Here is a 144,179-nt window from a genome sequence, read left to right as displayed (position 1 = left end):
TTAAAGCACCAGGATGGTATTTCTCGCTATTCAATGACTGAGCCAGAAAGTCCTATCTGCATAATAAGCTATAATATAGTATAAGAAAAATGACGCAAAATGTTTGAGCCAGAAGGTCCCATCTGCCAGATGGGACCTTGTGGCTCTAAAGAAAGTGGCTAAATGCAGATAGGCCAAACCTATTTTTGGTTTAAGCCCAAATGGTATTATAAGCATTAGTTAGTACTATCAGCTGGTTCTCAGTGTTGTAAGGATCATTTTGGTATACCAAAATCTCATTTTGGCCAAAAATGCAGATAGGACCTTGTGGCACCAAGCCCTCGTGTTGAACTATCTCTGATCACAGTCTCTGTTGAACTACCTCTGATTACAGTCTCTGTTGAACTACCACTGATCACAGTCTTTGTTGAACTACCTCTGATCACAGTCTCTGTTGAACTACCTCTGATTACAATCTCTGTTGAACTTCCACTGATCAGTCTTTGTTGCACTACCTCTGATCACAGTCTCTGTTGAACTACCTCTGATCACATTCTTTGTTTAACTATATCTTATCAGTCTCTGTTGAACTACCTCTGATCATAGTCTGTTGAACTACTGCCTCTGATCACATTCTCTGTTGAACTACCTCTAATTACAGTTTCTGTTGAACTACCCTTGATTACAGTGTCTGTTGAGCTACCTCTGATCAAAGTGGTGTAATAGATACTTTGCGTACTACATACACATGCATTTGCACTCTACATACTATATATAAGATATTCTTTTCACATACATACTTTTTCCAGTTACTCTTATAATTATGTGACATATTTCAACAATGTTAAGGGCTTTTAAGCCCTTAACCTAATATATGCAGCAATTAAAATTACTGCAGATATTAGGTTGTATATACAAACAAAATATTCATGCAATTATCCCTCGCACGGTGAACGGAACGTACCAATACACACAAGAATACAATTTGGAATACAGTCAACGCACATTGAGTGGTATACCAAACACATCTAATTTTTGAAAATTGACTTTTGCAACCCCTAAATAATGATAAATATGTATCAATGCTATAGGATATTCCCAAAGCTAACATCTTATATCTGTAAAAACAGCCTAGGACAATACCCCATTGCTTTGTCAAGTTCTGACCTTGTAAAGAGTGAAATAAGAGTGAAACCTTTGACTCATTTTGCCGTAGAAAGTATTTCATACACGTGGTGCATATAAAATCCAGTTTTGCAACTCTTGAAATTTCTGGTAGCTTTTTGGTAATAGCAGAGTTTAACAACAAAATAATTATCATTTATCGAGCGAACCAGATTCTTAGCTCAAGATTTAAGAAAGATACGACAGTTTTGGCACATTCGTATGAACGCATTTTCGTGTGCCAGGTACCATGCTAAAGCGCTGGACAGTGCAACAGACAAATGAGAAGGTATTTTCAACATGTCAGCATACCTCTGAATCTAATCACAGTCTCTGTTGAACTACCTCTGATCACAGTCTTTGTTGAACTACCTCTGATTACGTTCTTTGTTGAACAACCGCTGATCAGAGTCTCTGTTAAACTACCTCTGATCACATTCTCTGTTGAACTACCTCTGATCACAGTCTCTGTTAACTACTTCTGATCACAGTCTTTGTTGCACGACCTCTGATCACGTTCTATGTTAAACTACCTCTGATCACAGTCTCTGTAGAACTACCTCTGATCACATTCTCTGTTGAACTACCTCTGATCACATTCTCTGGTGAACTACACTTTATCACAGTCTCTGTTGAACCACCTTACGTAATGACACTATAGCATAAATACAATAGTGTATGGACACTGCCTGATTTATGGTGAAAAATAGTCAAGAAAATCTCGCGCCAAATTGAGGTATTGTTATAATTCCAAATATCTCGAGAATAAAAGTATGGAATCTGGCGCGGTTTTTGCAACTTTGTAGACCAATAACATAGTAATGATGCTGTACTCTTTTTAGATCTATACCATTTTTATTAAAGAAAGGGGATCATGTTGAATATCTCCAATTTTGAGTAGGTTTATCACCCATTGTTCTTTACGTAATAAGAGATACAAAGATTAATCGATGACAAAATTTAACAAATTGTAGGCCCTACCTGGTTTGATTGGGTATCTACTGATTATTAAAAGGGAGATCCCAGTGGTGAAATCACAAACATTTCTTTCTTAATGAACCCTTGTTTTCAAAAGGTCTTGTTTTTGTAATCAAAGTAGCACACCATAGAGAGGCTCTGGATTGAATAAGAAATTTGAATTTCGAAAGGTATGTCTAATTCTAGCATAAGACTTTGTAAAGCAATTCACTCACACAACTACTGTTCATACTAGTTCACTACTAGTCATATTATTAGCGCTTTTTTTGATAACATTTTACTTTTTTCATACATTTTTGGTACTTTCAAACATGCGTACCATCAACGCATGCGCATATTTCTATTTTTATTGCAACAAATTCTATTGTCCTAACTATGATCTCTCATACCATACGAATAATCATATTTGGTTTTATTTTATTTTGGAGATAATTTGGATTCTTTCTTCTACCGTGTGGGCTTTTTTCGCCCGATTTTCACACCATTTTTGTCTGTCGTTAAGGCCTATTTTTGGTGAAGTTCAAATACAGTCCTTTTCCTGATCTGTTGACGGATACATTTCTTCCTTCACAATTATCAATTAAATATACTCAGATTACCTCATACCAAAAAAAAGGCTTGCAAATTGCTTTGTTCCTTACTTCTGCTTCTTTTTATTACACGTTCCTCAACTACAATTCAAATTTCCCGCCAATGTTGACAATTGTCAGTGTATATATGGCAGTGACTTTATGCAAATGAGATTACGTAATTAAAGGTACTCTGATACTAATTGTTGTGTGTTTTGAAAGACAAAGGTACAAACTTTATTGGTCGTAAGTAACAGTCATTTAAGTCATGCATGAGCGGAGATACATAATGGTTGCGGGATATTATTGAATAATAAAAATATATAAGATACCGTATAAGATTGGCAACATAAATCATATAAGTGCGCTAGTATATAAAAATAGCGGGCCAAAATTAAACGGGGACATGAGATTGAAACTAACACTTTGTGGAAAAGAAATACAATTCTATTTCTTATATGGAAATGTTATAATTATAAACCAATTATTTCATATTATAAGATCATAATTATGTGACTTTAAGGTGTGGGGAACCAACCTTTTCAAGGTGCAGGCCTTAAGCGCTCCACAGACTCCGAGTATTATACGTACAATATTGTATGTAACATATATACGTTATTAATCTATTGCCATTCTATTTCCAGTAATGTTTAAGTTCTAACGAATGTTTGATGACGAAAAATCGATAATATGTTACATACAATATCTAGCAGAAATATATTATCGATTTTTCGTCATCAAACATTCGTTAGAACTTAAACATTACTGGAAATAGAATGGCAATAGATTAAATAACGTATATATGTTACATACAATATTGTACGTACAATAAAAAGTCTGAATACTGCTTACCGTCTAGATTTTAAAGTCGAGTGGTTGATCACTTGCTAACATGATGCTAGGTCGCTCGGAATTTTCCACTTATGTAGTAGATAAAGGGTGAGAAACAGACCACTATCAGAAATAATGGGTGTGTTGTTCATGACTGGTGAGATGTTAGTTGGTTTGAGGTCTCTATACGCCACTGCTAACATTTCCAATGCGATACATCATCTCTAGGCATAATCTCAACTTTGGCATGTGTTCTTGATTCTTCATGTTCTTGCAGAAATACCGATTGCATTTACGTGGTTCCCAGCTAGTGTTGACATGAAAAGGCGTCATGTATTAAAATTGGCAAAAATCTATAACATAATTTGTTCAAAGTTGTCCTAATGATGCGGGTAGTTTTATACTTTAATGTAGTCTTTGTCAAAGACGACTCACGATCCTTGCCGAGGGGTGTGGGGGGGCTCGCCGAGACGCATTTCATAGTAGTTTAAAGGGCAGGTATATGGGTAACGGGTGTTAGAAATAGGCCTATCACGAGAACCACCCGACCCGAGAACCGCGAAATCTAGTTCCATATATTTTCACTAAAGGGTCAAAACCGATAATTCGGCAGTACTTGGAAAAAATCGTGTCGCACACATTGAATTATAATTTTCACGAATGCTCTAACTTCCATTGTTATTTTCTTTTGTATAATCGAACAACCAGACTACAATAAGAAAAATGTTTATGTTTTTTAATCTCGCATTAATTCCTTTTATAAACCACGGCAGGTTGTTTGAGGATTTATTGTCAAAACACTGTGTCGCAGGTGAAATATTTTTGACATTTAATGTTGCTCATTCTTAACCAGACGTGCATTCAATTGTCGCGATTCCAAATACAGCGCGCCACCAACGACGGCAGTGAAAATTGGCATTTCCCGTGTCTGGGGTCGACATCCTTTTTCATCAATAGCTGACCATGTTTGTGATTATTACTCTAAAAACACAATGTTTTATAGTACCTTTTGAAATTTTTTGAGATTTTCTGTGTTGAAGTGATTGCAGTTTGATATTAACAGATGTCCTTTTCTAAAACCCGCAAACTTGATGTTGATAGGGGAGAGCGGGGAGTGTTCGCCCTATTTTTTTCTGACCAGCCTAGCGATGCCAATTTTAAGGTTAGGGATGACCTGATTAGCCTATGTGAAAGCCCTATGTCTTAGCTATTTACGGCCACAATCTCAGAACTATAGGCATTACAATAGCAACAGGATAGAGCAAACAAAAATGTTTTGCAAAGTGGCGAACTTGCCCCATATCGGGCAGGTTCGCCCATATGGTGGAATAAATTCACCCTAATAACAAAAAAAGGTTTAAACATTACATAACAATAACATATTCAATGCAAACATTTAGCAAGAGTATACAGGGCATTCATTCTCTTTTGGGGAGCCACTAAATTTGTTGCAGGGGTTAGGTCAGGGTTAAATGTAGGGGTCCAAAGTGAGCTTAAACGTATCATGTTTACAACTTCGAGGAGATTATGGATTAAGACATAAACGATGGTATGAGTAATAAAGATACCACAAAACTTAAAAAAACATGCTTTTCAGTAGTTTTACCTTGTTTAATGGGATAATTATCAATATTTTGCATAATACGCTGATGGGGCAAGTCCGCCCTCCAGTTTGGGGTAAGTCCGCCCGGGGAAGATATAGGGCGAACATGCCCCATCCTCAAAGGGCGAACGTGCCCTTGTGCACATTTTTGTATTTTCTTCAGGGTATGCAAAATACAAATCGAATAAGGAGTTTATAACTGCATTGAATCTTTGACAAATCCCATATGTTCCCAATACAAATTTCCATTAAAACCATATGTATTTATGTATCAATGATAATACAACATTATTAATGCAAGAAAAAATTACGTTTTCATGTAATTTTTTTGTTTTGGCTGCAGTTCGATGGACACGTCTCTATATGTCGCGTAGCTAATATGAGAAGTTTATAATGACCTATATCACCTAATTTTGCCATCACCAAATTCCCCGATAGCCGTAGTTCTGAGAAACAAGGGGTGGGCGAACCTGCCCCTAGGGCGAACACTCCCCGCTCTCCCCTACTAGGTGTTTCCTTTTTGTTATACATTTTCTAAAACCTTTTTTGTTTTTAAACTTTACGATGCTTTTCAGCCCGATACGCGCGAGCCTAGTCAATGCGAAGTAGGCCTAGGCCTGTCTTTTTTTAAATGGAAAACGCGTAAGCTTTATTTTGGTTATTAGAATAAATTGTTTTAATTCTTTCTGAATTTATTGTTTGTTCAGTATGATAATAATATAACACTTAAGAACATCCATACTATAGCATGATAGGTGTTGCGTTTTTGTAATCGGCCTACATTTTTCTAAAAATGGGGTGTTTTTTTTGCACGAAGGCCCTTATAGCGGCCCGCCGCGCGGGATAGGCCTACAGCAAAGAAATTCAAGTAAATTTTAAAACTATTCTTAATGTCTCATTACTTATAAACATGCATCACATTGGTTTGCCGTTTTTGTTATTATTGTAATTATTGTTTGATTTGTCCTTATTTTATTTTTAGCCTAAATTTGTATGTTTAATTATATTAGGCCTACTATCAAACATTTAAAAAAAATACGATCGCAATAAAAACACTTTATAGGCATAGGCTACTGCATAAAAATAACATTTATTTTTTGTTAATATTTCAATTTGAGATATTATATAATCAAAAACTTTTTCGACTTAATATTCAATTGCACAATTTTAAACACCTAGGCCTAGGCCTATACATGTTTTTTTTTTAAAGAAAAAGAAAATTTTCTTTTTCTTTCTCATGAAATTATAAGTCAACACTGTGAAAAGAACTGAACTGTAGTGTAGCCCAACCTTTACGGCATTGTGGACTTTGGCCAAATTGGAATTTAAAAATTCGGAGGGTCAACATTTCTTGCATATTAAATAATGGATCAGGCCCATGGATCAAGGACTCAACCTACAAAGTAAAGAGGTCAAATCTGGGGATGGACTTTATTGGAGGGGGGAACGCATTGTTTAGGCCTGCTTCATTTGAGACTGAAGGGGCGAACCGGGACACACCCCCCCACACACACACACCGATTTACGGTGAAGGATATACTGTACAATAAGGCCTAGGAACAATTTGCAGTTGGTGTTTTTGACAAAAACAAGATAACTTAACATGTTTAACAATGTAGTTTGGAGGCCATTATAGGCCTAAATGAAAATGAAAACGTGCCTATTCATACAGAAGGGTAGGCCTATTCGAGCCCCGCACCAAATTTATTGAGGGGGCTGAGCCCCCAGCCCCCGGTTCATAAGCCTATGTAATTTTGTTGACAGAATTGCACCACGAGAGTTTATTTTAAAAATTAACAGGTTTATTTGTTTAGTGCAAGTATATATTTTCTCCCGACATTATACATTGGGGCCAAAGTGTTTTGTTTATAGGGCTATAGCAGGAAATGGCTTCTAAATTTAAGACCTTTCGTGATCATGCAGTAGGCCTACAACATGCTACAAAGAGCGTTTCAAAACGTCACACGAAAATGCTTTAAAACCATTAATTCATATCTATTCAAGTTTGTAAAAAGGTTATAAATGTAAAACATCTATAGGCCTAGGTTAGGAAAAAAATAATAAAAATAAAAATAAGACAAGCGTTCAAAACATTTATGAAAACCAAAAGCTTTTATCTTAATCATGTATCACGCATGGTAATAATTATGGGAAAAGTTATCCAAACAAGAAATAAAAAAGGCACGAATTTGCGTTTTAGATTAAATTACCTGTTTGAAATTGTCTTGCATCAAAGGCATTTGCTATTATAGGCCTACCCAAACTCAGGCTCGAAAATTGAGATTTTGACATCGGGTTTATAGGCCTAGATGGTCGATCAGAGACATCAACATTTTTGACATCGAGTTAATTACCGTAGATGGTTGAATAGGAGAAGAGTAGGCCTAGGCCTACATTTGAAATTCGAAAACGTTTTAATCGTATTACAAAAAATAAATGCTTTACGCTGTCCATGCTGTTAAAATATGTATTGAATATTTCGCTATTCTAAATATTGAGAATTAGGCCTACGTTACTTAAAACAAACAAGATTAAAAAATTGGGGTTTTTTTAAAAGGATATATGCATGAGGGTCTAAGTAGGCCTATCCCCAATCATATTTTTTTAAAGACCTGAAAGTGTATTCTTTTCTTGTAAACGAGAGCCTAAAGTATTTTCTCAAGCGCCTCGGAAAGTTCGGAGGGTTTAATTGATGCCCATTATTTTATGTGGGAATATAGGCCTAACACTCTGAACATTCACAGAGGTAGGCCTAAACCATGACTGTCGAAATTAACTTTAAAAATTCATGTAAACCAGCCTAAACCATGACTGTCGAAATTAACTTTAAAAAGGAGGCAGAAATGGAAGAAAAAAAAATCGTCGGAGGGTTGAATCAACAGCTGATCATCATCAACGTAAATAAACAAAAGTGGTTCAACGTAAATAAACAAAAGTGGTTGAGTAATCGATATCGATAGCAACATTCGTTTCCGTTTCCTTGGTCGATGGTTCACAGTGTCATCGACCCTATATCTTCATGGGAGGAATCGCCATGGTAGGTTGAATCCACAGCCACGATTAGCCATTTGGTTCAAACCTTTAAAGCTCTTTAGAACTAATAATTAGTCGAGGGACATAACTAAGGCTACTCAAATAGCCGTGTAATTGATCTTGGTTGTGCGTGAATAAGCTTGTATACCCCATTGAGGTCAATGGTCATCGACTTTTATACTGCCTACAGTGAGTGCAGCTGTACTACACGCTGTAGTCCATACATGGTATTACAGGACCAACGCAATATAAATGGTCAGATTTTGAATTCAAAGCGCACGGCCAATTTTCAAAGCGCATTCTAGCGACTATCATATCTGTTCAACACGTATTTTCAAGTTTATGAGACCACATCTGGTTTCTTGAGAAAAATTCATTTGCGGGAGATATTCATCAATTTCTAACCCAGTATTCGAAGATTTTCGTCTGATATCAAAATCGTGCATAGCAATTCACGTGTATCGATCCCGTGTATTCATTTTAGTGTCCCTGCTCCACCAAATAATTATTAGCCAGGCGGTGTCGGTGTGTGGTTCATCGTCGACGCGTCATGGATGTCGACTTTTACCCATGATGCTCTGCGCGAAGTAGATCAGCCAGGCGTGATCGTAGGTGGCGCGCTGTATTTGGAATCGCGAGAATATTTGAAGTAACAATCTTTTCTGATACAAAGCAGCAAAAATTTAAATGCCCTGGCCTACTTTTAGTTTTTAGAAATGATCGAAATATGTCGCAAGGTTTCGTGAAACCTACGTTACCCCGACATGTTAACACATACCTTAGACGTTGCAAACACTGAAATTGAACCAAAGTGTCCTTACTGTTTATCATACAAGCTAGGAGAGTAATGTTTTCAGGTCCACATGTCGTTTGCAGCAGCGGCAAGCGGCATGCAAGTATGACAGGGGCATACGGTAATTATTATGTTTAAACTTGTAAATAAAAATATTAAATATTAGAATATTGTCTCATCTTTACTCGAAGTTACGCAACGACAATATTATGCAATCGCATGCTGAATATTAAATTGGCCTATCCTTCATGATAGCTGAATCATGTAAAAATTTACTTATTTCTTAGAAATTATAAGATTTCTTTGACTAGGGATTCGATGCAGGTTAAATTCCGTAATAATATAATTGAAATAATAATTATTTTCAATTAATTTTAATTAATTAATTAATAATAATTGAAATGACAAATTTGAGAATTTAGACATTTCCCCTGCAACTATAGCTTATTAATCATGATATTATTGAGTAATAGGTCAGAAGAAGGCGGGAAACAATTAATTAATGTTACACAACTCCTCTCAACACAGTTAGACTTCTTCGTAACTACTTTCCCATGCATATAGGCCTACTATTATAATAGGCCCCTACAGTCACCTACCTGGACAACCGATTCTTTAGAAATGCTTCTAGTCGCGCTAAAAGTCGATCGATACATGTTAAAATCAGCACAATTCAGGGATACACCTTTTTGCTATGAAATTAATTTTCTCGGTCAAATATAAAGCAATATTTTTTTTTTCTTCAGTAATGTCAGTTAAAAACTTGGTGCTTGGATATGCATTTTTTTTTTTTAAATCCTGGTGTTAAAATTAAGCATCAAATTGTGTCTTTTAGTGTGATATTTTTGATTTTTATAGGCCTTGAGTTCGCCTGCGAGCTTTTTACGGAATTGATTTTTAGCGTCTCAAACTAATATAGTTTGCTAAAGAAAGATATTTCCCACCTCTGTAAAGCACATCGTGTGGGTCTATATATTATAGTTTTGTCAGAATTTCCGTTTTTATTTTACCCTTTTTCCCTTCATGCTCTGAAAATGTCAAATTCGGTGCTTTTATCTCGTGCGCAACCAGCAGAAATAGTCGATATTTTCATTGTTGTCATCCAGGGCAATTTTCCATTGAAAAGCAAAGATCATGAAGATTGCCCGACTAGCGATTTGGTAGCCCAAATCCCCAATTGGGTTTTCTGGTAAATGAGGTGAATTTTAAAAATTTGCTCCCGTGATAGCCTGCAATTTCAATTTATATGGATTCCATGATTATGAAAACCATTTTGTCTGTCTGTGTGTTTGTTTACCTATAGGTTAGTCCGTATTAAGAGACGCACGCTTGAGGTTCATGAAAATCCACGGTCCAAACCTAGAAAAATTAGCGTATTATTATATATAGGGGATTTTAATCTTCTGTCCCTCCTATCTCCATGTGAATTTTGTATGACATACCCACCGCCCCCCCCCAATCGCGGGTTGCCATTTTCATTACACCCTTCAGACTTGTGTTCGGGTTTCTGTAGAGATTCATCAGTGTTCGGGTTTGTTTTAAATTTGACATGTAGGCCTATATATAGGCCTAACCATATTTGTCATAATTAAGCGCTATACCTAAATGTATAGCTATGCTATATATTATTATGTAATATCATGTACATGTAGGCCTATAGGGTGGGGTGGGTGCAGGGGTGTGTGAGGTGGGTAGTGGGGGTGTATGTAGGGAAACTTTGGTGTGGTAATCAACACACTTTAACCATGACTTTCAATGCAAGGCTTATTGTTGTCACAAATGGTTTTTTTCCTTAAGGTTATTTAATAAGTTTTTATAAACTTCCATGTTTAACCTGGTATTGTTTTGGCTGCTTCATTAGGGCCTATGACTTTCGGTGGGTTTCCAAAAGCAGTTTCAAACAAACACAAACAAAAGGCACCATACCCAGTCACCTTCATGACAATTGAAACACTACGTCAAGTATTAACATCCAAGTTATTCTGTTTTTAGGCAAGCAATTTTAAATAATTGCTTGAACAGGTTTTTGTTTAAAACAAAAACCTGTTTAAGTTAACAATGAAAATGAATGGTTCTTATAAGGCACAATCTCTGATGAGGGACTCAAAGCGCGTAAAGCACGAAATTTACAAACAAACATAAAAACAATCAATTTATAAAGATGTTTAAAAACAAAAACCTGTTTAAGTTAACAATGATAATGAACGGTTCTTATAAGCCACAATCTCTGATGGTTCTTATAAGGACAATCTATTTCTGGCGTTTAAATAACGAAAGTCTGGGGCGTTACGCCGGGGCGTTACGAAGGTTATTTCTTTGGAAGTGTGTTCCAAACAGTTTGCTTGATCATAAAACATACAGCGTAATATAATGTTTTGTAAAAGAAAGTTTTGTTTAAAATATTGCCCAATTGCATGTAAGCCTTCGGGCAAAGTTGTTTTGAGGAGAAGCAAATTTCAACACATTGGTCCGAATCACTCACGTGATGATGAAATATCCTCATCGTGCTGCCGGTATTCCTATAAACCCAGGGATATCGATCCACAATGCTAGTATTATTAGCCGTATATTTCACGCGTTGATTTTGAAAAAAATTCAGCCGGTGAAAAAATGGTGAAATCAAAACGTAAATTCTGACAAAACTATGATATATCGCTCACGGTGATGTGCGTTAGAAAGTTGGGAAAAATCCTTCATCACAGCGAACTATATTACTTTGAAAAGCTAAAAGGTTGATCCAAGAAAAGGCTCGCGGGCAGAGTTAAAGCCTATCAAAATCGAAAATCTTACACGAAATGACTGAATTTCACGCCTAAGTTTAACACTAGGATTTGAAAAAAAAAAAGTATCAAGCACTACAATTTGACCTGACATTTACTGAAAAAATAAAAATGATTGCATTTCATTTGGCCGAGAAAATTAATTTTACATTGAAAAGGTGTAACTCAAAATTTAGCTCGTTTCAACACCAAATTCGATCGTTTGTATTGCCACATTAAGGTTAAACAAAGTGTTGAAGGGCTTTACCTCCAGAAAAAATATATTATTACCTTATACGTAAGAAAATATGTCTACTTATCATGTGAAATAAAAAATCCGGAAAAAATTGTGTGAAAATGTGTTTTTAGCCTATTTTTTTAGCTGTTATCAAGCACTATTATTCGATTTGTTTACAAGCGCCAAGCAACTGTCGTCTGGGAGAGTGATTGACATCTTTATTATTAGAGAAGAATGGAATCTGTATAGTTCATGAATATTCATGTAGTATTTACACAACCTGTATCCCAGCCATTTTTGCCTAGTTATCGTAATCGTTCATATAAGACGCCCATATGATCCATGGTGTTAAACTGATATTCAACAACTTTATATCTCTCGATCTTTGCGATCCGAAATATTGAATTTCAACTTTAGGCACATCTCTAGCAAGATAATAAATACCTGTCACAAATAGAGGTCTTGAAATGTTACTTGCAACGTTAAAAATGTGAATAGAGAACAAATCGGGTTCAAACATGCTTCAAAAATATGAAGGTAATTGTCAACGCCTACTACCAGAATAGCCGGAAGAGGGCAGACTTCATAAGGGAGTGTTCATATATTTTACTGGGGGACAAAGAATTTGGAACTTATTTCGGGAAATTTCCTGGGTTTTTGGTTTTGTTTTTTATTTTATCTTCCTGTTCGGGTGTTTCGGTTGGCACATTTTCGGGGCATTTTCATGCACTTCACAGGAGTTTTTCGTGGTTTCTCTGTAGCTGCCGTGTGTACTTTTCCCCACGTACAGGGTATAAATCCCGGGTATAAATAAATAAATGAATAATAAACATATAAAAAAAAAGAATCTGGAACTTCAACGTCAAAAACAAGACAAATTGTACCCTGCTAAAAATATCAACCCATATCCTCTCTGAGAATAAAAATAATAAGACTCCAACCTCACCTGCAAAAAATATTTTTTCGGGGATAATTTGGGATAAGTTCGGGCCTATTTTATTGCGACAATTTTCAAAATCTATCAAGGTGAAATGTGTCGTGGGGATGTGCGGCAGATTTGGGGTGCATTTTCAGCCATTTAGTTTAGACTCTGTTGTATTTTTAGCCATGATTTTATTGACCCTCAGTGTCATGAAAATTCGGGTTCAAGAAGGGTATTTTCAATAATTTTCTCGAAAAAGTAAAAATTTGCGAAAACTTTCAGTCCAAAAGTTGATACAATTTTGGGTCTGTTTTCTTCAAATTTGGTTTAAAATCGTACCGTAGTTTTTCGAGTCACAGCCTCACATCCTTACCCAAACCAGCTTGAGAAGGTTCCCCCGGGTGTGTGCAAATTTGTAATTTATAGGCCTACACTCGTTATTTAAGCCTAAAATCAAAGTGTTAATACCATGAACACTGCCATGGCCCGTTTTGTCGTGATGACTGGCTTCCAAAATGTAGGCCTATTTTAAATTATAAATCTGGTCCCGCTAGAGGTGTGTTTTTACCCGCGGAGGACTCTCCCTCGGGTTCGTGGATGTGCCACAGTTTTGGGGTAGGCCTACCTTTTCAACGACTATGATGGGTGGGTTTACAGCGAAGACCAACTTTTGGGCGCATTTTGGCAAAAGTGCCCTTAAAAAAGCGTCCAATTAGGCCACATTTGGATGACTTTGATCCCCGCGGTACAAATGTTTTGAAGAGACCCGCCCGAGGTGTTTTTATTTAAAAAATGGTCGGGCCTGCTAAAAAACCTCCCGGAATCAAGCATGGGTAGGCCTACCAAAATGCCTTGAGACCCCCCCCCCCTCCCAACCCAGCGCCGGGACCTACATGACATGATATTCTCCGCGAGTCCACCAGAAAATATAAAAATACAACATTTTGATAGGCCTACTATATTTGTCTGTATAAAGAGCTAGGCGTACCGGGACTTGCCGACTCCAATATCAATGTTCATTTTGAACCATGATTTGAGCCACGGCGCTCGGGAATGTGAAAAGCGGGGTGGGGGGGGTAGGAGCAACAAATTATTCAGGACGATGCGTGAGATTTTACTCATTTTCCAGCTTTTTGCGTGAGATTTATTACCTAGGCGTGAGATTATACTACCTTGGCGTGAGACCGTGAGAAAGTGACCCAATGCGTGAGACTCACGGCCAATGCGTGAAAGTTGACAGCCCTGCTTGTAGGCCTACCGCGTATGTCTACCGTGATGACAGTAGCGTAGCTGCCGGGGGGGGGCAATTGCAAAGTGCAAGGAAAAAAAGAGGGAAGGGGGGGAGAAAGAGGAAAAAAGAGAGGAGAGGGTGAGAGGAGGGGCAGAGATGGGGAATCCAAACGATATGCAATACAGCTCAATAGGCCTACCATATACGATTATGATAAGCCTGGCAAAAACTGTCTATTTGGGCCCCCGCCCCAGTGGGAAATTTGGTGGATTTGGGCCCCGCCCCATAGGGCCTACAGTCTTGCCCCTCCTGGAAAAAATCCCAGCTACGCCGCTGCGTGATGATGTTGCAAAGTTGCGGAAGTTCATTCATAAATTTCCCATTTCCACTCGACAACAACAGACCAGCACGCAGCGCGCAGTAGCTAATCCCCGAGCTAATCAGAGACATGTGCGTTTCTCTTTCAACAGAAAATAATGTGACCATGTGACTGACACGATGTACGCTTCAAATAATTATGCTCTCGGCGTCAAAAGTATGATAATGGAAAATATTTATAATGAACACTCCCTTATTTAGCCACACCTTTCTCGTGTTGCCTGGTATATCAGCAAAATCCTACACTATCGCCTTCCCTTGGTAAAATCCCTGATAAAAACTCGTGATATTGAAATTGAATTTCAGCGCCAGAACTTCCGTCATTCTAGCATCATGGATGGATATGCAGTGGCGCCGCTAGGGGGGGCAGTATTTCCCCAATATTTTTTCTTTCTCATCCAGTTTTTAGGCAAAATCCCCACAATTATGTAATTTTCCACTTTTTGCGGCAATTTCAAGTGCAATAAGTGCCCCCGTCTCAAATTCACTCCCCCCGGGCCCCATGCCCGGAAAAAAATTCTGGTTCCGCCACTACGGGTATGGCCATAGCTAGGGGGCGCCCCCCCCCCTGTTGCCCTTGGTTATGCTGGACGTATGAGAAATTTAGAGCTTGTTCAATTCCGCCAATTTTAGAAATTTTAAAGGTAGGCCTATATACAGTGTAGGCATGTATATAGCCTATAGAAAAACGGATCACAGTCAAATAAAATATAAAAATCGTAGGCCCAATAATTTTACTAATGGCATTTATTGAGCTGCTCACTTCTTGAAAATCCTATGGTTTAATATTGATATTATATAATTGAGCTCCTTGTCAAGCTCCTCAGTAGGCCTACACATAGGAGAGTGACTAACTGAGCTCCCGCTATTTTCAGAAATGAAGGCCTGGCCTATTAAATGAATAATTAGGATTGAGGCAGCCTTTTGTTTCATTTTACAGATCCCCAAAATTAGTGGGTTTTTTTTAATGGGGAGTAGGCTTTTAAAACGAAATTCAAATTTGGCAATATTTTCCATTGCTTAATGAATTGATCTGCGTGAAAATGCCTAAACATGTGGCCAGAGCGGGATGACTGGTATAAAAATCTTAACTTGTGAGAAACTTCGGACGTAGGCCTATGGGGTTGTATGAGGCTGTGGATCACGAAATGCCCCTTTAATGTGTGCTAGGTAAAGTCATTCTTCCTTTCGACCTGCCAAAATTTAATTTTATTCCCTCCCCCGGCCCCGGCTTGCCAAAAAATTGCTTTTTCGAAAGGCTGTGCAATCAGTACCGGTATTAGCCTACTAATTATAAGCCAAAATTTCCAAGCGACTCGCTAAAAATCGCTTGCCTCCCGTCTTGGCCAGCCGAAAATCGCTCATTGTCCGCACCCCCCTGGACTGCCAAATTTTTGTGGCCCCCTCCCCCTTGGCCTGCCAAAATGCCCCATCCCCTTTGCATATAGCCTATATATAGGCATATGCCAATTTTTTGGGATCCCCAATTTCCATACCCATACCCATACCTTAAATTGATTTCTAAATATCTACCTGTTGCAAGTGCAGCATTGGCGCTGGATTTTAAGCTAGAAAATACCTAAATATATTAAAATCCAAACTCGGCAACACCACTTGCCCTCGGCAACACCACTTGGCAAATACAGCCCGTCGTAACAATGTCGTACGTCATGTACGTAAACAACGTGTTTTAAAAAGAAATGAGAGTGTCACTTCTGTCCAAAAAATTTCGAATTTTGGCCTTGAGCAGCGACAATCAGAGGTAAGAAAAACACAGTATGACGCAGCTTGAAATATAGAATCACTATATCAATTTTGAAGTTTGTACTTCAAAGCACAAGCCGAAACGAGGTGAAATGGTTCGAAAAAAAATTGATTTCGCTGTATCTTTTTATCGCGAAACTAGACAATTTGGCAGCAGCGAGTCGGAAAAATAGCAAATATCTCAATTTTCTGCTATCGAAATGAAAATTTAAATAGCACCTGCATGCAGAAGAGGGTTTATAGAAATAATGTAGGTCAGAATTTTGTCTATGAAATCTTGCACGGAATTATTATTACTGGTTACAAAACGACATACAAGTGGAGGCCATTTTACTTCAAATTCGGCCAACATTTTAAGCTTACATAAAAAATCGAGACAACCAATATCAAGAATGAATATGCACATTCTTTTATTGACTTGTTTGTAATGTGCGTCGAAGTTCCCAACAAAATCGCCACTTCCAATGAGAAATTATGGCCGTGTTCCCAAAAATCTTGATGCTCCGGATATTGAAAAAATTTGAAATGTTTGAAAAGTACATTTCATTTTGAGCCAAGTGGAAAATTCAAGCATAATAATGACCCTTACACTTTCAGCTTTTTAGACGTAGTTTGCGTTTTCTCTCCGATATTTATTTCCAGAAATAGATAAGTTTAAAGGGGGCTACGTGCATCCCATTTTGCTTCTGAAAATGGCAAAATTGTGTATAACCTTAAATGACTGAGTGAGCCTTGCTAAACAAAAGAATCTGTTGTCCAGGTTGCTAACTGCCTATATCTATTCGATCTTCCTGACTCCCTAACCAGTTTTCTATTATGTAGCTCCAATATTCAATTTAACGGTCGGGTTAACGGTCGATAGATCTGATGATATTAAATCGAATTTTAGATCGGATGTTATTGACTTTAAATGCATGTATAGCCGATTTATGATAAATAAAAAATATGTTGTAAATAATGAATAACAGATTCAGTTGAACCACAGATATTGGAATGTGTTCCAATATTTGTGGTTGAACTCGAAAGTATACAGGGCCTACAGATATGTTTTTCCCTTAGCTATGCCGGTGTTACAGATATCTGTGAATTAAAATTTTTTTAACAAAGTACCCTAAAAAATTATTCTCGAGCAATTCGTTCATATAGGCACATAATGCTTATCATTGGATTTTTACGGTATTGTATTAGTGTTTTACCTAATTGATTTGGCATCGTATCCAAATTTCATACAGCAGTAGGCCTACATTGATATATTACGTAGGCCCCTATCAAGGATTTAAATCGAACTAATTCTAGCATCTCGTATCATTTTGCTTTTAGAGGTTTGAATTCTCGCTATTCGCAATAAGGGCGCCGCCAGCGGTTTGCGATGTAATCGTGATGCATCATGGGAAAATCGTGATGTATCATGGGAAAAGGTCGACATCAAGTCCGCGCAATACGAATATTACCATGCTATTACATAGGAACACGTGACAATATTTTTTAGTTTGTCAATATAACGGTATTACACGCAAATCGATAGAGAAAAAATTAATTGTGCACATTTCAAATCACATTATTAAGTATTATTGAGCATCGATTCGCGTGTAACACTTTATTTTGACAATCTAACAAAATATTGTCACGTGTTCCTATGTAATAGCATGGTAATATTCGTATTGCGCGGACTTGATGTCGACCTTTTCCCATGATACATCACGATTACATCGCAAAATCCGCTGGCGGCGCCCTTATTGCGAATAGCGAGAATTGCGGTTCACAACCCAACGGGCCCTTGTTCAAATCCCAGCTCCGACTCGTTCTGAATTAAAATTATTGATCTTCTAGGGCATATAATTATACATTTCGCGCTCTGTCAATCGTCCAAGGGAACCGAATTTGAGTGACTCTTGAATGTTTTGTCCAAAACTGTAGAATAGAATAGAACATTGTAGAATAGAATATAGGTCCATGCCTAAAAAACCGCATAGTCGGGTCGAACTGAAGTAGGCCCTATAATATATAGGCCTGTGATATTTTAGGCATCGAGTTGAAGGCGGGTCCTCGGCCCAAAAGCATGTGAAAAAGCACGTATACTCTCTAAATGTGAAAGAGTGAAAAACAGCTCAAAAGAGTGGTTTTTCCACTCCTCCTTGAGCTGTATGAGTGACCACTCCTTTTAGAGTGAAATTCACTCTTCAAAAGAGTGAGGAAATTCACTCGAAAAAAAGAGTGAATAAAATCACTCTTTAGTGAGAGTGAATTTCACTCCAAAAGGAGTGGTCACTCATACAGCTCCAAAGAGGAGTGGAAAAACCACTCTTTTGAGTTAATAGCTCTGAAATAAAGAAGTGAATGAGACTGACAAAAAATAATCACAGAAATAGGCACAAAATGTTCATTCATTCATGTATTTTTGTGAGCAAAGGAATTACAACACAATAAGTGCTATTACATGTTAATTAAGATTAAAATGGTAATTTTGGCATCATACTGAAGTTACTGTCCGTTTTCCTATACACAATACACAGTGCTCTTTCCCATTGACGCGTGACCTTTACAAATAGCCCTACGTTAACAGTTAACATAATGGGGTTAAGGGCACAGCCTATAGGAATAAAGACCAATCGAACATATTCTTGTTTATGCCATAATATTGTAGTATTTCAACCCTTTCATAACTTCAGCTGTGTAACTTACGAAAATTCCCGCTAAAAAGTGGTTCTTTTAATTTTTGAAAATCTGGATTTTTCGTACTGATCATACTATAATGATCACCAGACAATAATGTTCTAATCACACTATAGACTGTGTTGACATGAGACGTCAATTGCTAGGCAATTTCGGTCATATGCCCACGGATATGTTATGTTCAGTACGGTGTACCATGAGGAACATGCAAACTTAAAATAATTTTGCAAACTTTGATAATTTTTACAAACTCAAATTATTTTTTCAAACTCGAATAATTATTACAAACTTTAATTTTTGTTGTTGCAAACTTTAATATAATGTATTGTGCATGTAGAGGCCCATTTATTGTCGGATTTCTGTATTTAGATCACGCAGGGGACGCACCATTAGATTCTCAGGGGTGCATGGGAGTTTGGGTCAGGCAGAATTTTTTTTTTCGCCGCCGAAGGCGGCGGAATTTTTTTTTTTTTTTAAGAGGATCAAATTTTTTTTTTTTTTTTATTTTTTTTTATTTTTTTTTTTTTTTATTTTTCAATTATAATGTATACCTTTATACAAAGTTGGGTGGGAGAAATTTGTTTTACTCACCAGTGAGGCAAACAAAATTTCATCTCACTAGTGGGCGAAGTTGTTTTTTCGTCTCACTAGTGGGCGAAGTGTTTCTTCAAAAAACCCCCATGCCCCGTGGAAATCAAATGGTGCGCCTCTTAACGCGGCTGTGTACTCTAGACATTGTGAAATTCGATGAAAGTGCAAAATGTGACCACTTTAAACTTCAACGGCCATTATTTCAATGTTCATTTTCTCGGTAAAATGACGATTTAGGTACACGATAACTCAATAAATACAGCATCTAGGTAAGCAAATATGATCATCGTAAAAAGCACGATTGACTCAAGAAACGATTTTCTCATTTTTTTATATTTTGGTCTATTTCCGATTTTAGGCATCATTTTGTGCAAATAGGCGTTTGTGAATTTTAAAAAGTTCAATTTGATGTCTTATATGGTCAATATCGCAAAATATAAGGCCAATTGATATAAAAAAATATACAAAAACCGTTTTTGGAATGGAGCCTCAAGTTTGAGCTAAAACAAAATAAAATATTTTGGAAAGAGTGTTTTTTTGTTATGATGTACCTAACAAATATTGCCAAAAACTCACTTTTTGTGATTTTCTTCAGAATTGTTGTTTTTACCCCAAATCTGTATTTATATTAAGATTTATTGATGTCTTGCCTTCATAAAAATGTATACTTTTATATGTCTTGTGCGAATAATTACAAAGTTATTGCACTTTTACTACATGCATGTCTGAGAGTACACAGCCGCCTTAACAACAATTGGGCGCTATTAATACACATTAATGTTTTTAAGCAAATAAAATTCCAAAATATAGTACGTTTTCTGCCTTTGCTTGCCACGTGGTAAGCCTATGTTGAGGTTGCGATTATATGTAAAAAAAATTCAAGATGGATACCAACAAGTCGTGTGGCCGAGCGGTCTAAGACCCTTCTTTTAAAAAAAAAATCATATCGCATCGCGCATAGACTCAATCTCGATAGCCTGAGTCTCGCTGGGAGTCTTGCTCTCTCGTGAAAGTCGAAAGTTTGCAAAAAAATATTTCAAGTTTGTAAAAAATTATTTGAGTTTGTAGAAAGTTATTTGAGATTGTAATAAAATTATTAGAGTTTGTAAAAAAATATTTGAGTTTGTAGAAAATCATTTCAGTTTGCAAAAAATATTTGAGTTTGTGAAAAATTATTTTAAGTTTGCATGTCCCTCATGGTACACCGTAGTTCAGGGACCGTGCTTTTAAAAACCCGCCAGATCGCAATCAGGCCATTGACCTGTGTAGTGGTCATACGTTGCTCGCTCAACCATAACATCATGACTGTCCCTAATAGCTACTCATTAATAATGCGTTGCGTCAGGTCATGGACTCTATTCAATAATTTTAATCCTTTCTTTAAGGTCAATAGATGAAAGGGAGACCTTGAAAAACAGATGCATGTTTCTAGATAATATTTTATCATCCAAGCTGGTGATCTAGGATATTTCTAGGAGGCGACACTTATTAATTCATACCGCTCACATCTTTCTTCATCCAATGGACTTTCGGGAACTTCTGAGATAATAAGTGGATGTTACAATCTAATCGGCTACAATCGGCATAGTTGATGATATCTGATTCTGATAATTCACTAGTAGCAGCGAAATTACAGCGCTTTGTATCCTCTGGTGCACTATATAAATCTTATATGGATTCATGTTATTTATTTATTTTATAAATATTTCTTGTAAACACAATCTAATGTGGTGCTCACTACATGTAGAAGGCCTAGTCTGCAAATGTTCAGTGCATAAATCTAGTAAAGATAAAGCTTCATATGTTTAGTGTAATCAAATGAAATGCCAAAGCTGGATATTATACAATCGTGATGCATTCATTCTTGTTATGGACGACAAGTATTAACTTTGATATTATTATGGCAATATCCATTCCCTTCTCAAATGATTATGCTTTCTTTTCGAAAAATAAACCATGAGGCCTAGAGGCCATGATATAAACCTATATTCGGTATGCGGAAACCTTCCACGGTTAGGGCGGCGCTTGCACTCGCATATTCGCTAAACTTCCGCCTCCTTCATTTGCCAACCTTTATCGAGGGGCGTGTTTGAGGTTTTATAGTCATATATGTAGGCCTACCATTTTTCACCCTGATGTGGCAGTCAACGTCAACGCGTTGAAGCAGCTGTTTCGCTCGCGCATCTATGTGGCGTATTAAGCGTGTGCATGTGTACACCAGCGCTTTGACCGAACGCTAGTAATTATTTGGCTGTGCCCAATTAAATGCTCACTGTACTGACATCACTGTACTACCACATCAGGATGAAAAATCGCATATCGCAAACCAGCCAAATTTGTCATAGGTTTGAATTGTAATAGGAAAACCGTGAATATATGGTCTCAAACTCTGAAACATCTGAGCAGAAACGTGTCCTTTTACGGTTTAAAGTGAGTCTGTACCTGTCGCCATCTTTGGAATATAATACAACATTCTCTGGCCAAACATCGGGTTAAATGTAAGTAAATAGTTCAAATCGTCTAAATTCAATAATATCAAACAGTCACGGACATTAAGTCAAGGCTACATGAGAAGTTTGGGGTAGGTCACACATTTCCTTGGTATAAAAAACAGCCAAAAAAATGTCAAAAATTCCCTCTTTTTATCACAACGCGATTTATTACGAAACAGCATTTTCATAGGGCATACGCTGGTTCTTTCAATTCTAATTTAAAATCTGTTCGTCACATGCAGTCTGATTTGGTATCTATGTTTTCATCAAAGTCTTGGGAACTAATGTGGACAGTAGTTTTGTTTAAAAACGGATACTGTTTAAAATATCAGTATTTACGCGAGCGACATTTTGAGTGTGTAAAATGCATTGAAAATTGTCGGCTAAAGAATGCATAAATTAAAATCGCGAACAGTAATAGCAACAATAACTATCTACATTCCAAGCGGAAACGCTTTTCATAAGCATACCACCTATTTTTGGGCAATCGCTGCAACCGAAATATGAAATTCCAGGCCATCTGTAAAAAAGAGCGTGAGCATATTTTACTATGAACTTGGGACATCAAAACACATGTTTTAATTGGTGTCAGACCTATTTTAATGATACGATAATTATGCCCCCAATAATGGCTTTCATTTGAACTATTATTTGTTAAACTGCTATTTTTACTTTTTGAGAAATTCATGAATTTATCGAAAAACTCGACGGAGAGTGTCACCGTAACAGCTACATGCCTTAAGTCCTGCAAAGGTCGAGATGAATTCTACTGTAGACATGACTGCATCATGGCATGATTAAAAGCTTTGTGACGTAGGACTATGGGCCTAGCATCACACATGCAGATAGACGTGCTGCAGTATATAAACATGATAAATTAGAGACTGGTCAGAGATAACAGGCCTATGCTTTGGCCTGACCCTATAGCCTAAGCCTTTCAGCTAGAGGCCTATAGTCCTCTGACTTTTGGCATCACATTATGCAGATATAATGTGCTGCAGTATATAAACATGATAAATTAGAGACTGGTCAGAGATAACAGGCCTATGCTTTGGCCTGACCCTATAGCCTAAGCCTAGCTAGGTATGGCCTGGCCTTGCTGCATGTGATCCTGTGGCTACTGGTATGTATAGCATGACTAGCGCATCGGACTCGGAGATGTGATCGGGTACATACTAACAATAAAAAGGCTGACGCAGTATAACAAACATTACAATTATTACACAAGTACACTCAATCATTTACAGGTTTATGAAGTAGGTACATGTACCAGGTATGCATAGCAGTGCATGAGTGTGCTACCGTAATGCCGGACCGACAATGTGAATCAATGTGTTCAACAAATGAAGAAGCTTCATGGGTACAATTATCACCTTTGAGACAGTAACATCAGATTTTTAGTTGTCGATTACAATCTGCAATGATTCAACATATAAATAAAATAGTTCAAAGTATACTTACCAACGAAAATATTGGCTATTTCTTCGCCAAACTGCTACTGACAACTCCACCGCCATTGCTGCAACGACTATTCGCCGAATGAATAATCACAATTTTTTCGTGGCTCTTAGCGTGAAAATCCGCCTTTCTGATTGGCTGTACGAACTGTGGATTCACTCCGCAAAGAGTGATTGTAATTTCACTCTGAAATTGAGCGGTAATTTTGGATCACTCTGTAAGGAGTGAATCTACATTGACCGAGTAGAAGCTTTTTTCACTCTAAAAGAACGACTAACCGCTCGAATAGAGTGAGAATGAAATCACTCAAGTTCCGAGTGAAATTTTCACTCTTTTACATTTAGGCCTACAAATGAAATAATACATGATGACGATTACCACCGACTCAGCGCCCGTCAAAGACACCGAGACACCGGGCCGAGACACGTCAGCAATAGGCCTATTCACGAAAAAGAATCATTGTGCTTTCAAATTATTTTAATATTTGTCTTGTCTTCAGCAAAAGTCACTCTTTGCAGAGTGAAAGTTAGATCCTATAGTTTCCACTCTGGTCACTCTTTCTCCGTCCCATTAGGATCTCAGGGAGGGACAATTCCTTTTAAGTGAAAATCACTCTTCATCAGAAAGAGTGATTTATTTCACTCTTTTTGAAGAGTGAAATAAATCACTCTCTTGTAAGAGTGAATTTCACTCTCGGAAGAGCTGTCCTCCCTGGGTTCCATAGAGAGTGAAAAATCACTCTTTTGAGTGATTTTCACTCTTTTACATAATAGAAACGGTGCCCCCAAAAAATCTGTGCCTAAATTGCCCCCCCCTTTTGACCTGCCAAAATCGCTTGACCCCCCACACCTGCCAACCTCTGGGATCACAAAACTGTATTCTGAAAAACCTGTATTTTTATTTAAAAAAACTGTATTTTGTACGACGACATGAAAACACACGGGCGATCTTAACCTGGAAACATCTTGATCACCCCCCTCAACCTGCCAAAAATATGCTTGCCCCCCCCCCCCTCGCCTTTGGCCTGCCAAAAATCTTTGCCCCCCTAATTCACTACCCCGGGGTACACATAATTATTGAACCATATCTAAACAATTTAAATTTTTTTACACTTGCGCTGCAAATGGGTCTTTGTGTAACGTTTTCTAGCTACACCTAGACCCTCCCTCGGGTCCATGGAGAACGACTGGTAATGTAGATTACATAGCATTAAAAATCAACCCAATACATGGACCCTCCCAGTCTGTAAGCAATTTGACTTCCAGTTCCCACAAAATGCTGGGAGTTCACTTTTACGGATTTGGAGTCACGCAATCTTTCTATATACCACGTCCATGTTTTCACTACATTAACGTTTGTGTAAGCGACTAAACAACGATATTGTATCCGACCAATCAACGCAGCTTGGCAGCGCGGGGATATTTGAAAAGGCTTCCCTAGCTAAATAATGTGCAAACATTTGCAAACCGCACGCGATAATATACGCAATATGGACAATAGGCCTAAGTCCGAGTCGAGTGGTTGCCTTTTATTATTGCGCGTACCATGGGTCTATCAGACGCGTGCCACTTGAGCTCAATACCTCTCAGTTGTTGACAAGTGTCCCATCCGATCTTGCGTCACATCCCGCGGCATAGCTTTGTGCTACCATATTTGAATTGAAACTGGGGCGGGGCTTTCGTAATTGACATCGGAATCACCGTGCTTCGTTGAACGAATATTTGGAAGTGAGATCTCTAACAGATTGGACCAGTCTCGGAATCAGCGCTCAATGGACTTTCGCGTTCACTTATAATACGAGTATATTTCTATATTGCTGCATGCATGGTTGACTGTGGTGGGTGTAATTAGTGGCGTCGATTTGTGGATGAAGAGGAATGGGTTTTTGGCATTGAAGAAAATAAGGGGGGGGGGAGTTGGCATTTTTTTTCATAGGGCATTAAGTAATTATTTATTGTTACATTATCCAGAGATGGAACCGAACCGAGACTGGGGGCCAGTCTAAGCTACACCTTATTAGAACGTGAGCGTTTCGACAGTATTTTTTGTGGGACATGAGAGCACATCAGACATATCGAATTGCATTCTGAATGCGAAGAATGTCTTTCTGATATCAAATAATTTTCATTTTTTGAAATTCACGATATAATACAAATTTTATGACAAATTATTAAAATTTGATATTTTTCACATTTTGGTATATACCGTAACATTCCTCAAAGTAAATTTTTTAAATTTAATGATATATTCTTAAAGTGTATGTAGCTGGGAGGAAAAGCCGACGATCAATTGAAAAATTTGACCTTTCATATTGAAGATCTGGATTTTTTTCACAAAAAACCAAAAAAAGTAGGTCTTTTTGGGAAAAATCCATATCTTCAATGTGAAAGGTCAAAATTTTCAATTGATCGTCGGCTTTTCATCCCACCTACATACACTTTAATTACAAATCATCACATTTATAAAGTTTACTTCGAGTACTGTTAAATATCAAAAATATCAATTTTTAATCATTTGACAAAAATGTGTAGGATTAGGCTACATTGCGAATTTAAAAAAAATCAAAATTCTTTGATATCAGAAGGACATTCGTCGTATTCAGAATGTAATTCGATATAGGGCCCTATCTGATGTGCTCAAATGTCCCACAATAAATACTGTCCAAACGTTCATACCCCATCCCTTATTAAAGCCATATTATAACATTTGCTGAGGAGGACGCCCTCACTGATTTTTTTAATTCATTTTTTACACGATTAAATTGTACTTTATTAAACCAATATAGCCTGCAAAAATCAAGACTCTAGGTGCTGTAGTTTTGTCAAAATCAGAGATTTTGAATAAAAGGCTGATTCAGCCCTTTATTATTACGATGGAATTGTTAGTCGAACGCATACACGATGTTCATAACACACAGTACTGGGGTGCGTGCGCGACGGTGATATACACAACAAAGGGTCGTACCACAACATGACCGAAGGAGTGGTACGTATTGGCGACATGTGCGCTGGTAGTAAATTCCAATTTTCTTTGCTTTGAAGTAGTTGTTCGGCTCAAAAATAAAAGGGGATATATCTGACAGTAAAAGCTAAAATTTTATGGCAAAGAAATGCTAATCTATTTTGTTTGAAAATGTTATAATATTGCTTTAAGGTTCCCAAAATATATGTGCCAAAAATTGCTCCCCCCATCGACCCCCCCCTTTTGGCCTGCCACCCCACCCCTTATAATTCACCACCGCAGGGGACACATAATTATTGCACCACCCCTACACTTTCGCTGGGATCATTAAATGGGTCTTTAAGGGTAGACGAGGTATTGTTGGTCGAAGCAGCTCATATCCCTGGTCGAAGCAACCTAAAAATCGATTTAAAATCCACTTAACCCCTCATAACACCCTTCTGACACCCCGTAATATGCTTAATGCTAAAGGTGCTATATAGGCCTAAGTATAGGCCTACCGACTAAAAAAATTAAATTAAAAATCAAGGAATATCCCTTTAAGGTTCCCAAAATATATGTGCCAAAAATTGCTCCCCCCCCCCCATCGACCCCCCTTTTTGGCCTGCCACCCCCACCCCTTATAATTCACCACCCCGGGGGACACATAATTATTGCACCACCCCTACACTTTCGCTGGGATCATTAAATGGGTCTTTAAGGGTAGCCGAGGTAGGCCTATTGTTGGTCGAAGCAGCTCATATCCCTGGTCGAAGCAACCTTAACACCCCGGGGGGGGGGGTTCTTCGAAAAATTTTGTACGGGGGTGTGCCACGCAGACTTTCGGATGCTGACTTTCTCTATACCTACTTTTTGCTGTTTTTGCTACCCATCAGTATACCAATTTTCAAGAAAAAGCACCCAAAAAGCACCCAAATTTGCCATAATTGGGCGCTTTACGGGCACTTTTGCCAAAATGCGCCCAATTGGGCGCATTGGTCTCCACTGAAAACCCACCCATCGATATACCAAAATCGCTGAAAAGGTACCCCAAAACCGTGGCACATCCCCGTATACCTTCAACCAGGAAGAACCCCCCCCCGGGCTTAACACCTTGATGTTTTGAAAAAGTCCATTCTAAAAATCGTATACTTTGCAAACATGCTTAATTTATTGTTAAATGAGTTATGTACGTTTTACAAAAGTGTTGTTGTTTCGCAGCCCTCTTTACAACGTAACTCAAGAACCGCAGCACTTATAAAAGTATATCTGTGATATTTTAATTCTTCTACACGCTCGCTATGAATTGAGCAATGCAGTTTTTGCCAAAACTCACTACCATTCGTAAGATGCTGTGAACTACCAAATCACAACAGTTTAAAATAATTATTAACCTTAATGTGTGCTTTATATATTAAAACGTGAACAATAAATCATTGTTAATTTCTTTTTCATCTCTCATTCATGATTGATCAATTTATCGATGCATTTATTGTGTCCATCACGGGGTCCATCATATTGAACTTGAATATAGTAAAGTTCACCGGAATTTTCCACGCTGTACATGTACGTGTTATGTTATTCAGGATTCTTTCTGCATCTGATTTTATTCTGGCTGGCTTTGGTGGGTTTATTTTTTCCACTGCTGATTCCCGTGTTGATTGTACTGATTGTGCGCAGTAGCAATGGTACCATGCCAGTTTAAGCATGGTACTATACATGTAAGGTCAGTGCAGGGAAGAAACAAACCAAAACATACAGAATAGAATCAAGGGTACGAGGAGAACGGTAAGTCAGCATTAGCTTTTCTTTACCATGAAATAGGCCGTTTAAAATGTCATATGTGCCGCTGGGTATTATGGGGTCTCAATATGTGTGTCTCGGGATATATTATATAATGTCAAGAATAAATGATGGATTATATATAAAGCTTTATATACATGTATACTATGTCGACGCACGCTATACGGACATTTGTCCTAAGGTTTTGTCTCCTGATCCTGCTGTCCCGACACAGGATCCACCGGACATTATACGGGACAGCAGGATCAGGAGACAAAATCTTAGGACAATAATGGGGTTTGTTTTTCACACATTTTGTCTGTATAGCGTGCGTCGACATGGTATATCATGTATAAAGCTTTTATCTACTACATAATCCAACATTTATTCCTGACCTTTATGTTATTAAAAGGGCGCATAAAAGATACGACTCGACTATGAGATTAATAAAATTATATATAAATACAATACATTCAGTCGATTTTCATTCAATTTATTCTGTTGTGCATGTATCGACTGAAGCAAGAATTCTTGTCCAGTGTATTGAAATGCCACGAACCCTGACAAAATTACGATACAATTTTTTGTAGCGCTTTAATATATAACTGATTTTATAAATGCTATCAGTCGGCATAGTTAGGGGTGGTGCAATAATTATGTGTACCCCCGGGGTGGTGAATTCTCAAAATGGTCTGCCAAAAATCGCTTGCCCCCCGCCCTTTGGCCGTGCCAAAAATCTTTGCCCCCCTTTCGACGTGCCAAAAACCTTTGCCCCCCCTTTTGACGTGCCAAAAATCTTTGCCCCCCCTACACATGCAAGATTTTGGGGAACCCGAATTTAAAACCTTAAGTTGTCTTATCATATAGGCCTAATGCGAGCGCAGCGAACAGGAAATTTTGCATATTTGAACGTGTTCCTAACGTTTTCCTACGCCTTTTTAGGGCGTAATATAGAAACGGTACCCAAAATATCTGTGCCAAAAATTGCTTGCCCCCTTTTGACCTGCCAAAATCGCTTGACCCCCTTTTGACCTGCCAAAAATGCTTGCCCCCCTTTGGCCTGCCAAAAATGCTTGCCCCCCCTTTGGCCTGCCAAAAATCTTTGCCCCCCCATATAATTCACCACCCTGGGTACACATAATTATTGCACCACCCCTTAGAGATATAGGCCAGGGCAGGCAATGAACTTCGTTGAACCCGTACCATCATCACGTGTGGTGCGTGGACAATTTTCCACTGTGAACGCGCGATGAATTATATAATTATTTTTACAGTGCGTCCCACCAACATTATCCATTTGACGTATGCGTGCATATAAAAACACTTCTAGGCCTATAATATATTATCACACTACTCAATCAGGGGTCCGATCATTTGCTATTTTGAAAGTTAAGTTTATTATTATTATTACTAGTCTGTTGTAAAAAGTATAGCAATTCGTTTAAAATTAAAAATAACGATTAAAATATTCTTTAAACAAAATTAAAGATTCAGATTTGTGAACATTTCGACAGTATTTTTGTGGGACATGAGAGCATATCAGACATACCGAATTGCATTCTGAAATCTGAATACGAGGAATGTCTTTCTGATACAATTTTTTTGAAATTCGCGATACAATAGTAATACAAAAAAGGGAACACAGTTGTAAAAACTGTTTTGTTTTTAAATTTTACAAAAACTGACAAGATTTTTGAATGTGTTAGGGACGCGCTATTAGACTTCAAGGGTGGGGGTAGGAAATTTTTGAAGAAAAAAAAAATCACCCACTACACATGAGCAAAAAAAAAGCTTTCCTCACCAACACTAAAACTTTGCCCACCTAACTGACAGTGTATAAATACATAAAAATGTTGTTTTTTTAAATTGCCCCGACCGCAACTAATTCCTACCCCCCCCCCCCTGAAACCGCCCGGCCGTATGGTATTTTCCATACTCGGTTAGTTTTGTGGGGTTCATTATCGAACCCCAACGGTTTTAGCTTGTATTTATATTATTTATAAGGCCGTATAAAATTAATGTTTTGGTTCTCGTCCCTCCCTCCTCAATTTCTGGGATTTGTCAGATTTTTTTTTTTTTTTTAGATTTTTCAATTATTTTAGACTTTGGAATGATTTATGAATTTTTCATACATACAAATAAGTTTATTAGAGAACAAGGACCACTTCCAAGCCTGTTTGTGGTACTCTAGGGGGTTTATCCCTCAGAATCTCACATTTGAAAAAAAAAAAAGAGCCTCATCGTTTCCTCAAGCACTGTTGAAAAAGACCGAAAACTATACAGACAATGCTGATTTTACACTGAAAAAAAATAAATAAAAAACACCTCCCTCCCTCATCAATTCATGAAAATCCTCTGGACGAGAACCAAAATATTAATTTTAAACGGCCTAAACATAGCCTATGCCTATGTTTGTGATATTTCAAGCGTTTTAAAAAATATTCCCATTCAATTACACGGTTGACGATGAAAATTTACTGAATTTAGAGAATGCACGGCGACCACCACCTGCTTTATACATGTCCTAGATATCAGGGCCATTTAATTTAAGGTCATGGCAGTTTGTGTGTGTATAATGTTCAATTTAATACGTGTTTGAAAGGAAATCACTTTGTTTTGGACTTTGTTCTTCCTATAGGCCTACATGCCCTGAACACGTATTAAAGACGTGATATTAATATTTAAAATGAACTCTTTTTTGCAAATAGGGAGTCGGAAATATTGTAATGAATCGTTGATTGGGGGGGGTTACGGTATATAGGCCTAGGTTTGGGGGTACCTTTTCAGCGACACGAAGCTTATCGATTTCAGTGGAGACAAATAGGGCGCATTTGAACAAATTACTCAAGAGTTAATAGGTGGTAACCCTCTGAACTTGTCTGATTAATATAAACATCTAACAAAAAGTAACTACTCCCCAGATAACATGGTGATATTGGTCCGATGGTGGCCCGATATATGTTCAATAATGGCCCAATATCATTTGCTCATGGGCTCAAGATTGGTCCAAGATTGGGCTTGGGCCAAATATTGGGCTATATTGGACCAATTTAGGCTGCCACTGTGATGCCAATATGAAGAGTACCGATGGTAAGCCAAGATTGGCCCAATATGGGCAGCAAAATAATACCAATGCCAAGATTGGCGTTCGAAAACCAACGTTGGGCCAATATATGCCTGTTATGGCCAATATTCCTAAATGGTTGCTCGTATGTTAAATCAAGGAGTTAAATGAAGGACAGCATGCTTTTAGAGTTGTCCTTCATTTAACTCCTTGAAAGAGTTAAATCACTCTGTGGTTTTCACTCTTTTAGAGGTGTTTTAAAGTTCAAAAACACATTTCACTCTTTTTTGAGTGGTTTTATAAGTGAATCACCCTTTTGGGGGAGTGAGTTGTTCATTCTTACATTTAGAGAGCAATGAACGGCTCTTTTTAGAGCCCCCAAATCCTTTACATTTAATAGCAGATAGGCGAGGTTAACTTTATTTAGTGGTAGCGGCGTTGTCTCATATTGGCTATTTGCTAACCATAATCATAGATTATCAATATTTATAGATAATCTATACCATAGCCTTATTATACACAATCATGAGCGGGCATCATGATAATGATGCGCATACTGTGTCCGAAAGGTCACAGCACAGTCACAGTATCATGTGCAGAGTTAATGTCTCCATTCATGTTTTGTTTCATTGATCATGTTCATGAGGGACGCACCATTTGAATGAGGAGGGGGTGCTGTGAGGGGCTGTGCAATAATTATGAGCCCTGGGGAGGGTAAAATTGGGGGGGATTTTGGCGAGCCGAAAAGGGGGGGGCAAGCAATTTTTGGCAAGCCGAGGGAGGGCAAGCGATTTTTGGCACGCATTCACGGGGCACTTTTTTAATAAAACGCTCTAAAAAGGCTACGGTACAGAAACGCTTACGATATGCAAATTTTCCTGCTCGCTGCGCTCGCAACATACATCTAGACCATTTAAAGTTTGGAATTTGGGATCCCAAAAATTTGGCATGTTCAAAGGGGGGGCAAAGATTTTTGGCGGGACGAGAGGGCGGGGGCAAGCAATTTTGGCGGGCCGAGGGGGTTGATAATTATATTGCACAGCCCCTGAGTTTTTTGAAAAAGAAATATTTCCCAGCTAAATTCAACAACTTGGCAAGAATATATAATAGGGAAGGCTAAAGGAACACATATATAAGAACATGGACATTCTAAATTATTTTTGCAAGTTGCAACAATCAAGCATTCCATGCAGGTATTTTTAGGGCTTTCTGGTTTTCTGTAATTACTAATAATATATTAAAATTGAAAAGTTCGTAATGGAAATTTCCCATTTTGGTGGGACTCTGATCATGTCACATTATAATATATACATCACGGAATACATGTAGTATTTTAATATTTGACAAACCTTGAAGCTGAAATTGAACAAATAATGTGCAACATGTCAACAAAACGCTCAAGACCAACGCAGTGTAAATACAGGCCTAGATACGTGACTTCGTTCAAGACAATAATTATTGGAATATCCGTCATGTCCTATCTTCCAACTCTTTCCGGGGGAAAGGGGTTCTGGAAATGAGTTCCGGTTTTAAAATGTATGCCTACTGATGTGCATGGTGACCTTACAGTAGAGAATATTTAGTCCTTAGGGAACGTTCATAAATACCTTGGGGGGGGGGGGGGCTGGAAAATTTGAGGGGTGGGGTCAATAAAGTTTTGACCTCTCCAAAATGGGGGGGGGGGGAAAAAAGTTTTTGACATGGCAAAAGGGGGGGTCAAGAAAGTTTTGACACCTATAAAAGGTCCCACTTAACTTTGATCAAATGTAAGGACAAAGAACTAAAGAGGCAGAACAGAGAAATATACTATACTAATGTAAAAATTAATACTAAGGGACGCACCGTGAGATTTTCAGGGGGGCATGGGACAGGGTCGGACGGAATTTTTCTTTCTTTTTTTTTAATCATCAGTGAGTCGATTTTTTTTTTTTTGTCACTAGTGAGCAAAGTTTGTTGTTTTATCGTCTTACTAGCGGGCAAAGTTTTTTTTTTTTCAAAAACTCCCATGGAAATCAAATGATGCGCCCCTAAGACGAGATATAGGATCAAAGATATGGGAGAGAGCCCGGGGTTCTACTTTGGTTTGGGTGATGTGTGGTTGGGACTCCGAAAAACTATGCGTCAACAACATGCGTCAATTTGACGCAAAAGAGACTCGAAATTATATAACTTGGGCGGATAATTTTGCTAAAAACTATGAACATTTTTCGAGAAAATTTTGAAAATACGACCTTTCAGCTAATTTTCTTGAAATTGAGGGCCATTAAAAAAAATGGCTGCAAATGCACCTGGGGTGATCGGGTCTAAACTAAATGTCTGAAGATGCACCCCTCCCCCTCTATAAAACCCATGCATTAAGGCTTGACCATGTATCGAAAAGGCTGACATAAAGCTGACATAAATTAAGTTAATTAGCACTCATCTGAACTCATCTCTAATTTTGTAACACTATAATAGGGTTGTTGCAATCCTCTCTGATACAGAGTGCATCAAAATGATATTGAGATAAATCATTAAAATACTCAGCAATATTGAAATTGATTAAAATGGCTAATTCCCAGCAAACACAAACACGTTTTTAAAACGTTTTAAATAAGGAAAATTTTGGGTTTTGGATTAGGTAAACACGTTTTAATAACATTAAAAATATGTCGGGTTATATAAAGGTCATGAAATCGTTTTAAAACGTTTTGTAAAACACACTACAACAATATTTTTAAAATGTTTTCGAAATGTCATTGTAAACTATTTTTGCAAACATTTTTGGCCAAATATTTTGTCAATACTTAGATAACATTATGTTAAAATATTTGCACCCAGCAAACACAGAAATGTTCTTAAAATGTTTTTTACAAAACGTTTTAATAACATTTAAATGTCGGGTTATATAAAGGTCGTGAAAACATTTTAAAAACGTTATTGTAAATATTTTGGGCAAACATTTTTTGCAAAATATTTTTTCAACCCCAAAATAACATTCTGTTTAGAATGATTTGTACCAAGTTTTCAAAAATGTTTTTGGAATGTTATTAAAACGTTTTTATACCCTTTAAAGCCTTTATATAACCCGACATTTAAATGTTTTCTGTAAAACATTTTGTGCAGGGGGGGACGGAGGATTTCTTGATGACTGGCAACCCTTTATTTATTCCCTGGTCCTAATCGATAATCGTGGTCAGATTTTGCCAGGCCGGTCTGGATCGGAAAAACTAAAAACGCCGCCATTTTGTCATCGGAAAACACAGTTTTTAAATTCCAAAAAAAGTCAACATTGCCTGATGTTCATGACTTAAGGTTAAACAAAGTGTTGAAGGGCTTTACCTCCAGAAAAAATATATTATTACCTTATACGTAAGAAAATATGTCTACTTATCATGTGAAATAAAAAATCCGGAAAAAATTGTGTGAAAATGTGTTTTTAGCCTATTTTTTTAGCTGTTATCAAGCACTATTATTCGATTTGTTTACAAGCGCCAAGCAACTGTCGTCTGGGAGAGTGATTGACATCTTTATTATTAGAGAAGAATGGAATCTGTATAGTTCATGAATATTCATGTAGTATTTACACAACCTGTATCACAGCCATTTTTGTCTAGTTATCGTAATCGTTCATATAAGACGCCCATATGATCCATGGTGTTAAACTGATATTCAACAACTTTATATCTCTCGTTCTTTGCGATCCGAAATATTGAATTTCAACTTTAGGCACATCTCTAGCAAGATAATAAATACCTGTCACAAATAGAGGTCTTGAAATGTTACTTGCAACGTTAAAAATGTGAATAGAGAACAAATCGGGTTCAAACATGCTTCAAAAATATGAAGGTAATTGTCAACGCCTACTACCAGAATAGCCGGAAGAGGGCAGACTTCATAAGGGAGTGTTCATATATTTTAGTGGGGACAAAGAATTTGGAACTTATTTCGGGAAATTTCCTGGGTTTTTGGTTTTGTTTTTTATTTTATCTTCCTGTTCGGGTGTTTCGGTTGGCACATTTTCGGGGCATTTTCATGCACTTCACAGGAGTTTTTCGTGGTTTCTCTGTAGCTGCCGTGTGTACTTTTCCCCACGTACAGGGTATAAATCCCGGGGTATAAATAAATAAATGAATAATAACATATAAAAAAAGAATCTGGAACTTCAACGTCAAAAAACAAGACAAATTGTACCCTGCTAAAAATATCAACCCATATCCTCTCTGAGAATAAAAATAATAAGACTCCAACCTCACCTGCAAAAAAATATTTTTCGGGGGATAATTTGGGATAAGTTCGGGCCTATTTTATTGCGACAATTTTCAAAATCTATAAGGTGAAATGTGTCGTGGGGATGTGCGGCAGATTTGGGGTGCATTTTCAGCCATTTAGTTTAGACTCTGTTGTTTTTTTAGCCATGATTTTATTGACCCTCAGTGTCATGAAAATTAGGTTCAAGAAGGGTATTTTCAATAATTTTCTCGAAAAAGTAAAAATTTGCGAACACTTTCAGTCCAAAAGTTGATACAATTTTGGGTCTGTTTTCTTCAAATTTGGTTTAAAATCGTACCGTAGTTTTTCGGAGTCACAGCCTCACATCCTTACCCAAACCAGCTTGAGAAGGTTCCCCGGTGTGTGCAAATTTGTAATTTATAGGCCTACACTCGTTATTTAAGCCTAAAATCAAAGTGTTAATACCATTAACACTGCCATGGCCCGTTTTGTCGTGATGACTGGCTTCCAAAATGTAGGCCTATTTTAAATTATAAATCTGGTCCCGCTAGAGGTGTGTTTTTACCCGCGGAGGTCTCTCCCTCGGGTTCGTGGATGTGCCACAGTTTTGGGGTAGGCCTACCTTTTCAACGACTATGATGGGTGGGTTTACAGCGAAGACCAACTTTTGGGCGCATTTTGGCAAAAGTGCCCTTAAAAAAGCGTCAAATTAGGCCAAATTTGGATGACTTTGATCCCCGCGGTACAAATGTTTTGAAGAGACCCGCCCGAGGTGTTTTTATTTAAAAAATGGTCGGGCCTGCTAAAAACCTCCCGGAATCAAGCATGGGTAGGCCTACCAAAATGCCTTGAGACCCCCCCAACCCAGCGCCGGGACCTACATGACATGATATTCTTTTCGTCCACCAGAAAATATAAAAATACAACATTTTGATAGGCCTACTATATTTGTCTGTATAAACTGAGAGCTAGGCGTACCGGGATTTGCCGACTCCAATGTTCATTTTGAACCATTAATATTTGAGGGGGTAGGAGCAACAAATTATTCAGGACGATGCGTGAGATTTTACTCATTTTCCAGCTTTTTGCGTGAGATTTATTACCTAGGCGTGAGATTATACTACCTTGGCGTGAGACCGTGAGAAAGTGACCCAATGCGTGAGACTCACGGCCAATGCGTGAGAGTTGACAGCCCTGCTTGTAGGCCTACCGCGTATGTCTACCGTGATGACAGTAGCGTAGCTGCCGGGGGGGGGCAATTGCAAAATTGCCTATTTGGGCCCCCGCCCCTAGTGCAAGGAAAAAAAGAGTGAAAGGGGGGGGAAAGAGGAGAGGAGAGGGTGAGAGGAGGGGCAGAGAGATGGGGAATCCAAACGATATGCAATACAGCTCAATAGGCCTACCATATACGATTATGATAAGCCTGGCAAAAATTGTCTATTTGGGCCCCTGCCCCCAGTGGGAAATTTGGTGGATTTGGGCCCCGCCCCATAGGGCCTACAGTCTTGCCCCTCCTGGAAAAAATCCCAGCTACGCCGCTGCGTGATGATGTTGCAAAGTTGCGGAAGTTCATTCATAAATTTCCCATTTCCACTCGACAACAACAGACCAGCACGCAGCGCGCAGTAGCTAATCCCCGAGCTAATCAGAGACATGTGCGTTTCTCTTTCAACAGAAAATAATGTGACCATGTGACTGACACGATGTACGCTTCAAATAATTATGCTCTCGGCGTCAAAAGTATGATAATGGAAAATATTTATAATGAACACTCCCTTATTTAGCCACACCTTTCTCGTGTTGCCTGGTATATCAGCAAAATCCTACACTATCGCCTTCCCTTGGTAAAATCCCTGATAAAAACTCGTGATATTGAAATTGAATTTCAGCGCCAGAACTTCCGTCATTCTAGCATCATGGATGGATATGCAGTGGCGCCGCTAGAGGGGGCACTATTTCCCCAATATTTTTTTTCTTTCCCATCCAGTTTTTAGGCAAAATCCCCACAATTATGTAATTTTCCACTTTTTGCGGCAATTTCAAGTGCAATAAGTGCCCCGTCTCAAATTCACTTCCCCCCCGGGCCCCATGCCCGGAAAAAAATTCTGGTTCCGGCACTACGGGTATGGCCACAGCTAGGGGCGTCCCCCCCCCTCGTTGCCCTTGGTTATGCTGGACGTTTGAGAAATTTAGAGCTTGTTCAATTCCGCCAATTTTAGAAATTTTAAAGGTAGGCCTATATACAGTGTAGGCATGTATATAGCCTATAGAAAAACGGATCACAGTCAAATAAAATATAAAAATCGTAGGCCCAATAATTTTACTAATGGCATTTATTGAGCTGCTCACTTCTTGAAAATCCTATGGTTTAATATTGATATTATATAATTGAGCTCCTTGTCACGCTCCTCAGTAGGCCTACACATAGGAGAGTGACTAACTGAGCTCCCGCTATTTTCAGAAATGAAGGCCTGGCCTATTAAATGAATAATTAGGATTGAGGCAGCCTTTTGTTTCATTTTACAGAACTTTTTTAATCCCCCAAAATGAGTGGTTTTTTTTAATGGGGAGTAGGCTTTTAAAACGAAATTCAAATTTGGCAATATTTTCCATTGCTTAATGAATTGATCTGCGTGAAAATGCCTAAACATGTGGCCAGAGCGGGATGACTGGTATAAAAATCTTAACTTGTGAGAAAGGACGTAGGCCTATGGGATTGTATGAGGCTGTGGATCACGAAATGCCCCTTTAATGTGTGCTAGGTAAAGTCATTCTTCCTTTCGACCTGCCAAAATTTAATTTTATTCCCTCCCCCGGCCCCGGCTTGCCAAAAAATTGCTTTCTCGAAAGGCTGTGCAATCAGTACCGGTATAGCCTACTAATTATAAGCCAAAATTTCCAAGCGACTCGCTAAAACTCGCTTGCCTCCCGTCTCGGCCAGTCGAAAATCGCTTGTCCGCACCCCCTGGACTGCCAAATTTTGTGGCCCCTCCCCTTGGCCTGCCAAAATGCCCCATCCCCTTTGCATATAGCCTATATATAGGCATATGCCGATTTTTTGCGATCCCCAATTTCCATACCCATACCCATACCTTAAATGGATTTCTAAATATCTACCTGTTGCAAGCGCAGCATTGGCGCTGGATTTTAAGCTAGAAAATACCTAAATATTTTAAAATCCAAACTTGGCAACACCACTTGCCCTCGGCAACACCACTTGGCAAATACAGCCCGTCGTAACAATGTCGTAAACAACGTGTTTTAAAAAGAAATGAGAGTGTCACTTCTGTCCAAAAAATTTCGAATTTTGGCCTTGAGCAGCGACAATCAGAGGTAAGAAAAACACAGTATGACGCAGCTTGAAATATAGAATCACTATATCAATGTTGAAGTTTGTACTTCAAAGCACAAGCCGAAACGAGGTGAAATGGTTCGAAAAAAATTGATTTCGCTGTATCTTTTATCGCGAAACTAGACAATTTGGCAGCAGCGAGTCGGAAAAATAGCAAATATCTCAATTTTCTGCTATCGAAATGAAAATTTAAATAGCACCTGCATGCAGAAGAGGGTTTATAGAAATAATGTAGGTCAGAATTTTGTCTATGAAATCTTGCACGGAATTATTATTACTGGTTACAAAACGACATACAAGTGGAGGCCATTTTACTTCAAATTCGGCCAACATTTTAAGCTTACATAAAAATCGAGACAACCAATATCAAGAATGAATATGCACATTCTTTTATTGACTTGTTTGTAATGTGCGTCGAAGTTCCCAACAAAATCGCCACTTCCAATGAGAAATTATGGCCGTGTTCCCAAAAATCTTGATGCTCCGGATATTGAAAAAAAATTGAAATGTTTGAAAAGTACATTTCATTTTGAGCCAAGTGGAAAATTCAAGCATAATAATGACCCTTACACTTTCATCTTTTAGACGTAGTTTGCGTTTTCTCTCTCCGATATTTATTTCCAGAAATAGATGAGTTTAAAGGGGGCTACGTGCATCCCATTTTGCTTCTGAAAATGGCAAAATTGTGTATAACCTTAAAACTTCGTGTATGTAAAGATTTTCGGACTTAGATCATAATGGGCACACTGCAACTCTTTGATTTTGAGAGATTTTGCCCATAAAAGGTCGTCAAATCACTGCAGAAAGCGAACCGGCAACTGACAATTTTCGTATGCAACACACGCAACATGCATGCACTGTCGTGTCGAGCTGTCATGCATGCTTACATGTACATTCACATTGGCAATCATTGCGTGGATTGCAATGGTGACTTTCCGGTTTACGTTTACGTCGATACTCAGTAGGATCCTTTCAGGACGTAATGCCGGCCAAGGGTGCAGAAATGTACCCATTATTTTATGCCATGGATTGTGTGTAAAGTTAAAGTTGAGATAACTGCAAGAGTTCATGTACTAATCAGACATGTCAGAAGAAAAACACTACGGCTACGCCGTGCATTGGCAATGTTTGCACACCAGCACTGCAATGAATAGCAATGCACAGTACAGGGAGTGGCACTGCATGATCCCCGGCCAGGACGCCGATCGATGGTTGCATTCATGCATTTGAATCATCATGGACATGGCCATCATCATGATGATCATGGCGGTATGGGCTGATCATGATGACAGTACTTCTGCAAAGTTAACTGACATGAATGTTCGGTAAGTAAGTAGCTGAGATCCCCTGTGTGACTGAGTAGCTCCGAGTCCCAGTCCCAATTATCACTCTCAGAAGTCAGAAGTAAACAATCTAATGAATAATATAAATATACCTGAGTGGGATTCTGTCATTTGACTAAAACATGACAATGGCTTAGCATGGGTACGCAACTACCATGCTACGGACGCACATGCGTTTGCAACTGTTTTATGGGTACACATATGATATGTATATGCGGATACGCAGTGTACGCACGCATTGTGTGCAAGTGTTATGGGTACGCACACACGTGTGTGCTTATTGGTATATGGGTATGCACACACGCAATTGTTTATGGGTACGCACATGACGCATACAGCTCAAATGAGAAGTCACTGCATGCAGCCCATAAATCGTGGCTCTTGAGCCACACACAGTACATAGTTAGTGGTGTGTTGGAGACTGATTCTGAACTTAAGACTTAAGTGAAGTATTTCTCTAGCGTAGCATGTTAGACTTGCGGTCACTTGCCTTAACTTTGCTTTGCTTGTGGGCAAGCACAGCGCTTGAGTAGCACTAGCAAACACTTGGCACCCGCAAAGTGGAACAAACAACTGTGTGCGTAGCAACAAACACTTGCGCAAAAACGTGTGCTCACCCATAAACAGGTACGCAACCGCGTGCATACACATATTCACTTGCGCGCATATATCCGTAAACACTTGAGTGTAGGCATGTACCCATAAACGCTTGCAAACAAATTCTATAGAAAAATTATCAAATTCGTATACATCGTGGAACATATATACTCTTTGCGTGGCTGTGCGTAGGGCCCATTTCACGGTTAGGCGCCACTTTTTGATTTTCAACATATCTGGCCTGGTGTGTAAAAAATAATGGGGTTACAGAATTTACTGTTGGTGATTTTTCATTGTCTCTGTATGGCCTACCTCCATTAGCTTAATCGGCCTTTCTAGTTTATCTTTCAGGGCGCACAGGGGTCAGAAGTGGTCAAAAAACCACATTTCACTAGCAACCTGAAACAGACATTTATTTTCCAATGCTGCCACTTTTAACTATGTTGAGCCTACCAGCTGCTTTTGTTGTTTTTATGTAGTGAACAAGTTGCACTATACAGCCATACATGAACAAAGTATTAGTTGTCAGTTAAACTAGCATGAGAACCATTTAAATTTCTGAATTTGGATGTGACATTTTCCGTTCACATCTATGTACCTTATTCAATGTGGAATAGATCGACTAATACTTTACATGAATGGCAAACTAGTGTGTTTTAGTAAAGTTCAGAGTCTTGTTACTATTTGTTGAACAAATTACACTTGTTGCTCTTAATATGTAGATACAGCGATATTTTGAATTTTTGCCAACAAATTCCGTTCACAATTTTGTCACATCCGATTAATTTTCCAAATAGTATAATTTATTAACAAAATGTGGCAGAATTTTTTCTCCTTGATTTTAAAAATCTCCTGCTATGAGCTATCTAATGACACCATTTAATGAAAACTCCTTCATCAACTTAGCTTGCAGATGTCATTTCAAAGTTTCCGTTCACATGTGTCACATCCATGGTACCTGTCACATCCAAAATAGTTTCTTCAAAGAACTAAGACAGGAATGGGACTAGGATGCCAGTTTGAAGTTATTTCATTACAGGTTTGTGGGGGATCAAAAGGCACAACAAATCTTTAATTCAGTATGCCTTCTTTAATTGTGACAGGAGATTCAAAAAGCTTCAATTTCCGTTCACATGTCACATCCTCAAAATTAGTAGTTTTAGGCCAAAATACTTAAACAACATGATATTTGACTTTCTAAAATAGGTTTATTATTTTGTACATGTCATATATGATTATTTCAAAGCTTTGTCTTTGTCTTTAGAGGACAGTTTTGTATACAATTAACAGAAGCGGATGTGACATTTTCAATTGTGAACGGAACATTTCAGTAAATTATAAACATTTTGCTTGTCAAAAATATAAAGGGTCAGGAAAAAGGTTTTAGCATTGCTCAATTCAATAGAATCGCACAAAATATATGTGTTAGAAGTGCCCAAAGCTTATATTTTTGACAAGCAAACTGTTTATCATAATGAAACATTCCGTTCACAATTGAAAATGTCACATCCACTTCTATAAATTGTAAACAATGTTTTAAAATGAACACTAACACAGGTTGATATGTTTCAATATATCCCATTTAATTCACTGAGTGTGTGAAAACTCGTTGAATCATTATTTTCTGAAACATACTCAGCTTTACAGTGTGTGGTTTCCGTTCACATTGACATCAGTCACATCCAAAATTGCACAAACATCAGAATCTTGAATTTGACCTGTGTTTTCAAACTGGCTGATATTATTTGTGAACATTACCCATATTATGACCTTCAAAGCTGTGCAATATCAGAGTCATTCATTAATTATTAAAATTGTTGAGTAAACCTTTTCATGTCAATATAAATAAAAAAAAAAAAAAATTACACGTAAAGTGGCCATAAATTTGTCATTACACAACAAAATTTGCCCAAATTTGGTCAGAAGGGAGCCTATGACATACTCGTTTATTTTAAATATCTATGATATATGTATTGGACAGTCAAAGTATAAATATACACTACTCAATATTGATCAAATTTGTTTAAAAATTACATAACATGAGATAATAAATCATAATTTTCTTCAAGAAGTAGCGAGATTTAAGCTGGGAAATGATATTTTTATGAAAATCTGGTCTTATTTGGAAAAGAAAACCCCTATTAAATTAAATTTAATCCATTTTGAAAATTTCGAGTTTTTTTCACTAAAAGTGGCGCCTAACCGTGAAATGGGCCGTAGACGTAGTAAGCAGTTGTACGCAGATAGCCTCGCTAATAATAAATATGGACGCGTATCACTTATTGCTAGAGAAATTGTACAAAATAATGCACTTGTACTGAGATGTTGATGCGTCTTATGCTCGTGCATTAGACACATGAACATCTCAGTACGTCTGCATTATTTTGTACAATTTCTCTCCCAACAAATGATACCGTATGCGTTTAAAACCTATAATTAGTTGTATGCTGCAGCAGCATACAAATTAAAAATAGTTGGTATTTTATTAAGAATGCTGATTTTTTTTAAATACTACCTAGGACTAAAAGTTTGTTCGGCTTATAATTGATGAAAAAACTCATAACATCATGTCTTGAGATAGAATGGTGTGCACGCAGTTGGGTACAGCACTTACCTTGGTTCTATGTTGTGTATTGTGTGACTGAAGCACCCTAATGTGAATTTACGCAAGCGTGAGTTGGGATTTCTTTAGGCCCATGCCGTGGCATAGGCCTAACATAGGTGCTGACTCTGGCCTACTCAACGACTAAAACGGCTAGGACTAAAAAGGTGTTTATTTTTTATATGATTTTTAGCTTGACATGAAGTCATGTTTCTTGTACTTTTGCCAACAGCTAGGTCAGTGTGAACTATTGCAGCAACTTTAGCCACATGCCACAGTTGTGAGAATGTGACTTTACATAGATCTACAGAGTGAAATAGCATAAAGACCTGGTATGTACAACTATAATTTGTAATTTGTATTTGATTTAAGGGCATGCATTTGTTAATACTGTGATTTCATCTAATAAATAAATGGAAGATGCAACAACATGTTTATTAATTGACAAAACAGCATTTGTACATCACCTAGTTCATTTTGCCAGATTTTACGTGATGATCAGGACGCCGCAAAATACTGCAACATACAAACATACAGCAGTAGGCCTACCGTAATAGAAATGTTGTTGTGTGCTCTCCATGTGACAATACTGTTTAGCTTAAAAATATTCTTGTAGGCTTACTGTTGCAATGGGCTATTCCAGTTGAAATCCATACAACCCCAACCCCCATGGAATACATGCCCTTAAAGCCATGTGTGATTTTTCCACAGTGATGACCTCAATTTTTTTTTGCATGATTGTTATGCCTAATAGCGTACTGAAATACCACGTGAAAGAGTAGTAAGACTAAGCCTGAAGTGCTTTAATTACAGTAAAATTTAAGTTTTTATAATAAAACCTGATATCTCTGGTTTTATTGTGATGGCTGATACATCTCATGCATAGGCCCTACATATCATTGAATCAGTGACATATAAACTGTGTATACATATATCGCTATTTGTCTTAAATGTCTCTTTATACAACCAAGCTGCATGAAGCTCAATGACGATCGGCGAGCCAAAACGCATTGACGATAATTAGGGACGGTTCACAACACTTGTAAGAGGGGAGCCTGATGCAAAAAAATTCCATCACAAAAATTTTTAGGGGCCCCTTGGACCTTTACAGACCTCAAAAATTTCAGGGCCCCCCCCCCCTTTTTTTGACATGAAAATTATGGGTCAACCCTATAGAAAAGCATATAACTCAATTTTCCCAGGAAAATTTGTGGTCATTTTTTCAGGGCCCCCCCTTAGGAGGGTCAAATATTTTCAGGGCCCCCTTTCCTTTTTTGCATCAGGCCCCCACTAACAAGTGTTTGTGAACGGTACCTTAAAGGCACTGGAATGAAATGGCAATTTTCTTTGTTTTACCGCATTTGTTGGCTCGAAGTTAAAAGGGGACATAATGTGATTAGTGAAAACTATGGAAACAAAGAACCTATGATTGAAATTGTGCATTATTCGGGGGTGTGAGAGTTCAGATTAAAATCTGAATTAAATTATAGGAGGTTTCCAAATTTCAGAATTTTGAGGCTCTTTTATTTGTGGTCACTCACACCCCTGATTATTGCTTTAATCTTCCACACAAGGAGTGTGAATTCCGGGTGTGAATTTCAAATGGGGTTACCCGAATTGGTGACCTATATGTCTTCCATAGAGGTGTATGGATTTCAACTGGAATAGCCCAATATTACAAGTATCACAGTATTGTCTTGAATTATTTCATTTTACAGAATATGAACTTGCACGTCTGGAAGAAACTGGTCTACAGCAACAAACAAATACCGGAGACGGATGGCCGGGAAAAATTGTGCCCCCCCCCCCCCAGCATCCTCTACTTGAAAGTAGCTCCTGGCAATTGGATTTCGTACCAGAGTGGAAGTCACCTATGACATATTAGTTGCCCAAGATCAAGTCAACCCACCACGCTAAGTTTGATCTACAATTGGAAATCAGTATAAAGATTATGGTTCTCTTTCCTAAACATTAAACTTTGTTTGTTTTGAATGGGAACGACTTGTAACAAGTCGAGTCAATCGAGTTGAGTTGGATTCGACTTGACATTTTAGGACTCCAGACACGACTCGAGTCTGAAAATAATGACTTGAACTCAAGCTTTAGAACTTGAGTCTCGAATCCAAATGACTTGCCTCGAGACTTCAATGATACCACTTGAGACTCTGGTGACTCGGACTTGACTCTAAGACCATTTGATCTCAGGGGTGGATCCAGGAATTTTCAAAAGAGGGAGAGCCATGTCAAGTGCCGATCTGTAAAAATACATAAAGTCAGGCGCCGCTCTGCAAAAATTATAGGGGCACGCACCGGGTGCCCCCCTCTAAATCCGCCCCTGACCCAAGTTGTATTCAGTGGCTCTAATTCAGCCCCGGGGGGATCACTCGCATACCAAAGTGGTATGCATGCTCGTCCCAGCACCTCAAAATGGACCCTAAATGGTGTAATCAGTGTGGAAAAATTTCACCCCTTATTGGCGTACGGCTCTGTAAATCTTACCCCTAAAATATGGCGTAATTTAGCATAAGAAACTAAAATGGACCCCTAAATGGTGTAAATTCTGAAACAAACTCACTGAAGTTGAAAAAATATACCCTAAACGTCGAAACTTTACCCGAAAAGCACCGGCCCTTTTTTCTAAAAACGTCGACGCCGCCACAAGGCCAAAAATCAACCCTTTTTCGACGTTTTTGGGGACGAGCATGCGTACCACTTTGGTATGCGAGTGACCCCCCCCCCCCGGAATTCAGCTCCATTTCATAATGTAACATTATTTCCACATCTATAAATGCATGGTTTTAATGGTTTAATTCTGATGAGCTATGTACACTTATTATGACACAGCACTGGTAGTGCTGTGATGCATGTATATGTGACACGATCTGGTCTACGGGGGCCAAAGGCGGCAAACATGAAATTGAGATAAATGCAAACATACATGTATGGAGTAAAAGACAATAAAACACAAAAGAAAATGTACATCACAATACCTCATAACTTTAGAACCAAGTATGCTAGACCTTTGGTGTTTTTGGTATATGATAGCATAATGTTACTACAAGGTAATAATTATAGTACCGGTAACTCAATTTTCAAAAATGCCTCCTTTGGCCCCCATGGAGCAGATCGTGTCACATATGTGACACACAGTGACACGATCTGCTCCATGGGAGGCATTTTTCAAAATTGAGTTACTGTAATTACATTACACATACAAAAGGCAGGGCTGTCAACTCTCACGCATTGGCCGTGAGTCTCACGCATTGGGTCACTTTCTCACGGTCTCACGCCAAGGTAGTATAATCTCACGCCTAGGTAGTAAATCTCACGCAAAAAGCTGGAAAATGAGTAAAATCTCACGCATCGTCATGAATAATTTGTTGCTCCTACCCCCCCCCTTCTTTTCACATTCTCGAGCGCCGTGGCTCAAATAATCATGGACATGGTACAAAATTAACATTGGAGTCGGCAAATCCCGGTACGCCTCTGTCTCACGCCAAGCAATTCCAAAAAGCTGTCATTTACTGAAAACACCAAAGGTCTAGCATACTTGGCGGGGGACGAGAACAAATTAATTTTCATGCAATAAATTTGGCAAAAAGTAAAACTGAATATTTGCTGAATAAAATGGCAAACTAGAACTTCAGTCTTCAGCATACATTTTCTATTGATATTTTATGAAAGGTGAATTTTAATTGTTATATTACTGTAACCACTCAGGTATAAGCCCACCCACCCCCTATTTTTCAAACCATTCGGGGAACAAGGGTGCACTCAGGTATAAGCCCAGCAGTCATTTTGGCTTAGTTCTTAAATCATATTCATAACGCAGCAAGTGCTATCCAATCACAGATAATAACTTTTAAATATGCGGATGCAAATGCAGGTCATTGAAAAAGTATAATGACCGCGTCTCATGACGTAGCTAAAAGTACGCTCTACAATGACCGCGTTATATGATGTGTTACGCGTTCGAACAATTTACGTGGACGCTGGCCGTCGTATTTGGACATCGCATGATTGCGTGCAACGCATTAGCCAGAGGGGTGTCCAGGTGTCATTTGGACACCCTGTTTTCAATTTGGACACCCATGATTTTTATAATGGAGTGAATAGGAAGTGGACACTCTGATTTTGTAGAAGAAGGTATTTTTGACCATTTTGGACACCTTAAAGACACCCCTCTGGCTAATGCCTTGATTGCGTGCGAGTGTGATTGGTCGCTAGCGGTATTTCCTTAATGGGCTATTCGATTTTACAGGGAAAACGACAGATAAAGTTAAAATTGTGTTCTGTTTTCAAATTAAAAGAAGAAAATGTAACGTTAATTGAATTTTTAAAAAAATTGAAAAAGTGACGGTTATGAATGAGGTTAGTGACTTTGCATCAGTTATTTTTCAGGTATTGTGAAATATCTAAACATTGTGCTTTGGACCTCGGGATATACCTCGGTTCAATGTTTAGATATTTCACAACAAGGGCTTAAGGCAGCCAGCCGTGTAGGGATCAAATGTTTTACACACCCAAATTTGTAAATGCATTACACACCCAGTTTTTACCCACATGGCCTATACTTTGTACACAAATCTTAAATTTACACACCCAGTTTTTTGAATTTACACACCCAAACTTCAAATCCTGCCTAAGACCCTGTTTCACAATACCCTCAATACAACTGATGCACAGTCATTAACCTCTAATCAATGCTTTTCTTTCGCATTTAAGAACAAACATTTAAAAAATATTGTTTAAAAATTAACATTCCATACTTAAAACTTTAAAAAAATTGACAAAGATGATAGAAATTACTGATACATTGGGCATATACAAATGGGGAAGATTTTTCTTATTTTTAAATTCAACTACTAGCCCCTCCCCGGTTATAAGCCCACCCCCATTTATGCCCGGGGGCCACTTCAGTATGATAGTGTACACATGTGTGACCAAATCTTCTTTAAATACCCCCTAAACAAGTTTTACCATACCAAGAAATTTAAGCCTAAATTAGGTAAGTTAATATAAAATATACCCCCTAATGCAGGCATGGGATTTTCCAGTGGAATCACTGGAACCAGACTTTTGTGATGTCAAAATTTCCACAATTTTATTAATTTTCAACCCTTTTTCAGGTGTTTTTGGCAAATTTTACGCGCTTTTCCAGACTTTTTCATAAATGCGTAGTCCCATGCCTGCTAATGGTTTTTTTGGCTAGTACCAAAAATTTGTAAAGGTACCCTAAACAAGTTGTTCAGTTTCAGAAAACTACCCTTATTCTTGAAAATCAGTGTTTTTTAGACCCTAAATGCGTCATTCGCGTAACTTGCCTTGGCTACAAAAAACACCCCTTTTCCTTGTTTTTTTGGTCACGCATGCGTACAGACCATTTATGTGAGTGCCCCCCCCCCCCCTGCATTTTTGGCATTTTTTAAAGTGAAATTGCCCATCTAGGGGGTGGGCTTATACCCGAGTGGTTACGGTATTATTACTTTCTTCTTTTTCTATTTAATTTAGTCCCCTCTGAATACATTGCCTTTCATGTGCACAACCTAATGACTAATGTAGACCTGGTTGCATAGATCTATCTGAGTTTATACATATTATTATCATGACTGTAGGAGCCTAGTATAAGGCTTATGGTTTCACATCATTTTTGTACGTGTCAAGCTATTTAGTAAAGAGAGACCACTTTGGGCCGGTTTCTCGAAACATGGCACATGGTCAGGCTTCCTAAGGCCTCGTATCCATAGGCTGTTCCCTTGTGGCGTGTGCCCTTGTTCCGTGTTTACTTTTTCCCATGTGACCTGCCACACAGACAACGAACCTTTGTTTTGCTTAGTAGCCGCTACGGTTCGTTGTCTGTGTGGCAGGTCACGTGGGAAAAAGTAAACACGGAACAAGGGCACATGCCACAAGGGAACAGCCTATGGATACGAGGCCTAAGCCACCAGGCTTAGCCTAATTTAATAGTCCTACATGTATACCAGTGCTTACAATTTCACATTGTACATCACCTAGAAAAATAAATCAATAAAATGGATCCACATTATTAGGGCTAGCCTGCTGGCTAGGAAGCCTGACCACTAGCTTCGAGAAACTGGTCCTTTTGTGGCTACATAGGGTCCTGTGCAACAGTTTATGACAAAGGTGCCAGCCAGGTTAGAATTAATCGTTAGAGTCTCCTCTAACTGTTTAACCTGTGAAAAGTGAACTGAGATATTTTGGCTCAAAAATGTGTTTTGTGACTTTTTTTTCCAATTTTTCCCCAAAAATGTCAAATATTAGTTGAAAGTAGCCATAATAAAAGAAAATTGAATGCAACCTTAATTTTTGCCCTGAAAAATAGAGGTAATGTGAATATCGAATATTATATCTGTGAACAGATTCCACCATACCATATTATTGAGGCAAAATTTGGGTTAAAACATGCTTACTTCATGTTCCCATTTTATGCTTTTTTTTTTTTTTTGGGGGAGAAAAATTTATTTGTTTGACAAGAAATGTATATCAAGAAGTGTATGTATTGAGGTGGATATTTGAATTGAAAAAGTTCAGTGACATTTTTGTGACCCTCAGTTTTTGACCCATGACCTCCAAAAACCAGAGGCCATTTCAGCATACATATTTATTTGGATTTTTTTAAACACTTTTACACAGGCTTATAATAGCGGGGATGCCACAATAACAGGTCCTATGATTTAGGATTTTATAGAGAGGCCAGTGATTTTGAGGTTTTTGTGCTTCTAAATGGTGTTAAAATTTATCTACACATTCCGATCATATCATTTTACCCGGTTGTTATTTCTGAAAAGTGACATGTGTGTTGAAATGCAGTTTTTGTGAGTACAATTTTTACCAAAAATGTGAATATTAAAATAGCTATAACTTTGAAACTACATTAAGTATGAACTTCATAATTCATATTTGCTGTGGAGAATTATACATGTCATATGTACAGGGTTGTAGCTAGGATAGTTTTTGTTGTGGGCGACATTTAATGAAAATCTTGCATATTTGGCAATTTTTTGCCAAAATGGGCCAAATTCTTGACTAATCCAATAAAATTGTGCAATTTGGGCCTCTGAGTGGTGGGCTCCAGTGCTAAAGTTGCAGCTGACTGGTGGGCTCCAAAACTGAGTGGTGGGCTCTGCCACAGTGCCACCCACTAGTCACTACCGCCCACTGTAGCTACATCCCTACATATATTCAATATTTGTTAATGAAAAAATTGCATCTCTATATCTTGATGAAATAGTTGGAGGATATACATTATTTTGGTGATTTTGTACAACTTTGACCGAAAAAAGTTAACAATGGTAAATCATGGAAAAAACAAAATTAAAGATATTTGGAATAAAGAGTATACCTGTATTGATATGAATGTGTACATCAAAAAACAAAAAGTCAATCATTGCAACTTTCTAAAACCAAATGTTTTTGACCTATGACCTCTTGAAAATCAAAGGTTAGCATAAAATACTTGTTTTGGGCTGTAAATTGCCGATGCAATTTTTGGGTACAAATTTGAATTTTTGGTTAAAATGGGCATTTGTTTTGTTGCTATAGGCCTACAATTTATACAAAAGCTTTAACTACAATTGATGTTCTTGATGTTAAATGGTACCACAATTTCAGGATATTTGCAGAAGTCACAGGTTGTTCAGCTACCATAGCAACTATGTTTCCCACCATTTTTCAGTTGATTTTGATGGCAAAACTGCCAAAAACTATTTTATGTTGACATTTGATTTTCAAGAGGTCATAGGTCAAAAACTTTGGTTTCAGGAAGTTGCCATGATTGACGTTTTTGATGTACACATTCATACCAATGTATTGGCATACTTTTTATTTCAAATATCTTTAAAAAAAATTAAATTTCATTTTTTACCATGTAGATAAAATTAACTTTCTTTCTTCAAAATTGAGCAAAATCATCAAAATAATGCATTTCTCCCAAAATATTGCATCAAGATATCATATAAAGATGCATTTGTTTGTTAACAAATATTGAAAATAACAAATTCACAAACTGCATTTTTCTACCCAAATATCTCAGCTCATTTGGAAATGCCAGCTGGGTTAAACAGAAAGATGAGTCTCTAAGGCAACGAAAAAAGAAAACCCTGTTTTACAATAAATGTGCATTTGAATGTAAATTTTATTTTTGTTGAAAAGTCCAAGTTTGAAAAATATGCATTCAGGACAAAGTCTATCACTAAATATGTTATGATTCTTCTCAACTTTCAGACCAAACTTGAGACTTGTCTCAACCTCAAGATGACTCGAAACTCAGGTTTAGTGACTCAACTACAAGTCTGTTGCAAAACAAACAGCAAAAACAGCTATTTACAAAATGTTGGAGGGCAAATCCTAGTGTATAAATAAAAAAAATTAACTTCATATGTGACCGTACAGCACGAATGAGCCGTAAATGTCCTCAATTGTATTCAGAGTTACAGTGTAAAATGGGCATGAAGGTCATATTCATAGGTATTTCAATTTGGTGCTACGTGTATCTCATTAAATGAGGTACACGTAGCACCAAATTGAGGTACCTATGAATACGACCTTCATGCCCATTTTACACTGTAACTCGGAATACAATTGAGGACATTTACGGCTCATTCGTGCTGTACGGTCACATATTAAGACTTGCTCTTACTTAATGGTGGTGTAAGGTGTTCCTCAAGGCAATGTCATTGGTCCTGTTCATTCCATTTTACGGCAAGATTAGTGATCAATGATGATGCTTTGGATGTTCCAAACTCTACAGAAGTTTGGAAGTAATGTTGATGATTTGACTATTGGTGAGAACAGGGCCCACACTACAGGCTCTATCAAAACGATTGGTACCCATCAATTTGGATGTTTATTGAAAAGCCTGCCTTTTCCAAATGCAACATGTGAAACTCTTGAAATCTCCAGAATGTATAGTTCATGACTTTTTATGGCAGTTAATCTACAAATTATTTGGATCTGTTTTTTATCCGACATTTCAATGTTTTAATTCATTTTTCGGTCTGTTAAGAATAATTAATTCGAATCTGGTTTTATCATTATTAAATTTTTTCTAGTGTACAATATTAAATAAAATATGTTATACTTAATATTGTCATAATATTGATATTTGTAAAAATTATGAAAAGCTACAATGTGAACAATAAATAATGTTAATAAAACAAAGCACGTGTTACAGATCTTTAATAGTAATTGTCTCATGGCTAGTAGAACTCAATACATGTACTAGTCTCCAAAATTAGACCTGTTGATGTTAGAGGTTAATCACTAGATATGGTTTTGTTGTAGGACTTTGATCAATGCACGAGCCGCTTTAATGTTTTGTAGAACAATGCGGGGACAATCACTGAAAAATGGGTGATGGTGATGTGTGGCCGACATTTTTCAATTAATGTTCACCCAATGACCGACCCTCTTTTTGTTTGCTGTTATCCAGTGACCCGCTCAAATATTTTTGAACTAATGTTAGATGAGCTCTCACCAAATTATCCTTTTTTGAGTCAACCAGAGTTGTGCAATTTTCCCTCACTGAATTTTCCCCAAATTTTACTCAATTTATTTAGGCTCCTGTTTAACCCAAAACTTGCTAGGTTTCGCTGAATGAATCCATTTTTGGGGGCTTTCCCTACACTCTGCTGTTTCAAGCAGAACATTATATAATATACCAAACGTATTCTCGGCAAAACTTATCCCCATCCCAGTTTTCTTCTACCCGAGCTCTATACATCGCTCCAATTTGAATTAAAAATAACATTATACAAATGGTTAGGGCTATGCTATTATGAGCCCTGTGGAGGATAAAATGGGGGATTTGTTTGGCAAAAAAAAAAAGGGGGGGCAAAATTTATTTGCAGGTTGAAATGAGGGGAAAAACTTTTGGCACACATTTATGGGGCACGACACCTATCAAACAGTACGGAAACGTTCAAATTTGAAATAGGCCTATGTTTTGCTCGGCCCCCATATTTTGAGATTTAGATTATCAGTTTTTCATCCACACTGGGAGAGCCTCGGAGGGGACATGAGTGGTAGGCTTAGATTATTTTTTATAAATTATTCAAATACAATGCAATGGCCCTGAGCAAATCGCACCATTTTGGGCGGAATTTGCCCAATTTTAGAAGAAAAAAAAGTCCCAAAATGTGTCAGTGACAAGAGGCAATGACCCGCACGGGTTAAAACAAATTACGGCCCCATGAAACTCCCTATCTCGGGTTTGAAAATTGTTATGACACCCCTTCCGCGCACAAATGATTCCACAAAGTTCAGGTGTTTAATTCCCGTTTAATTATTAGGCCCCTATAGGCCTAGCTAGGCCTATTAGACCTAGATTCCACAAAGTTCAGGTGTTTAATTATATTCCTAGGCTTATATAATTAAACACCTGAACTATAATAGGCCTACTGGTCTGTTTTGTTCCCTTAGGCCTAAGCCTAAAGTCCATTTGGAAAGCGCGCGAAAGTTACGTAGGCCTATTGATTGTAAATCAACTAGTTTTTCAAACAATATTTAGGCCTAGGCCAATTATAGGCCTAGTCCCAATCCCAAATAGGCTATATGCCTATCATCATGAATGTTATGACCTAGTAGCGCTTCTTCCCACCCCCATATTTTTATGACCCCTATATAGGCCTATGCCTATTCATGGCCCATCATACCCCCCTCCACCATCCGGTTAATAGGCCTACTTCTACAGGGAGTAGGCCTAGGCCTACTGATTTGGAGGTATAGGCATAGAATCCAAGATTCTGAGCATGTAGTTGTTAATGATGTGTTTTTATTTACTTTGAAAAGTGTATGCATTTCTGTGTTTTAATTTTGTATAGGGCCTACCGCCTAAATAGTTGTAGGCGTACTGTACAGGCCTATTCTATATAAATTGCATGTTGACAAGTGTGTAAATGTATTGTATCGCAGGGCCCCCCGTTAGACCAGCGGGTTGAATTGTGCTACCCTGGATTATGAATAAAATAAATAATAAATAAATAAGATAGAATTCAAGAACTCCCCTAAAAAGTAATGTAATATGATTTATAATAGGCCTAATTATGATCTAGGGGCCCTACTACATGAATATCACAGCCGAAACTGATGTTCGCGCACGGCAATCAGGTGATGGCGCGCTCACAGAGTTGTAGATATTTCCCGCGCAATTTGAATGCAGAAATTGGCCAATTTCAGTCGCTTGCTTTCGTGCAGTATTTTTCGCGTATGTGTAACGGTAAAATTCATCATGTTTAGCGTTGAAATTTCTTTAGATACTGGTATAAAACATTGTTCTGCATCTATTTATCAAAATTTGATCATTGGTTATCTTTTATTTTGCAGCTTTCTGATAGTAGGCCTATTACAAGACTATTTAATCATGTTAACTATACACACACTTATATTTTGTGAAAGAAAAAAATATCTCGAATTTTTTTGCCAAAATCAAAGATATTTTCAGACAATGCAACATTCAACCCAGGTCATCAACTTTACCTCTTAGAGGTATCCTAAATAGTGATCATTAGCGAGCATTCTGAAGTTCCTTCCGAAATCGCCAAAATGAGGCGTAAATCGCGGTATGTCCCTAGCTATAATACCCCGCGGCTAAATACGCGTTGGCCTATTTCGGTATACACGGACCGTGCCTTTTGTTCGAATTAGTTTCATTTATTTGTTTATTTTCCATATTTATTCCAGTATTTATTTATTTATTTATTTATTCATTTATTTGTTTATTTTCCATATTTATTCCAGTATTTATTTATTTATTTATTTATTTACTTATTTATTTACTTATTTATTTATTTATTTATTTATTTATTTATTTATTTATTTATTTATTTATTTATTCCTATTCGAAGTTTTTCTCTTTCGTTCTCTTTTGTCTTTCTATATCTTTCTTTCTTTCTGTCTGTCTAATATCTACCTTTCGTTGTGCCCTTTTTCTTTCTTTCTGTTACTGGGCATATATTATGACTGATCAAATTTAAAACAATAATAAAAATTTATATAGCATTTATTTAGCGAGCAATGATTTGTTCATTCAAAGTTTTGTTGTTGTGTGTTGAATTTCTTCCCCTTTTCTGTTCCTTTCCTGAACATCGCTAAACATAGCGTTTACATTTAACTGAGAGGCCTAAACATGTTTGGAATTTTAAGAATCATCATGATCATTAGGCATCAGGGCACTGTCTGAAACACTTTCAGCGGCTACAATAACCAACGTTAAAAGAAAAAAGCTCGCTGTTTCGAAATTTCTCAGGAAGTGTTTTATTTTTACGTTTTAGAGTCAGGATTAAAGGCTATTAATGGTAATATTTGCCTCAAAGCACAAATATTTAAAGAGGTTGTCTCTTCAACATTTTGCGAAATTGCTGTGTTATGCATTTCCCCATTTTTTTTTTTTTTTTAAAAGTGTAACAATAAATAAAGTCTATAAAAAAAGGCCAGCGCATAGGCCCTAGCTACTCATTATGATTTTCATGGGTTTGAGAGACAAACCTAGACTGTTATAGTTTCTCATCTTTGTTCAAAAGATTCAATTCACTAAACATTACATTTAGGCCTACTATTATTCTTGGTGGTGTCAGAAAGAAATGTTTTTCCGAAGGCATAAATATTTATACTCTAGTTAGGCCTTTGATGGAAGCTAGTGCTATGCTGCAGCAATGTAGCCGGGCAATTTAGGCCTAGGCCTAGCAGGCGCGTATATAAAACTCCGGCAACCGGGCCGGGGCGTGAATTTTCTTGAAGAGCCAAGAAAGAATCATTAGGCATCAGGGCCGGATTTACCATTGGGCCATTTACCAGGGCCTCCAAAATTTGGGGGCCCCAAAATGTTTTGGGTCAAAATATGGTAATATTGCAAAATTTTGGGCGCACTGACCCTTTGCATAGCAGAATTCGCCTTCATTTGGGGTTAAAAATACTATGATATTGAAATTTGTTGACGGGGTTAGCACGCAAGTGTCCTAGTAAAATCGGAACAATTATGCTTGTCTCGCTTTAAACTGTAATGCTTCCGCTGCCCCTAGGCCCTATTTGTAAACCAAAACTTGAGTGCACATGCGCATGCCTTCCTCACCATACCCACTGTGAGCTTGGGCCTCCAAATCGGGCTCAGGGCTCAGGGTAAATCCGGCCCTGTTAGGCATCAGTGCTAAATGTGTTAATATAGGCCTTTATAGCAGCCATCACGCAAAGGGGGACGCCCCCAGATAAGTTCGAAACTTTTGCTGCAAAATGAAGGCCCAACTAAAGCCATTTAGGGGACAATTTTGACACTATTACCAGACTATTACGGTGTAAAATTTTGTAGAAAAAAGTTGTGAAAATGAAGGGCTATGAATTGAAGCCATTCGATAACCATTCTCATTATTAAGCAAAAAGATATCGTGCTCAACAAAAAGTTTAATAAGGGTGTCCAAAACAGAAGCCGAAACGGCCACCTTAGCTTGTAACATATAGGGGGGGCTACGCAGGAGTACAACAGATGAGGGGTCGATATGGCCCCTCAGAACTGATAATGTTTGGTGCATCATTTTTATAGGCCTACGTAGGCTAAGTTGCTCAAACAAAAACGTGAACACAGGTAGGCCTACCCAAATGAGAAGCCAAAAACGGCATCTTTCTCTTCTCATTTTCTCCCTTTTTGCCCTTTCCTCTCTCTGCCCCTCCCCCCCCCTCTCTCTCTCTCTCTCTCTTTTGTTTTGATACTTGAGGTGTGCGCCCGTTCAAAAATAGGCTTATTCGCTACTGAACCTATATAGTATATTAAGCCTAGGCCTACCTTGTAAATCTCATAGGCCTAACAAGTGTTTGATTGGTGTAACCTCGATATTTTTCCTCCCGGCTGCCCTGCCGGCTGCAAAAGAAATATACTCATTAGGCGACGAAAAAAGAACGGCCTACGGGCCTGACCGACTCAGATTTTAAACAAATTGGGAAAAAATTTCTGAACAAATGATTGCCGACCCAAATTTCGAAAATATCAGGAACATAATTTTTTTGTTGGTATTTTCCCAAATCGCAAAATATTGACAGATTTTGGTGATTTTTGGGTCATTAAAAAAAAAAAGCCCGACCGAAAGGTCCGCCCGCCCTGTAGAACAGGGTTTCTTAGCGAGATCTCTCTATTCAAGTGCGCTTTTTATAGATTTGTTTGTGATGATGAGGATCCAATTAATTAGGGCCTATATACATTAACCTCACAACTGGTTTATCAGACTTGTCATTGTATTTATGGGTGAAATGCGTTGATGATAGCTGATGATGTTAATTTTGTTATGATGGTACCTTTAAAAATAGTTGTCGTTTCCTGTACAATTTTGAATCCCTGTGGGGGTAAATGAATTTAGTATAGGCCTAGGCCTATCAGACAACCAAGGCAAGGTAGCTTCAGTATTTATCATCTTCACAAACTTGAAACATTTGATCAATGTTGTTAATATTCATGAACTTGAACTGCAGAGTACACCTTTCCTGCAAATAATTATTGTAACGATTTTCAAAGTTTGGTCATTTTGTTTTCATTTCGCGAATTACCCCCATTTAGGCCTAGAGTGGCATAATAATATGCATTATTTTATTGGGCGGTCGCGGCCCGGCCTTGCATGCAATGTACATGTATATGCCTACGGTAATGCCTTGCATAGGCCTAAGATAACTTGCATAGGCCTAATCTTTTCATTAGGGCCTACATGTATACGAATAATTTATAATTTCAATAAAAAAACGCTAAAAGAATCATTAGGCGACCGGGAAAAAAAGAAGGTTGCGGACCTGTATACCGATTTGCGTTTTGGGGAATGAGCCATGTTTTGCAAACATTATTTCGACTGAAAATCGCGAGTGAACAATTAATTGCACATTTTGTACAGCTTGTTGCTATTTTAAAGGCGTTTTATGTCATTGCACAAAAACAAAAAACAAACACATTAATACAAACGTCCGCCCGTATCAAGAGAGCAAGGGTTTTCCGTCCCAGCCCAGGCCTAATGTAATAGGCTTATGACAAACACCGATTCCTGCAGGACGAAAATCATTTTTCGGGGTTTTTCCATTTCATTTTTGTATTTAAGAATACAGAAGAAACTGTTATTTTCGTGCAAACATTGCCCGAAAGAAATGTTTAAAATGTTTTTCTTTAGAGTTGATGAAAGTGAGATTGGAAATCATATAGGCCTATAGGCCTACTTAATAGGCCTAGTATCAAAGTCATTTTTACATTGATATATAGCCCTATAATTTGCAACTAATTTGACAATAACATTTGGAATTTAATGAGAGTAGGCTTAGGCCTGTTTTCTAATGAATCCTGACACACGACACGACAGTAATTTTATCGCACTTTGCATCATTAGGCCCTAAAACAAAGTTATTTTAAAAAACCCATAGTCATCAAAACTTTATAGAACCAAGGCCTAATTGTGGTGTATTGAATATAATGAAAGGGAATTTAAACAAATCAAATCAAATCAAATCAAATCAACCTTTCTAATTTCTAAAAAAAAGAAGAAATTTACAGAGAAAACAAGAAAGAAACTTTTGAAGACATAGGCCTAATAGATAGTTTAAAAAGAGAAGGCCATCGGAGGGCAAAATTAGAAGACAAGAAGAAAACAATTAGGGCCTATCAATCTAAGAAAATAGGTCATATAAATAAATAAATAAATAAATAAATAAATAAATAAATAATTTAGAGGTTTAAACCTTTGATCACAACACAAAAATGTGCGTACCTCTAAATTATGTTTACTACCAACACAGATGAACTTTCATTCTAAAATAAATAAATAAATAAATAAATAAATAAATAAATAAATAAATAAATAAATAAATAAATAAATAAATAAATAAATAAATAAATAAATAAATAAATAAATAAATAAATAAATAAATAAATAAATAAATAAACAAACAAACAAACAAATGCAAACTTTAAGGTGCATGTAATATCAAGTTCTTCTTGCCGGATCTTCTTGTAAGTTGCACCACTATCCCCTGGCTTCGCATCGTTTATCAAACAGGTTGAATTCACGTTTTACACTCGGGTTTTAAACCAACCATAACTTTAACAAATTTTAGGATACCAGGATAAATGTCCCAAAATATGAAACTTCTATGTCTATAATTTTTGAGAATTAATATAGCTTTATCCAGAAAATACGAGCGGCTTTGAAATTTTTGAAACAATAACGGCCCGAATATATAATAAATGGCGCTATTTACGTGTAACGCTATGCAAAATCCAGCATGTGCGTGCTAGCGCGTTACTTGGAAACGACTGCCAGCCTGGCAAGCGCGTCTAACCTCGCTGCCGCTATTTCGCGAAATGAACACCGGTGATATGAAGGATCCGCAATAACCTCCAACCCGATCCAGTCCCCTAATGTTTGTGATTTATTCCGTATTCATTACGTGATAAAGATTTTAGGGGAGTAGGTCGAGATTGAGGTTCCTGCGAACGTCGTCTGCTGCCTGGGTAATCGATATCGACACAATTTACAGTCTCAGTAACAGACTCAACGGATCGCTTACATAGCAACATTGACCGGACCTGTGAGTGAACTTTGACGCCATGAGGTTATTACAAAAGCTAAATCTTCTAGAAAACGGCCCATAGATACTGGAATATATATGGCTAAAATTTAGATTGTATTTTTTTCTTCCTATGGTATTAATTTAGAGTCATTTCAGAATGTAATGAAATGGGGAAGATCAAATGAATGTCTATGTTTCTCTTTGTTTTATATTTCTAACGATGGTGCTCAAAAATCCCTACACCACGTTAATTTGCGTATTTTGGGCAATCATATTTCCCTGAATCCGCGATAGTAGTATTCAGTTAGTCAACAGGCCATAATCCTCCTTCCCCCCCTGATTTTGTGTTTGCTGTGCAGTAAATTACCAAATGTTATTTAATGTTATGAAAACGTTTTATACCATTAATGTACCCTTTATATAACCCGACATTTAAACGTTTTCTGACAACCTTTTATAACTTTTTGCGAATGATGTCGAAAACGTTTTGTGTTTGCTGGGTTGTTTAACGAGAGAGAGAGAGAGAGAGAGGGAGAGAGAGAGAGAGGGAGAGAGAGTACATGCAAACATCACACCTCATTATTGTATTTTTCTTCTCTTCAATTTCCATTCACAGAACGCCGAACTTGTCCCAATGATGGCATCCCTTACCGAAGAAGCAGCAGTAGCAACCACAGTAAATTGCAGAAACCTCATTATAGATGGTCTCAACCGGCTCTTCAATGACCAAGCAACATCTGATGTTACCCTCCTAGTTGGTAACAAACGTTTCTACGTCCACAAAACCATTTTAGCGGCGTCTAGCGAATACTTTCTGCGCATGTTTTATGGCGGACAATGGATGGAATCCACCCATAAGGAGATCGTTCTTCACGAGACGCCTGCCTGTGAAGATATCTTTGATAGCTTCATACAGTATTTCTACTCTGGTGCGGTTAAACTTTGTTTACAGACCATTCCACATCTGCTTCTGTTAGCTGATAAATATGACGCTAAAGTTAAGTGCAATTGTTTAGAATTCATGACCGAAACAATCAATAGAGGCAACCTGAAAAAAGCATTACTATGGATGCCGATTTGCGATCAAATCGGAGCAATGGATGTTTTAGAGAGATGCTTCTTCATGGTCTGTCTAAACTTTGAAAAAGCGTGTAAAACTTCTGAATGGCTTTCGCTCCCTCTCCATTACGTTGTTGCTATTCTGAAAAGATCTGACATAGTCGTGTCCAGTGAGTATGATGTTTTTGACGCAGTCCAATCGTGGATTCTATCGCAGCAAGATTGCCAAGCTGAAATTATTGAAGAGCTTTTATCTCACATTGATTTCAACAGGTTAGACGTATCTGATCTCATCCATGTAGAACAATCACTTTTAGACAATGATGTAAACACGTCGGATGTAATAAGAACACGTCTGTCAAGAGCATTCCAACAGTTAGCAATGGCAGCAGAAAACCGTCGAATGCAGAAAACGGAAAGGACTGAATCACCCAGTCGGTGTTATGTGAACGATAAAGCAATCACGAGAGTTCGGCTGAGCAATCGGTATGCTTTCATAACCCCACAATGTAGCAAGAATATGAAGTTGAGCTCTCCTGATGTGTTGAGCTCCTATACATGGATTTTAAGTTACGAACAGAAACGAAGCACGACGACCTTTATGATTACTGTACCGAAAGTTTCCGAAGAGGTACCGAAACAAGATTCCTTTGATAACCATTCCAACTCTTACTCTATTCCTAAGATGGAGCAACGTTTTCTCCATAACGACGTACAAGGCACCGTTCACATTGATGTGTTAGTGCTTTTAAAGAACAGTCAAGGAGTTAATTGCCACATTGGCAAGATATCGAAGAACACAGAGATGCCACAGGTTAATGGGGGGATTGTTGCAGAGTGTCCTTTGGAACAAGGAGCTCAAAATATACCAAATGAGTGTCTTGTATCATTTGAAATTAGTAAACCATAAGTAAGAAAGTAATCGTTTAACTCGTTTTTGATATACCGTAAAAATTCGCCTAATGGCTCTTATGAGCTCCCTTGTAAGCGTATTTTCAGACAAAAACTAAAAGTGACCTACCGTAAAAATCCCACCAGCAATTAACGGTACGGACCCTTAATTGTTGTGATTTTCAGAGGAAGGAACTCTCATTTTGTACATAAAATTGACCCACAAGCAAAGGAGCCCATGTGCGCAATTAAAATGTCTATTTTTTATATACAGTGTCCTTTTTTAAAGAGCCAACTTGCTTGATGTTTTACTCATGGCATATCATTTTGTACACAAAGGCACTAGGAAAGGATACAACATGATCTTTATAGCCCCTATATGCGAATATCGTGATCGTTAAGATTCGCCATAATGGCGCACATGGGTTCCCTTGACATAACTGGAATTTTAGGCACAAACTGAAAGTAACCTCTAGTAATATCGTCAGCATGATGGGCACGACCCTTAATTCTTGTTGAAATTTTCAGAGGACGTGAAATTTACCAAATGGTAACGCCGCATATGTGCCCCATCATAGGCAAATCTTTAAGGTAATTAATTTTTACAGGTTTACATGGTTTACATGGTTTAGGGAACCACATATTTTGTTATGCTTAAAATTAAGCCTTCCGAATTTTATGTGGAGAATATTCCGAACAAAAACGGCAAACCTGCGACCAGCAATTTGCTGATTTTTTTCCACGGACTTCTGTAGTTTCTCCGTCCGTTGTTTCTCCGTGTTAAAACAGCAAATATGTTGTGAAAAAACAGACACGTTCTGTAAATCCAGAAAACATACTCTTGCTGTTTTGGTAGCTGTCCTACTTATATTTTTAACGGTAGAATGTTGCCAGGTATTTTACCGTAAAACATACGTGCTTTCTACCGGATTTTACTTTTACGGCAATATATATATATATTATAGGCTATGATAATTATACGATGAAATATACGTGTAAAATCGTCGTTTTTACGGTAGAATGCTGACGACATTTCACAGACCTGTATTTTTTTAATCAGAATTAACATTATAAACACCAGCTTTTTATATAATTTTAACGCATTTTATTCTATGCTAATAGATCATTGCAATTTGCCAAAGATGTATCACATTAACTTAATTGATATGATTTATCAGATATACAGACCACAACAGAATGAAGGTACCAGTTATGTTCACCCCTGTTCATCCTACACAAAGACAGAAATTAAAACCAGCATTCAATACTGGTACCCTTTAGCTCTGATTTAAGGCCTCCTCGGCAAACAAAAAATGTTTTTAGAACGTTTTAAACATGTTATATGCCCTAATTCTGCATTGAGCCATATACAGGGTGTCCCAAAAAAAAGAGGCCCCACATTGCGCCCTCTTTTTCTCCTATTTTTGAAAACTTAATCAAATATATTTTGGTATGTAAAAAAACCTTGAGTTGTTAGCTTTAATAAACCAAAACAATTTTATCAATCGGTTCACAACTTTTGAAGATATGCTCTTTTAAAGAAATGTACCCGTTTTTCACTCTGTCCACAGAGAAGGTTTGGTTACTTCAAAGTTTGAAAAGGAGTACACATACCATGCATGAATATTGAACATTCCTCAATGATAACTTTATAAAATAACTGTATTTATTGAATGGGCTTTACCAGTGGGTTTATGGGCAATGGATTTTGTTAATAGTATCATTAATTTGTGGGTAAAATGGAAGCCGGATGGGACTTCTTTTGCTTTACTTTGCTTACTTTTGTATTATTATGTTTCTTACTTTCTTACTTTGTTGTTTCTTGATTTCTTTTTTATTTACAACATAAGTCATTTCTCTTTTTCCCTAAAAGGCTGTTTGGTTTGTCTTTGGTTCTTCTGAGCTGAGTTTACTGTGCTGCTCTGCCCTCTACCTGGTTGCGTCCTTGGCGAATACAGGTTTCAGCCCTGATCCTCATTGCATCAATTGCGTTGCGTTCCATTCTTTTGCGCCGGATACTTGCGAATGCATTCAGTAATACGTTTGCGAAGATCTTAGATTTTGCCACAAAGGAAAAAAAAAGTGGTGTGAGGTCTGGTGATCGTGCAGGCCACTCCACAGCATGAGCCATCCCAACCACTCTGTTTGCTATCCGTGGACAGAGTGAAAAACGGGTACCTTTATTCAAAAGGGCATATCTTCAAAAGTTGTCAGCCGATTAAAATAATTGTTTTGGTTTATTAAAGCTAACGATTAAAGGTTTCTTTTCATACCAAAATATATTTAATCAACTTTTCAGAAATAGGAGAAAAAGAGGGCGCAATGTGGGGCCTCTTTTTTTTTTGGGACACCCTGTAGATGTCAAAGAACAGGGATGAATACCTGGATCGTAATTCTACAGCATATCCATATCATGTTGATCACTTGTACCGGTCGCGGGATCACCTGTAAGATTAGTATCTTTGCTATGATTGCAGACATACACAGGTGATGAGTTCAACCTGCTTATATAGACGAATCTCATTTCGCGCATTCCTACACCTTACTGGCAGCCATAACTGGGTCCCGTCGGCTACAATGCACCCAAAATGTGAAATGATTCGACCTTGGCGGAAATTTTAAACTGCATTCCATCACCCGTTTTACACCTGCGGCGAAAACACACGTAGACAAAAGAATGATGAAAGTTTACAACACAATTCCCTTCGGCAAAACACACAACTTCTAGTACATGCATGGTCTATTGCCTTTTACGTGCGGTACAAAGAAAATAAAGTAAAATGGATGTCTAGTACTTGCGAACAAAAGGACTATGTATGAATAGGTGCGAGTATACATCATGCGATGGGATTACCTGCGGAATTATCCCTATCGCTGGAGAAGTTACGTAATAATCGGATTAACTACCATAGGAATAGGTGAAAACAATTTTTGAATATACCGCGCTGCACTGATACGTTCACGCGGTACCTCTGCATTGAACCATGTCATACTGATCACTTGCACCTGTAAGATTAGTATCTTTGAAAAGACCAGTAGGCCTATTGTATTCAATCTATGATTGCAGAATACACACTGATGAGTGTAACCTGCTTGTAGTGCAGCGCGATATGTTCACAATTGTTTTCACCTATTGCTGTGGTAATTGATCCGATTAATTACGTAACTTCGCCAGCGTATTGTATATATTATTCTATTAACCCTCCTCGTCCTTGCACCTTCTCTAGGTGTTCGACGGCCTTTATTCGCACAATTGGGCGGTCAAAACACCAGTTTGGTGCAGCGGGAGCCAGTAATGGCCGGCCAAATCCTGACAATGACTTCGCTCGTGGGATTCGTCTATAGTGCAGCTCGATAACATTCAAAAATTGTTTAAACCTAATTGCTATGGTATTTAATCCTGATACATCATCACTTCTTCGGCGAATAGGTCATTATGTTATGATGAATTTAATGATTCGTACATACACAATGTATTATATCCAGAATCTATATGAAATTGTATTTTATATACCATTATATAATCAGTTTTTTGTTGTCTTAGAAGCATTTCACTTCTCTAAACATAGTAAGCATAATGATTGATGGATTGTGGTGTGTACAAAAATGTTATTGAGTGTGCACTGTGAGTGTATGCAGATCACTGCTTAAAAATTATTATCTTTAATGCATTATAATTGTATTGTGGTCATGTTTTTAAAGTATTCTAAAAGAATAGAACTTTTTTAACCTTAACTTTATAGATGAGTTGACCTCTGACGTCAATGCATGACAGTATGCGCACGCACCATCACAATTTCCATTGTTTTTTTGCCTGGCAGTATGAGCGCGCATCATATTTTGTTCAGGGCTCGTATTTTTAAAACTCCCGCCACATCACAATAAGGCTATTGAACAGTATAGTGGTTGCACGGGATTCACTCAAACATATCGATATACCAGTCCCTTGCCTTTGTTGATAATCATTGAGGTCAACTCATCTATAAAACCTTACAAAATCTTACAAAGCAAAACCACTGCGCATGCATGCATCATTGCATCCCACGTGGTGCGATCATGACGCAATCAAGTCATTATATGATTATACGCACGGTTTCTTTGGTCGGGCCATGCAGCGATACATGTGGAAACAACCCAGCGAACAGTATTCATTTAAAGTATTAGACTTACTCCCCATTCCAGACAAAATACAGCTTTAAAAAGAGATTTAAAAAGTATTATTAACTTATGCCAAATGAAACGCAGCTAAATCCTAATTATTCTTTTAGTACTAACTGGCAATAAAAGTCAAATGTCACTATTTGTCCAAGTTTGTGAATTAAGGGCCAAACACACCCCCACACACAGGGTTTCTCATGCTGTGACAAAGAAGTCTAAAGACTTTTACGAAGTCTAATTTCAATTTATTTATAAAAGACATGTTTCATTCTTAGGTCTATAGTTAATCATTTAATTAAAGTAACACAATAATTGAAACTTAGAGCAAGATTTAGGCATACTCACGATTTTGAATGCTTAGACTTTTTATAAGTCTTTGATTTTTATTACTGTCTGAAAACATGCCGAAATGTTTCGGCTCTTTTTTCAAGAAATTTGTAAAATAGTTAACCTTTTCTTTTATATGATTGAGCTATTTATATATTTTATTTGGCAGAAATTGATCATATTTTTAATCCCCAAAACCAAATATTAGTGCTATATTTTTCTGGAATGGAGAGTAGTCCTCATAATGTAAAAGCCAAAAAAAGTGACAAAAACTACGTGGATTAAAATTCAATCATTAGGCAAAAAAAAAAAAGGGTTTATCTCAAAGTTCACGAGTGGTTGAAAGCAAATGCGAAATGCGATTTTTTTTTATTCCCGACTTGGTATTTTTATGGTATTTTGATTTTTAAAAAATTCCGGAAAAAACTATTACAAAAAATCAAACAGCGCGATTTTACAAATTCGCGCGCAAGCTTTGAGACAAACCCCCTTTTTGGGCCTATAAAAAGAACACACGTCATACAGTAAGATATATTAATAAAAAAATAATTTATTGAATATTACAAGGTCAGTCATAAACAGTTAAAAAAAATTTCATTTTATGAATTTAAAAAAAAGTAGAAACAATAAAGAAGTTACACACTGGGCTATTCCATTTGACCCCCTCCCCCTGGATTATTTGTCCTTAATCTTTCACACAGGGACTCGGGGAGTATTTCAAAATCAGAGAGTATCCAGAATGGAAGTCCCTACACCTATGTGAAAGACTAAAGCAATGTCTTCCATAGGGGGTATGGATTAAAATAGAAGAGCCCATGGTGCATGGTATACACATGATACAGATTATTGGGTGTTATTATGTCATTATTATATTACACAGCAACACACTGTTTAAAATGTCGCTGTTTAAAACGATGTTGTTCAAACTTTGAACAACATTGTTTAAAACACAGTCCTTGAATTTTAAACAGTGTGTGTTTAAGGTGTGGGGTATGAACGTTTGGACAGTATTTATTGTGGAACATTAGAGCACATCACACAATTGCATTCTGAATACGAAGAATGTCCTTCTGATATCAAATAATTTTGATTTATTTTTCAAATTGGCAATGTAATACACATTTTATGGCAAATTATTAAAAATGTATATTTTTGATATTTAACAGTACTCGAAGTAAACTTTATAAATCTGATGATTTATACTTAAGGGATCTAAAATGAGCGTTTATTGTGTTTCGACAGTATTTTTTGTGGGACATGAGAGCACCTCGGACCTATCGAATTGCATTCTGAATACGAAGCATGTCTTTCTGATATCAAATAATTTTCATTTTTGAAAATCACAATATAATACAAATTTTATGACAAATTATAAAAATTTGATATTTTTCACATTTTTGATATATAACAGTCCTCGAAGTAAATTATATAAATCTAATGATAGATTCTTAAAGTGTATGTAGCAGAGAGGAAAAGCCGACGGTCAATTGAAAATTTTGACCTTTCATATTGAAGATATGGATTTTTTCCCCCAAAAGACCTAATTTTTTTGGTGTTTGGGGAAAAAATCCATATCTTCAATACGAAAGGTCAAAATTTTCAATTGATCGTCGGCTTTTCATCCCACCTACATACACTTTAAGTATAAATCATCAGATTTATAAAGTTTACTTCAAGTACTGTTAAATATCAAAAATATCAATTTTAATGATTTGCCATAAAATGACTATTAATTGCGAATTTCAAAAATCAAAATTATTTGATATCAGAATGACATTCTTCGTATTCAGAATGCAATTCGATATGTCTGATGTGCTCTAATGTCCCAAAATAAATACTGTCCAAACGTTCATACCCCAGCCCTTAAAGTGTATGTAGGTAGGATGAAAAGCCGACCATCAATTGAAAATTTTGACCTTTCGTATTGTTGTGTTCTTCGGAACACTAGTAGACTCAAGAATGTAAACAACTTAGACGATCTTATATATCAGTTTATTCATTTATTAGCATAAAGTTTTTGGTAGCGTAGATGCTCTCATAGGTGTTTACATCATCAAGCCAGAAATAAGACTGCCTGCTTTTAATACATGTTCTATACCAGATCTATCTATGACCAGATCAAGACTGACCACGTGGAATCTCTTGTGCAATGATCTAAGCCCTTATATGGCATTATGCAAATCAGTGACCAAATGATCAAGGAGAAGGGGATTTAAGGGGAATTTGAGAGCCCTGGGAGTGGTCTGAGCAAGGCTGCTTGAGGGGTTTGTTGCATCACACTAGATTAGGGGCGTGACAGGTGGGGACGCTATCCTTGACTGGCTTATGTGTTAATTGAATAATTGAATTTGGGGTGGGTCACAACAGTATTGAAGATATGGATTTATTTTCCCAAAACACCAAAAAAATTAGGTCTTTTGGGAAAAAATTGATCGTCGGCTTTTCCTCCCAGCTATATACATACACTTTAAGAATATATCATTAGATTTACAAAATTTACTTCGAGGACTGTTATATCAAAAATGTGAAACATATCAAATTTTAGTAATTTGTCATAACATTGGTATTATATTGTGACCTAATTGATACATTCATAGGTAAGTGTTTGGTTTAAATATTGTTTGATGTGATAGAGTAGGCGGTAGGCCTATTATATACTGCGCCAATAAAGTATCCTTACACTTGGAAAAATAATCACAATTTCCAAACTGAATAATATTGGGGTAAATTTGTTTTTTTAATAGATGCACTACATAATCCTGCACATTATGACACCACATTGAATCCAATGTGACTTCAAGAAGCAAAGTTACAAGCATTTGATTAGACGAAGGTCTAGTTTAGTTTTAAAAGTGACAAACTGGCCTATTCAAAACTTCACAGACTAGACATTTGGTGTGAGATTGGTGAATGGCTAATTTATGCGTTTGGCTTTAAACAAAAGGAACAAAAGAAAACAAACAACAAAAGAACTGACAAATAAAATGAAAGTTATGAAAAATATAGAGAAGTAAAAACTGAAATAAAAACTGCTTTAAATAACGCTTCATTGAAAAAACTGTGTTATCTCTTTGTTTCGCTTGGAATCTTTTTTGCGCCTTGTATAGGACAGTTTGTCACTTTTAAAACTGGACCCTCGTCTATTCAATTGCTTGTAACTTTACTTCTAGAGGTCACATTGGATTCATAATGTGCAGGATTAAATAGTGCATCTATTAAAAAATCAAATTTACCCCAATATTGTTCAGGTTTGAAATTGTGATTATTTTTCCAACTGTAAGGATACTTAATTGGCGCAGTATATGAACACACAGTTGTGTGTTGTATATGCTAAATGATGCAAGCTGTGCAGTAGTATGCATGCCGTGACAAGTGCAGTGTGAGTGTAAGCTTAATCACATCAAATAATATTTAAACCAAACACTTACCTCTGAATGTATCACATTCACACTGGTCATGCACAGATGCATGGGGCTGATGTGCATGTTTTACAGTCAGTTCTTCTTGCCCATTCTCCCAAGTAAATTGATTTCAACAAACAAAAAATGTTTAAAACTTTTAAACAACAAGTTTAAACAACTATGTATGTTTAAAACAATTGTTTTAAACAACAGACATAAACAACTGTTTGTTTTAAACATTTGTTGTTTAAAATATTTTAAACAACTGTGTACATTTAAACAACTAAAGTTAAACAACCCAGATGTTTAAAAACTGTTTAAAAATATTTAAATTTAAACAATTGGATGTTTAAACCATCAGGTTTGTAGGTTATTGCGCAGACTAACTGATATGAACAGACAGAATAAATTTCTTTTGCACAAAACCAGAATTTTACTCACGATTGATGGTTTCGTCTATCATCATGATCATGGTCGATAGATATTTTTAGAATGATGATACATATGATGGTTGCTCCTCACTCCGACTCTGAATGGTGTGCAAAATGTATTTTGATCAGTCAGGAGGGGCACAGCATCATGAATAGGGACGAGGGGACTCAATTTTGAAGTCACGTATACGATCCCCTCCTTACTGATCACTGTGGCTTTCAGTGCTATTGTTAATTTTACTCCTGAGTTAATCACTGCAAAACCTCGGGTGTTTTAAAGTAACACCGGTTGGAGTCAATAGAGAATCGCACCCAGTGGTGTTAATTTTTTTGGACACTTTTGGTGTAATTGTCATTTCAATTCAAGGAGGCCATCTACATTAGAGTCAACCAACCTTCACTTAACCGCGTGACAGGGGCCGATACCGGCTACCAAGAGTCTACGACCAAGTGTTGGGATCAAGTGTCCAAAAGGTCACTGATCACAAACTTGGGTTGCCAGTCTCCCGATGAAGGTCGAAGTTACGACCGAAAATTTGAGGTATGTCTAATCTTGTGTTGAGATCAAAAGTTTAAAATCATAAATTATAAATTATACACTTATAGTCATAGAAATTGTTCGTTGGCATTACCCAGTAAGTTGATGTAAGTCGTTGCGTCAACTTTCCGAGTAATGCCAAAGCGTACAATTTTGAGTAACGCTGACTCGATATCATTATGTTGGTCGCACTCACTTGCACTTACTTTATTGAGTTGTTACAACTCAGAAAATGAAACTACGTTAGCATAATTTCTAGAGGTGTGCTATAGTAATAGTATACACAATTTTGCACTGATTACAAAAATAAATATTTGAATACTGCTAATTGTGCAGAAAATGATCCAATTACGTGAATTAAGTAACAAAGTACCAAATTGGAATAACTCAAAACAATAAGTACCAGTAACTTAACATGAACCAGTTACATCAACTTACGTGTTGAGTTACAATAACTCAACTAATTGGTTCTTTGAACCATGTTTATTTTTCTAAGTTCTCTGAACCTGAATTCAGAAGTTGGCATTACTTAAAAAGTTGACGCAACGACTTACATCAACTTTTTAAGTAATGCCAACAAAGTTGATTAGTTGACGGAACTTTTTCAGCTTTTTTCAGCACTTTTTAAGTTCGGATAACTAAAATGAATTTTGTTTTGGCAACTTTTACACTATTTTTGAGTTGTCCAAACTTACTCCTTTTGAATTGCGCCAACAAGGCGAACAAGTCATTTCTATGAGTATAGTAACAAACTAATTTTATATACACCAAAATAATAAAACAATATAGCCCTACATGTATGCGTAGGCCTATACGGCAAATTCGATAAGTGGAACATACAAAACGTCATGTTTTCATTTAATATTCTTAAAAATATTTTGACCAAAAAGTTTTAAAACATGTTGAAAACGTTTTGGGGTTTGCTGCGTTGCTTATTAACTCGTAATATGTTTCTACACGTTCTTGTCATGATATTGTTATTCATAGAAAAACAATATTTTGACACATATTGCATTTGACACATTATCTGAAACTCTAACATACGAATATGTTGAGCTACTAGTACTATACTAATTACTATGCATACAGTATACACAACTGAAATCCTGGAATTAGCAACCAGATCGGTATCTCAAGTTTTCACAACGAAACATAACTAGCCTGATCCTTCTGGCCTCTAATGGCGGCGCCTTTTATTTACCCACTTAATCCTTCACTGCTTCACGTTGCCTTCACCAACAGCACAACCCGATGACCGTGCGTAGTTGTTGAAAGACTAAAGGATCCAGTCTAAAACATAACCTGAAAACTTCCCAAAAACTACCGTAACTCTTCGCGTTTACGCTGCACGAGTCCTCAACTTGAATATTCCGTTACATGATTTTCTCAAAAACTCACGCCCTCTCGAAAAACTACATGTACAAAATAGTTTCAAATTACGTTAGGGGAAACTTGATTAGACACTGTTTCGCTGTATGAAGGTGGTTGTTCAGTGGATTGGTAGCCACCTGGATAGGATGAATAGTTATTTTGTGTTGGATGATCATTTTGAAGAGGAGCGGTAGGGTACGGTGAATTTACTGGATACGCTGAATACTGATTCCTTGCAGGAAAATGGAAAAAGGTAACACTTTGCTTAATTCGTAAATTTGCGTCACGTACTAAAGCCGGCATACGGAACAAATCCACGATCCATCCAAGTCCGAAGATTCCCAATGTGCAAAAATAGACGATACCTAAACCCGGCCTGTTTAGATAGAAATGGTGCGCGCCAAAAATGCCGAGTGGGAACGCTAAGATATAGGCGTCGTCAATGTATTTTACGTTACTGTCAGTGACGCCTTTGCGTTCTTGATTTACACGCTGAACAAGGTTCGGCATGCGCAGTAAGTCCGCTAACCATCCGAGGCCACATAACCCAAATGTGAATAAATAGGTGAAGCCAAATCCATATCGACCAAGATAAAAATGATGCATGCCAAATATGCCACAGGGAATGCCAAAAATATACGCCTCGCTCGTCTTGCAATCCCATATATCCTGACGTTTCATTTCTGTAATTGAAGTGCCACTTCGAAGAAGCTCAATTTCTGCGTTTGCTTGATTGACAAGAGTTGATAGTCGACAGATGTCAGATATCCACCCAATTCCGAATAAACCTGCGGTTAAGCTGTAAGCAATGCGATACCAAGGCCTACAAAGGTACACGTGTTGAATACCTGGAATTATCAACCAAAAATATGAAAATAGATTTTACAATTATGATTATAAAGCGTTGATAAAGATACTTGCTTTTTTGTATCTGCAAGGGACCGTTCACAAACACTTGTAAGGGGGGCCTGATGCAAAAAAAAAAATCGGGGCCCCTCCTTTACAGACCTCGAAAATGTCAGGCCCCCCCTTTTTTTTGACATGGAAATTATCGGTCAACCCCATCGAAAAGCATATAAACTCAATTTTCCCAGACAAATTTGTGGTCATTTTTTCAGCCCCCCAGGAGGGTCAAAAATTTCAGGGCCCCCTTTTGCATCAGGCCCCCCTTACAAGTGTTTGTGAACGGTCCCCAAATAGTTTCCACTAAGATAATTAAATTATGTAAGACTTTATGAATGGTATGGTATTTATATTAAATATCCCCTATATATTTGAAACATTGGTCTCGCTGATATTATCATGACTTATTATCATTTATTGGCCTGAACCAATTCTAAGCTTGCTTGTTGTACCATGGCATGTATTCATTTTGATGTATTTTTCATGCTGATTCCAAATATTTGATATTTTTTGCAGTTGACACCCGGCGCTTGGAGAGAGTTAAAGATGATAGAAAAGAAAATATCACGTTTCTGGGTAGAGGTACTGACCCAGAATATAGTATGCAAATTTTGACTGCTATGAGGGGCATGGTTAAAATTCTAGGCCCATTTGGGGGTGCTGATTTTGAAAAAGTGGACCTTTTTGGTCAAAATTTGGAATTTGCAACGCTCACAAAAGGGACTTTTTGGGCCTTTGGCATTGTGTCACCCCCCCCCCTGGCTACGGGCCTGGCTATGGGCTATGACCCGTGGCTTTATATCGAGGCCTGGAATAATTTCCTATTTCTCAACCCGACCCAGCAAACATTACTTAACTGGGCCAATGCCGGGCCCCATGATTGGGCCAATAAATGCTTGCACACCGGCGTCGAACAGGGCCAGTATACTGCTGGTGCCAAGCTGGAAAAGTAAAAATTACCGTTTCAAGCTTGCTCTCTCTTTGTCCCGGATCTTTGCCCCCTTTCTCTCTTACTCTTTCATAAACAACTATCTCGGCGCCAACCCATCAGCGCTATCACCGATAGTACCGATACCAGTATTGTCCAGCTTAGCACCAGTACTGGCCTTCAATGCCGGTGTGCACAACATTTTATTGGCCCAATACCCCGGATACGGGGGGGGCAATATTGCTATAAAATTGGATCAATGAGTCAATATTTATTGGTTGAGCTATGAGTTTTAGGACTCGACATTTTAAAACTCATAGCGAGACCAATAAATATTGGGCGTAAAGGATCCAATTTTATCACTATGTTTTGGATCCAATATTTTCACACATCAACACTTGGACTCATCAAAACAAGCTATAACATAATAATATTAGGGAGCGATCATTATTTATGGCAGGGGGGATGGGTAAATTTAGGGGGGGACACAAAATTGTTTTGTGGTCTTGAGGGGGGAACCTGAAATTTGTAGTTGGACCAGGAGGGGGGATTGTTAAATTTTAAATGGAGAAAATTGGGAAAACAAGGGGGAACGCGAACATTTTGAGCGGACGCGAGGGGGCAACGCGAAATTTGTTGTCGATATTTTTGCCAAAACACCCATTCCCCCCCCTGCCGTAAATAACGATCGGTCCCTTAAATAGGCCTACTTTATTGTTTGTAAATTGGGAGTGGCCTTTTCCTTGCTGTTCTTTCTCTTCAGTGTGGGGAGTGGGGACCGGTTAAACAAAGAAACACACAAACATACCCCCGGGATAAACCCCTATTTCATTAGCCTGATGAAACTTACCAAGTATTCCTAAGGGATTTAGAGTCAGTATCCTTGCATCCCGGAGTGTACGCCAACGAAGACTCGTTATAGCGCCACACGTACCTTGCCCATATCTAAGACCTGTTTCGCTACATGGGGAAACCATTAGTCTTGAAGGGTGAGAGGCGTCGAACTCCATCCAATCATTTGTTTCCTTGACCATGTTTGGCAAGCAAAAACCATCTACGATCCAGCCAATTCCGCAATAACCCGCGGTAAACATGTACAAAATCCCCATAAGCTTGTAGCCCAAGTAGAAGCGGTGAACACCAAATAAACCAAATGGGAACCATAGGAGGTACGCCATGGCTAGACTTTTCTTCGGTAGGTTAGTTTCAGCGCCAGTGCTTACATTTTCAGTGTATCTGTTTTCTTCTACTAACGATGCTGACTTATTGTAAGATGCCATGATGTTTTTGATATTGATAAGATATCGATATCGGCAATTTAGAAAAGAAATCTAATGGAATCGCATGGTGCTGGTGAATATAAGCACTACGAATCGCCCTATCATGTGATATTGAATAGAGAAAGCCCTTTGTTTACTATCGTATTCATGAGCAGGTAATGACGTCATTTAATCAAGGTCACGAAAAGTCATATGATTGATTACGGTTTTTAGAATGGATATATATTAATTCGGTAACTTCTGCGTGAACCCCGGGGTAACGTAATTTTCCAAACGGTGTGCCCCAAATTGCTCCTCGGCCAAAACATGTTTGCCCACCCCTTAATACAGGCGGACGTTGCGATTATTATTAAAGTAGAACGTTTCTTGCGGCCTGTGAGGGGTGGTGCAAATCCGTGCAACAATTTATGTGTACCCCCGGGGTGGTGAATTATAGGGGGGGGGGGGTGGCAAGTAAAAAGGTAGGGGCATTTTTGGCAGGCCGAAGGGGGGGGGGGGTCAAACAATTTTTGGCAGGTCGAAGGGGGGAGCAATCTTTGGCACAGATATTTTGGGCATCGTATGGGAAAACATTAGGAACATTACACGTTCAAATATGCAAAACTTCATGTTCGCTGCACTCGCATTATAATTATGATAAGACCATTTGTGCAATAATTATGCCTATGTATGTGTAGCACCGGTGGTGAAGTATGGGGATACGATTTTTGGCAGGCAATAAAGGGGGGGCAAACATTTTTTGGCAAATGGGGGTCAAGCGATTTTTGGCAGGTCGAAAGGGGGGCCGAGCGATTTTTGGAATTATATATAATGCCCAAAACAAAGGTGTAGGAAAACATTAGGAAAACTGGCGTTCAAATATGCAAAATTTCTTGCTCGCTGCGCTCGCATAATTTATATGATAAAGGCAATTTAAGGTTTTAAATTCGGGTTCCCCAAAATCGTACGGTGTAAGGGGGGGCAAAGATTTTGGCGCGTCAAAGGGGGGTGGCGCTGCCAAAAGGGAGGTAAGCGATTTTTTGACAAGTTTTCTCAACAATTTTTAACCTCGGTTTTTGACCACAAATCAAAAACAATATTGGGACAATATCATATTTTTGACCAGAAAATAACATTTACCCACTATTTCAGCATGTCAAATTATTATTTCTCCATACATGATGTAGACCTATAATATACATCTTTTGGGAGTTGGGCGGCCCTCTCAGTGGCAAAAGTGTCACATAATTATTTCGAGGCGATTGGTTAACGCTGTTATACGTATCCATTATAGTCTCGGAATCAGAATGTGTCACATGTCACGAGTGCCTGGATCACTGTGACGTAGTTATCTAAATATAGAAGCTTACATTTGCACGTGTATCGGACAAAATATTTCTACTTAAAAAAGCTTTAAAACATCGATTAATCAAGTATGCTCATGACAGATATCATCAGGTGAAAGTGACTTTGCGTCGATACTAGTATGTTATTGTGAATTTCGTTTAAAAATCATGATGTCGTGTTTGGCGAATAATACTTTTATTTATTTTATTTTATTAATTAATAAATTGTTTATTTATTTATTTATTTATTTATTTATTTATTTATTTATTTATTTAACAACATTTTACTCAAGTTAGACTATCTTTTGAATAAAGTGCTCAATCCCAAAAGTGAGAGCGTATAAAAATTCAAAGAACAGACCGTCCAGAATAGGTAGTCGTTACTCTGAGTTTCATGCCTAAAAGGCAATCGTCAGACGACACGATGAAATGCTTTGGGTGGACTACCATCTCTTGGGAATGTGAAAGAATATACATTCCATGGTGTCAACACAACCAAAGTCTATTCAGAGTCAGTCTGTCTATCGGAGATAGTCAGAAAGTGCTCAACTGCAAAACAGGAGCGTAATAACAACATTTTACTCAAGTTAGACTATCTTTTGAATAAAGTGCTCAATCCCAAAAGGGAGAGCGTATAAAAATTCAAAGAACAGACCGTCCAGAATAGGTAGTCGTTACTCTGAGTTTCATGCCTAAAAGGCAATCGTCAGACGACACGATGACAGACTGACTCTGAATAGACTTTGGTTAAGTTGACACCATGGAATGTATATTCTTTCACATTCCCAAGAGATGGTAGTCCACCCAAAGCATTTCATCGTGTCGTCTGACGATTGCCTTTTAGGCATGAAACTCAGAGTAACGACTACCTATTCTGGACGGTCTGTTCTTTGAATTTTTATTTATTTATTTATTTATTTATTTATTTATTTATTTATTTATTTATTTATTTATTTATTTATTTATTTATTTATTTATTTATTTATTTATTCATTCATTCATTCGTTCATTCATTCATTCATTCATTCATTCATTCATTCATTCATTCATTTATAACATTCGGCCGAAGCAAGGCTAAGACCAATAGCTCCCAATAGTGCTCAGGGGCTACTGAAAATTCAAGGGATGCCATCCGGATATGATGGGACAGGGATATGGGAAGAGGTCCGATTTTACCGGGGAAGAGGGAAAGCTAGGGGAGTTTCCTCCTGAGCTCTCCTGGCTCGAAATATCGCGACAAAATTAATACATAAATTTTTGATTTTGGTAGGTAGGCCTATGTAGGTCTTTCGGAGCCGCGAAGAGGTAAAAATGGGTCTTTTGGACCTGCGACCATCAAGGGTCTTGGCTTTCTGGTTTAAAAAACCCAGAAATGTTAGGACTGAGCAGTAATAAATAATTTTTGAAGCTTATTTAAATGTATTACACTGCAGCTGACACCAAATAGTAATTTTAACAGGTAGGCCTATACCAACGTATAGAAATGTACTCAATGATGCATGCTAAATAACACTGAATAAATTAAATAAGCTCTTCCACATGTGGATGCATAGCCAATTTAATACTACCCCATGTATGTATATTCTATAATATGTTGTTAGGAAACGAGATTTAAAAAGGCTATAAGGTCATCAAGGTCAGGTTATAGGTCACTTGGTTCAGGTCAAATTTAGGCATCCATTTTGAATACACGCGACAGTCTGTGATATCATAATGAGGCATCAATTTTGATATTTTGTCTGTTACTTGATATGGAAATGTGTGAGGTGGATATACTAAAATACCTTGGGATGTAAATGGTGAGTACAATTTAGATTGCCTAGCTGAGATGGATTGGACAAATAAATATAAAATAGTTACCAAAATCACAAAAGTGAAGCTTGTTGGAAAGCTACCTAATGGTGGTATAGGTGACAAGAAATACAATCTTTTTCAACATTGCTTTAATGTGGTTGTGGTAACCTGTTACCTATATGGCTTAATTAAGTTTCAGTGAAATAACAAAATATAGCTCAACATTGAAAATAGAAGCATTTTAACTAGTCCGTTTTTGATAGTTGTGGAGCACCAAGTTCATGAAGTCATAAAAGAAATCAGGAACCACTTATTCCCATTTTACATATCAACATTATTTCCTAATATGTTAGCAACACGTATCCAAAATTTTAACGAAATCCGCTTTCCAAAATGAAGTGAATTTAAAACATCAGTGATGTACCACCTTTTGGCTTCTACCTTTAGAAGCATGTAAGCTACATTGATACCGATGCCACCAATAGAACGAGAAGATTTGCCTCTTCATTTTGCATACCACTGTCTAATTTTTTTCTCATTTCTTCACAAAATGCAAAAAAAAAATGCAATGGGTGTAGTACCCCCTTAACATCTTTGCTGCAAACATAAAGCAAGGTATCGTCGGCATACGTGTCAACAAATGGGTGTTTTAGATCATTTGGCATGTCATTAATAAATAAAAGAAATGAAAGTGGCCTAAGGATAGAGCCTTGTGGAACTCCTGATGATATAACACGCGGGTACAGAAATGGAATTATTATTTAATATTAGAGACATATTGGGTAGGCTAGTACGTTTGGTGAGATATGTTTCAAACCATTTTCTTTCATTATCTTTAACACCCAATGCGTGCATCTTGAACAAGCAGATTATGATTTTACCATGTCAAAGGTTTTACTTAAATCTACAATGACTGTGCCAACGTAATTATCATATCTATATATCTGTACTCCATTTATCAATCGTTTTAAGGAGAGCTGTAGAGGTGGAGTGTTGTTTACGAAAACAGTGACCTTTGTACAAAATGTTGTTATCGGTGACATAACGTGTTCCCATGTTGAAAGTTGACAAGCTATTTTACTTGGTTTACACAAATTGGAGACGATTTGTACTAGGATTTCATTTAGTTGCAACTACTTTAGACTGTTGCGATCCGGGGGGGGGGGCACTTAACACAAAATGACCATACGGGTATAACATGCTCCACCGGAAAGACCCTCCTTTTTGGATTTCGCAGCTCCGAAAGACCCCCTATATTTGACCAAAATAGAGCTCAGAAAGACCCTTGATTTTGAAACCTCAACTCTAAAAGACCCAAAAATTGCTCATTTCTCATATTTCTGGGTTTTTTTCAGGCGATTTTCACTTACCAAAAAGACAAGAAAGATCCTTCATTTTGACTGTTCGCAGCTCCAACAGACCCCCTTTTACCGGTACAGCTCCCAAAGACCCACCAACTAAAAGTTCCGGGGGATGGAGCATACCCACCAATTTTTGATGTGCGATTTGGTAGTTCACAGTATCTTGCGAATGGTAGTGAGCTTTGGCAAAAATTGCATTGAATGTGTAGAAGAATTCAAATATCACATATACTTTTGTAGGTGCTGTGATTCTAGAGTTATGTTGTATACAAGAGGCTGAAACAACGTACACATAACTTATTCACAACAATAAAGCAAGCAAGTTTTTAAAGTATATGATTTGTTGAATGAAAATTTGTAAAACATCAAAGTTTTATTTGTCAATAATATATTGATTTTGATAATCAAAATCAATATCTGGCTGCTTCGACCAACTATAGATGGTTTAGCCTAAATATAACTATTTATTATTTTAATATTTACCTCATACCTATAATAAGAACATAAGAAAATAATTATACGCACTTGTGCATAAGGAGACAAAAATGGCAAAGTTAATCTGTTCTTTACATTGATCGTTATAATCTTTGGAACATGATTTCATATGCATGCTATTTGTCTCAATGCCTTCTCGTGCCATACATGACATAGTAATTCAAATCGATGTGTCGATCAGCATAGATATTAAATAAATAAAATAAAAAATAATAAATTATAGATAGCCTCAAAGGGCTTTACATTTATTCCGCCGTCATGTATGTCGGAACCACGTTTGCTGCCTACAAATGGCGCATACATCAGTACAACGAATTTGACTACCGTAACAGCTTCCCATAGCACCTGTGTGGGTTGAGGCAAGCGAGGCAAAGCGCCTTGCCCAAGTGCGCATCACGGTGGTGGGCGGGGACTCGAACCCACGCACGTCGAGCAAGATCTCAGATTATGAGTCCAAAGCGGTAACCACTGACCTAACGTCCATATACAAATGTATATGTTTTGTGTAAAAATTAATGTCAGTAAATATTAACAACAAACACATTTTATACAAATAAAATACTTAAAAATTATACAAATTCTCTATTGAAAATGTAGGCCTATATGAGTTCAATACAAAATATAGGCTTAAGTCCACCATGATATAAAATATAATAGTAAAATGCTGTAATATATTCTGTAGATTCCATATCGCATGTTGTTATGCCCGGCCGAGATTCGACTCCCTCTCCCTCCCTGATGGTAGTGTATAGCGTGATTTATCGGGGTATTGGATATGACTATGGGGTGTCGGCCGTTTTTTGGTAATTGATGGACATGCGAAAATGACTCTACGCCACTTTCGTTAAACTATGCTGCACACACTGTTCAGATGAGGAAACTGTGTTTTGTGAGACAGTTTCAATATTGCGGTTGTTCGTTATTAGACCTTGCTTGGATATACAAAATATTGTTCAGAATACCTTATAGAGGAATAAATATAATTCTACACTGCTCCAAAAAATTAAAGGATCACACTTAACTTATTTGTTAGCATTTAAAAAAAAAACATCAACACTGTCTATAGGTGTAATTTCATTCACTAATGCTCAGGTCCGGGCTCAGGTTACAGAACATTTTGCATTATATGTAGTGAAGCTCCATGATTCTGAAAGACAGAATTTTCAATTTCTGATTCTTTAAATATTTTGAGTAGTGTATAGCTGTGTAGGCTATGCTGTTTTGAGTGAGGATGTCCATATTTTTGAGTCCGAAGATCATCCCATATTATCCGAGCACGGTCGTCTGATCAGGTATAAATATGATGTGCACCAAAAATGCCGTGAGAGAACGCTAAGAATTTAAGATCATGCTTTTAGCGTTTTACGTTTACTGAACTGCGCCTTTGCGTTCTTGATTTGCGCGCTCAACAAGAGTTGGCATGCGCACTACGTCCACTATCACTCCGATGAAGCATAACCCTAAGGTAAATAAATAGAGGAACCCATATTTATACCGACCAAGATAAAAATGATGCATGCCAAAATGCCACAGGGGATGCCAAAATGTACGCCTCAATCGTCTTGCAGTCCCATATATCCTGACGTTTCATTTCTGTCATTGAAGTTCCACTTCGGAGAAGCTCGATTTCTGCATTTGCTTGATTGACAAGAGTTGACATGCGAAAGATGTCTGATACCCAACCAACTAGGAATAGACCTGCGGTTAACTGGTAAGCAAGGCGATACCAAGGCCTACCAAGGTACTGGTGTTGAATACCTGCAATGAACAAAATAGCGGTCATTAGATAGACTCTGTGTGTTCCAATATCTGTTGTGGCACACTTAGGGAGCGATCGTTATTTATGGCAGGGGGGATGGGTAAATTTAGGGGGGAACACGTAATTTTTTGTGGTCTTGAGGGGGGAACCTGAAATTTTTAGTTGAACCAGGAGGGGGGATTGTTAAATTTTAAATGGAGAAAATTGGGAAAACAAGGGGGAACGCGAACATTTTGACCGGATGCGAGGGGGGAACCCGGGGGGCACTTCCATGACAGATATGCATCATGTGCCTCGGATAGACCCCTTTTTCAAACCGGCTTGTACCCAATGACCCCTTTTTTGTGTTATGGTCCTACCTGTTACCCAATGACCCCTTAAAAAAAATTCATGTACTCAATGACCCCTTTTTCTATTTCCTGCTATACCTAATGTCCCCCCTTTGAATTCAAAAATTTAGGTGGTATTTGTGTTCTCCTCCAGAAATAATGAGATTTTTCACATTTCCAAGGCCAAGTTGTTTTTACGCAGTTTGGCACTTATTTATGTGTACTTAATGATACTCTTTTGGCAATCCTGTCCTCAATGACTCCCATTTTACTTTTTGTTACCCCATAATGACCATCCTTTTTTCAAAGTTTCATACCGAATGACCCCATTTTTATTCAGGTTGTGTACTGAATGACCACATATCAGTTTTGTAATTGTACATTTGACCTGAATGCCCCCTACTTTTAACATGGCCGAGGCACATCCCTGCCATTTCAGATAGGGAGGAACGCGAAATTTTGTGTCGATATTTTTGCCAAAACACCCATTCCCCCACCCCCCTGCCGTAGATAACGATCGGACCCTTACCTATCGATTTGTATTAATTTGGGCACAATTGGTCTTAGATTTTCCACCTCTGATCTTTTCAGTGACCAAATATACTCCCTCTGTTACATGAAATACTTCATATCACGCGCATTAATGGAGACAAAAATCTCAGAAACCATGGACGTCGCGTCACCCATATTAGCCATATAGGCCTATTGCAATGCATCTTTATATAATTTGATTGAAATCCTCCTACTCGGCAATTTCTAAAAGGTAAATCAGGCTTCATATGGCCGCGGCCTGTGCATTAATTTAAAGGCATGTCATCCCCGGGCTCATTCTTGTTGTAAAAATCAAAAGACCAAACATTTAGCAGTATACGAGGTCCAAAAGTTTCCATAATTCCATGGTGAATTAAGACCAACCAAAAATAGGACATGTTACACAATTTACTGTAGAAATTAATAGCTACATATGCCTAGGCCTAGTATTTGAAATAACATGGCCAGGAATGGGAGTTGACGAAAAATGTCCAGTTGTTTTTCTAATGTTCTCCATTTAAAACAGCATATTCCCCCTCATGGCCCAAATAAACAAATGTGGGTCATGGGTAAAATATTGAACAGTCCCCGAACGGGGCCCGAACGGTCCCCAACTTACCAATAATTCCTAATGGATTTAAAGTGAGTATCCATGCATCCCGGAGTGTACGCGAACGTAACATAGGCTGGTATCTCAAGCCTGCTTCACTACACCCGCTGCAACGTGCCTCGTACTCAGACCCCGCATTGGTTTCCTTAACAATACTTGGTAAACAGAAGCCGTCAACAATCCAGCCTATTCCAAAATAACCTAAAGTACACATGTACACAATCCCCATAAACCAGTGGTCCAAGTACATACGGTGAAGACCAAAAATGCCCAGAGGAAACCAGAATATGTAAGCCATGACGAGACTTTTATTCTTTTGTTCACACTGAGTGCCACATTTGCCACTGTTTCCATTTTCAGCATACGATGATGATTTATTTGATGCCATTTAAATTGATGAGATAAAATGATTTAGAATACGGTCAAACCGATGGTCCAGGCTACGCGTGCAGACGAATAAATTTCTCAATGCACTGACCGTAATTTATAAGCTTTTCTCACGCTTGCTTGTTTACGTAATCGTATTCAACAGCGGGAAGTGACGTCGTCGTCGTCAATGAATTATTCATTGTCAATCGTCCCGTGATTATTAATAAACGAGGTCACAATAAAACAAGCACTGTCTTTAAAAAGACAACGCTATAGATGATGATCATAAAATAATGATAATAAATAATAAAATAAAATAATAAGATCTATTTATTTATTAATTTTAAATTTATTTAAAAGGTCAAATAAGGTACCGTACATTGTTCAATACCAGGGCCTACAAACGTGTATAAATTATGCCCGTAACATAAGCCTTAAAAACTTTTAAGTTTGTCATCGGATTTCCCCCTTGAAGAGGCAAAATTGATGAATATATCAATTCAGTATTTCATTAATTCGATGGTGTTATTTTTTATCCACATATATGCAGATAGAATAATGACTTCCTCCATGGTTTTAATCTAATCAGTGTACACAGACCTTCAACATTGGGTCCCTTTCAACACTGGGTCCCTTATAGACAACGTTATAGATGAAGATCATGAATAATATTAATAAATAAATAAAATAAAATAATAAGATATATTTATTTATTCAAAATAACTATAATTTTGTCAGTAATGTCAAATAAAACCACATTAAATATTCATTTCATGACAACCCCCCCATATAAGCATGTCAAAATTATGTCCCTTGCATCATGTAGGCCTACATCGAATAGGAGATTGGGGCAACCCTCTTCCAAAAGTATCGCATAATTACGAGGCGAATCAGAATGTGTCACATGTCACGAGTGCCTGAATCACTGTGACGTAGGGTATCTAAATAACAAAAACCTACACATTTGCACGATTTGCACGTAAACATCGATTTATGAATCATGATCATATGAAGCTGTCATCAAGTGATGGTGACTTTGCATCGATTATATCGATACGGGGATCGATGCATGCAAAATAATGTTATTGTGAATTTCCCTTGATATTTTACGGTCGTGTTTTTGATTCTGATGAATATATCACCTTTTATCGCGAATTCACGATAGCTATAATTGATTTAGGCCAAGTAAAATAAATAACATGTAGACCTATCATCCCCACCGTTCATCGAATTTTGAAGATTTTCAAATATGTTTGTTATTTGCTCCCTTACTTTGTTTCTGAAATTGTTATGAAGCAAAAAGATGTACAAAAGTTGTTGGTTATCTATCATTTCATCAGTTCATTGCAAATACTGATAACACTCAAGTAAGGGGTATATGGCTTTGGGCTTTCGGAAAATAACAACAAATTTAGGGGCCTTCCCGTTTCTATGATGTGTCAAAACCGTCCTCCTGGCTCTCGCGATAAAATTGACCAACTTGGTATGACCATCTTCCTTTTGGCCTGTTTTAGACCAAAACCAACCAAATAATTTATTTTGTCATTTCCGGATCCGGCAGTTTGGTAACATATCGAATTATCATGTAGTTGCAGCTCCTCCCGGAAATTTTGACCGGTACACCACTGCATATGGATGATAACGCTGTTCAACATGTTCAAAGCTAAAACTTTTCCAAATCACATGCTACAACATACAGAGTGAAATGGGGGAAGTCATCTGAGGTCAAATGTCATCAAGGGGTTACATTTTAAACTTCGCCCGAATCATTGGTATGAGGGGGTATGTACGAAGTAAAATCGAGGACATCCGAGGTCAAAGGTTATAGAAGGTTCAATGATTCACACTGTGCTCGATTGCGCTGGGAAAATCGTGTTCCTAGCGATGAAATGGAAATTCACAATATAATAATACTTTAAAGTGCATTTGCTTACAAATGCTACAATTGATGGCACTTATGGACATTTACATTAAGAGCATCCAAATAATGTTAATCTGATTTCATTCACTTAATGTTCAGTCTAAGAACATTAATTTGCATTATGTACCGAAGCCCCATGACACTGAAAAACAATTTAGACATTACCATTAGAGCAGAAAAGAAAAAATTGTCAATTTCTGATCCTTTAAATATTTTGAGTATAGTTTACGTTGTGTTGATTGTGGGTGTCCATTTTGAGAGGAGCAATAGGGTACGTTGTGCGAGATTTGGATGTAAATAACAGTATATTCAAATCGAATAAACTTGATTTCCGAACTCAAATCGGCATACGGAAGGAGTCACGATTTCACACGATCCATCCAAGTCCGAAGATTCCCAGAGTGCTGAAAGAGACGAACACGGTCTGTTCAGGTATAAATAATGTGCGCCACAAAATGCCGTGAGAGAACGCCCGGAGAGAACGCCAAGATGAAATAGCGTTTTACCGTTACTGAACTGAGCCTTCAGCTTTACGTTCTTGATTTGCACGCTCAACAAGAGTTGGCATGCGCACCAGGTCCACTATTACTCCGATGAATAATAACCCGAAGGTGAATAAATAGAGGAACCCATATTTATACCGGCAAAGATAAAAATGATGCATGCCAAAAATCCCACAGGGAATGCCAAAAATGTACGCCTCAATCGTCTTGCAGTCCCAAATATCCTGACGTTTCATTTCTGCAATTGAAACTCCGCTGCGGAGAAGCTCGATTTCTGCATTTGCTTGATTGACAAGAGTTGAAATGCGAAAGATGTCTGATACCCAACCAACTAGGAATATACCTGCGGTTAAGTTGTAAGCAAGGCGATACCAAGGCCTACCAAGGTACTGGTGTTGAATACCTGCAATGAACAAAATAACGGCATTAGACTTCTCTGTAGCTCACTGCCCATCGTGTATCATAATTATATATCGATTCAACATATCATGGTATTTTTTCAAACAAATCCAGGCTACCGGGGGTCATAAGACGAGATACAAATGATTGACCGGCAGCCTGGATTTGTTGGAAATCAACGTCCCACGATGGGTTGAATCTGCTATGGACGAATACAATTTCACGCATTCCTACACCTCAGTGGCAGCCAAAGCTGGGTCCCCGTCGGCTCCATCTGACCTAAAATGTGAAATGATGCGGCCTTGGAGGGTATTTTAAACTGCATTCTATCACCCATGTTACACGTTGACAAAAGAATGATGACAGTTTACAACACAAAATAATCTAACATCGATTTTTAAGCGGCTTTAATCCACCCAACTCGACAGTTTGGTGCTGCGGGGACCCAATAATGGTCGACCAAATCCTGACCATGACTTGGCTCGTTGGATTCGTCTATACATACATGTACATACATACCTCTGATTTGTGCTGCGAACAATTGACCTTTTCGGTAATAAGCCTTTGCGGGTAGACTTGTGATGTCGTCATGCCAATGCGCACTTCGGTACTGCGCACTTCATCGCGCAGTAACAATCCAAACGATATGTACATGTCTAGAGGCGGTGCCTTACCATATTTTCCGATTTATGACGGTCCCGGGTAGGCCTATATATCCGGATTTCACAACTTTACAGCGTACACAATATATGTATGCAATTGTGCAACTTTGTGTTGGCGCTAACGTTAAACTGAATGCGTTCATCATAAAAAATAATAAAATAACTTTTGGATATATATAATCATGATTTTTTTTTTTTTAAATTGATATGGCATATTTCAAGGTCACCAAAGGTCAAACAAAAGGTTAAATTTTGTTTTTGGATTGATTGTTATGAAACTTTATAATTCCTATACATTTGCATCCAATTTTGAAAATTGTGGTGAAATATCATCTGACGCTGAGCAACTTGCACTGCGATAGGCTTTGTTCGAACAGTGTCCTAACTTACCAATAATTCCCAATGGATTGAGAATCAGTATCCTTGTATCCCGGAGTGAACGCAAACGTAGATTCTGGTATCTACAGCCTGCTTCGCCGTCCGAGCAACATATCTCGTCCTCCGCCCACGCATTGGTTTCCTTAACAATATTTGGCAAGCAGAAGCCATCAACAATCCAGCCAATTCCGCAATAACCGAGAGTAAACATGTACAGAAACCCCATAAACCAGTTGTCCAAGTACATACGATGAAGACCAAAAATGCCTAAAGGAAACCATAACATGTAAGCTGTGGCTAGACTTTTCTTCTTCTCATCATTCGATGATGTGCCCTTGCTTTCATTTTCAGCGTACGATGATTTATTTGATGCCATGTTGTTTTTAAAAAAATGATGAGATACTTAGTACAATGATTTAGAATATGGTCAAACCAAGTCCAAGCTAAATACTTGTAGTAGAGAAGATGAGAAAGTTTTCTGGTCAACGTGCAGGTGAATTTCATTATACATATAGGAAAGTCTTTGTAGATGTCGTCCTTGCTCTGTTTACCATGTTTACCATGTTTACTTCATATTCAGATAGTTATGTCATCGTCAATAAAACGTCAATCGTCCCGTGTTTATTTAAGTACCGAGGTTAAGGGCTCTGATAGTGACGTTTTCACGTATTTTGAAACGACTTTGCATAACAATAACAATAGAGTGTGCGGATCAGTTTTGCGTTCTGAGTGTTTGCACAGGTGAATACAGAAGGTTCTGAGTATTTCCTTCTGAATTGAAATATTTTGAGGGAATTGAGGAATATGATAACAACGTTTGCACAGCATTTTTTGTGGGACATGAGAGCACATCAGACATATCGAATTGACTGAATTTTGAATATAAGGCCTACGAGGAATCGTGATCCTTACAAATTTTGTCTTTCGAGCTTGAACTTCAACATAAAATTTTACATAAAATATAAAAGTATACATTTCTAGAAAGAATATTGCATGAGGAATCCAAATATGACTTATATATATGATATAGGAAGTCAATAGAGTAAAGTTGTCCGGACTGAAAATATCAGTAAAAATGTTTCATTCATTAAAAACGTTTTCATTTGTTTTAACCGTTACCCTACCTTTGATTTCTCACCATATTTGACTTCCCATGAAGTTCCCTTCAGCAAATTTATAGAGTATACTTGTATAGGGTAGCATGGGGTGAGCTATGTTTGAACTGTTTGGCTATGGAGCAACACTCTTAATAGGCCTATCTTTTTTTGCAGATCAACAGTGTAGATTTTTACTTCACTTTTTTAGCTCAACCCGTTCGCTCTCAAAATCTGATTCTCGACGCATTGCACTGTGCGATGATAGCTTACACATCACGGAATAAAATTCAAGTGAGTTTTCACATCCATGGTCAACAAGACAGGCTCACCTTTTACGTAGCATCCTACAATGATGTTTTTACAAATTTTGGTAGAAATTAATATACAAACGCTGATGATCTTGGCATTCTCTCACGGCATTTTTGGCGCACATCATTTATACCTGAACAGACCGTGTTTCGTGTGTCGTTTCTTTCAGTCAAAAAAATACTATAAAAAACAAAAACATAATTGACGCCATTTCATTGTGAATACTTTTTGTGTGAGCTCTCTATGAATATAACTTTCCGAGTTATGACTTTCTTATAAGTTTTTTCCCATTACTTTTTAATCCGAAATTGTATATTTTCATGGGAAAATGTATACATTGCACTGGGAAATATATTGCACTTTTGTCTGTAACGCGGGGGCCAATATATAGGCCTAGAGTCAAAACCACAGAATTAGAGAAGAAACGCACCTCGGCTCGGGGAATAGGCCTACTAGCCAACGTCCAGGCATTGTTGCCGTCACATTGTCTGTTTTGCCTACGGTATTATTAACTGTTGCCGCATTAAAATGACGTTGACCACCATCGTCTGAGTCGACTTCACAAGAAGTAGGCCCTCTCCGAATTACCATCACGGAACCAGTTTCCATTAATGTTTGTTTCGCTAAATAGCGGTGGCGCTGTTTATTTTTTAAATATAAAACCAGGCGGTATAAGACAATCCTCGTTTAATGTCAACACTTAATATCACATAATTATTGTAAGAAAAAGAGAGACGGCAACCCTAGTGTGTAAGGGGGGGGGCAAAGATTTTTGGCGCGTCAAAAGGGGGGGGGGTGGCGCTGCCAAAAGGGAGGTAAGCGATTTTTGACAAGTTTTCTCAACAATTTTTAACCTCGGTTTTTGACCACAAATCAAAAACAATATTGGGACAATATCATATTTTTGACCAGAAAATAATATTTTGACCAAACAATTACATTTTTTGACCATTAGTCACATTTACCCACTATTTCAGCATGTCAAATTATTATTTCTCCCTACATGATGTAGACCTATAATATACATCTTTTGGGAGTTGGGCGGCCCTCTCAGTGGCAAAAGTGTCACATAATTATTTCGAGGCGATTGGTTAACGCTGTTATACGTATCCATTATAGTCTCGGAATCAGAATGTGTCACATGTCACGAGTGCCTGGATCACTGTGACGTAGTTATCTAAATATAGAAGCTTACATTTGCACGTGTATCGGACAAAATATTTCTACTTAAAAAATCTTTAAAACATCGATTAATCAAGTATGCTCATGACAGATATCATCAGGTGAAAGTGACTTTGCGTCGATACTAGTATGTTATTGTGATTTTCGTTTAAAAATCATGATGTCGTGTTTGGCGAATAATACTTTTATTTATTTTATTTAATTAATTAATAGTTTATTTATTTATTTATTTATTTATTTATTTATTTATTTATTTATTTATTTATTTATTTATTTATTTATTTATTTATTTATTTATTTATTTATTTATTTATTTATTTATTTATTCATTCATTCATTCATTCATTCATTCATTCATTCATTCATTCATTCATTCATTCATTCATTCATTTATTTATAACTTTCGGCCGAAGCAAGGCTAAGACCAATAGCTCCCAATAGTGCTCAGGGGCTACTGAAAATTCAAGGGATGCCATCCGGATATGATGGGACAGGGATATGGGAAGAGGTCCGATTTTACCGGGGAAGAGGGAAAGCTAGGGGAGTTTCCTCCTGAGCTCTCCTGGCTCGAAATATCGCGACAAAATTAATACATAAATTTTTGATTTTGGTAGGTAGGCCTATGTAGGTCTTTCGGAGCCGCGAAGAGGTAAAAATGGGTCTTTTGGACCTGCGACCACCAAGGGTCTTGGCTTTCTGGTTTAAAAAACCCAGAAATGTTAGGACTGAGCAGTAATAAAATTTAAATGTATTACACTGCAGCTGACACCAAATAGTAATTTTAACAGGCAGGCCTATACCAACGTATAGAAATGTACTCAATGATGCATGCTAAATAACACCGAATAAATTAAATAAGCTCTTCCACATGTGGATGCATAGCCAATTTAATACTACACCATGTTTGTATATTCTATAATATGTTGTTAGGAAACGAGATTTAAAAAGGCTATAAGGTCATCAAGGTCAGGTTATAGGTCACTTGGTTCAGGTCAAATTTAGGCATCCATTTTGAATACACGCGACAGTCTGTGATATCATAATGAGGCATCAATTTTGATATTTTGTCTGTTACTTGATATGGAAATGTGTGAGGTGGATATACTAAAATACCTTGGGATGTAAATGGTGAGTACAATTTAGATTGCCTAGTTGAGATGGATTGGACAAATAAATATAAAATAGTTACCAAAATCACAAAAGTGAAGCTTGTTGGAAAGCTACCTAATGGTGGTATAGGTGACAAGAAATACAATCTTTTTCAACATTGCTGTAATGTGGTTGTGGTAACCTGTTACCTATATGGCTTAATTAAGTTTCAGTGAAATAACAAAATATAGCTCAACATTGAAAATAGAAGCATTTTAACTAGTCCGTTTTTTGATAGTTGTGGAGCACCAAGTTCATGAAGTCATAAAAGAAATCAGGAACCACTTATTCCCATTTTACATATCAACATTATTTCCCTAATATGTTAGCAACACGTATCCAAAATTTTAACGAAATCCGCTTTCCAAAATGAAGTGAATTTAAAACATCAGTGATGTACCACCTTTTGGCTTCTACCTTTAGAAGCATGTAAGCTACATTGATACCGATGCCACCAATAGAACGAGAAGATTTGCCTCAGTTCATTTTGCATACCACTTTGTCTAATTTTTTTCTCATTTCTTCACAAAATGCAAAAAAAATGCAATGGGTGTAGTACCCCCTTAACATCTTTGCTGCAAACATAAAGCAAGGTATCGTCGGCATACGTGTCAACAAATGGGTGTTTTAGATCATTTGGCATGTCATTAATAAATAAAAGAAATGAAAGTGGCCTAAGGATAGAGCCTTGTGGAACTCCTGATGATATAACACGAGGTACAGAAATGGAATTATTATTTAATATTAGAGACATATTGGGTAGGCTAGTACGTTTGGTGAGATATGTTTCAAACCATTTTCTTTCATTATCTTTAACACCCAATGCGTGCATCTTGAACAAGCAGATTATGATTTTACCATGTCAAAGGTTTTACTTAAATCTACAATGACTGTGCCAACGTAATTATCATATCTATATATCTGTACTCCATTTATCAATCGTTTTAAGGAGAGCTGTAGAGGTGTGTGTTGTTTACGAAAACCAGATTGACCTTTGTACAAAATGTTGTTATCGGTGACATAACGTGTTCCCATGTTGAAAGTTGACAAGCTATGTTTAAAGAGAACACAAATTGGAGACGATTTGTACTAGGATTTCATTTAAGGTATAGCAACTACTTTAGACTGTTGCGATCCGGGGGGCACTTAACACAAAATGAACATACGGGTATAACATGCATCACCGGAAAGACCCTCTTTTTTGGATTTAGCAGCTCCGAAAGACCCCCTATATATTTGACCAACATAGAGCCCCGAAAGACCCTTGATTTTGAAACCTCAGCTGTAAAAGACCCCAAAAAAATGCTCATTTCTCATATTTCTGGGTTTTTTTCAGGCGATTTTCAACAAAAAAACAAGAAAAATCCTTGATTTTGACTGTTCGCAGCTCCTAAAGTCCCCATATTACTTGTTCGCAGCCCGGTTCGCAGCTCCAACAGATCCCCTTTTACCGGTACACCGTCAGCTTCCAAAGACCCACCACCTAAAAGTTCCGGGGGAGCATCCCACCAATTTTTGATGTGCGATTTGGTAGTTCACTGCATGTTGCGAATGGTAGTGAGCTTTGGCAAAAATTGCATTGAATGTGTAGAAGAATTCAAATATCACAGATATACTTTTGTAGGTCCTGTGGTTCTAGAGTTATGTTGTATGAGGCTGATGAAACAACGTACACATAACTTATTCACAACACTAAAGCAAGCAAGTTTTTAAAGTATATGATTTGTTGAATGAACATTTGTAAAACATCAAAGTTTTATTTGTCAATAATATATTGATTTTGATAATTAAAATCAATTTTTGGCTGCTTCGACCAGAGAAGATGCCCAACTTGATATAACTATTTATTATTTTAATATTTACCTCATACCTAATAAGAACATAAGAAAATAATTATACGCACTTGTGCATAAGGAGACAAAAATGGCAAAGTTAATCTGTTCTTTTCATTTTTGATCGTTAATCTTTGGAACATGATTTCATATGCATGCTATTTGTCTCAATGCCTTCTCGTGCCATACATGTATAGTAATTCAAACCGTGAAACCGTAGATATTGAATAAATAAAATAAAAAATAATAAATTATAGATGTTTATATAGCGCCTTATGCTGTAAACAGCCTCAAAGGGCTTTACATTTTATATTCCGCCGTCATTAGAATATGTCAGAACCACGTTTGCTGCCTACAAATGGCGCATACATCAGTACAACGACTTTGACTACCCTAACAGCTTCCCATAGCACCTGTGTGGGTTGAGGTAAGCGAGGCAAAGCGCCTTGCCCAAGGGTGCAACACGGTGGTGGGACGGGGACTTGAAACCCACGCACGTCGAGCAAGATCTCAGATTAGGCCATATAAAATTAATATTTTGGCTCTCGTCCAGAGGATTTTCATGAATTGATGAGGGAGGGAGGTGTTTTTTTTTTTTTTTTTTTCAATGTAAAATCAGCATTGTCAGTAGTTTTCGGTCTTTTCCAACAGTGCTTGAGGAAACGATGAGGCACTTTTTTTTTTTTCAAATGTGAGATTCTGAGGATAAACCCCTAGAGTACCACAAAAAGACTTGGAAGTGATCCTTGTTCTCTAATAAACTTATTTATATGTATGAAAAATTCATAAATCATTCCAAAGTCTAAAATAATTGAAAAATCTAAAAAAAATAAAAAAATCTGACAAATCCCAGAAATTGAGGAGGGAGGGGACGAGAACCAAAACATTAATTTTATACGGCCTTATGAGTCCAAAGCGGTAACCACTGCCCTAACGTGTCCTCTTAAGGTTATTAATTATTTTAAACTGTTGTGATTTGGTAGTTCACAGCATCTTACGAATGGTAGTGAGCTTTGACAAAAACTGCATTGCTCAATTCATAGCGAGCGTGTATAGAATTAAAATATCACAGATATACTTTTATAGGTGCTGCGGTTCTTGAGTTACGTTGTAAAAGGACTGAAACAACACTTTTGTAAAACGTACATAACTCATTAACAACAATAAATTAAGCAAGTTTGCTAAGTATACGATTTGTAGAACTAACTTTTGCAAAACATCAAGGTGTTAATTTTCAATAATATATTGATCTAGATAATAAAAATCGATTTTTAGGTTGCTTCGACCAATGATACCTCGTCTACCCTTAAATGAATATCATCACATCAATTCAAATCTATACCCTCTTTTGAAATATGTACTATAATATTTTGATCGGTAAACATGCCCGGGTAAACATGATGAATAGAACCCTGGTCGCAACAAACACATTTTATAGAAATAAAATATACAAATTCTCTATTGAAATGTAGGCTTACATGTATATAGTTCAATACAAATTAGGCTATATAGTGTATTGCGATGAAATATAAAGAGTAAAATTATCAGATGTGTAAATTCATATCGCATGTTGTATAGTGCCCGGCCGAGGCTCGTCTCCCTCTCCCCGGGCCTCTCCCTCCCTGGTGGTAGCGTATAGCGTGATTTATCGGGGGTGGGGGGACTGGGTATGACAGAGGGGCATCGGCCGTTTTTCGGTAATTATTCTATGGCCATGCTACATGACTCTACGCCACCGATGCACTTTCGTTAAACTAGGCCTACAGGGTGATTTAAAATGAACTGTACCCAACTTCACCCAATGTTTTTATATATATTTTCGGGCATTGTAAATATTAAAAAACTATCATAGAAAGCAGTGATAAGTGTTCTGTAGTAGAAATTTTGAATTTTGATAATAAGTGGTTTTAGTCAGAGGATATCGCATTTTCAAGTTATCACCCCACTTTTTAGACCAACACACGGAATTAAGTTTATCCGTGCTCTCTACCATAGTAACAAAATGCAACTACCATGATTACGTACATGTACAACAAAACCAAGACAAATGTTATTTCGCATTATTAAATCAATAATGTCAGGTTTGGAAAGATTACATGTTAAATAATACATGTAGAACAAAGGACCCGTTGACTTGAAATTGTAGAGGGAAATTTGAATTCAAATAGAAATGGTGCTGGTGCAATATCCGTACACTCGTAATTTGAAACCTGATGTTTTTCACCAATAATAGGAAACATAGCCCTATTACAGCTCGCAATATAAAATTATTTAAATGTCGGTAAGTATTTAATGTTAATTGTATTTATTTATCAATTCATCTTATTTTCATTTTTAAATAAACATGCGCAATTTATGTTGATCTGAAAGAGTTTTAGGGCAGTTGAGTAAGCAAAATGCTGTAGAACAGATAGTTTGAATGAAATACTCATCCGTGTGCAACATCGTTTTTGGTGTGTTTTCTAAGAATGTACTTTTCTTCAAAACCATTAGAAGTAAAGACATGATTTTTTCACCAATAATAGGAAACATACTATCCTGTTATAGCTTACAAACACAAATTATTTAAATGTCGGTAAGTATTTAATTTGAATTTTTTTAGTTGGGTACAGTTCATTTTAAATCACCCTGTACTGCACAAAACACTCAAAAAACGGAAGTTCAGATCAAGGACGAGGAAACTATTTTGTGAGACCGTTTCAAAATTTTGATATTTGACCTCTTGGATAAATACAAAATATTAAGAGGATACCTTTATGCGCGTATTTTTTTGGGGGGGGGAGCTTTGGGGGCGCCAGCCCCCCGGGGTCAAAATAGGGGCGGCCAAAACGAAGGGGCGGCGGAAGAAAAGGGCGGCAAAAAGAGGGACGACGGAAGAAGAAGGGGCGGCAAAAAGAGGGGCGATGGAAGAAGAAGGGCGGCAAAAAGAATTAGTAAAGAATAAAGGGCGGAAAATTTTTTTAAAGAATAATTTTTTTTTTTTTTCACATTTTCAAACCACCGAAAAAAATGGGTCAACCTTTTCGGGCTGTCGAGGAAGGGGCGGCACAATTTAATTTTCTTCAGCCCCCCCGGATAGGAGCGGCCACGGTACGCTACTGGTGGAATAAATACACTATACTCCAAAAATTAAAGGATCAGACTTTTCAAAAACAATATTAACATTGTTATTAAATAGACCTTATTCACTAATGTTCAGGCTACAGAACATTTTGCATTACGTACTGAAGCTCCATGGCACTGAAAAACAATTTAGTCATCTTCATTAGAAGAAAAGAAAGAACTGTCAATTTCTGATCCTTTGAATATTTTGAGTATAGTGTATAGCGGTTGTATATACCATGTATAGGCCTACTACTTAATATAAATATGACAAGGCATGCCCATATACAAATGTACATGTGTTTTGTAAAAATTAATGTCAGTAAATATTAACAACAAACACATTTTATACAAATAAAATACTTAAAAATTATACAAATTCTCTATTGAAAATGTAGGCCTATATAGTTCAATACAAAATATAGGCTAAAGACCAAAATTCCATATCGCATGTTGTTATGCCCGGCCGAGACTCGCCTCCCTCTCCCTCCCTGATGGTAGTGTCTAAGTGTGATGTGCCCTGAGTAATTTGATTTAATTTAATTATTTAACTTTGTTTACAAGCTGAAAGTATTTCACGAGATGGGAAACCCCCTTGTATTTTGGAATTCCCCCAAATTATTGTAAACAAAGTCAGATCTATGTTTGGAACTTGGAAAGCCCCAGTTCATTGTTGCACCATCAGGAAAACCCCCCAGGAAGTGATGTAATGTGAAAGGTGAATGTGTATAATTAATCTTGGGAAATCCCAAGATTGCAGCAATGTTGTGAAAATGTGATTGAAGTAATGGTTTATTAATAGATGATGGGTTTTTTGCATGAGTACTGATATAAAAAGCTTGAGGCTTTTGTTGGGACTTTACAGAATGCCATGGGAGATTGAAAACTCCACATGTGTGTGATGGTATTAATGCATAAAAAAAGAAGTACATTTTAACCAGTTTATATAGCCAATAATTGAGCTAATTTTAATACAGCAACGAAGAAGACAGCGAGCATACAAAAGTGCTCTTCCTCATCAAAGGATTAAAAGTTCTTCTGTCAAATTGCTGGAGTTTGCTGGGTTTGTGAAGGCCACGCATCTGTCAAGAAACAGTGGAGCTGTGTTAAAGAAACCGGTTCCCTGGAAAAAGAGTGATTGGTGAAAGAAACACCATTTTTGGAGAAAGCAGCGCAAGGAGATATATTTGAGGAGAAAGCAGTGCAAGGAGATATATTTGTGGAGATAACAGCGCAAAGGAGATTGGAGAAAGCATCATCATTTTCGTATGAGGATTTTATACGCAAGGATTTACAAGCGCAAGTGTACACTGGACTTCGCAGGACAAGCGAATAAGGATATATTACATCAGTCGTCCAGAACATTGCAAGAACTCTAGGATCACCAACAAGAAGACAGCTGGTTAAGTAGTCATAGAGTAAAACTGTCATTGTGTGATTTTATTGTATATGCGATATTGTTATTATATGTACCAATCATACTTTGTTTTCAATTAAAGACTTAGATTTTGTTAGCTTAAATAAACAGTGTATTTGTGTTGTGCATTCGTGTGAGTTCGGGTAAAAGGTGATTTTGGCCTTGAGTCAAGTACGACTCGTAACAGTAGTGTATAGCGTGATTTATCGGGGTATCAGGTATTGGATCTGACTGAGGGGCGTCGGCCGTTTTTCGGTAATTGATGGACATGCGAAAATGACTATACGCCACTGATGCATTTTCGTTAAACTATACTGCACACACTGTTCAGATGACGAAACTGTTTTGTGAGACCGTTTCAATATTGCGGTTGTTCATTATTATACCTTGCTTTAATGGATATACAAAATATTGTTCAGGATACCTTATACGGGAATACATATAATTCTACACTACTCCAAAAAATTAAAGGATCAGACATAACTTATTTGTTAGCATTTTTAAAAAACAACATTAACATTGTTAATCAGATCTAGATAGGCTTATAGTGAATTTCATTCACTAATGCTCAGGTTACAGAACATTAATTTTGCATTATATGTAGTGAAGCCCCGTGACTCTGAAAGACAGAATTTTCAATTTCTGATCCTTTAAATATTTTGAGTAGTGTATATAGCTGTGTAGGCTATGCTGTTTTGAGTGAGGATGTCCATTTTGAGTCCGAAGATCATCCCATATTATCCGAGCACGGTAGTCTGATCAGGTAGGTATGATGTGCACCAAAAATGCCGTGAGAGAACGCTAAGAATAAGATCATGCTTTTAGCGTTTTACGTTTACTGAACTGAGCCTTTGCGTTCTTGATTTGCACGCTCAACAAGAGTTGGCATGCGCACTACGTCCACTATCACTCCGATGAAGCATAACCCTAAGGTAAATAAATAGAGGAACCCATATTTATACCGACCAAGATAAAAATGATGCATGCCAAAAATGCCACAGGGAATGCCAAAAATGTACGCCTCAATCGTTTTGCAGTCCCATATATCCTGACGTTTCATTTCTGTCATTGAAGTTCCACTGCGGAGAAGCTCGATTTCTGCATTTGCTTGATTGACAAGAGTTGACATGCGAAAGATGTCTGATACCCAACCAACTAGGAATAGACCTGCGGTTAACTGGTAAGCAAGGCGATACCAAGGCCTACCAAGGTACTGGTGTTGAATACCTGCAATGAACGAAATAGCGGTCATTAGATAGACTGTGTGTTCCATATCTGTGGTGGCACACTAATACCCAGAGGATGATTTAAGCACTTCCCAGCAAGTCTTGCGGTTAGCACTGGTTAGCACAGCTGTGTGAGTGAACATGACACCACTGCCCGCCCACTGCATACACACGTGCATGGTGAAATTTGAATTTTGACAGATATATTTACACTAAAAACACCTTCCAAAGGTTGGTCGATTTCACATTTTATGTTATCTACAGAAGGTGTGAATTATCCTTCATGCATACATCACTTTAGATCTGAAACCGACCAAGTAATAATGACACACGGGCAATTCTAAAACAACATCTTTTGCACAGAGTTCAATGGGATTTGAAAAGTAAAGTGGCAGTTGAAACTCGAGTGATAACACTTTTACAGTGCATGATGGGGCTTCCTTAAATCATCCTCTGACTAATACCCATCTATTTACTACAGTTGGTGGCACAATTGTGACGTGTCATGTCAAAAGGAGGCACTTTTGGGCAGGATCGTAAATGGAGAAATAGCCAAAAATCTGCCCGGGGTGATTTTTTCACAATTTGGGTTTGTTGCGAATTTGTGATGTTATTAATGTTAAAAATATTGTCTGAGACCGGAATATAACTGGCATCTTGAATTGTTTGAGACTTTTTTCAAGGTAATTGCTACTCTTATTAACATTGTCAATAATATTTTTAAAGGCCGATATCTCAATTTCCAATTTCATAATACCATAACTTACGAACTCAATATCTTCGCTTGGGAATGTCCGATTTCATTGGGGAAAACGGCGTTGTGGCGAAAAATATCTCTAGGCCTATATTTAAGATATGTAGAAACCTCAAAATTGATAACATGCCCAAAAGTGTCTCCATTTGACATGACACGTCACAACTGGTCTTAGATTTTGCGCAGGCCTCTGATCTTTTCAGTGACCCAATATACTCACTCTGTTTCTTAAGTGGAATAGGCCTATTTCATTCGCTTGTGAAATTCATATCACGCGCATTTAATATGGAGAAAAATTCTCAGAAACCATGAACGTCACCCATATTAGCCATAGGCCTATATTGTAATGCATCTTTATATAATTTGATTGAAATCCCTCCTACTCGGCAATTATTTCTAAAAGGTAATCAGGCTGCCGCGGCCTGTGCATTAATTTAAAGGCCATATCATTCAGCGATTTGCTCATTCTTGTTGTAAAAATCAAAAGACCAAACATTTACCAGTTATGAGGTCCAAAAGTTTCCATAATTCCATGGTTAATTAAGACCAACCAAAAATAGGACATGTTACACAATTTACTGTAGAAATTAATAGCTACATATGCCTAGGCCTAGTATTTGAAATAACATGGCCAGAAATGGGAGTTGACGAAAAATGTCCAGTTGTTTTTCTAATGTTCTCCATTTAAAACAGCATATTCCCCCTCATGGCCCAAATAAACAAATGTGGGTCATGGGTACAATATTGAACAGTCCCCGAACGGGGCCCGAACGGTCCCCAACTTACCAATAATTCCTAATGGATTTAAAGTGAGTATCCATGCATCCCGGAGTGTACGCGAACGTAACATAGGCTGGTATCTCAAGCCTGCTTCACTACACCCGCTACAACGTGCCTCGTACTCAGACCCCGCATTGGTTTCCTTAACAATACTTGGTAAACAGAAGCCGTCAACAATCCAGCCGATTCCAAAATAACCTAACGTACACATGTACACAATCCCCATAAACCAGTGGTCCAAGTACATACGGTGAAGACCAAAAATGCCCAGAGGAAACCAGAATATGTAAGCCATGGCGAGACTTTTATTTTTCTGTTCACAAAGATGATTGCCACTGGTTCCATTTTCAGCATACGATGATGATTTATTTGATGCCATGTTGTTTAAATTGATGAGATAAAATGATTTAGAATACGGTCAAACCGGTGGTCCAGGCTACGCGTGCTGATGAATAAATTCTCAATGCACTGACCGTAATTTATAAGCTTTTCTCACGCTTGCTTGTTTACATAATCGTATTCAACAGCGGGAAGTGACGTCGTCGTCGTCAATGAATTATTCATTGTCAATCGTCCCGTGATTATTAATAAACGAGGTCACAATAAAACAAGCACTGTCTTTAAAAAGACAACGCTATAGATGATGATCATAAAATAATGATAATAAATAATAAAATAAAATAATAAGATCTATTTATTTATTAATTTAAAATTTATTTAAACGGTCAAATAAGGTACCGTACATTGTTCAATACCAGGGCCTACAAACGTGTATAAATTATGCCCGTAACATAAGCCTTAAAAACTCAAGTTTGTCATCGGATTTCCCCCTTGAAGAGGCAAAATTGATGTTGAATATATCAATTCAGTATTTCATTAATTCGAGGGTGTTATTTTTTATCCACATATATACAGATAGAATAATGACTTCCTCCATGGTTTTAATCTAATCAGTGTACACAGACCTTCAACATTGGGTCCCTTTCAACACTGGGTCCCTTATAGACAACGTTATAGATGAAGATCATGAATAATATTAATAAATAAATAAAATAAAATAATAAGATATATTTATTTATTCAAAATAACTGTAATTTTGTCAGTAATGTCAAATAAAACCACATTAAATATTCATTTCATGACACCCCCATATAAGCATGTCAAAATTATGTCCCTTGCATCATGTAGGCCTACATCGAATAGGAGATTGGGGCAACCCTCTTCCAATTAAAGTATCGCATAATTACGAGGCGAATCAGAATGTGTCACATGTCACGAGTGCCTGAATCACTGTGACGTAGGGTATCTAAATAACAAAAAGCTACACATTTGCACGATTTGCACGTAAACATCGATTTATGAATCATGATCATATGAAGCTGTCATCAAGTGATGGTGACTTTGCATCGATTATATCGATGCGGGGGCAGTCGATGCATGCAAAATAATGTTATTGTGAATTTCCCTTGATATTTTACGGTCGTGTTTTTGATTCTGATGAATATATCACCTTTTATCGCGAATTCACGATAGCTATAATTGATTTAGGCCAAGTAAAATAAATAACATGTAGACCTATCATCCCCACCGTTCATCGAATTTTGAAGATTTTCAAATATTTTTGTTATTTGCTCCCTACTTTGTTTCTGAAATTGTTATGAAGCAAAAAGATGTACAAAAGTTGTTGGTTATCTATCATTTCATCAGTTCATTGCAAATACTGATAACACTCAAGTAATGGGTATATGGCTTTGGGCTTTCAGAAAATAACAACAAATTTAGGGGCCTTCCCGTTTCTATGATGTGTCAAAACCGTCCTCCTGACTCTCGCGATAAAATTGACCAATTTGGTATGACCATCTTCCTTTTGGCCTGTTTTAGACCAAAACCAACCAAATAATTGCAGTTTGGTAACATACGGTATCGAATTATCATGTAGTTGCAGCTCCTCCCGGAAATTTTGACCGGTACGCCCCCGGGGAGCACTCAACTTTGGAGGTGACGCGTATGTATACTGTTAAGACCCCTTTTTCAGCATCGCTGTCACCCAAAGACCCCATATTTTTTACGAACACATGCTCGCTCCGCGCTCTGTCACCCGAAGACCCCCTATTTTTCCATTTGATCTGCAACAGCAACTTTCATTTATCACTGATTTTGTTACTTATTTTGAAAAAATAAAGAAATTTGAAGCCATTTAGAACTAGAAATTCGATTTTCGAGGTTTTTGTGTCGCTGTTTTGGTTCTCACCCAAAGATTCCATTTAAAAAAAAGGTCATGTTCTCACCCAATGACCCCATATTTCTTACATTTTGCTCTCACCGAATGCCAAAAATCATGCTCTCACCCAATGACCCCATATTTTTTACATGTTGCTCTCACCGAATGCCCCTTAGTGCGAAAGCGCCAGCCCTACACCTATATCCTTTTCAAATTGAAGTGCCCCCCCCCCCCCCGGGCGGGGGGTACGCCACTGCATATGGATGATAACGCTGTTCAACATGTTCAAAGCTAAAACTTTTCCAAATCACATGCTTGCAACATACAGAGTGAAATGGGGCAAGTCATCCGAGGTCAAATGTCATCAAGGGGTTAAACTTTAAACTTCGCCCGAATCCTTGGTATGAGGGGGACATGTAAGAAGTAAAGTCGAGGACATCCGTGTTCCTGGCGGTGGAAATGGAAATTCACAATACTTTTAAGTGCATTTGCTTACAAATGCTACAATTAATGGCACTTATGGAAATTTTACATTAATTTAAAGAATTTAAATATGACTTAAAAAAAAAAAAAAAGAGTATAACACAACGGGCTTAACAAATCAGTATAAACTATATATGGACTAATATCATTGTGTACATTCCAAATATCAAGTTCATTTTCCAATTTAATATACTAATGTACTATGTGGAGTGGTAAAGAAATTGTATTTTTTAGGTATGTTTAATTGGAATCAACCTGTAAAAACTTGACAGATTTGCAATCCTGACAATGTTTTCTAAATAATCAGAAATTCAAAAAAGGAGCCTCTGATTTTGGACAAATTGCAAGATGTGACATAATTGGGGTCCCATCTCACAAAACATGACCATAAGTAATTAATTGTATTTGTTTTCCACAAAATGTTACTTTTTATTAGATCAGATATCCCTAAATTCGTTATTTCATTCCATCACCTATAGGTATAATTATAGCCACCGATGCACTCGACTCTCCTCCTCCGCCCACGCATTGGTTTCCTTAACAACATTTGGCAAGCAGAAGCCATCAACAATCCAGCCAATTCCGCAATATAAACCGAGAGTAAACATGTACAAAAACCCCATAAACCAGTGGTCCAAGTACATACGGTGAAGACCAAATATGCCTAAAGGAAACCATACCATGTAAGCTGTGGCTAGACTCTTCCTCTTCTTCTCATCATTCGATGATGTGCCCTTGCTTTCATTTTCAGCGTACGATGATTTATTTGATGCCATGGTTTTTTTTAAATGATGAGATACTTAGTACAATGATTTAGAATATGGTCAAACCAAGCCAAGCTAAATACTTGTATAAGAGAAGATGAGAAAGTTTCCTGGTGTACAACGTGCAGGTGAATTTCATTATAGGAAAGTCTTCAGTTGTAGATGTCGTCCTTGCTCTGTTTACCATGTTTACGTTCTTATTCAGATAGAACGTTATGTCATCGTCAATAAAACGTCAGTCGTCCCGTGTTTATTTAGTACCGAGGTTAAGGGCTCTGATAGTGACGTTTTTACGTATTTTGAAACGACTTTGCATAACGATAGAGTGTGATCAGTTTTGCGTTCTGAGTGTTTGCACAGGTGAATACTGAATACAGAAAATTCTGAGTATTTCCTTCTGAATTGAAATATTTTGAGGGAATTGAGGAATATGATAACAACGTTTGCACACTGGCAATTTTTGTGGGACATGAGAGCACATCAGACATACCGAATTGACTGAATTTTGAATATATACGAGGAATCGTGATCATTTTGATAATATTAAACAAATTTAGTCTTTCGAGCTTGAACTTCATCATAAAATTTTACATTAAATATAAACGTATACATTTCTAGAAATTTTGCACTATATAGGAAATGTATTTTTTCTGTCACGGTGCCAATAGAGTCAAAACCACAGAATTAGAGAAGAAACACACCTCGGCTTGGGGAATAGGCCTACTGGCCAACGTCCAGGCACTGTTGCCGTCACATTGTCTGTTTTGCCTACGATATTATTAACTGTTGCCGCAATAAAATGACGTTGACCGCCATCGTCTGAGTCGACTTCACAAGAAGTAGGCCCTCTCCGAATTACCATCACGGAACCAGTTTCCATTAATGCTTGTTTCGCTAAATAGCGGTGGCGCTGTTTATTTTTAAAATATAAAACCAGGCGGTATAAGACAATACTCGTTTAATGTCAACCCTAATAATAATTACATAATTTATTATATTATTGTAAGAAAAACAGACGGCAACTCTGCCCAGACGTTGATTTTTTTTAAGTAGAGATGATAATTACATAAATGTATTTGGAAATGATGCAAGGAATCCAACTAGCACGGTAGATATCTTGAAAAATTAGTAGTTTTTAAGAAAAGCACCAGATTTGATTTTCATACCAATTCTTTTGTTTCAGTCCACCATAACAACTTGACTTAAATATCGAAATTGGCGAAAATTGGTATTTGTGTTCTAACACAAAACTAGTAACGGTTTTCTTAAATGTTAAAATTGTTCTTCGTTTAAACAATTGGGTCAACAAGGATCAAAATTTGCCTTTTGTTTTCAATTTTGACCCAAATTTAGGATAGGCCCCCTATTTAAAGGTATATTTTAGAAAATTCAAAAATGTGATAAAATTGTTTCTAGTTTTGTGTTTTTAGAACACACATCATGCAATTTTCATCAATTTGGATATTTAAGGTAAGTTGTTATGGTGGACCGAAAAAAATTGGCATGAAAAATAAAATCAATTTTGACGCTTTTTTCAAAAACTGTTGATTTTGCATAAATCTGCCATGCTAGATGGATTTCTTGCATCATTTCCTTTCTGAAAATGTATACTTTTATGTACTTTTATGTATCTCTAAAAATCCAAATTTAAAGTTCGCAAACCGGGGGGAGGGCAGCTGTCCCTTTGCCCCCCCCCTCCTCGCCACTGCATCAGACATATCGAATTACATTTTGAAAACGAGGAACGTCTTTCTGAATTCAAATAATGATTATGATTGCCCCCCCCTTTGGGGGGCTTTATCTTCAATATAAAAGGTTAGATTTTCAATTGATGGCAAGCTTTTCATCCCAACTAGGCCTACATACACTTTAAGTATCATAAAGTTTACTTCGAGGACTGTCAAATATCAGAGATATTAAAAAAAACCTCTATAATAAATTGCTATAAAATTTGTATTAGGCCTAGGCCTATATCGCGCATTTCAAAAAATCAAAATTATTTGATATCAGAAGGACATACCTCGTATTCATAATGCAATTCGATATGTCTGATGTGCTCTCATGTCCCAAAAATACTGTGCAAACTGCAAACGTTGCTATCCGATTCCTCAAGGCCCATTCGGTGACTTGCTCATCCAGTGGATTGCAAAATTACCAAAATTCGTATTTTGGTATAATAGATGTGCTATTATAGCCCGGGATTATAGCCTGCTAGTGGTTCAGCCAAAAGCCGTGTATTGAAAGACAAAATAAGGCATTTGCATGAATCTGTAATTTATATCTGACACGGCCTATTTCGGGTTTCAACTTTCTCATGAGCTGCTGTTTTCTTCGTTTTTCGCCAACGTTTTGAATGACATTATCCTTCACCAGTAGGCCTAAAGCAATTTATAAACAATTGCAGATTAATTCGTATCGTAGAATTTGAATTTACACGGCTAGTGTAACAGAACGAAATTACGCTGCTTGTGGCCCATGGACATGGAGCAGGTAATACACATAATCATGCATATATGGTCAATTCCAGCCAAAGCGGGACAAAATTCTCTCTGGGGGCCATTTTGAAAATGTTTTCCTTTTCAATTCTAGACTTATCAAATGAGACAATCATATCTAGTGAATCATCAGGTGGATGTGCCATCGGATTGAAAAATAACTTTTCTTGCTAGACCAAATAAAGTGTTAAATGCGCATATGCATGTTACCCACGAATTCAAGCCTTTTTCACCTGTTGTACGCCATAAAATTTCACTTTCTTTAATATCTTTCAATATTTTATGTGTGACTCATATACACTAGAAATCGGTGAAGACTTTGAACGTAAAAAGAATTTTATTACATATATCTACAAAGAAATATTTTGGTTATTACAAATTTTAAGAAAGAACCAGGTGTACAGTTAAGATTGTGTCAATTCTTCGAACTCTTTCCAAAGTGGCTGTCATTTAACATTACTGTATTATTTCGAAAGATTAGAATAAATGCTTCATATAAATATAAAGTTAGATTTTGTATCTCGTCGCAGGATGAGGATCTCGGATGGATTCGTGGGTAACAGCGTCTGGAAAATAGCATTTCCTAGTATTTTTTTTAATAAAAATAAAAAATACTTTTCCGCATGTCAATAATTCAGGCTGCAATGGCACTAAAATGAATTTTAATCAAAATACAAACTACATGGAATATTTAGAATGGATCATTATGGCATTTTGGGTATAAACATTTTGAGAATAATGCAGTTGCCAAATTCAAACAGACAGAGCAAACAGTTTTATATTATTATTTTAGTAAAATCATTCCATATTTTCATGCAGCAATATTCTATTAACTCGTGTTTGACAGTTCCTATGAACTAAAACATTATCAATACATTGTTAACTATAATTTAAGTAGGGATTCGTGGGTAACCAAAATGTTCGTGGGTAACACATATTTGAAGGTATGTATTGGTAGGCGGCAAAATAAAAAATATTACAGAAGGTTGGAAACCATCATGCGGTTATTCCTCCATTGTGTTTCAATGATTCCCGTTTCTCTAACCAATTGCATTTACCCAAAAAATGGTAATTTAGGATAATCAATCAAAACCTCATGATACAGCTTCAGTGTACCTTCAAGAGAACGCTATTAAACAGGACTGTTTTGGAACCTATTTCGCATGTTTTCAAAATGTTAAGATGCATAAGAAACATATAATTTACGAGTAAATCCTTGGATTCGTGGGTAACGCCGAATTCGTGGGTAAAGCTATAAGTACTATAGTACCGTTTGGGGTTTGCGTTTCTTAGGTGCATAAACTGTAAGTACTGTAAAAATTATAGCATACCCATGGCTTGAATATGTGCTGATTTAAACTTAAAATAAACAATCACCTTGTTTTTCAAGGTTAGCATCTATTCGGGATTCGTGGGTAACAAAAGTTTAAACCGTCGTAGATTATTTTTTTTTTTTTGAACGTATTTTTACGATTCAGTGTCCAAAGTCATTAAATGTTAATTTAAGTTATGGCACTTATATTTGCTGGACTCGTGGGTAACAGTTGATACGTGGGTAACGTCAAATTTGATTTTATGGAATTTTATGGGTAAAACGTATTTGCATAAAATAATCACTTGGACCTCAGAATTATAGAACGAAACTTCGTTTCATGATATAGTCATTTATGGCATATTCACTTAAACATTTTTCAGAACGATCATTTTATTTTTGATACGCGGATAACAAAATTATTAGCCAAATTGACTTAATGGCCTCTAGAGTCCACAAACTTTGGTGGAATTCAATCGTTTTACATATGATGAGAGATCACGCAAACGTCTTTCTAACGGTAATAATTTCATTTTGATTGAAGGACATTCAATGATATATATGGTGCTTTATCTTTGAATTCGTGGGTAACGCCAATTCATTTAAGCCATCATAACTTGTCCCCTGGTATGACTTGCTAGTAAAGGCTTATATGCACAAAGAGAGCATATTGGACGTGACATGATATGCTCCATCAATAACGTGATTTCCTGTATTAATGACATTTTAAAGTGGAAAGTTAACATAGAGAGAATTTTGTCCCGCTTTCGCTGGAATTGACCATATACTGCGCCAATAAAGTATCCTTACAGTTGGAAAAATAATCACAATTTCAAAACTGAACAATATTTGGGTAAGTTTTTTTTTAATAGATGCACTATTTAATCCTGCACATTATGACACCACATTGAATCCAATGTGACTTCAAGAAGCAAAGTTACAAGAATTTGATTAGACGAAGGTCCAAACTGTGACAAACTGGCCTATTCAAAACTCCACAGACTAGACATCTGGTTTGAGAGTGGTGAATGGCTAATTTATGCGTTTGGCTTTAATTTAAAAACAAATGGAATAAAAGAAAACTGAAACAAAAGAACTGACAAATAAAATGAAAGTTATGAAAAATATAGAAAGTAAAACTGAAATAAAAACTGTTTTAAATAACGCTTCATTGAAGAAACTGTGTTGTCTCTTTGTTTCGCTTGTTGGAATCTTTTTACGCCTTGTATAGGCCAGTTTGTCACTTTTAAAATTGGACCCTCGTCTATTCAATTGCTTGTAACTTTACTTCTAGAGGTCACATCGGATTCAATGTGGTGTCATAATGTGCAGGATTAGATAGTGCATCTATTAAAAAAACAAATTTACCCAAATATTGTTCATTTTTTGAAATTGTGATTATTTTTCCAACTGTAAGGATACTTTATTGGCGCAGTATATAACTCGCAAACGCAAAACCGGAATCAACTGAAATTTTGGAAGGGTTTTTTTCTTGGATATCAACTGAAAATGTTATAAAAAAGAGGATGCTAGGATCACATAATAGGGCCTACTCCTTTAAAGTACTCAGTCATAAAAACAATAGCCAGAAAAGCGAATTTACTGACAACATTTTATTCCAAATTCGCAATAATTTCTGATACGCCATTAAGGGCTGGGGTATGAACGTTTGGACAGTATTTATTTTGGGACATTAGAGCACATCAGACATATCGAATTGCATTCTGAATACGAAGAATGTCATTCTGATATCAAATAATTTTGGTTTTTGAAATTCACAATTTAATACACATTTTATGGCAAATCATTAAAATTGATATTTTTGATATTTAACAGTACTCGAAGTAAACTTTATAAATCTGATGATTTATACTTAACGTTTATGTAGGTGGGATGAAATGCCGACGATCAATGGAAAATTTTGACCTTACATATAGAAGATATTGATTTTTGTGCCCAAAAAACCAAAAAAAATTAGGTCTTTTTGGTAAAAAAATCTATATCTTCAATATGAAAGGTCAAAATTTTCAATTGACCGTCGGCATTTCATCCCACCTACATAAACGTTAAGTATATATCATTAGATTTATATAATTTACTTCGAGGACTGTTATATATCAAAAATTTGAAAAATATCAATTTTTTATAATTTGTCATAAAATTGGTATTATATTGTGATTTTCAAAAATGAAAATTATTTGATATCAGAAAGACATGCTTCGTATTCAGAATGCAATTCGATAGGTCTGAGGTGCTCTCATGTCCCTCAAAAAATACTGTCGAAACGCAATAAACGCTCATTTTAGATCCCTTAATAAATTAAAGCTTGCTATAAAATTACATTATTAACCGATATTTCACAATGAGGGAGCGGTCGTTATTTGCGCCAGGGGGGAGTGGGCATTTTGGGGGGTCTTGAGGTGGGAACGCAAAAATTTTTGTTGAACCAAAAGGGGGGGTGTTAAAAGTTTTAAATAGAGTAATTCAGGAAAACAAGGGGGGAATCCGAAAATTTTGTGCGAACGCGAGGGGAGAACGCGAATTTAATTTTTTTGTCGATATTTTTTCCAAAACACCCATTACCCCCCTGCCGTAAATAACGATCAGTCCCTGATGGTGAAAAAATAATGCATCATGATCATTAAATAATACAAAATACATTAAGCAAGTAACAAAATAATGCAAATTATTAAAGTTTTCTTCAACATACATAATATACAGTGTGGAATATAATAGGCCTAGGGTGTCCCAAAAGTCTCTTTACATTTGTGAACCATCTCTCACTATAGTATTATGTTGGAATTATGTGCAGCAAGTTTTCAAAAATGCTTTTTGAATAAACAAAATTATTAATACGTTTTATGCCCTTTACATAATTCTTATAACCTTTACCCAACCTTTTCTATACAACGTTTGGTGTTTGCTGTGCACCCATTTATATCGACACAAAACATACAACAATTCATGACAAGAAACTATTGCCTTGTACTATTGATCTAGAGCGTCAACAAGGCCAAGGGATCGGATATTATTATTTTAAAAACTATTAGGGTGGGTTTTTTTTTTTTTTTTGGGGGGATGTATATTTCCAATACGAAAGGCTAAAATTTTCAAATGTACACTTTAAATAAATTTATCATTGGATTTATGTAGTTTGCTTCGAGTACTGTTACATATCAAAAATTATTTGATTGACCTAACTTAACTTGACTGCTAAAAGAACAGTGCATTATAAATGTTCATAACATTTTTTATTTAACAGAATAGTAGTTTCAATAACTTTCAAACTTGATCAACGTGTTCCTAATGACTTCCAGACAATTTTTTGCATAATTAATTAGCTCGCCCCCTAATTTACATAATTAATTAGAATTTATGTAAATTAGCGCAAATTAAGCAAATATGCATATTAGATGGAGGTTACACAATATAATTATTAGAACATTATTAGGAACACTAAAATAAAAGTACCCATATTTGGCAAAATAGGCAAAAATTACATATTCATGAGTTTTTTCAGTCATATTAGCTCATTAACATATTGATAAGATAAAACAAAATATAAATTGATACAATTATTATGACAACCGTGTGTCCGATTTGCTTCAAACGAAATGCATATTGGTCAGTGTAATCCCCCTCAGACACCCCTGCGTTTTCGCTTCTGTATTGGACACTCGTACACTTTATGTTTTAGACAATAACAATATTAGGTTCAGCTTCAATTGGGTCTCCATTTTCACATATTTCATAACTTTTTCTAACTAAAAGTTTACACAATAATAGTGTCAAAATCGCCCGTGCACCAAATGGCTTCAATTGGGCCTATAAGTCCATTTCGCAAAATTTTATGAATTCTCAGACACCCCCTGCGTATGCATAAAGAAGTATCCTTTTCGCTTCTGCTTTAGACACTCGGCACTTTTATGGGTGCTACACCCCTTGATAAAATTGTGATTAATATTATGGCACGCCACACCGGACAAAAAACGGCGAGACTTAAAAAATGACGTCCAGTTTGAAAAATGACGCCGAGAATGAAAAAAATGACGTCGAGAATGAAATGATAACGTCGAGTTTTAAAATACGACGTTGAGTTCAAAACGATGACGTTGAGATTGTAAAACCAACGCCGAGTTTGTAACGCCGAGTTTCTTCGCGTCCAGATTTTTTTCGCGTCCAGATTTTTTCGCGTCGAGAAGCGCCCTCTATAGTTTCTGATTGGCCATGTTGACATGGTCCAAATAGCTAGTCATTTTCAATATCTGCAATGGCGGAAATAAAAGAATATGGTGAGTGTGGCAAATCTTATGAGTGAGATTCAGAGGACAGACATTGATTCCGAGGTTATTTCCGTGGAAAGACCAGGAAGAATATGGTAGAAGAGCATTTGTGTAATTAAGTTACGACCTTTCTAGCTGTATACTTGCCATAGTCAGTTCAATGGAATGACTCTTATGTCGTGTGAAATTTAAATAACCAGCATAACATGATATAAGGTGTACCAGAAATACCCTGGTGAATGAATTTGGTCATAAGTCAAGAAATAGACATCGGAAAAATGTAAAAAGCGGCGTTTAGCTCATTGTATTGTGCATCATATTATTATAATATTATTATGTACGCAAATTATATTTGATTCGGTTGACTGTTTGTGAAGAAATGAGCGATTAGGGCCTACATAATCATGATAATGCCCGCATCAATGCAATTCCCGCGAGGAAGTGACACGTATGTAGGGCCATTAAGACTCCCTTTTTCAGCATCGCAGTCACCCAAAGACCACATATTTTTTTTATTATCACATGCTCTGTCACCCAAATACTCCTTATTTTTTCCTTTTGATCTGTCACCCAAAGACCCTTATACATGTATATCCATTTGAACAGCAACGAGTCATCTATCACTGATTTTGTTACTTATTTTGAAATAACAAAGCCATTTGAAGCCATTTAGAACTAGAAATTCAATTTTCGAGGGTCTCGTCTGAAGACCCTATTTTAAAAAGGTCATTCTTACCCAATGCCCCGACTAATTTAGATCCAAACGGTCCGTCTGTCACCCAATGACCCCATATTTTGTACATTTTGATCTCACCAAATGCCAATATGTATGCTCTCACCCAATGACCCCATATTTTTTATATTTTGCTCTCACCAAATGCCCCTTACTGTGAAAGTGTCAGCCCTATACACCTATATCCATTTCATATTGAAGTGCCCCCCCCCCCAGCTTTTTCATACTACTCATGCACCCCTTCCTTATAAAGATTGTATATCTCATTAAATTTAGTCCTCTCATAATCCAACGGTGTTATGTTAGTCCTGCTTTAAGCAGTCGCGGTGGAAACAATAACATCTAGGGGGGGCTAGTAGGGGGACGAGCATTCCGGTTTCGCTGATGGGACTTTTTGTGCGCACGAAAATATTTCAATTTTGGACTATTTTAGCCCTAGATGAACGTGCGTTTTGCTATTTGATGGGTCATCGCGCACGAAGCGCGTACAATTGTGCAATTTTACCCATTTGGGCCAAAAAAAGGTGCTAAAAAGGAAGATGCACATGGGAATTATTACTTTGTTTCTTCTATTATGATTTTTAGGGGGACGTGTTCAATGTGTTCTAGCCAATTTACAGTGTAATTGTTGATACTTTGTTTAAAACTTTTGCATTCATTATTCAGGACAATATTTAAAGTAACATTTTGTCCGGGAAAACTTTGATTTCTGCAACAAACTTATTGAACAGATTAAACTTATTAACAGATTATTTAAAGAACGAAAAGGATTTTACCAAAATATAAAGCCCATTGGCATGTACTTTGTTTGAATTTTTGATATTGGCAACCTTAATGAATATAATAAGTTTATATTCATTATGAGCGATAATGAGAATGATGCCATCACCGATCTTGCTAATTTCATTCATTCTGCTTAAAAAACGTTCTTTAAACATGTTAAATAATGATAGTTAATTTCTCATGTTCATAATAATATGTTGTATTCTCTATGTTCGATCCTGTATTTTCATTTATTGTCTAGTTTGACTTATACCTGCTTTGTTTGGGTGATTGTCTATGAAATGCTGATTCTGATTCTGAATGAACTTTCTTTCAAACTTGAAATGAAGTGATTGATTCATGCGTTATATAATCGCTAATTTATTCCCAATCATTCAACCGATTCAAGTAAAATCATCGTATTATATGGACTATACGCTGTTTTTTAAATATTTGGATTCTGATGCCTATTTCTCAACTTAGGTCCAGTTTTTTTTTTCTGGGACACCCTGTACACTCCCCAGAGCCAATTGGTCAAACATGAATTATCACTCAAATTATTGTAACAGGTATGAATTTCATGTTTTGTCTTATGTTGCCTCCATACCCAATGTGTCTTTGTTAACCCATTTTGACCCTACCTGCCACCCATACCTAACATTACATCACTGACCTTGCCCATTTCCTGTCCTATCCTTGCAAATTGACCTGGTAACCATGGTAACCCACCCATACTATGTGCTTTTTCATGTGCTAGGCAGTTCTGCACTGACCTCCACCAAGTCAAGACCATGCTGATTCAACCATAGATAAGGAGACACTATCACTATCATGGACTTAACAAACACGCATAGCAATTACCTACAATGAAACATGAACAATATACTGCCAATTATCACAGCTCAAGTGCTATCTTTATCGTTGTTGTTTCTTTCAAATGTGAATAATATTAGTAAATAATCAATAAATTGCATGGTTTATAATAATTACTAGTATTGAGATATAATATATACAGAAAGACTATAGAGGGCGCTTCTCGGCGCGAAAAAATCTGGACGCGAAAAAAATCTGGACGCGAAAAAACTCGACCCGTTACAAACTCAGCGTTGGTTTTACAATCTCAACGTCATCGTTTTGAACTCAACGTTGTATTTTAAAACTCGACGTTATTATTTCATTCTCGACGTTATTATTTCATTCTCGACGTTGTTTTTTATTCTCGACGTTAATTTTTTTTATTCTCGGCGTCATTTTTCAAACTGGACGTCATGTTTTAAGTCTCGCCGTTTTTTGTCTTGTCTCGCGTGCCATATATTTTTGCATTTTTCTCAAAAAATCATAACACACTGGTAACAAAAGTTATGCATATTTAAGGGGAAAGGAATCCAGTTACTACACTGGAATTTCAGTGACTTAAGACAAGCGGTACGTTATTTATGATACCGCCAGAATGTACATCATTTCTTAACTTTATGTAATGAACCCCTTGTCTTGAATCACTGAAATTTCAGTGAAGTAATTGGATTCCTTGCCCTATAAATAACTTTTATTACCAGTGTGTAGTTATTTTTTGAGAAAAATTCAAAATTAGTCACAAAATTTATCAGGGGGTGTAGTACCACCTTAAAGCAATAATTTATAAAATAACAGTCAAACTTGTTCACGAATGGCTTCAATTAAGCCGTCATATCACAAAGTTTTGGCTCAAACCAAAATTGTACACAATAATAGTGTAAAAATTATTCACCAAATGGCTTCAATTAGATCTTTATTTTGCAACCACAAAAAATCACTTCTGAGGGGGCCCCCCCCCCCCCCTCACACACCCATGCGTCGCGCAAGAGCGACGCAATAATATGCTCGTTGCCATTTTTTTTTTCATTTTTATCATTTTTTTTATCACCTTGGCCCCAACCCTGACTGCTCTAGATCAGTCACTGACTCCCTCTGTGATAGACTTTAGCTAATTCTTCCACAGGGGGAATGTGGATTTCAGATGCAATAGCCCACTGAATTTCAACATTTTGCCGACTAATGCGATATCGGTAAAAAAAAAAGGGGGCACAATTTCGATACTATGCCTACTAATTTGATTGAATTTTACCAAGTTGAAAGTGTTTACAGGGTGTATCAAAATGATTGGTACCCATCAATTTTGATGTTTATTGAAAAGTCTGCCTCTCCCAAATACAACATTGGATACTCTTGAAAAGTCCAGAATGTATAGGTTATGACTTGTTTTATAATTTATCTACAAATTAATTGGATCGTATGTTGAATTTAGATGTGTCCGGCTCATCCATTATCAATGAAAACTGATGGGTTTGTATTAATATTTGTTTATGATCATAGCGTTAAATTTGACTGATTTTTTCTAACTTTTGTTCCAGCCAAAAGTATGAATAGTGGACCAGCAGCAATCACTGATGCTCATGGCAAAACAGATATTTTCGATTTGAATTAATAACGCAGGAAAAATAAATATCAACGTTCTAAATGGCGCTGCTGTTGTGCTGTAGGCATGAAAGTGTTGGATTGATTAGGCTACTCTGTATAGTTAAATGTTTTAGCCTAAATTGTATCTCAATTCCAAGACAATGCAGGTTACCGCTTTTACTGCCTATCAACTTTAAGTGATCTGCCTCAGACGGAGCAAACAAAGTCACGTGTAAAATACACCAAAATTCAAATGACACGGTTTGTTTGTTTTAAATTTGATCCTAAATAAATTCAGTTTCTATATATTACTGAAAAGATCTGATCCGGATCTGAATCAGAAAAATATACAATTAATCTTTTTTCTCTTCAACAACCTGTGAAGGCGGACGATCGTTTGCATCAGTTGCAACTTCGGGACCACTCATGCCTGCCTTCTCAACCGGTATCCCATCTGGATCAGGCATAGCGCTTGCCATATCAGGGTATGCTGTGTATGGAGGAGGGGCTCCCATGGGATGACCCTCCCCTGCCTGTGGGGGTGGAGGTGCCGGGTAAGGTTGCTGTCCAGGAACAGGTGGCATTGAGTTTGGATAGGGATAACTATACGGAGCTTGGTAAGACTCTGGTGCACCTGGAGGTCCATTAGCATGATTAGCTTGCTGATTAGAAGGCGGAGTTGTGTAGGTTGTCGTATCCTGGCTCGTTGTATTAATCGCGCTCCCTTGTCCATTTTGTCCATGAACTAATTTCTGTTGTTCTGCTTTTGCTCTAATACGTCTATTAGCATCATCAACAAGAGATTTCATTCTGCAAAGATCGATCAGAAATCCAATTCCGAGCATTCCGAATGTGAACAAATACAGCATTCCCCAGCAAGGACGTTTTAGGTAGAAGTGGTGGAAACCGAGCAAGCCCAGAGGGAAACCAAGCGCGTAGGCATCGTCCAGATGTCGCTCTTCAGGATACCCGTCGTCTTTCCCTTCAGCTTTCAGTTTCAATTTGGTCTTGTAGCGTTTGTGAAGGACAGACATGCGAAACAGGTCCATGATCATGCCACAACCAAAGAGACCTAAAGTTAGGAAGTAGAGTATACCCCAGCCGGGTCTTCGGAGATAGAAGTGGTGGAAACCTGAGAACATGAGAATAAAGAAGAGGAGAGGTCATTCAATATGAAATCTGACGTTTCGATTTTCTTCTGAATTTTTTTAAAGATTCCAATATCGTTTTCATCTGCAGTTTTATGTTTTATAAGTTTTCATCCATTGAAATCCAAGTTGAAATAGTCGCCTAGGCCAAAACAAAATTGGAACCAACCTCAGACTCTTTTTACCCCCCCCCCCCCCAAGTTACAGGGTGCTCCTCTTCAAAAAAGAATATCACTAACGGAAAATTACGATTTGCAGAAATATACAGAGGTACAAAATTATTTTAATGATTTTGTACCTCTGTGTTCTTTGTACCAACTCTGAAAAGTGTTAAAAAATTTATTCAATATGGTACAGGAAGTTAAAAAGTAAAAGTATATTGTTGATGTTAAACTGTTAAGGCCCTTCACAATTGATTCTTAGTTTCCTGTTTCATGGTTGAAAACAAGGGATGAGGTGACATTTAATTATTAATTATTAATTATCTATTATTTTCTTTATTTTTAAGTAAGTGGTCGCAACCTACATCAACCCGTTTTCAAAAGGAACATATACATTTAATTATTTTACAACTATGTTTTATTTTATACATAAGTATAATGGTACAGTTATGTTCTTTGTTTATCAATCATTATAGTTGATATGATCAAAGTCTTTAAGTATCAAATGGAAGTCATTTAAGTTATTTTAAAAGAGAAAATCCAAAATACAAATAAAATAATTAAATATTTTGTAATTCTCTACTTTGGACGCGGGCGGAAAACAGGAAACTAACAATTAATTGTAAAGGGCCTAAACGTCACTTACCCAATAATCCTGCCGGGGGGAAACCCAAGACATAACAATCCGATAATCTCTTCGTATCCAGTTCGTATCTAACAGCATCCGCATCTTTGAATGCCGTCTCCTCATTGTCCATCTTCCATTTCCTCTCGATCTTCCTATTCGCATCTTTAACAAGCATCGGCATCCGAAACCAATCCGTTATCCATCCAATACCGCCACATCCTAAAGTAAAAAAGTAAGCGAGTCCCAATCCTACCGAGCCGAGATAGAAATGATGAATACCGAGGATGCCGAGGGGACTGATACCGAGGACATAGGCATCTCCGACTGATTTCAGTTTTGGTGGTTTAGGCGCGTTTCTTGCTTGTGGTGATGTTGCCGGAGGAGGGTCCACTGGAGTTGTTATAACCACATCAGGACAGTCTTCGGTAGAACCTTTCATTGTTTGATGAAACTTGGAGCTACTTGGAATCTGTCCGTGTGGTGAGGATAAAACTAAAAGCACGGGTTAAAAGACCGGAAGGCCGGGGTAGAAAATGTGGTTGTAAACGTCCCCGGTAAATGTCTTCCCCACACCAAACTCAAATTGCCTGTTTGCTGTCCATTATAACATGTATTGCAACATGTTCTGTTTGGCCTGTTTTGCCTGGTCTGGTGAACTTTGATCAGTTTACTGAGCTGAAGCACAAGACATCGCAACCAGGATCAGCTCCCCGAGTTTCGTACGTGTTACAACGAGACAAATTAGCAGTAAGTTCCTTGTCCATGGGAATTTCAAGCTAACTCAATTTTTTTCCACGAGAGCGTACTAGGCACCGCTAGGGTTCGAACCCGCAACCTCTCGCACCATAGTCGAACGCCTTGAGCTAACTTGACTGCCACATGTGCAACTTGTGAAGTATAATAGATGAGATAGAGGGTTGTTTTTTTAAAGTCAATTTAAAAGTTTATAGTTTTCATAATTGCGATTTGTATAATATGATATAAAAAGCACTATAATAAGTCTATAATTGTAAGAGTATTGGAGCAATTATGAAAATTAAGGGGGTACTACACCCCTGTGGTAAATTTGTGACTATTTTTGCATTTTTCTCAAAATATAATAACACACTGGTAACAAAAGTTATGTATATTATTGGGGCAAGGAATCCAATTACTACACTGAAATTTCAGTGATTCAAGACAAGCGGTTCAGTATATATGATAGGAAATAAGGTACATCATAGCGGTACCTTATTTCTTATCATAAATAACGAACCGCTTGTCTTGGGTCACTGAAATTAATTAATTAATTAATTAATTAATTAATTAATTAATTAATTAATTAATTAATTAATTAATTAATTAATTAAAGTACTCAATCATAAAAATAAATAACCAAAAAATTACTTAAACTGAAAACGTTTTATTTTGAATTCGCAATAATTTCTGACACGCCATTAAAACAATATTAATTTTATTACATTATTTTTTTTATTTCAAAATAATAATGAAAAGTAATGCATCATGATAATAAAATAATACAATTCATAAAGATAGCAAGAAATGCAAATTATACAAATAACCCAGCAAACACAAAAACGTTTTTAAAATGTTTTAAATAAGTTATATTTTGGGTTTTGGTTTAGGTAAACACGTTTTAATAACAATAAAATGTCGGGTTATATAAAGGTCATGAAAACGTTTTAAAACGTTTTGTATGAAAACACACTACAACAATATTTTAAAAATGTTTTCGAAATGTCAATGTAAACTATTTTTGCAAACATTTTTGGCCAAATATTTTGTCAACACTTAAATAACATTATGTTAAAATATTTTCACCCAGCAAACACAGAAATGTCCTTAAAATGTTTTTTACAAAACGTTTTAATTAAGAAATAAAGGGTAATGCATGATCCTTTACACGAAAATAATGTGTCCGAGGCAGTAAAAACGTAAATAATTGGTGAGGCGCAGCCGAACCCATTATTTAAACGTTTTACTGCCGAGGACACATTATTTGCGTGTAAAGGATAATGCTGCACCCTTTATTTCTATTCTATTACCACAAAATAGTGTGATTTAAAGAGAAAATATAAACATTTTTGCCCAAATATTTCAAGTTGTTTACCTCAAGGTGGAGCGCATACGCGTAGCCAAAGCGTATGCACATTCCAATAACACAACCTAACATTCCATTCTCCCCTATAAGCAGGTATGCACATACAATAACACACCCCTGACATTCCACTCTCCCTACATAAGCAGGTGTGCTGTGCGCTCTGCTGTGCGCTGTGATGATAGAAGAACATAAAGTTCGTTGCCCTTGACACTTTATCGCTAATTAATGGTCTGTCACGTGACGCGTTTCAACTAATCACAGTGCGCGATTTTGAATAATGGGTCGTGGGGGTAATAGAATAACATTAAACATTTAAATGTCGGGTTATATAAAGGTCGTGAAAACATTTTAAAAATGTTATTGTAAATATTTTTGCAAAACATTTTTTCAACCCCATTCTGTTTAGAATGATTTGTACCAAGTTTTCAAAAATGTTTTTGGAATGTTATTAAAACGTTTTTATACCCTTAGTTATATAACCCGACATTTAAATGTTTTCTGTAAAACATTTGTGTTTGCTGTGCAGTAAATTACCATCAAATGTTATTTAATATTATGAAAACGTTTTATACCATTAATGTACCCTTTATATAACCCGACATTTAAACGTTTTCTGAAAACCTTTTATAACCTTTTGCGAATGATGTCGACAACGTTTTGTGTTTGCTGGGAAGTCTTCTACAATAATTATACACAATTATTTACAGAGTGCATAATTATAATAACATTTACAAAATCATGAAAATAGTGCACTCATAAAGTACAATCCAGCCAAATATCACTGAATATAAAATGTACAATAATTATACTGACTTTGTTTGTTTTCCTTCTTTCTTTTCCTTTTTCGCTTTCATCTGATGGAGTAGGAAACTTTACTTCCTGAAGTTCCTTTGGTGTTCTTTGGTCGAAATTATGATAAACAGATAACTGTTAGTATTCACAGCTTGGCTATAATACTTGAATTACACGCTGTATTTATCACTTTCATGACATGACTCATGACGATGTCATAAATATACTATTTTGAAACTATGGGAAGTTGCACAGCATAAATTTAGACATTGGAAGTAATGCAATAAATTATATGTACAGCCTGTCTCAAAAAAATTGTGCAATTGAAAAGCGCCCTCTATTGCAATTAGAAAATACCGTTGTGACATGATGCTTACATCCAGCTGTACATCAACGTCAAGGGCGCAGTCGGAGCTCTCAAATGCCGTTTGTCCTGTTCAATTTGCTTGAGACAGGCTGTATATGTAAAACATAGTTAAATGGAAAAAAGAGCGAGCATCGCAAGCGATTCTTTATGACCCAGGGCAAGTACCGGGGGCACTCCAACTTTTGAGGTGACGCGTATGTAGGGCTGTTAAGACCCCCTTTTTCAGCATCGCTGTCACCCAAAGACCCCATATTGTTTTACGAACACATGTTCTGTCACCCAAAGACCCCCTATTTTTTCATTTGATCTGTCACCCAAAGACCCTTACTTGTTCAATTTTAACAGCAACTTTCATTTATCACTGATTTTGTCACTTATTTTGAAAAAAGAAATTTGAAGCGATTTAGAACTAGAAATTCGATTTTCGAGGTTTCTGTTGCGCTGTTTCGGCGCTCACCCAAAGATTCCATTTAAAAAAAAGGCAGTGTTCTCACCCAATGACCCCATATTTTTTACATTTTGCTCTCACCGAATGCCAAAAATCATGCTCTCACCCAATGACCCCATATTTTTTACATTTTGCTCTCACCGAATGCCCCGTAGTGCGAAAGTGCCAGCCCTACACCTATATCCATTTCAAATTGAAGTGCCCCCGAAGGGGGCAAGTGGCAGGATTTTTGCCAAGCCCTTTCCCCAGGGCCTTTAATGCAAACTTTCTTATACTTGCTGTTCTCGCAATATATATCTAGACCATTTAAGGTTTGCAAATTCGGATCCAAAAAAATTGGCATATGCAAGGGGGTTGTTTGGCAGGCCGAGAGGGAGGCAGTACAATTTTGGCAGCCCAAGGGGCAAACATTTGTTGCCGTTTGGAAACTTTACCGTTGGGGGGGTCTCAAAATTGATGTTTGTTCAATGAATGTTAATTCATGTTGGATCCTTGTCCTGTTATATACACCTCGAAGTTCAATTACTGCATTTAGCACATTGAGAAATTTCATTCATGTCATTTTAAAATCAAGGATGAGTCATAAAATGAAGACCTAAGCGCAAGAATACCGTAAGTCAACCGGGCCCCTCAACATGTATACACTAAAGTTGCGTATAGTTTCGTATAGTTTGGTTATGTTTTATACATGTTCAGGGGCCAAAATAAATCTTTTACAGCCTTTCATGATGTTTTCACCCTGAAAAAACCTAAGAAACTATACGAAACTTTAGTGTATACATGTTGAGGGGCCAAGTGGACTTACGGTCTTCTTGCGCTCAGGTCTTCAAATAATCTGTCAAAGTAAATGATTTCATTGTATATGATATGGTGTATTTCCCTTTAATGACTCACTTTTGAAGCAAAGAAAAGCTGCCCTGCTTCTTGCAATAAATGCAATCTTGCACTCCGACAGCGATATAATAACCCAGCAAACACAAAAACGTTTTAAAAACGTTTTAAACAAGTTATGTTTTTGGTTTAGGTAAAAACGTTGTGATAACATTAAATGTCAGGTTATATAAAGGTCATGAAACGTTTAAAACGTTTTGTACGAAAACACACATCAACAATATGTATAAAATGTTTTCAAAATTAATTTTATTGTAAACTATTTTTGCAAACATTTTTTTCCAAATATTTTGCCAACACTTTAATATCATTATGTTCAAATATTTTCAGTAGGTAATCAAAAATATTTTTTAATGTCATGAAAACGTTTTATGCCCTTTATACACCCTTTGTATAACTTGACATTTAAACATTTTCTGACAATCTTTTATAACCTTTTGCAAAAGATGTCGATAGCGTTTTGTGTTTGCTGGGAACATGATTAAGAGTATGAATGTTTAACATATTGCCAATTCCTTCAGCTATTTTCTTAGTGTGATTGTGAGCATGGTAAGCACAAACATCATGTTGTATTTAGCATTTTGTGACCAACACGATATTAAACATGTTGTTAAAACACGGGCAATTATTGTAAGAGAGAGGAGGCTCAACTGTCCGTGATGTTTTTGAGGGAACCAATCACATGTTACATGCTGTAGGTTATCCTTTTCTTATTAATTATGCGATGAAACGTTTCGTGTGAGAATATGTTTGATCAATGATCAATGATCATCCTATATCAACTAGTTTTCTTGTCCACGTTAGTTGCAAAATATAACGAAACGTTCCATTGTATAATTAAGGAAGGCATTATACATAACACAAATGACTTTCCCCACCAACACTAAAAAAAATGCCCTAACCCCAACTTCCACCTCCTCCCGAGTCAAATGTTGCGTCCCTTAGTCTTCTCTCTCTTACAATGAGTGTATGCATGGTATACAATCTACTATACTAAAATAATGAGCGAAGTCTGTGTGTGTGTCTGTCTCTCTGTCTGTCCGGCTATGCGTTTCACCGTGCTTCGACGCATCGATCTGATATTTCGGATATGGATAGGTATCAGAAAAAGCATGTTGACCGTGTGGTTTTCGAGGTCATCGGAGGTCAAGGTCAAAGGTCAAAATTTCAAACTTTGTCCGATCGGGCTCAAACTTGGTGGGTGGAATCCTTGATAGGAGGGGAATACATACCCGAAATAAAATTGCGGTCAACCAAGGTCAAAGGTCATCACGGAGGGTTCAAATTTCAAACTTTGTCCGATCGGGCTCAAACTTGGTGGGTGGAATCCTTGATACGAGGGGAATATATGCGCGAAATAAAATTGCGGTCAACCAAGGTCAAAGGTCATCACGGAGGGTTCAAATTTCAAACTTTGTCCGATCGGGCTCAAACTTGGTGGGTGGAATCCTTGATACGAGGGGAATATATGCGCGAAATAAAATTTGAGGTCAACCTAGGTCAAAGGTCATCACGGAGGGTTCATATTTCAAACTTTCTCCGATCGGGCTCAAACTTGGTGGGTGGAATCCTTGATACGAGGGGAATACATGCCCGAAATAAAATTGAGGTCAACCGAGGTCAAAGATCATCACGGAGGGTTCAAATTTCAAACTTTGTCCAATTGGACTCAAACTTGGTGGGTGGAATCCTTGATATGAGGGGAATATATGTGCGAAATTACTCTCACAGCTACGGGTGAACTAGTGGTATACAAAACAAAAGACATACATGTTTTACTACTTCTCTAGCAATTCACTTTAGATAGCAGAACTTACACATCGAATTTGAGCATTTTGCTGATAACGCGATGCCTTTCAAAAGATTGTGGCATATACGACGTATTACCGATATATATTTTTTGAGACACCCTCAAATGCTTGAATACAACACCACTTCATTGAGGAATACAATTTTGATTGAATTTACATTTTAAAAATGATAATTTTTGAATATAAAAATATATTTTTGGTTCATCATAGCATCTTTAATGATTTTATCAAACTTTGGTTCCCGCCAAAAGTCTGAATAGTGTACATAGCAGCAATCAGATCCATTCACGGCAAAACGGATATTTTCAATTTGAATTAATAAAGCAGGAAACAAATATCAAATGGAAATATCAAAGTTCTAAATAACGCTGCTGCAATGCTGTAGGGTAATATAGTGTTGGATTGATAAGGATACACGCTAAAGAAAAAGTTATAAGTTGCATGTTTTAGCCTATTGTATCTCAATCCCAAGATAATGCAGGTTACCGCGTTTACGCCTATTAAACATGTCAAGTGATCTGATTCAGACACGGATCAAACAGAGTCATGTGTAAAATACGCCAAAATTCATTTGATACGGATTGTTTGCTTACACTTGATCCTCCAGAGTTCAGTTTCTATTAATTGATCTGGTCTAGATCTGGATCGGAAACATATACACTAACACTTGAGTACTTGAGTACAATTATACCAAATCTTTCTTCTCTTCAGGGAACTGTGAAGGCGAATGATCGTTTGCATCTGCAGGACCACTCATACCTTGCTTCTCAACCGGTATCCCATCTGGATCAGGCATAGCGCTTGCCATATCAGAGGATGCTGTGTATGGAGGAGGGGCTCCCATGGGATGACCCTCCCCTGCCTGTGGGGGTGGAGGTGCCGGGTAAGGTTGCTGTCCAGGAACAGGTGGCATGGAATTTGGATAGGGATAACCATATCCATACGGGGCTTGGTATGATTCTGGTGCACCTGGAGGTCCATTAGCTTGCTGATTAGACGGCGGAGTAATGTACGTTACCGAATCTTGACTCGTTGTATAAACTGCGTTACCTTGGCCATGAATTAATCTTTCTCGTTCTGCTTTGGCTTTAATGCGTCTATTAGCGTCATCAACAAGAGATTTCATTCTGCAAAGATCGATCAGGAATCCTATTCCGAGGATTCCGAGTGTGAAGAAATACAGCATTCCCCAGCAAGGACGTTTTAGGTAGAAGTGGTGGAATCCGAGCAAGCCGAGAGGGAAACCAAGCGCGTAGGCATCGTCCAAATGTCGCTCTTCAGGATATCCGTCGTCTTTCCCTTCAGCTTTTAGTTTCAGTTTGGTCTTGTAGCGTTTGTAGAGAACAGGCATGCGAAACCAGTCCATGATCAGGCCACAACCGAAGAGACCCAAAGTAAAAAGGTAGAGTACACCCCAGCCGGGTCTTCGGAGATAGAAGTGATGGAAACCTGAGAACATGAGAATAAAGAAGAGGAGAGTTGAATTGTTTAAACACTGATTGTTATTATCATTAGGTTTATACAGTTAAAATAAGTTAAATGCTTTATAAGTTTTGAAATCCAAATTGTCTTTTAAGAAGTTCGCTAATGCTAAAGTTGTGGTATAAATATAAGCAAGACATTTACATATTTTACGCCCGGGATTTTACGTGACTGTTTGCTGCCTCTGTCTGTCTCTCCCTCCCTCTCCCCCCCCCCCTCCCCTTTCTCCTCTTCCCCCTCCTTCCCATCCTTTCTCCTTCCTAGCAGTCTCGCTCTCCATGTGTGATGTCTCTCTCCATTTTTTGTAACAGGTACGTGTAGTAGACTCAGTCACGTTTTTAAAGTCAGCAAATTCTGGCCTACATAGCCCTGCATTCATTCCAGTATATTCCTATATATCCCTACATTTCCATTAAAAAAATTATATTTTTTCACCTAATCATTTACTTCCGATAAGTTCCACTTTCTTCCTACAAAACATGGAGTACATTCTGTTTCTTCCTCTTTCCAATTAAAGGGATGCGCTATACATTTTACATGGATACTTGCATAATTGCATTCATGAAAATCGAGACAAATGCTAGGTTTTTTTTACTTAAATGTACTACCTATAGATTAATAAGGTAAAAATTCATTGACCCTATAAACTAAATAATTAATGGCATTGTGCGTAATTTGATGTGATCACGCAAAATGGGTCGGGTGTGAGGAACATATATTTTGAGATATATCCAATATAGTATTCAGCTTTATATGCTCACTTTAAGTCGATCTGTTACAACAAATTATGATTGATGTTTTACATGATAATAATAGAAATGGACTGATTATATTTTAATGCGTTTTTCACGCTGATTCCAAAAACGGTGACCGTCATGAAAATTTGCTACTCTTAACATTTTTGAATAAAAAAACAATGGAACTTTTCGTCTGCAGCCGACACCCATGTGGAGAAAGTTAATATCTCTTAAAGCTACAACGTGTTAACTTGTGTCGAAAAACATTTTCTAAAAATATTTGAAACAGGCATATCTCATATCTCATTTAAAGAAACCAAAACATGATACATTATTTGAATTCATATTAGACTAGACATCTATATACATTAAGACCAATTGCTCCTGCGAATGCCTGATAAAACTGAGTCCAGACCTCACATATCACAAGACTGATTTGCCTATTTGCAACAAGAAAAGGCTTTGCAAAGAGCACGGAATAGCATGGTCGAGGTGGGGGTTGAGGGGGGGGGGGTCTCCCTGGTTGAAGGTACGGGATGTGCCACTGTTTTGGGGTACCTTTTCAGCGATTATGGTATATCGATGGGTAGGTTTTCAGTAGGAACCAGTGCGCCCAATTGGGAGCATTTTGGCCAAAGTGCCCTTAAAAGCGCCCAATTGGAGCAAATGAAGCAAAAAAGTCAGCATCCAAAAGTCTGCGTGGCACATCCTCGTACCCCCGCCGCCGAGCATATGTGACGTGTCATGTCAAAAGGAGACACTTTTGGGCAGGTTATCAATTTTGAGGTTTTTACATATCTTAAATAAAGAGATATTTTGCTCCACTACGCCGTTTTCCCCAATGAAATTGGACATTCCTAAGCGAAGATATTGAGTTCGTAAGTTATGGTATTATAAAATTGGAAATGGAGATATCGGCCTTTAAAAATATTATTGACAATGTTGAGAGTAGGAATTACCTTGATAAATGTCTCCAAAATACAAGATGCCAGTTATATTCTGGTCCGAAACTATCAGACAATATTTTTGAAATTAATAACATCTCAAATTCGCAACAAACCTAAATTGTGAAAAATCACCCCCTGGCAGATTTTTGGCTTTTTCTCCATTTCCGATCCTGCCCAAAAGTGTCTCCTTTTGACATGACACGTCACATATGGTCAACCCAACCATAATCATAACATTACAGTTAATCCCTTCTTAATCCTAATCCTAACCATATAACCTAAAAATTAGTCTTTATCCTACAACATAAACTCTAATCACATCCCTAATTCCTTGATATTAAACACGTACATACCTAAGAATCCTGTAACAAAACCCAAGACATAACAATCCGATAATCTCTTCGTATCCAATTCGTATCTAACAGCATCCGCATCTTTGAATGCCGTCTCCTCATTGTCCATCTTCCACTTCCTCTCTATCTTCCTATTCGCATCTTTAACAAGCATCGGCATCCGAAACCAATCCGTTATCCATCCAATACCGCCACATCCTAAAGTAAAAAAGTAAGCGAGTCCCAATCCCACGGAGCCGAGATAGAAATGATGAATACCGAGGATGCCGAGGGGACTGATACCGAGGACATAGGCATCTCCGACTGATTTCAGTTTTGGTGGTTTTGGCGCGTTTCGTGATGTTACCTGAGGAGGGTCCATTGCCACTGGAGTTGTTATAACCACATCAGGACAGTCTTCGGTAGAACCTTTCATTGTTTGGTGATTGGACTTGGGCCCAATCTGGAGTCCGTGTACGTATGGTGAGGATAAGGCACACGTTAAAAAGTCTTAAAAAGACGGGAAGCAGTATAAAATGTGGTTGTAAACGACGTCCACAAACTGAAAAATTCTGATTTGCCATCCACTTTAATGCATAGCAACCTGTTCTGCTTTGACTGTAAAGCTTTTGCTATTTTCCGTGCACTTGGCAGTGTGAACTTTGATCAATTTGCTGAACTGAAGCACGAGACATATGACGTCATCATAAGTCAGCAAACAGAGAGTGTTCTATATTCTATTAGACATGTTAGATCAAGGCAATGATTTTAATTTAAAATATCTGAATTCAAGCATTATTTTTAAACCATTTTGCTGTATTTAATGTAAGTTGAATAGTGTGGTTAAAAATTAATTTAACAAAAGGTATTCCTGAAAATATGAACAGAAATTGGATTTCTTTTTGATACGATTGAATGGGTATTGATCTATCTGAATTATCAGCGCGTGATTTGTAAACGCCGACCGATAAATAAAGATCAGTACTGCTCAGAAGCACGTGCCTCGGTTTATGATATCATTTTTGTTTAGTTTACCAACGATAATTTGAGGCTGGATTTTAATCATTATCATGTGATGTGCTATGATCCGAATATTGGAGACCTAGTTGGACTTCTTGAATCAATTCCTTTCTGAAAATGTATACTTTTATGTCTTGTCATCATAACTTTTAAAGATACAATACAAAACAATGTCTAAAATTTCCGACTTTGAGTGATCCTGCGTGCCCCCTTAAATGAAAGAGAAAAAACGAAATAAATAAAAATAATTTTCCCACCGGGGTGACACTCCATAAGACCTGGGTCTATATTCATATTTTGTATCCTTTTCATATCTCAAAATGCAAAGAAGGTATTACCCAATGTGTGGTGTCAAATGAAAGAGAAAAAAGTAAAGAATATAATAACAATATTTTCTCCACCAGGGGTGGCACTCCTTATAAGACCCGGGCAAATAGGCCTATTCCTCTAAAAGACCCAGGTCAATATTGTTGTGACGATAATTCGTTTGCATAATTGAATAATGATCATTGTGCCTTAAGCCATGATACCCGTTCATCAAGTGAACGTGGTATTAACCGTGCGTCAATTGAGCGATATATTGCCTGTGATGTGATAGACACTGACGTCACTCCTTGTTGACCCTGCAACCGGTTCGAACGTAACCAGGTTCGTCTCCTGATGTTTAGTTTAGATTGGTCAACATGATGGCAAATAATATTGTCACTCATGTCTTGCACGTGAATCATATTCAATTATACTTATTATGCTGCAATGTGGTAAGACATTAACACATACATTATGTTATTTTGATCAGTTTGTCTGATGATGTATATTCACAATTATAAATCTCTAAAACTTAATTCTATTTCATCTGGTTCATTTCGTGTAGTCATTCCACTTCCCGTTCATTATCCCTCCTCCTTTGGGACTCCGAGTCCGGTACCTCGCTCTGCTTTTCCCTTGGACTATAATTCCCCAATTTAGCTTCATAATAATATTCATATTGTGGATTTTTTCTTTTAAATATCTAGTAAACAAAACAAAAGTGTGACCCCCGAGTGGTGTCACATGAGAGAGAAAAAGTCCGAAATGTGTGAGAGTGGTCGTACCACAATATACTGCCGAAGCCTCATGGTTCAGCTATGCGGTAACCGCTTTAGTTAAACATTATCCATCGTGTAGTACTCAGGACATTTTGTAGATCACCGTCAAAATATGCGCCCGAGCTCTTCCCATGACATCATCCAAGCAGCTTTACGCCCATTCCATCCAAACTTTTGAACCCGTTTGGACTTGGTGTATTTGTGTGTGTTCTTATTTTGGAAGGTCAATAAGGTTACGGCTTTTACAAACTCTTTTCATAAAACAGTTTTAATTATCTGAGATAATGTCATTACCATGCAGAAGAAGCAAACAAACGAACAAATCGAAATGATGTAGATACTTCTTTTATTATTCGCTGTAGACATAATAATGGTGGTTTGATCAAAGGTGTGCTTTGAAATGCCCTTTTAAGAAAGTTCACGAAATGCCCTTTTAAGAAAGGGCATTTTGGCTGTGATTTTCCATGGTGCAAAATTGTGAATGGATTATTCCCATGGAGCTATTATAAGATGGAGAGGAAATAGATTACGTAACGCATTGAAACCTTGTGCCGATTTGAAATCTGACAAGCTATTCATCGAAAGGTACCTTTTGTTTGGGACAAAGGGCTTCCACCATTAAATCGGTAAGCTGACCCGACAGTGTATTAACGCTTTACCTAGCAGGCTACTGTCAATAAGTGATCAAATGCAAGTCGCGTGAAAGCGCTTAATGGAATGAAAAGTACCTATTGTTATACATAAACCCAAGGGTGTGATTGAGTAGCCGTAAGCACAAAAGGCACACATTAGCCGCTAATGCATAGTTCGTTGTCACCCCACTGACATTAGGTGCTTCATTTAAATAAATTGAATGCGCCTGCTGAATGATTACACATCATGGCTGCCATGTCTATAATGGTATTAAATAGCTACGTCCCGGGAGCTACGTATACATGTAACATATAATAAGTATACCGGTATAGGCCTATATAAAAGTTGTTTTATAGGCCTATATAAAAGTTGTTTTACAAATTGAGATTTTATTTTATTTTATTTTAAGAAGGCGAATGTCATAATCAGTGGCGTACTGAAGGGGGACAGCTCTTCGGTGAGAGGTCTTGGGAGGGGATGAGGTTGAAGGAGGGGATATGAAGAATGAGAGGGGACTGGAGGAAGAGAGAAAGAGGAAGAAATAAAGAGAAATAAATAAATAGACGTAAATAAATAGAAAGGTAAGGAAAATGATAGGAATGAGAGGGGACAAAACGTAAGAGGGGATGGAGAAGGGAAGGGGGATAAGAAGAGGGAGTGATACTTTAGCAAGTACAGAGAAAGGAAAAGAAATGAATGACAAATAAATGTAGGCCTTATAATAATTATTATAGAAACTAAACACATCCCCCCCCGCCCGCCCACACACACCCCCACACACACATAGGCCTAACACTAACAGCACTATAGGCAGCCATTCGATGATGCCAATGCCTTTATGCGTTACGTATTTAAAACGCCCAGTCAGATGTATTTTACACCTGCCAAGCACAAGTCACCCAATTTCGAAAATTGGACGTTGAATGTACACTCTCATGAATATTGATTGGCAACATTTTCCAATATGTCAGCGCTCAAATCGGACACAATAGAACAATAGACCATTCAGTGCGTTGATTATTCCAGTTGAAATTCATACACCTTTAATAAAAGACATGACCTTAAGGTTAAATACAATGGCTTTTCAAGGCTTGATTCCAGAGGGGCGTAAGTTAATAATAGAAACAGCCATGCAGAAAAAAATGCACTCAAGCGTACTACTTGGTGTATCAATCTACATGTAAAATGACCACGAACCTATGAAACCGTGTCACGTGAGTCATCCTATGTTGCAGGGATAGGGAGGGAGGGGGCAACCATGAAAGGGGCTGCCGGGGTGGGGAGACGGTTTTTTTAAAATAATATCCTTAGATGATATCTGTCGTGAAATAAATCAATGCCGCTATAGACTAGTAATAGGCCTAGTAGGCCTACCCTGATTATGCAATATATACAACAATAACTACAACAACAATAATAATAAACCAACAACCATTATCTAATTTGTAAAATATATTCATAGGCTTATATAGGCCGCGCCTATTTAGACTAGTCGGCCTATTAATGAATTATACAATAATAAAAAGCCCGGCAAAAACAATCAATCACTGCAGTCAGAAAGAAATAAACGAACAAGAAAGAAGACAGAAAAAGAGAAAAGTAAGAAAAAAAGGAAAAAAATAGAATTGGACCACACAGGGACTCGAACCCGTACTATTTGACCAGCTCAAAACAATTACATTTAGTCGAGGAGATTATCAGTCAAGCTAGTCGATTGCGCCACAGCGAGAGCTTACGAAATCAATTGGTCTCAAACTGACTACATAATTATTATGATCAATAGTGCATGCAGGCTGTTATGATAAACAAGCGCATTCCTCCGCAAAGTCGGACGCATCGATGACGAAAAGACTCGTTTTTTGTGTGCAAAAGTAGCTTCAATTAGGAATGAAAATCAAGTGGTAGAGTAACATGATGCAGTCATGGTCCATGGCAAAGGCGATTCGACCTTTGTGGCATTAAACCCAGTTAACAGGAAATTAATCCAGTAAATCGATTCAGTAAAGCAAATAAGCTCATGCATTCGATCACTAACGGCAACCAGCTTCGGTCGATTACCCCAGCTGCAGCGTGTGTAAACTCTAATTTGCATAGAGGCTGTACGTGAAATTATTGATTGGCTCCAAACAAAGGATTTGAACCGGTGCACGTAATCATGGCGCAGTGCAGTCCATTCAATCAAATGTTGTCATCAACCTATTTGATCGCAGTGCATTGTTATGTGTGAGACGAACTGTCGCGGTTGATTGCAATCAAACAAACGATGTCTTATGTATTACTTTGTTCCGTGATGAAAATCGTGATGTTTTATTCAATCACTCTTGAAAATGTATTTCTTTTGTAGGCCTATTACTTTGTTTTGTGATGAAAATCGTGATGTTTTATTTCATCACGCTTTAAAACAAACGATTTCTCATGTATTACTTTGTTTCGTGATGACAATTTTGATGTTTTATTTCATCACTCACGAAAAATTGATTTCTTATGTATTACTTTGTTTCGGGATGAAAATCGTGATGTTTTATTTCATCATCACGCTCTAAAACAAACGATTTCTTATGCATTATATTTGTTTTGTGATGAAAATCGTGATGTTTTATTTCATCACGCTCTAAACAATAATTATAGTTACATGCATTTCAAGAAAAAAATCTTATTCAAACGGTAGGCCCTATGTTGTTTAGAAAAAATGTAGAAAGTGATGATGATGATGATGATGTCGATGATGATGATGATGATGATGATGATGATGATGATGATGATGATGATGATGTCTCCAAAAGTGTCCCGGTTTGTTTTTCTTGCCCTAAATCTAGCGTATCTATTAATAAGGCACTTCAATAATCAATAATCAGTCCCGTGACGGCCTCCACTAACTAGCTACTAACTTGGGTTTATGGGCGCTGATATTTCATGTTCACTGTCACTTATTTATCAGAAAAGTGCGACCATTTGTCAATCACCTACAGTACCCAATTTCGGCATACTATATAAGAAACTCATCATGATGATTGCCAGAGAATAGTTAAAATGTAGCTTGTACCGTTTTTTGTGGCATCCTTCAGAAGTGAGCGGTCCGATACCAATATTTTCGGTCAAATCTCCATTCAATTAACACGGGGAGTTGGCTAGCTATGCCTTGCCCTCACTCATATTTTACAAAAGTGCGACTATTTCTGAACATCTAACCTAGCTGTAATTTTAGGTCATGTTAGAGAAATATATTTGCTAGAAGTTTGGAGAATAGCTAACATATTGGCTGGTTATTTTTCACACAGTGATGTTAACTAGGCAAGTGCCCATTCTTCCAACGTAGATCATTTGTAGGGGTCACGCGTCAATGGTGAGAGCACTGTGTATTGTGTATAGGAAAACGGACAGTAACTGCAGTATGATCGACGGACAGTTGAAATTAATGGTCCACAATCAAGATATCGATAATGTAAAAAAGCAGTGTTTTCTCAAGAAAGATTCTCGAAAATGTTCCCTAAAAACGGGCTTTTAAGATTTAATCGGTACTGTATTTGGTTCTTCCCCATGGCAACATTATTTCTTTGATCGATTTGTAGTACAATACAAAAAAGAAGAAAACAATCACTCGGCGTGGTTTTATACGGGGCGCACATTTGAAAAAAAAAACCGTCATGGAACGCGTTTTTGATCTTGTGAACATGGTGTGAAAAAAGGCTTTAAACGAATGATTTTCAAATTTATTCTAAAAATTTGTATAAACACACAAAGAAAATGTTAAGCTACATCCAATTATGGAAGTAAGAGACATGGAAGCTGGTCAAATACTACATCAAAGTGAGTATCATACTTGCCGCGATACTGAACAAAAGAAGTACAGATGGAAGGAGAACAATTGAGTCAACGCATGGTCAACGTGTACCATGTCTAAAATCAAAGTTCCCTCTTAAAAATCAATAGCAGTACGAAGTCGTGTACTAAGTCCAGACAATGGGCTGTGTTATATTACCGCAGCGCATGACTAGTTTTATGAACACAAACAGATTTTATAAAATCCCTACGTAATGATCAGAATGCTATCAGTTTAATTTATACAATTTTATTAAAGGTATGTAATTATGTAAAAACCTACCGATTAAATGTATATATATATGCTAGTCTCTCAGATAGCAGTTTTAAAACAGAAAATGAAATGAAATACAATTTATTTTACGCAGAATGTAAAAATAATACCCGACCCTGGAACATTCTGATCAACAGCAATTTCGGGCAGCCCCGGCACACAAATAGATGCGGGATTAATTTTATAATGTAACGCATGTGCCAAGTGCGCATATCAAATTTTGCGCCTAATTAGCGGTTTAGAAGTAAATGCATGATTTCCAATATTTTGAAATTAAGAAAATCTGTAAGTATAGGGTTGAACTCGATATTTTGATTGGATTTCTGTAATTATTGATTACAAATCTAACACCCCTGTCACTTTTTTCCGAATATAAACAACATACTTGAAACATAATCAAGAAAAAACACGATTTTTGCTCATAATAATAAACCTGTAAAAAAACGAACTGGCAATAAAGGCGGCAAGTATGATCCACATCAAAGACACGCTGACTACATTGTTATCACAATAGCTTGATACGGACCCTCTATAGAATGTTACGTAAATAATTCAATAGGTGTTGGATCGACCAGCTTCCATGTCTCTTACTTCCATGATCCAATGCACCAACATTTCACTCGCTGCGATATCTGGTTACTGAGAAAACTCTGTTTTAAAGAACAACTTTATACGTCTTTTATACGTTTTTTTTATACGTTTCTTAGTGTAACCTTAATCTCTCACACAGTATGTAGATCATACGTGCCCGGAAAGTTGAATCTTTATGGGGGACACTTATCCGTTCAGTACTATCCTTATGAGGCCGTGTTTAGCTTGTGGGGACAAACGCCACGTTCGTTCACATAAGCTAATGCTTAAAAAGGACCTATTGGGCATACCGTGTGAAGCCCACTTCCTTACGAGCAAGTCTTCACAGGCCAGGGTATGCCTTATGGGGGACCTGAGCCTTTGGTGACATTTTGTTCTCATAGAGATAGTACAGAACTTGTAACGTCCCCCACATGGTTTACACACTTACACACACTTGAGGCCCCACGACAGGGTATTAATTCCGATTTCGGAGTCCGATATTGGAGTTATCGGAATTGCAATATTTATTTGTACTTATTCCGAGTTATCGATATTATTTGGAACAATCCGCAGTTAGTTGAAATTAGTCGGAACAATTTGGAGTTATCAAAATTAATCGGAACAATCCGGAGTTATCGAAATTAGTCGGAACAATCCGGAGTTACCGGAATTAGTCGGAACAATCCGGAGTTACCGAAATTAGTCGGAACAATCCGGAGTTACCAGAATTAGTCGGAACAATCCGGAGTTATCAGAATATGTCGGAACAATCCGTAGTTATCGGAATTAGTCGGAATAATCCGGAATTAGTCGGATTAATTTGGAGTTATCGGAACAATCCGGACTTAATGGAGTTAGTCGGAACAATGCGGAGTTAGAGGAATTAGTTGGAACAATCCGGAGTTATCAGAATTAGTCGGAACAAGATAGAGTTATCGGAATAGTTTGGAACAATTTGGATTGAACTGTAGAAATTAGCCAAAACAATATGTAGGCCTAGTTGGAATTAGCCAAAACAAATCCAGATTTTTGGATTTAGAACAATAAAAATTAGAAGGAAACCTTTCTCTATCCCATTTTTTATATGGCATGAAAATTTCCAACATAAAATCTTTCCTTAAAAAGGCAATTCGATCTCATTATTATGTTATCTATAGGCCTATTACAAGCTAGTTGCTATATGTAGTGAGCAGGATTCCAGGGTCTGTGCTGTGGCATATGGCTGACCTAATGATGAAACTCCCAATGGGGGTAGACGTGTGCCTCAGAACAGTAGTAGAGACTTCAGCTTCATGATCTACATTTTAAACCACACAGAGCACCGACCCTTTTTTGAGCTTTGGGGTTTAGTTTGTGCTGGTTGAGGCTAAGCTTTGGCATAACAGGATCTTCACTTCAGACTTCAGTGTAGATAGGCCTCAAATAATAAAAGCCTAGGGTTCATGTGGTCTCATACTCAGATTTGCAACTGACTAGGCCCCACTGTATCACAAACGCTGCAGTGTAACAGCTTCTTACCATGCAGCTCCATGCTTATTGCTTCTCCATTATCCATTTTAAATAAAATTATTCTTCTTTCCCCTTTATAACTCATAGTTTACACAATAATCAATGATTAGATAGCTTATGGACTTTTAAAAACACTATTAAAGACTGTTAATATAATAACTAGTGCACCTTTAATGGCAGTGTACACACACATTCCATTATCATGTTACCATGTTAACCTCTGGCCCCTAGCTCGCCCTATTTGATCTTTTGTAGTTAAAAGTGGGAAATTTGAACTGGCTCTGTACTTGCTAGTACTTACATGTTAGCCATACTACACAGTATAAACATTATTTACACATGCACTGTAAAATTATTTTACAGTGCATACTAAAATTTATAATAAATTATCTGATGAAGTAAATACAAAATCCTGGTACAAAATCTATATAAAGAACATGGTATGGTGGTTATAATTATTTGATTTTGAAATACCCTGCTTCTGGCTTTGCTTAAAATATATGTTTAGAGCCCAAAAAACAAGTTTATACTGTTTGACATGCAAAAGTAGTATAGTGATGAAATTCCTAAGTAATAATAATAATAATAATAATAGCTTTATTTATACACGGTAAAAACATGTTCAATACAGTATTGTTCTTCCACATGTCCGTGTGGATATTAAAATATTACTAACAAACACAAGTTAATTTAAAATATAATATATTAGTGTACATAGACTAAAAAACTAAAATTAATACGATCTTTTACTAAAAGACAAATATTATAATAAATAAAATAGTAACCCTGCATTCTTCCTCATACAGTCACACTCTCACATGCACTCCTCTCTCACCCTCTCAACACACATCCTCCATACATCTTTCACAATAAAGCGTTATAATATGATTTATGTACAAGTTATATTTAAATTATTAAAACACATCATCAAGACCACTATTGCACAAAAACATACAAAATGATAAATTATTCAAAAATATTTTTAGGAAATAAATTATTAAAACACATCGTGATAATTTGCAGGCCCACTATTGCACAAATACAGAAATTTCATATTAATATAAAATACTATAAAAGTAGCACCTACGTTCATCTTCATACAAGCACACCCCTTCCCACCATGAAACAACATACACTCCACTCACCCCTCACTTACATACACGCACACCCAACTCACCCCCACCCTTTCATCCCCTCAACACGCATCATCCATACCCAAGATCCATACATCATATACGATTTATATACAAATTAAATTTAACTTATTAAAACACATCAAGATCACTTCGCTGTTGTTGTTGTTCCTGATTTTCCTGTCATTGTTTTTGGACATGCTATATATAGTATACAGCTATGACAATGGTGACATTTACGCATATAGAAGTTAATTTGTTCGCAGATGGATTGTCCCATGGAAGAAAGACACCCAAAGACATTAAAAAAAAAAGAAACTGCCAAAAGTGGCCCAATTAACTTGTTTTCTGGATTTAAAGTTAATTGAGAATATAGTGTTTGAGTCTGAACTAGTAAAGAAATCAAGGAAAATTTTTCTGTTATCCAAGATGTTACTGATTCCACTGTATATAACATTGTTGTCTTGATCTCTTTTATTTTTTTGGTTAAAAAGTTGGTTAAAAAGCGAAATTGAAATTGTAGGCCTTTTATATGCATGGGGGTTGCAGGGAGGTATAAGGATAATTTACTGGGTTGGCAATTTAATCTATTTTTGCCCTCAAATTAGGGAAAATAATTTACTGGGTGGGCAGCAATAATTAATGGCATCCAGGTGTTTGGATTTTTGGAAATGTAGACCTGGTTTTGTGTGAAAGTTGGCTTTGATGTAAAAAGTGGACTTTACCCCCACCCCCCCCCACCCCACCCTATGCATCTTATAGGCCTGTATATATATAGATATTTAACATATTCATGTTACAAAAATTACATATCGTATCGTATTCACTTTGGACATTTAAAAATCTTACACTAATTATCACTCACCATTACTCCTATAGAGAAAAGTTATATAAATGGGAAGGGTAATGTTTTTATCCGGTATTTTACAGTGAAATAATGTTTTGCCTTTTACTCTGTAACTTCTTTGTCACAGACAAATATCACTCACATGATAAATATAATTTTGCCTGTTTTGGATGAATGGCATTTTCTAAAATGTATTGAAATTATTTGATAAGAATATGAAAATGTGTTAATATATAAAAAAACTATTCCTAAAATGTATACATAAATTATTGCAAAACCAAGTATTTGTCCAGGTATTTACTACTAATTTCAATGTTTACAAGTATTTCCCAGTATCAGAGATGCTGCCTTTCCTTCTCATGTCTGAATTCCTTCTTTTATTAAGTCAAAATGTCCGTACTTTTAATTATCTTTAGCCCATTTTTGAGACTTTTTATCCAAATTTACACATTGTTACAAGCTATTCCTATAGCATGCACTCTCAGAAAAAAGGTGCTACTTAGAACCTTTTTTGTCCTGTATGTAGAACCCTAAGCAGTAATAAGGTTCTAAAAAGAACCTTAAAAGGTTCTAAAATCCATTGGGTGTCAATTGGGTTCTTTCAACTTCTTTGTAGAACCAAAAAGGTTCTGTAGCCAAGAAAAGGGTTCTTTGTAGAACCTTAAGCTTGAATAACCCTTAAGGAATCTTAAAGAAAGAACCCTCAAAGGGTTCTTCGTAGAACAGAAAAAAAGTTTTTTATCCAAGAAAATTATTTTTTAGTACCAAAAAGGGTTAACACTACGTTTTACTTTTCTTAACTTTGTGATGAGTCCCTGAATGAATGAATTATTTAGAATATCCCCAGGCCTATTTAAATCTTTAAGGTTCTTTATAGAACCTATTTAAATCTTTAAGGTTCTTTATAGAACCTTTTAAGGTTCTTTTTAGAACCTTATTACTGCTTAGGGTTCTACATACAGGACAAAAAAGGTTCTAAGTAGCACCTTTTGTTTCTGAGAGTGTGTGTAAATAATTTTTTGTTATGTTGAATCTTTGTTTTCCATATACCATGTATACATTTCCTAAAAGCTCTTTTGTTACTTTTGACGAGATGGTGCCGGTGGTAATACTAATTCAAAAACTGCTCAATATATTAGTTATAAGTGACCCTTCCTGCATTCTTATAAATACTGTAATTAAAACATTAAAAAAATATGAAGCTACCGGTATTGAGGATGAAAGGCTTTTTTAAAATACTTATTCAATTGAATATGTCGGTCAGCAGACAACAGTGTGAGACAAGAAATATTATTGCCCAATACGACCTGTATACAATATGGAATGTCATAACTTCATGCATCTTGATCTACATACTACATGTAGTAGATATAAATAGCGTTTGAATTACGCGGCCCTGTGGTGAACCTGGCTAGGGTCAAAGGCTAATAGCATTTTCAGAGCTAGTGTAACCATAACCATGGTAACATGTGTAAATACTGGGGTATATTATAAATGAAATGTAAATTTCCCTTTTCATGTGATGAAAGAAATAACGTTTGAAAATATAACATGTATGCCTATAATCCCTACCAAAAATATTGGGCAAAAGAACATCTGTAAGTATATTGCACTGTGTTTTTCTAATATTGGGAGTTTTACTATTGATGATAAATCCAATGGCACAGACAATCTGAAGAAAATAATATTAGACTAGACTTGAATTAGTACTGTTTTGTATTCATGAATTTCATATAGGTCTTACTTAGTTATGTGTAGGTCAAGAGTAAATAATATATGTTGTTGCTCTTCTGGGCCAAGTTTTCAACTTGTTGTTGACCACCATTTTTCAACTGCCTCTCATCAAATGATCCCCGGAATTGATCCCTTCAATCAATTAATTTCGCGTCCACTCCTCAATTTCTGGGATCAGTCCATATTTTTTCCCTCTATTATCATATTTAATTTTAAGGTTAGGCCTAATGTTGCTAAACAAGTTAAATTTTCACCATGAATCACTTGCAAGTATTTTTGTAGAACTTTAAAAGAGTCTAACCCTTGGCCTCCATAATCTTAAATATAAAAATAAGGGCCTCATCATTTTCCTGTTAGATACTGAAAACTGCTAGCACTGTCAATATCACATGGAAACTGCAGTATTTTTTTTCATTTAGCAAACAAATAAATAAATGTTGGGACATGAAACAAATTGTCAAATTATGTGGCCTCACCAAACACAGCCCCCCCAATTTCTGATAATCCAACAAAGTATTTTTCTTCAAAATAATATATTATTTCCTCCTAAAACTTTCCATGGCTTTTTGAAAAAAAAAATCCAAATTTCGTCATCTTTTATATTTTGACCTCATTGTCCCCACTCCGACGGAAAGGCCTAGCTCATTTTGATAAAATGTTTCCCGTGACTCTCACACCCCCTCCTAAACCTGTCAAATCCTTCCATTTGTTCACCATGTATCCTAATGTGTTATTTTAAAAGGCTTATTTCTAGCTCTATGATTACATTCTTGTTAAACTTCTCCTCCTACCCCTCATACAGCCCTCCAACCACCACCCTATGCACCCATGTCAATGCATATGTATGGGCTTATCCCCAAAGTATTCTTGGGCGGAGTCATCTTCCACAGCATGGGCACATTATCATTTTTACTGTAGTGGGGTACTGGGGTGATTTATGTTTGTATGTCTGTGCAAGTGCCTGTTCATACATGTATATTGGTGAGGATGATCAAATCCACAGCCTATTCCCCACATCAAAATGTAGATTTTGTTTGCATCAGTAGAAAATTATTATCATTGACCCTATGAATGCTATGTGAAAGTGAAGACCTGAGCGCAAGTAGACTGTAAGTACAAAAATGATATATCGATCAATATTATAGACATTTACTTGGTTGATATACAAAATGATTCTTCTTGCCTATACCCATGTACCTGAGAAGTATCAATGTTATGGCTTTTTTGCGGTTTCCAAATTAGCTTATTTAAAACAGTTTAAACGATCATATCTCAAGTTTAACTTTTCTTATTTCTAACAAACTTGAAATTGCTTACCGAGAGGAAGCTTTCTTCCAGTATTCTCTTGGACGTCTTCAGCCCCAATATCTCAAGATGCCAATATGGACGCTCAGGTCTTCAAGTGTAGACATGAATTAAAGATGTGTTGTTTGAATTTTCAAGCCAATCCTCTGCAAGTTATTTTAGGGACTGTGCATGATGAGTGATTCTTAATGTTCTATTAAAAATTGCTTGCTCCTCCCTTTCATTATGCCAAAAAAAGCCTTACTGCCCTTTTTAACATGCTGAAAAATCTTTGCCACGCCCCTGCCTAAAAATCGTTGCCCTTTGTTTACACATGTTAGATTTTGTGGAACCCCAATTTAAAACCTGAAATTATCATGTGATGTGAGTGCATCAAAAAGAACATTTTGCATATTTGAGCATTTCATGATATGTTTTACACGGCTTTTTAGGGTTTAATATCGAAATGGTGCCAAATATCTGTGCCAAAAATCGCTCGACTCCCCTTTTAGCCTGCCACTTTTCACCATTCCATGGGTATACATAATTACTGAACCACCCCTTACAGTCTATGGTGCACTGTGCACATTATTTTGGGCATAAAAGGTGAAAACCGCACGTCTGTGAAGAAATCGTACCATCCTGTAAATTAAAGGTGGGTAACCTGATTGACAATCTCATCCCCCACTTTACCTCATCAAAATGCTGATTTTGGTATCAGATCTAGATGAAAGCTCATATTTTCTCATAAACTTATTGGAATTTGGCGTTCCAAATTTGTATATTTCCGAAGAAATCATCAAAAAACTGCAGAATTAGTCTCAAATATGGTATACCACATTTGAGACTAATTAGGCAGTTTTTGATGATATCTTCGGAAATACACTGAGTTGGAACTTCTAAAATACACGGCTTTCGACCGAACCACTAGCAGGCTATGTTAGCACATCTATGCCAATTACAAAGGTACCAAAATCTGAATTTTGATGATTTTTACGATCGTCCGGATGAGCAAATCACTGAATGGGCCTTTAATATGTTTATGTGGAAAATAGGGCCTTTCACTTGAAATCAATATATTACATGATCATGATGATTATCATTTAAAATAAAAACACTGTAGACTACCAATATCACGCTGTTTAAGTATAAATGTCAGTAATTCCATTAGGAATTAGTCACATTTACAAAAAACATCTACATGTTCCTTTTGCATGAGTGCTTGGAAGGGATGACATTTTATGTTATACATAAGTTTTTGATTAGAATTTTTTATATATTTTTAAATATATCAGGTCACCTTCCTTTAATTGTCAGGTCAATCAGGAGATATTGGTCAAATCAATACTTTGATGTAAACACATCATAGCAAACATAACAAAAATAGCCCTAAACTTTATTGTGGAAGACCTAAATATTTCCATCAAAATGACACGTTTGAATAACACCCCCCCCCCCCAATTTTCCTCGCCAATTCATCTGTGAACATTTGATGAGTGCATAATAAAAATTCCCTTTAAACGGGAAAGCCAGCCTCAATGTAGAAGAGGTCTTGTAATTAGTTTTGGTCAATGTGAAAGGCATTTTTAGGATCACGCTTACATCTACATGACAGTCCACCAAACCATCAACGATGAGAACATGCACACTGAAACAGCAGAAAACATTAATTCCTAATCTCATATCAACTCTTTTAATTCATTACATGTAGGCCTACTCCAAATTGTTCTGGTCTGTTTGTTTTGTTGTTGTTGTTGTTGTTGTTGTCGTTGGTTTTTTTTGTCTTTTCAGCTTTTTACCCACGATATCTCAATTTCCAATTTTGTAATACCAGAACTTACGAACTCAATATCTTCGCTTAGGAATGTCCGATTTCACTGCTTTCGATATATACACTGCCGGTTTGAGTTAACTTACATGTACATTTTATTTTAAAATAACTTAATTAATTCGCAATGTATAGTTTAAGCCTACTATATTATAATAGATAGTGGCCAGCACATTTATAAAGGACTGGTTACTCACTACAATCTTCACTCTTAAACTGTGTTTTTCTGAATGTGCCGATCATGTTGATTGCTAGTCGGAAACTCCTGCGAAGCTATGGACATGGCATCTTACATACTCCATTCTATAACAGTCTGCCTAGTGCCTTGTGTGTTTTCTCTTCAATCATTTTGTTGAATGTAATTTTATGAATCAAATAGTTATGTGTCATTTTATTTATAATAAAGAAGTTATTAAATTAATAAAGTAAGACAATTTATTTATCTATAAGTGCATGTCAAATGGGGTACATTGTTCAATACTATATGCATAAATTATGCCCATATTATAGCTAGGCCCTAAAAACTTTATTTTGCATCGGATTTTTCCCGTTGAAAAGACAAAACTGATGTTTATGATTGCAACCATTTCATCAATAACATTTTGAGTCATTTTTATCCATAAAACGACACAGGATATGATA

The 144,179-nt window shown here is 37.1% G+C and overlaps 7 protein-coding genes and 1 long non-coding RNA gene across 8 annotated transcripts; 2 read left to right on the top strand and 6 right to left on the bottom strand.

Moving 5' to 3' along the window:
• Positions 1 to 28,088: 28,088 nt before the first annotated feature.
• Positions 28,089 to 63,415, top strand: LOC140142621 (BTB/POZ domain-containing protein 17-like). Its single transcript, XM_072164624.1, has 2 exons — positions 28,089 to 28,184; positions 60,510 to 63,415. The coding sequence occupies exon 2, from the start codon at positions 60,528 to 60,530 to the stop codon at positions 61,860 to 61,862; it is 1,335 nt and encodes a 444-aa protein (XP_072020725.1). The 5' UTR covers positions 28,089 to 28,184; positions 60,510 to 60,527; the 3' UTR covers positions 61,863 to 63,415.
• On the top strand, positions 39,782 to 46,563 carry LOC140142970 (uncharacterized). Its single transcript, XR_011857606.1, has 3 exons — positions 39,782 to 40,131; positions 43,581 to 43,680; positions 45,067 to 46,563. It is a non-coding gene; the product is annotated as an uncharacterized lncRNA (long non-coding RNA).
• Positions 63,416 to 71,603: 8,188 nt separating the features above from the next.
• On the bottom strand, positions 71,604 to 75,264 carry LOC140142686 (uncharacterized). Its single transcript, XM_072164687.1, has 2 exons — positions 74,751 to 75,264; positions 71,604 to 72,917 (listed from the first exon to the last, which is right to left on the bottom strand). The coding sequence occupies exons 1-2, from the start codon at positions 75,178 to 75,180 to the stop codon at positions 72,130 to 72,132; spliced, it is 1,218 nt and encodes a 405-aa protein (XP_072020788.1). The 5' UTR covers positions 75,181 to 75,264; the 3' UTR covers positions 71,604 to 72,129.
• A 4,481-nt stretch (positions 75,265 to 79,745) lies between these two features.
• On the bottom strand, positions 79,746 to 83,931 carry LOC140141757 (uncharacterized). Its single transcript, XM_072163625.1, is given in 3 exon segments — positions 79,746 to 81,692; positions 81,694 to 81,913; positions 83,394 to 83,931. Coding segments are annotated over 3 exon segments (768 nt in total). The 5' UTR covers positions 83,773 to 83,931; the 3' UTR covers positions 79,746 to 81,523.
• Positions 83,932 to 85,813: 1,882 nt separating this feature from the next.
• On the bottom strand, positions 85,814 to 88,081 carry LOC140142880 (uncharacterized). Its single transcript, XM_072164899.1, has 2 exons — positions 87,629 to 88,081; positions 85,814 to 86,580 (listed from the first exon to the last, which is right to left on the bottom strand). Exons 1-2 carry the CDS (start codon positions 87,990 to 87,992, stop codon positions 86,183 to 86,185), a joined length of 762 nt encoding a protein of 253 aa, XP_072021000.1. The 5' UTR covers positions 87,993 to 88,081; the 3' UTR covers positions 85,814 to 86,182.
• Positions 88,082 to 98,068: 9,987 nt separating this feature from the next.
• LOC140142949 (uncharacterized) lies at positions 98,069 to 103,944 on the bottom strand. Its single transcript, XM_072164977.1, has 3 exons — positions 103,664 to 103,944; positions 100,471 to 100,883; positions 98,069 to 98,931 (listed from the first exon to the last, which is right to left on the bottom strand). Exons 1-3 carry the CDS (start codon positions 103,942 to 103,944, stop codon positions 98,540 to 98,542), a joined length of 1,086 nt encoding a protein of 361 aa, XP_072021078.1. The 3' UTR covers positions 98,069 to 98,539.
• Positions 103,945 to 114,869: 10,925 nt separating this feature from the next.
• On the bottom strand, positions 114,870 to 118,488 carry LOC140142477 (uncharacterized). The gene is made up of 2 exons (XM_072164464.1): positions 117,909 to 118,488; positions 114,870 to 117,085 (listed from the first exon to the last, which is right to left on the bottom strand). The coding sequence occupies exons 1-2, from the start codon at positions 118,327 to 118,329 to the stop codon at positions 116,307 to 116,309; spliced, it is 1,200 nt and encodes a 399-aa protein (XP_072020565.1). The 5' UTR covers positions 118,330 to 118,488; the 3' UTR covers positions 114,870 to 116,306.
• A 5,753-nt stretch (positions 118,489 to 124,241) lies between these two features.
• LOC140142479 (uncharacterized) lies at positions 124,242 to 128,437 on the bottom strand. Its single transcript, XM_072164465.1, has 2 exons — positions 127,820 to 128,437; positions 124,242 to 125,749 (listed from the first exon to the last, which is right to left on the bottom strand). Exons 1-2 carry the CDS (start codon positions 128,232 to 128,234, stop codon positions 124,986 to 124,988), a joined length of 1,179 nt encoding a protein of 392 aa, XP_072020566.1. The 5' UTR covers positions 128,235 to 128,437; the 3' UTR covers positions 124,242 to 124,985.
• Between the last annotated feature and the right edge of the window lie 15,742 nt (positions 128,438 to 144,179).

The sequence above is a fragment of the Amphiura filiformis genome, chromosome 20 (assembly GCF_039555335.1).
Source record: "Amphiura filiformis chromosome 20, Afil_fr2py, whole genome shotgun sequence".
Lineage (NCBI taxonomy): Eukaryota > Metazoa > Echinodermata > Ophiuroidea > Amphilepidida > Amphiuridae > Amphiura > Amphiura filiformis.
Note: the sequence above shows the minus strand (reverse complement) of the source record. Positions and strands in the feature narration are given on the sequence as shown.

Excerpts from the sequence above, each read along its gene's own strand:
- LOC140142621 (XM_072164624.1), top strand. The coding sequence starts at position 60,528 with ATGATGGCATCCCTTACCGAAGAAGCAGCAGTAGCAACCACAGTAAAT.
- LOC140142686 (XM_072164687.1), bottom strand. The coding sequence starts at position 75,180 with ATGGCATCTTACAATAAGTCAGCATCGTTAGTAGAAGAAAACAGATAC. Across the intron at positions 72,918-74,750 it reads AAATCCCTTAGGAATACTTG|GTATTCAACACGTGTACCTT; the intron begins GTAAGTTTCATC and ends TGATAATTCCAG.
- LOC140142880 (XM_072164899.1), bottom strand. The coding sequence starts at position 87,992 with ATGGCATCAAATAAATCATCGTACGCTGAAAATGAAAGCAAGGGCACA. Across the intron at positions 86,581-87,628 it reads CAATCCATTGGGAATTATTG|GTATTCAACACCAGTACCTT; the intron begins GTAAGTTAGGAC and ends TGTTCATTGCAG.
- LOC140142949 (XM_072164977.1), bottom strand. The coding sequence starts at position 103,944 with ATGGCATCAAATAAATCATCGTACGCTGAAAATGAAAGCAAGGGCACA. Across the intron at positions 100,884-103,663 it reads GAGGAGAGTCGAGTGCATCG|ACCGTATTCTAAATCATTTT; the intron begins GTGGCTATAATT and ends ACCACCGGTTTG. Across the intron at positions 98,932-100,470 it reads AAATCCATTAGGAATTATTG|GTATTCAACACCAGTACCTT; the intron begins GTAAGTTGGGGA and ends CGTTCATTGCAG.
- LOC140142477 (XM_072164464.1), bottom strand. The coding sequence starts at position 118,329 with ATGAAAGGTTCTACCGAAGACTGTCCTGATGTGGTTATAACAACTCCA. Across the intron at positions 117,086-117,908 it reads CCCCCCGGCAGGATTATTGG|GTTTCCACCACTTCTATCTC; the intron begins GTAAGTGACGTT and ends TCATGTTCTCAG.
- LOC140142479 (XM_072164465.1), bottom strand. The coding sequence starts at position 128,234 with ATGAAAGGTTCTACCGAAGACTGTCCTGATGTGGTTATAACAACTCCA. Across the intron at positions 125,750-127,819 it reads TTTTGTTACAGGATTCTTAG|GTTTCCATCACTTCTATCTC; the intron begins GTATGTACGTGT and ends TCATGTTCTCAG.